A 144,179-nucleotide genomic window follows, 5' to 3' on the forward strand; every position below is an offset into this window, starting at 1 on the left:
TGAAGGCAATGGGTGGTGGATCCTTTAAAAATTGGGACCAGCATTTAGCACAAGCTACCTGGCTAGTTAACACCAGGGGATCCATCAATCGAGCTAGTCCTGCTCAATCAGACCTTTTACATACAGTAGAAGGGGATAAAGTCCCTGTGGTGCATGAAAGGAATATGTTAGGGAAAACTGTTTGGGTTTTTCCTGCCTCAGGCAAAGGCAAACCCATTTGTGGGACTGTTTTTGCTCAAGGACCTGGATATACTTGGTGGGTGATGCTGGAGAATGGAGAAGCTCAATGTGTACCTAAAGGAAATTTGACCCTTGGTGAGAATACTCAGTTCTCAGCTGTTCAAGATGAACATGCTACCTGTGGGCATGTACCACAATTATTTTAATTCATCTTTCCTACGCTGAGATTCTGCTATGAGAGATGAAATCCTACAGTTCTGAACTAAATGGACTTAGTGAACTTTTGTATATAAAGATAAAATTGTAACTGAGTAACCTGCATATATCTATCTCTCTCTATATATATGTGTGTGTATAGATTTGATAGATAAAAGTATTAGTGATCTGAGCATGACACAAATGGTGTGGAATAAGGGATGGAATGTCCTGGTTTCAGGTAAAACAGAACCAACTTCCTCTTCAGTAATTTTACTTCTTAGCTAGGCCTCTTCTAACTCTCTGAAACTAACAGCATATTGTGCAGAAAACTGTACATTCTCAGAGTGATAAGACCAATGTCTACAGTTAGTGCCAAGGAATGGTATGCAGAAAGGCTCTTGCTTCTACTTATTGCTATAACAACCAAGGTCAGCTAATTTTATCTGCCCTGTTGGAGGGTCAGAAACGGAAAAGCATAGAGGGGTCCCACCTGCAGGGAGGAGCGGATAGGACAGGTGACCTAAAACTGACCAACAGGGGCATTCCATCCCATCTGCCCCATGTTCAGTATAAAAGCTGAGGGATCAAAGGGTCAGCCCTCTTTCTTCAATGGCCGACGTCTGAGGAGGACCCTGTCTGTTCATCTGCCTTTGATCCCGATCCATGTGTTCCTGACTCCAGCTCTGGAATCCAGTTCCCACTTGTTGCTGAGTCCAGTCTGGGACTTCCCCAGTGCCTGCCAGTGATGTGATCATCATCCTGGGAGCTTAATATGGTTTTGTATATACTGTATCTATTTCATTATTTCCTTTCTATTTTATTATTAATATTTTCATTAGTTTAATTTCTTCTAAACTCGTAATTCTCTTTATCTTACCTCCTCCTCCTCTCCATGTGCGAGAGGTGTGGGGAGAGCATCTGTTACCGGCCATTGGCCAATTTGGCAAAAACCACGACAGTAGAACCATTATCCAAGTAATCATATTATGCATCTGAATTCCAATCCACACCAAAATAGCACATGTAAACCACTGCATGCAAACACAAAGAGCAAATAAACCATGCAACACATTCAACAGGTTAAGTAGCATTGCATCAATTAACTTCAAACAAAGCTCTCTAAATGCACGATATAACATTTCGCTTAAGAACGACATGATGTGAGCTGTCTTTTTTAATCTCTGAACAAGCTGGAATTCAAACTATTCAGGCAATCTAACAGAGCTCTGTTCATGCCCCACGTTGGGCGCCAATAAATCTGTCGTGGTTTTGGCCAAATTCGCCAATGAGATGAATGACAGATGCTCTCTCCCACCTCTCTCTCCAAGGAAAGGAGGGAGAGAAAGAAAGAGACTTATGACACCATTTCCCACAGCATTCTCCTGGAGAAACTGGCTGCCCATGACTTGGATGGGTGTACTCTTTGATAGGTCAAAAACTGGCTGGATGGCTGGGCCCAGAGAGTGGTGGTGAATGGAGTTAAATCCAGTTGGTGGCTGGTCAGGAGTGGTGTTCCCCAGGTCTCAGTATTGGGGCCAGTTCTCTTTAATATCTTTATCAGTGATCTGGACAAGGGGATTGAGCACACCCTCAGTAAGTTTGCAGACGACACCAAGTTGGGTGGGAGTGTTGATCTCCTTGAGGTTAGGAAGGCTTCTGTAGAGCCAGAGGGATCTGGACAGGCTGGATTGATGGGCTGAGGCCAATGGTGTGAGGTTCAACAAGGCCAAGTGCTGGTTACTGCACTTGGGTCACAACAACCCCATGCAGTGCTACAGGCCAAGGGAAGAGTGGCTGGAGAGCTGCCTGGCAGAAAAGGACCTGGAGGTGATGGTTGATTGCCGGCTGAATATGTGCCAGCAGTGTGCCCAGGTGGCCAAGAAGGCCATCAGCATCCTGGCCTGTATCAGGAATAGTGTGGTGAGCAGGACTAGGGAAGTGATTGTCCCCCTGTACTTGGCACTGGTGAGACCCCCACCTCGAGTACTGTGTCCAGTTTTGGGCCCCTCACTACAAGGAAGACACTGAGGTACTGGAGTGAGTCCAGAGAAGGGCAATGAAGCTGGTGAGGGGACTAGAGAACAAGTTTTATGAGGGGTGGCTGAGGGAGCTGGGCTTGTTTAGCCTGGAGAAAAGGAGTCTGAGGGGAGACCTTATTGCTCTCTACAACTACCTGAAAGGAGGTTGTAGAGAGGTGGGTGTTGTTCTCTTCTCCCAAGTAACAGGCGATAGGACAAGAGGAAACGACCTCAAGTTGCACCAGGGGAGGTTTAGGATGGATATTACGAAAAATTTCTTCAGAGAAAGGGTTATCAAGCATTGGAACAGGCTGCCCAGGGAAGTGGTGGAATCGTCATCCCTGGATGTGTTTAAAAGACAGGTAGATGTGGTGCTTAGGGACATGTTTTAGTAGTGGTTTTGGCAGTGTTAGGTTAATGGTTGGACTCAATGGTCTTAAAGCATCTTATCAATGCTTATAAATACTTAAAGGGTGGGTGTCAGGAGGATGGGGCCAGGTTCTTTTCAGTGGTGCCCAGTGATAGGACAAGAGGTAATGGGCACAAACTTGAACACAGGAAGTTCCACCTAAACGTGAGGAGGAACTTCTTTACTTTGAGGGTGTCAGAGCACTGGAAGAGGCTGCCCAGAGAGGTGGTGGAGTCTCCGTCTCTGGAGACATCGAAAACCCACCTGGACGCATTCCTGTGCAATCTGCTCTAAGACGACCCTGCTCTGGCAGGGGGGGTTGGACTAGATGATCTCCAGAGGTCCCTTCCAACCCTATGATTCTATGATTTTGTACAAAGGCAAGTCAGCCACTGGTTTAGCCTCACCTATTCACAACAAATGGATTTTTATTGCCTATCTTTCAAAGGTAAACAGTCCTAATGCCTCTGATCTTTAGCAGGATTTTCAACGTGCCTGTGCTATTCTTGTTGTCTTTCTATAAACCAAATACTTCACCTTTTTCTTTTATGGAAGGAAAAATCCCTTTTTCAGGAGGGAGAATTTTTTGGGCTTTGGGGAAGATTCTCTCCCTCCTTTTTTTCAAGTATTTCAAGCCATTATTACATTTACATTTATATTACATATACATTTCAAGTATTTCTGTCCATTAACAATTTCCAAGGTGCTCAGGGTGCTGTAGGAGGGGCCTGTGCCTTTGTTCCCTTCTGAACTTGCAGATAGCCCTTGCACCTTGCCTTACCCTTTCCTAAGGGGAAAAGAAAGAATCGGTACTTTGAGTGACATCTTGCTTTAAAGAAACTTGTTCTTTCATTTGAAGGCAACATCTTAAGCATATATCTCATAAGTGTGTTCTGAAGCTATTGAGTGGCTGTAATGACAGAAATGGCATTGACAGGGTAGTTTTAAATGCCTTGGAATATACAGTCTGCTTTCTTCCAGGCTTCTGTCTTTGCAGCACTGCTTAGGTTGTGGTGATGAATACCATGCTCCTCAAAGCATGGTATTCACTGAGGACAGTTGTCAAACAGCAGGAGGTCACTGCTTTTTCATTAACCCTTCAGTCTTTAGATTGCTGATTGATTTGATCTTCTTGTGGTTTTGAAGAAGATAATAAATAGCATGTTTTCCCTGATGAATCAATTGATAAACTTTACACTGCGTATTTGAACTTTTAAGGTCTAATGCAGCTCTGAACCCAAATGCCTTACTGAGAACTGTATTTAGGGAGATGCAGCAGGCAGTTTCATTTGGGACAGATTGTTCTTTTTTATTTGTTTCATTGGAAGAAAAAGAATTTATTTTAGAGAGTTCTTGGGTCAGAGATAGCTGAGGCCATTTGTGAGATGAATTAAACCTGAGTGTGAGTTGGATAGAATTTATCCCTTATCCCTGCTGTTCCAGACAGGCTCTCTCCATTGACTTTTCCTTCCTCTATTTGTTTCATCTCTTTATATAGCATTCTTATCCTCTAATTTACTTAGCTCCCAGTTTTGTACTTCACCAAGAGCCAGAGCACTGGAAACGTTCTTGCTTGTCTTCCTGCAGGGAGAAAGGATATGAGTGTGGGAGAGGGAGGAGCAGGATCTGTGCTCGAAGTATGCTCGTTTTCCTTTGGTTAATCCACTTGTGCTCATGAAGGATTTGCTTACTTTTACAATTTTATCAGTAATTCAGTACTTTACAGGAAGTTGGAATGAAATAGGTAATGAGGATTAAAAAAGAAGAAAGGGTAATGTATATCTCACGGACATCAAAGCATTTGGCCTATATAGCTGATCCTGGTTTTATCAGTTTTAATAATTCCCTGCTGGCTCAACCTAAAATTAAAATCTGTTGGCGGATTAAAAAAATCACAGCTCTTTCTCATAGGCTTTTTATTAGATGCAAGTCTGTCCCAGGCGGAGTGATTAACTTCACTTGTAAGTGGTGAAATATTTATTATCATAAAACAGTGATTTAACAAAGTTAGTAGTGAATGCGACAGTGTTTTATGAGATTCGATGGAAAGGTACACTTGATTATTTACTGCATAGAGGCCAGGGTCAGACAAGCTGTCAGGGAGACCCTCCCGTTGAGTCCCGAGGTTCAGAAAGGACCCCCTTGCTTTCTAAACTCCTTCTGAGAGAGGAGTCTAGGTGCGGCTGGATCCAATCCTAGTCCCAGAGTTGGTCAATGGTTTATGCCTAAAGGATTATATATGCGCAATCAATCCTTATATCACTTAGCTAAGATTTCAAAGTTTAGCATGCTATTAGTCACTTACTGAGGATCTGTTGCTGCAAAGAATCTCTTAAGCGAGCATCCCCACTCAAGGGGAGGTCCTGTCGTGCAGCCCGCTGCCGTGCAGGAGAGCTCAAAGGGCTCTTGGGCTGTCCACTATTTATGGAGTAAGATAATTGACCTATAGTCATATTTGCATGGGGACAAATATGTAGGTCCCCACTCCAGACAGTGTTTTGACTGCATTGCCAGCCATCCCCCAAAGTAACAACTCCCGCTGATGGTTATGGCTTGATGGCTTGAGCAGGAGCCCGGGGGGGGGGGGGGGGGGGGGGAAGAGGGAAAAGGGGAGAGCACACCACCACAAAGTCATGCCTATTTTTCCCACTTCTGAATTATCTTTATTATTTCAGTAAACAAAACGTCCCTGAAAAACAGCCTGTACCAATTTCCTGTACATTAGGTAAGGATTTTTAAATGTTTGAAAAATGCAATCTTCCTTGCTTCTGTAAGGGACAACTCGTAATTTCTCCTAAACAAAGCAGCCTGAAGAGACTTTTAATGTCTCAAACACTCACAGTACCAGGCCTTCTGCTCAACGAACTGATAAGGCTAACACCTGGTTACCTCTTGTGTGACTCATGAGAAAGAAAACTAGCACCCGAATGACCAGTTTTAAAGAAACAGAACAGCCCTGTTTTTTCTCCCGTGAAGGATGAGCTATTTCTCCAGAAAGCTCTCGTCTCCCTACCCAAATCATGCTGCACATCACCCTGGGGAGGGGCGGGGGAGAAACCTGAGACGAAATTGCCCCTGGGAGTGGGCGAACATAAAAGAGGGAAGACTTTCCCTGAAGAGAGAAGATTTTTGCCTGGGAAGATTTTTTTTCCCCTGAAGAGATTTTTCTCTGGGATACACAGAAGAGGGGTCTTACGGCACCAAACCCCGTTGGCTGGACTGGCGACACTGGAACCAGGACCGGTGATCTCTTTATCTCTTTCCCTCTCGATCTCTCCTCTATCCCTTTGCTTCTTTCCTTTCCTTTTTTTCTTTCTTTTCTCTTTCCTTTCAAAGAAGCAACACCAGGCATGCCATACCACTTGCCATAATTTATTGTATATCTGTTATTAAGTACCGCTTGCCATAGTTTGTTGTATACCTGTTGCTAATTAATGCAACGCATACCTTACCGATTGCCATAATTTGTTATATACCTAACTAATTATCGTGGACCTAGTTAAGACCTGGTTACTAACCTAATAAATGTTTGTATACGGACCTTGAGATTTGTCTCACCTTAGTCCGTGCTGCTGGGGATTTGCAAATCTGAGTCACTTATCCCCCCCCCCTTTTCTGAGTGGGATGTGATAGCTTCTGAAGATACCTGTGGTTTTTGTCTTTTTGTAACCAGGTCCTTGTGAGCTGTAGTGAGGGCCATGACGTTTCCTAGCACTTCATTGCTCATGACCTCTGCTAGCGATGTTTCCTGTCGCTTTGTCTAATGAGAATGGCTTGCTTTTTCCATGTTTTCTTTCTGCTTCTGTTCTTATAAGGCAATAATGGGAACATTGGGATTTTATGTGGTAGTGCTTGGAAATCTGCACAGGGATGGGCAAAGACCAAGGAAGAGGCGTGAAGGGCAGCAGTAGCGATGGCAAGATGACGTTGGCTCCACTTGTAGTAGGATCTTTGGAAAAAGTAAGGCATGTAAAAGCCTGGGAGGCTGTCTAATGGATGCTTCAGGAGCTATAGAGAGTTATTGCAAATAAGAAAAAGTGTTATCTGACTGATGCTTAATATTTTTTTAAACTATTGCTGTGAAAGAGACCCCTGACAAAGTCTTTTTTTGTCTTATTCATATGCAGAGCTTTGAAGATACTAAGTGCTGCACAAATCCTGGATTGCATTTTTATTTTCTCAGTTGAGCAGTCTTCATCCTTATGTGGATGAACTTGATACAGAGTTTTGGCTCTGAGCTCAAGCACTATAATTGGTGCGTTTAGAAGCAATCATTTCTATTGCAGTAGAACTTGGTGCCTCAGTTGGGTAGGAGCCCTGTTCTCCTGGCAAGGGGCAAGCATATAATGAGAAACTCAGGGTCAGATTCTTAAAAGCATTTAAAGCTAAAGCACCTCTGAAAATCTGACCTATGGTCCCTTGTGGCAGATCTATGAGCAGAGGCCTGCGTATGGCAGATCTACGAGCAGAGACCTGCATACAGCCAAGGACACAGTGAGCAGAGCACACAGAAACAGGAACACAGATGTCGATACGGATGGAACGAAGAGGAATTGGTCCAATATAAACATGGAACAAGAAAACAGCTTCGCGTGCTTATCTTGGTGGGAACTGAATAAGGCGACTGGGTTAGTGATCTGAAATATGTGTTTACTTGCCTAGCAGGTGCATGGAAAGTTTTAGAGCTTGGGTATAAAAGCCGAGGCCTGAGAAGCAATAAACAATTTCGTGATTATCACAGCCGGAGTCCATGCCTTCATACACCACAGATGGCACCTGAATTGGGTTAAAAGAACAAGGATTAAAAGGAACAGAGATATGAAGAAATAATTATCCGGTGGTGTAACCCGCAGCTGGACGGAGGAATTCATACTGAGAGCTCTCTAACAATTACTTTCATCACCCTTCACTGGACGAAAAAGGTGAGCAGCCGTGGTAGATATTAAAAATGGGACAAACAGCTACTCGAGAACATAAATTGCAACTTGAACTTCTGCAGCACACTTTCACAGAGCAGGGCTTTAAAGTGGCCCCTGTCAAACTAGTGACTTTGCTTGTACGGATACATGATTATTGCTCATGGTTCCCTGAAGGGGGGTCCTATGATTTAACTCACTGGCAAAAAGTGGGGGAGGAATTGCAAACACAGGAGACGCTGCAGTTGTCCTTGCCAGAAGGAATAATAGTTGGCGAACTGTATACACTACCATACGAACACTGCATCCCACAGAGCAAGCCCTGCAAGGGTTTGCTGGAGGGGCAACACAAGCTCCCCCAGAGGAACCTCAGTCATTTGAAATGATACCCCCAGTTGCGGACCCTCAGCCTGAATATGTTAAAATTCCCAATCCTGAAGAACATTACCAAAAGCAGAATTCAGGAGGCGAAGAGCCAGAAGATCCCTTTGATCCCGATCCAATAATTCCAGAGACTGAACATGATTTATATCCACCTTTAACCCCAATTAAAGCTATGGCTGCATCTGCTCCAACTGCGAAGGAGATTTTACAGCAACAGCTACGAAAGTCGTTCTTACTCCTCCTCCATTTGTGCCAGGTATCGCATCTGTTCCTCCTTATTAACCGCTAATACGTGCGCAGCCGGAATCAGGGTATTGCAGTGTATTGTCAGAATGTCAGCAGAGAAGGATGGAGCCGGAGCCACTTCGCTCCCGCTGCCGCCCGCCTCACCCCCTCCCCTCCCCAGTCGTCTCCCTGAGATAGAAGTGCTGTTTTTGTATGTCTGCTGTGTAAGTGTGTGCGGGTGCCAGCTTATACCTGCTGATCAGCATCTGTGCTACTGTTTGTTTTTTGTTGTGTGCGGTGTTGTTAGGTGATTCCTCTTGAGCAGGTGTTCTGCCCGGTGTGGTACTGTTCTCGTATGCAACTAGGGCTGACACTCCGTCAAGTGAAGAAGTTTGTATATACACAATGTTTATAGACGTAAGGCAAGCGCGCCCCAGGTAGATACACCAGGATGGGCTGTAGAACTGATGGAAGTCCTGAAATATTGGGGGAGTTTTCACCAGCCGACACGCTTATGCTCTTGGGAACAGTTCGCCCGTGCAGGGCGTATGGCTGGTTGTTTGTTGTTTGTCTGTAAGATCATGGTTGATTGGGAAAAGGAGTTGAGCCAAAATCTATAGGATGCTCTGTAGGAAAATGAGAAACTTAAGGGTGAGCTCTTGTTGCAAAGGCAGACTTTTATGTCAGTCGTAAGTGATGGGAAAGAAAAAAAGAGGAAAAAAAAAGAAGAAAAAAAGAAAAAAAAAGAAAGAAAAAAAGAAGAAAAAAGGAAAGAAAAAACCAACCAAACAAACAAAACCAAACAGGAACAATTAGAAGGGAAATGTGCCACGTTAGCACAAAAGTATGCCATAAGCATTACGAGAAAGCATCAGAAAAAGAGAAATAGGACACCTGATTCAAAGCAGTACTATGGTATGATATGGTTTTGGTTTGGTTTTTTTTCCTATATGTATATATGTTATTGCACGCCTTTGTAAATTACTCTGTGTTATACCCTGCGAGACTAAAATGAACCCCAGCAGAAGCGGTCTCTTGAGCAGGGGGGGCGGAATAAGCAATGGAAGATCGGTGAGGAGGATTGTAAATACACTCAAGGGACTCGCACCTGGGTGCTGGAAAACACATATATCACACCAATTGTTATTCAGTCTCGGGTGCTGGCAAGAAAAACATTTGGATGACATAAGCCTGTAATGGACTCACAGACACCTTATCTAGCTGCTTGAGAATCTTGGCCTGTGGTGGAAGAAGATCAAAGCACAGTACCAGCGAGAACAGGGAGTCCGCATGCGCTCTTGCTAACGAGGACTCTTTTGCTGCCAAGGTTTCTTGATAACAAGGACTCTCTTGCTGCCAAGGATAAGTTTAACAATGCTACTAGTACAGCTATTTCTGAGTTATTGCTAGATGTAGATAGTATTCGATATGCGACGCTGCAAAACAGAGCTGCTACTGATTTTTTGCTTTCAGCTCACAGACATGGTTGTCAAGATTTTAAAGGACTGTGTTGTATGAATCTAAGTGACCACTCCAAATCCATCCATGCCCAGCTGCAGGAACTGCACCGACCGAACCAGCAACTTGTGGAGACCACTGGGTGAAATCTCTTTGCTGGATGGACTTGGGGGTGGGGTTGGTTGAAGCAAATTATACTCATTGCCTGTGTGGAAGGAATTTGTCTGTTATGTTTAGTATGCTGTTTGCTGTGTTTAATAAGCATTATACGATCAGTTGTAGATGCCGCTTTGCATCGTACTCTTGTACGAGTTGTAGAATATCATCGTGTCCCAACTACGGACCACGGGGTGGCATGTGTAAGGGATAATAGAGGATGGTCCGAGTGAGACATGACAGAAAATTACTAGTTGAACCAAACCCAGTATACATGTTAGGAAAAAGGGACTCAGTACTGTTGCTGCAAAAATTATGTGCATACCCATGAGAACCTGACCTTCAAAGAAGAAAATAACAAGAAGGGATTACAACAATGTAGTCAGGTATCAGACAGCCGCTGTTAGCAAAGATGGATCGTGAGTCTGGTGAGGCTCGCTTCATGCGCTGGCCATGCGTGCAGCGACTCTAGCCTGTACTTCTCCACTCAATCCAGTGCAGGATATAAGGGGGCTATCTCAGGTCGGGGAGAGGGAGAGAGACATGAGCGCACTTAGAAGATACAGGGGATGCCCTGAAGCGCTGTGTCTGGCCCCCACTCCCCCCCATAGATTCCACGTTGATTAACCCCAACAGCTCAGAAGGCATTACAGCACGTTGCAAGATAAGGTATAGTCTACTACTGCTGCAAGACACATTGAACACCTTCCTATCTGACTGTTTGTGATATATCAAGAATTTCAACCTTACGCCCTGATAGGACAGTGGGATGATGCACTCACAAAGAGCCTGACTGCATTAGAGTGGGTATTTTTGCCACATACCTTTTCAAAACCAGTAGCTATGATGATTGAAATGTTACCACGATTGGTTTTCCAGGGTTGTTTGTGCCGTCAGCAGCTTTCTGGAATGGATCCAAGCCACATACATGTCCCCGTCAAAAAGGACGACCTTGACCCTTGGTTATCACAAAGTCTTAACCTACAGATTGCCTTAGTAGATTATATTGGGCAAATAAATTATTCTTTGCCCTGGCACAGACTATTACAGTCACTTTCACAAATTCCTTTACAGCCACGCATCCTGCTAGCGCCAAAGCCTCTTGCTGGCACCCGTACGGTGTTTGTAGATGGTTCAGGGACACAGTAAAGGCTTTTGACTTATTTCAACAGGAACCGTTAAATGTAGTAGCAGATTCTCAATATGTTACTGGCATTGTTCAAAGACTTGAAGGAGCATTTATAAATCAAGTAGAGAACCAATTGTTATTTAAGCTATTACTGCAATTAATGTTGCTTTTATGAAAAAGACAGTTTCCTTATTTTATTGTCCACATACGCTCTCATAGCTGTTTACTTGGTCCTTTAACTGAGGGAAACACAGTTGCAGATTATCACACTCTGTCGGTAACAGCTCCGAACATTATGCAGCAAGCTAAAATGTCGCATGATTTTTTTCATCAAAATGCAAAGGCATTGAGGAAGCAATTTTCTTTAACACAACAACAAGCACATGGTATTGTGTGAACTTGTGCCGATTGTCATCAGCTGGCTCCTCTGCCATCATTTGCGGGGGTTAACCCGCGAGGGCTTACACCTGATGAACTTTGGCAATCTGATGTTACGCGCATTATGGAATTTGGACATGTTTCAGTTGATTTGTTTTCTCATTTTGTTGTAGCTACTGCTCATACAGGAGAGAAGTCACCAGTATTCCTCATTCCCCGGCTGGGCAAGCAATTGTGGAGTGTATGCATCATACTTTAAAAACCATGCTTGCTAAACAAAAAAGGGGGAATCCCGTAGGTATGACACCTCAAGAGTGATTGTATAAAGCAACTTATGTTTCAAATTTTCTAAACATGTCTTCTTTGTCATCCAAAGCAGTAGAGCGACATTTGGTAAGAACTGTTGAATGGCCTGAACAACCAAAGGTGTATTATAAGCACCTTGAATCGGAGCACTGGGAAGGACCAGTCCCCCTGATAACATGGGGTCGAGGGTATGCTTGTGTGTCTTTATCCTCAGGTCCATACTGGATTCCTGCCAAATTCGTTAAGCCGGCTCATCAGCCGAGTCCAGTACAGGAAAAGGAAGGCCTGGAACCAGTCGAGCCGATCAATGAGTAAAAGCAGGCATACCTAAGGATGGGTATTTTTATTAATCTTTCCATTTTTAATGCTTATCTCTTTTCTGTCTCATGTAGATTCTTTTGTATATTGGGTTATATACTGAGGGCTGGCGAATGGGATTTGTATTTGTAAACAGAAGTCTTCATAAGCTAACCATAGATAATACTACAACAAATAGAAGTTGTGAGCAAGAAGATTCTGTAATGATTTGTACTTCTCATGATTTTTGCAATAGTATCTGCAATTGTTATTTTAGCTTCAGCTTCTGTAGCCGTTGTTGTGTTTACTGAATCTCTCCAGATTGCTAAGGTTGTAAGAGAACCTTTATCTAATGTAGCTGAAGAATTAGATATGCAAGAACGTATAGATGAAGAAATATTAGCCAGATTACAAGCTTTAGAAGCAGCAGTAATATGGATAGGGGAGTGGCAAAATGCATTAAAAACACGTCTTTGTATTGTGACTGGGAGTACAACTCTTGAAGACTTTGTGTTACATCTCTCCCCGGAATACGTCGCTACGTGGCTGGGAAATGGTTAAATTCCATCTCCAAGGTGCTTTTGACATGTCGTTGCAACAAAATATTCGTCCTTTACATGATCAGCTAAAAGCTCAAATACTAAAGATTCAAGACTTAATGAACCACAATGCATTTGAAATTTTACAAAAGGATTTCTCGTGGGTAAATCCAAAGAAATTGGCTTTCTGGGCTAAATTTAGGAATCTGGGTATTTATTGTCTTAGCAGGGTTCTTTTTGATTCTGTTTTTAATTGTGTTTAGTATATAACCTGCTAAGAGCGTCACAACAAGTAGAAGCACAAGTCATGGCAACCTTGTTAATAAATGGTCTGGTGTTAAAAAAAAAAAGGGGGAGATGTGGCAGATCTACGAGCAGAGGCCTGCGTACGGCCAAAGACACAGTGAGCAGAGCACACAGAAACAGGAACACAGATGTCGATACGGATGGAACGAAGAGGAATTGGTCCAACATGAAACAAGAAAACAGCTTCGCGTGCTTATCTTGGTGGGAACTGAATAAGGCAACTGGGTTAGTGATCTGAAATATGTGTTTACTTGCCTAGCAGGTGCATGGAAAGTTTTAGAGCTTGAGTATAAAAGCCGAGGCCTGAGAAGCAATAAACAATTTCGTGATTATCACAGCCAGAGTCCGTGCCTTCATACACCACATCTCTTGGCCCTGCAAGGGTGCCTATTTTGCTGCTCCCTGGCTCAGGTGCCTGTTTGCTCCAGATCCTACTCAGGTGCCTCTTGGTTCCGGTGTCTCTCTTGCCCGCACTTGGGCATTTTCTGCTTGGTCATCACTTGGCTCCATCTTTTGTTCAAGCAGCCATTTGCTCCTTGCCTTGCTCTGGCAGCCCTTGGCTCTGCCCCTACTTGAGAGGTCTTTTGCTTCTGCCCCTGCTTGGGCAGGTCTTTTCTCCAGTGTCTCTCTTGGCTCTAGCCTCTGCTCTGGTGACTCTTGGCTCCAGCCCCACTCAGGCACCTACTCTGGCTGCTATTGGATCTGCCCGTGCTTGGGCTGCTATTGGTTCCAGCCCCCCTTGAGTGGCTCTTGGCACCAACCCCACTCAGGTGTGTCCTTGCTCCGGTTTATCTCTTGCCTCTGTTTGGGTGGCTCCATGATCCAGCCCTGCTCAAGTAGCTCTTCACTCTGCCATTGCTCAGGCGGCCACCTTTTGCTCTGGCCCCTGCTTGGGCAGCCCTTTGCTTCAGTGCTGCTTGAGTGGCCCTCTGTTCCAAAGTCTCTCTTGCCTCTCCTTGGGTGTCTCCTCACTCTGGTGTCTCTGTTGCCCCCCCCCCCCCCGGTGGCTCTTGGCTCCAGCTGAGACTCTGGGAGGCTCTTGGCTCCAGTTACTTCTCTGGGTAGCTCTGAGGTACTGCACAAGCTCAAGCAGCTCTGGGAAACAGGCCCAGCTTGGCAGCTCTTGGCAGCAGTCTCTGCTCAGGTGGCTCTTGGCACCAGCTCCAGCTCTGGATGGCTCTGGGCTCTAGCCCCCACGTTTGGTGGCTCTGGGTTTCCACCCCACTCAGGCAGCTGTGGCCTCCAGCCCTGTCTTCATTGGCTCTGGGCTCCATCTCTGGCTTGGGCAGCTCTTTTATCTGCCCCTGCTCGGGCAGCTCTAGGCTCCAGCCCTAGCTTGGGCAGTTCTGGCTTCCAGACTCAGCTGGAGCAGGTCTGGCTTCTAGCCCCGACTTGGGCAGATCTGTGCTCCTGCCATGCTTGGGCAGCTGTGGTCTCCAGCCTGGCTTAGGACACTGGTCTCCAGCCCCCATTTGGGCAACTCTTTCCTCTTCCCTTACTCAGGCAGCTCTGGGCTCAAGCCTCTGCTCAGGCTGTTCTTCCCCTCAGTGTCTCTCTTTTCCCTGCTTGGGCAGCTCCATGCTGCAGCACCATTTGGGGAGCACTTTGCTCTGTCCCTGCTTGGGTGTCTCTTGGCTCTACCCTCACTTAGGCGCCTCTTCTGTCTGGTGTCTCTCTTGCCCCTGCTCAAGCAGCTCTTTTTCCCTATGTTTCTTTTTCCTGTACTTCGGTATTTCTTTGCTCCAGTGTCTCTTGCTCCAGCTCAGGTGGCTGTATGCTCCAGCCCCTGCTTGGGCACTTTTTGGCTCTAGCCCCCACTCAGGCACATCTTGTCTTCAGTGTCTCTCTTACCCACAATCTGGCAGGTGTCACTTTCACACATGACCAGGCGGTTCTTGGCTCTAGCCCCTGCTCAGGTGGCCCTTTCCTCCATTCCCTGCTCGGGTGGCTCTTGGCTCTAGCCCCGCTGACACACATCTTCTCTCTGGTGTCTCTCTTGCCCCTTGCTCAGGAATCTCTTTGCTTCAGCCATTGCTTTGGCAACTCTTGTCTCTCCCCCTGCTTGTCTGGCTCTTGTCTCCATCCTTTGCTCAGGCAGCCCTTTTCTCTACCCCCTGCTCCAGTGGGTCTTTTGTCTGGTGTCTCTCTTGCCCCCTGTCCTTGTTTCAGCTGGGATAGAGTTAATTTTCTTTCTAGTAGCTGCTGTGTTTTGGATTTAGTATGAGAATAATGTTGATAACACATATTGTTTTAGTTGTTGCTAAGTAATGTTTACATTAATCAAGGACTTTTTCAGCTTCCCATAGAAGCTAAAAGGGAGCATAAACAGGACAAGCTGGCCAACGGAATATTCCATACCATAGATGTCATGCTCAGTATATAAATGGGGGTTGGCCGGGGGGCAGGAATCCATGATCACTGTTCAGGATGGACTGGGCAACCAATTTACTGGGTGGTGAGAGCAACTTGTGTTGTATCACTTTATTTTGTATATTCTTTTACCATTATTATTATTATTTATTTAATTTTCCTCTTCTGTTACTGTTCTATTAAACTGTCTTTATCTCAGCCCACAAGGGTTTTTTTTCCCCCTCCTTTTCTCCCTCTTCTCCCTACCCTACTAGGTGTGGGGGGGGGGGGAGTGAGCGAGTGGCTGCGTGGTCCTAGTTGCTGGCTGGGGTTAAACCACGATACCCATGCTTGAGCATCTCCTTGCTAAGGTATTGCTCTTGCCCCTGTGCAGACACCTCTTTGCTCCCCCCTTGCTTGCGTGCCTCTTCTCTCCCGTATCTCCCTTGCATGCACTTGGGCATCGTTTCATTCCAGTGTCTCTTGATCATGCTTGGTCAGCTCTTGGCTCTGACCTTGGCTCAGGTGTCTCTTGTCTCCTTCTCCTGCTCACGCAGCTTTTGGCTCTAGCCCCACTCAGATGGCTCTTGGCTTTGCCCCTGCTCATGCGGCCCTTTCCTCCATCCTCTGCTCAAGCAGCTCTTGGCTCTGGCCCTGCTGACAAGACTCTTCTCTCCAGTGTCTCTTTTGCTTGACACTTGGGCGTCTCTTTGCTCCAGCCCTTGCTTAGGTGGTTCTTGGCTCTGCCCCTGCTCGGGCAGCCCTTTGCTCCTGCCCCTGTTTGGGCAGCTCTTCTCTCTGGTGCTTCTCTTGCCCCCACTTGAGTGGCTCTTCTTGCCCTCACTTGGTTGATTCTTTGCTCTGGTGTTTGTCTATCCCCTTGCTTGGATGGCCCTTTGCTCCATCCCTGCTCTTGGCTCTAATTCCACTCACACACTTCTCTCAGGTGCTTCTCTTGCCCCCACTTGGTGGCCCTGGGCTCCAGTCCCAGCTCGGGTGGCCCTGGGCTCCAGCCCTGGCAAGGGTGGCTCTATGTTTCACCCCCCACTCAGGTGGCTCTGGGCTCCAGCCCCTGCTTGGGCAGATCTGGGTTCCAGACCCAGCTTGGGTGACTCTGACCTCCATCTCTGCTCGGGCAGCTTTCCTCTGCCCTTGTTCAGGCATCTCTGGCCTCCCACCTCAGCTCAGGCAGATCTTGGCTCTAGCCCTGGCTCAGGCAGCTCTGAGCTCATGCCCCAGCTCAGGTCACTGTGGACTCCAGCCCCAGTTTGGAACACTAGTTTGAAGACCGAGCTCATGCAGCTCTGGGCTCCATTCCTGTCACAGGTCACTATGGGCTCTAGGCCCGCTTAGGCTCATGCTCTGGCTTGGGCCACTCTGGGTTCCAGCCCCAGCTTGGGCTGCTCTGGTCACAAGCCACAGCATGGGCAGCTTGGAGCTCCTACACCGCTCAGGGGGGCCTAGGCTCCATCTCCATCTCCAGCAGCTCTGGCCTACAAGCCCAACTCAGAGGGCTCTTTCGTCTGCTCTGACTGGGGCAGACCTTGGCTCTAGCCTCAGCTCATGCAGCTCTGGGCTCCAGCCCTGTCTCAGGCCACTTGGGGTTCCAGTCCCGGCTCGGATGACTTTGGTTACAATTCAAAGCATGGGCTGCTCTGTGCTCCAGACCCGGTTTGGGTGGCTCTGGGCTACAGCCATGGCTTGGCCACCTGTGAGCCCCATCCCTAGCTCTGGCCTCCAACCCTGGCTCCGACAACTCCTGGCTCCCACCAAGACTTGGGCAGCTCTGGCCTCCAGCCCCAACTCAGGCAGATTTGGGTTCCAGCCCTGGCTCAGGTGGATTTGTGATCCAGCCCCTCTCAGGTGCCGCTGGTCTCCAGCCCCAGCTGGGGCATGTCTGAACTCATGCCATGCTCAGGCAATGCTTTCCTCTGCGCTCACTCAGGCAGCTCTTGGATCTAGCCCTTTCTTGGGCAAACCTCAGCTCCTGCTCTAGCTCAGGTGTCTCTGCCCTCCAGCCTCAGCTGGGGTGGCTCTGGGCTCCAGCTCTGGCTCAGGTAGCTGTTTCCTCTGCCCTCCCTCAGACAGCTCTGTCATCCAGCCCCAGCTCAGGAGTCTCTGACCTCCAGCAGGTCAGACCTTGGCTCTAGCCCAGCTTATGTGGCTCTGGTCTCCAGCCCTGGCCAGGGTGTGTCTGGGTTCCAGCCCCCACTCAGCCTGCTCTGGGCACTGGCCCTGAATCTGGCGGCTCTTTCCTCTTTCCAGGCTTGGGCAGCTCTTTTTTCTGCCCTGTCTGGAGCAATTCTGGACTCCAGAACCAGCTTGGGTGGCTATGACCTCCAACCCTGGATCAGGCCTCTCTGGATGCCAGCTCCACTTCGGCAGTTTTTTCTTCTGCCCTTGCTCAGGTATCTCTGGCCTTCATCCCTCGCTCGGGCAGACCTTGTCTCAGGCAGCTCTTGGCTCCAGCCCTAACTTCGGTAGATTTGGGCTCCAACCCTGGCTTGGGCAGATTTGTGATCTAGAACACCTTGTATGGCTCTGGTCTCCAGCCCCAGATGGGTCTGGTCTGGGCTCATGCCATGCTCAGGAAATGCTTTTCTCTGCCCTCACATAGGCAGCTCTTGGCTTCAACACTGGCTCAGGTAGACCACGGCTCCAGCCCCAGCTTGGGTGTCTCTGTGTTCCAGCCCCATCTCAGTTGGATTAGGGCTCCAGCCCTGGTTTGGACAGCTCTGGGCTCCAGCACTCACTTGGGCTGTGCTGGGCTCATTCCATGCTCAGGTGACTCTCCTCTGGTCTTGTAGGGGTGGTTGCGGCTCAGGCCTTGGTTCAGGCAGGTCTGGGCTCCAGCTCTGGCTTGGGCACCTGCAGCTCCCAGCCCCAGTTCTGTCCTCCATCTCTGGCTCAGGCAGCTCTGGCCTCCAGCCCAGGCTCAGGCAGACCTCGACTCCAGCCCTGGCTTGGGCAGCTGTGGGTTCCAGCCTTGGCTCAGGCGATGGTGAGCTCCAGCACCTACTCATGCAGACATGGCCTCCAGACCTGCTCAGGCAGCTCTGGGCTCAGCTCCCACTCAGGCAGCTCTGCACTACAGCCCCAGCTCAGTTAGCTCTGGGCTTCAGGCCTGGCTCAGGCTGCAACGACATCCAGCCACCGCTCAGGTTTCTCTGGGCTTGAGCCACAGTCAGGTGTGGGCTTGAGCCACAGTCAGGTGTGGGCTTGAGCCACAGCACAGCCCTGACTGGGATGGCTCTGGCATCAGCTCCATCTTGGGCAGCTCTGGGCTCCAGCTCCAGCTTGGGTGACTGTTTATCTGTACCTGCTCGGGTCTCTCTGGGCTCCTACCCCAGCTCAGGAGGCCGTTTATCTGCCACTGCTCACATGGATCTGGGCTCAAGTCCCACATCAAGCAGCTCTAGGCTCCTGCCCTAACTCGGACAACTCTGGCATTGGCTCCATCTTGGGCAGCTCTGGATTCTGCCTATCAGCTGTTTATCTGCCCCCACTTGGACATCGCTGGGCTCCTGCCCCAGCTCATGCACCTGTAGACTCCAGCCACAGCACAGGCACCCCTGGTGTAGGTGCCACCTTGAATAGCTCTGTACTGCAGCCCCAGGCTCAAGTGGCTCTGGACTCATCTGGCTGCTCAGGCAGCTCTGGCATCCAGTCCTATTTCAGGTGGCTGTTGCCTCCTGTAACAGATCAGTCAGCTCTGGACTCCTGCTTTGGCTTAGGCAGCTCTAGGCTCCAGTCACTGCTCAGCTGCTTTGGCATCCAGATCTTCTTGGGTGGCTCTGGGTGCAAGCCCCCACTTGGGTGGCTCTGGGCTCCAATCCCCACTCAGGAGGCTGCTTATCTGCCCCTGCTCAGGCAGCTCTGGGCTCCAGTCACTGCTCAGGCAGATCTAAATTCAAGCCACTGCTCGGGTGGCTCTGGGCTCCTGTCCTGGCTCAGACATCTTTGGGCTCCTGTCCTGGCTCAGACATCTCTGGGCTCCTGTCCCAGCTGGAGCGCCTCTGGCCCCAGCTCTGGGCTCCAAGCCCTTGCTCAGGTGGCTCTGGACTTTAGACCCGCTTCAGGACACTCTGGGCTCCAGTCCCTGCTTGGGGACCTCTGGGATGCTGTCCTGGCTAAGGTGCCTCTGGCCTCTTGCCCTGGATTTGGGCTCCTGCCCCGGATTTGGGCTCCTGCCCCATCTTGGGCAGCTCTGTGCTCCAGCCTCGGCTTGGGCAGCTCTGGGCTCCAGCCCTGTCTCAGGTCGCTTTAGATTGTACTACTATTTGGGTGGCTTTGTGCTCCAGCCCCAGCTTGGGTGGCTCTGGACTCCTTCCCTGCTCAAGCAGCTCTGGGCTTCAGCTTCCAATCAGAAATCTTTGCGCTCTAAACCTGGCTCTGGCACCTCTGAACTCCTGCCTCTGCTTGGGAACCTCTTGGCTACAGTCCACACTCGGGAAGCTCTGGCCTTAAGCCCCAATTTCAGATGGTTCTTGGCTCCTGCACTATCTTGGTAAGCCCTGGGCTCCAGCACCCACTCAGGTGGCTGTTTATCTTCCCCCACTCAGGTGGGTATGGGCTCCAGACCTGGCTCAAATAGCTCTGTACTCCAGCCACTGCTTGGGATGCTCTGGCATCCAGCGTCAATTGGGAGCTCTGGGCTCAAGCCTCAGCTTGGGCAGCTCTGGACTTTAGCCCTTGCTTGAGCCACTCTGAGATTCAGCCCTGCTTCAGGTGGCTCTGGGCTCCAGCCCCCACTTGGGGGGTATAGCCGGTTCTTTTTAGAGAGATTCCAATGTACAAACCAGAGCCCACACAAAGAAAAAAAAGTTAACTCTGCTTTATTGTGAAGCCTTGCTAAGCAGTTCCCAAATTTCCCAAAAGTTACTTAAGAGAGTCTTACCACCCCATAGATCATAGTAGCACCACCGAGCAGCAGGATAACGATGAGCCACATCACTACGGCCGAGGGAGGTAGGCACAGTGCCTTCAGGGCATCCCATGTAGCTTCAAATTGCGCTCATGTCTCTCTCTCTGCCCTGAGACAGCCCCCTTATATCCTGCACCGGATTGAGTGGAAAAGTACAGGCTAGAGTTGCTGCACACATGGCCAGTGCATGCAGCGAGCCCCACCAGGCTCATGATCTGGCTTTGCTAACAGCGGCTTTCTGATACGCGACCACATTGTTGCACTCCCTTCTTGTTGTTTTCTTCTTTGAAGGTCAGGTTCTCATGGATACGCACATAGTTTTTGCAGCAACAGTACTGAGTTCCTTTTTCTCGGCACCTATACTGGGTTTGGTTCAACTAGTAATTTTCTGTCATGTCTCACTTGGACCATCCCCTATTATCCCTTACACAGGGGGCTGCTTATTTGCCCCCACTTAGTCATCTCTGAACTTCAGCCCTGGTTCAGGTTGATCTGGACTCGAGACCCTGCTCAAGCATCTCTGGGCTTCTGCCCCTGCTTCAGCATCTCTGGGCTCCAAACCCAGCTTGGGTGTCTCTGGGCTCCAGCTCTGGGCTCCACCCCTGGAACGGGTGCTCTGTCTCCAGCCCCAACTTTGGTAGCTCTGGACTCCTTCCCTGCTCAGGCAGCTCTGGGATACAGCCCTAGCTGAAGTGGCTTTGGGCTCCTGCCCCAGTTCGAGATGCTCACCAGCCCATGCTGGTGCCTTGGCTCAGGCAGGTCTAACCTCCAACCCCAGATCGAGGAGACCTCTTTTCTAGCCCAGGTTTGTGCTTCTCTTGGCTCCATCCCCCACTCAGGCAGATTTGGGCTCCAGAGCCACCTAATCTGGAGCTAGAGCCCAGGGAGGCCTGAGCTAGGGCCGGATCCCCGGACCACCCATGCTGTGGCTGCAAATAGGGCATTTGTTCATAGTGCCAGTGACTGGAGTGAGTGCAGGTGTGTGAGTGAGTGTGTGATCGCTAGCAAATATCAAGACAGACTAGCCAATGAGTAGGTGAAATGGCCTGGGAGCCAGATGTGTAAATCTCTAAGGACAAGACAATGGGGAATTGGCTCCTGGGGGACCAAGGGAGTTCCAGACAGGTCTGTGTGTGTTTGCATGAGTGAGGCGGTCTGTACCAGCAACTGGAGCAGGGCTGCAAGACTCAGGAGCTCCTATGTCCAGATGCCAGCAACTGAGGAGACCAGGGGATCCAAGGACCAGCTACTGAGCACACTGAGTGTCTAAACCCAACTGCTGGAGGGATCCACATTGTACATATATGTATATTTATTCCCACTAGTGGACTTTCATCTTGAACTACTGGAAGGGGAACAGGATGAGGCTATTGGTGCTGTTTGTATTTGTGTGAGTGCTCTGTGCGTCTGTGTTTCCCTATGTGGCTGGCCATGTATACATGGGGCCCTGTCCCCTGAATGGGCCTTGGACCCACATCATGGACATCTGTATTGGGTTTATGTGACAAGGTTTTGGTAGCAGGAGGTCTACAGAGGTGGCCTCTGTGAGAAGAGATCAGGAGCTTCCCCTATGTCTTGAAGAACTGCAGCCTGTGGGAAGGACCCACACTGGAGCAATTTGTGAAGGACTGTATCCCATGGGAAGGACCCTATGCTGGAACAAAAGAAAAGTGAGGAGGAAGGAGTGGCAGAGATGAAGTGTTATGAACTGACCACAACCCCCATTCCCCAGCCCCTTACACCTTTCGGAGGACTGTGAGAGAAAGGACTGTGGTGGGTTGACCTTGGCTGGCTGCCAGGTGCCTACCAAGCCGCTCTCTCACTCCCCCTCCTCAACTGGACAGAAGGAGAAAATAAGATGAAAAAGCTCATGGATCAAGATAATGACAGGGAGATCACTAACGAATTATTGAGTTCTTGTTGATGTCCAACATGGGGCTTGAGACATCAGTTTTGAATTGAGCATGCTATGGCTGTAGTAGTTATTAATTGTCAGGCTTCTGCGTGGGTTACCAAGTTTGCTTGCTTCACTGTATAACAGAGGCTACAGCTTGTTAGTGACTGCTTTCAGGTCTTGCTGCTCGCTACACTGCTTATCTCTATTTTGATGGGCCTTGGGAACATTTTGATACAAACAATGGCTATGCACTTGGCCCTGGCATTGATGCTCTTGCTGTGCTGGGTGAGCTACCTTGAAGAGAGAATCAAGGAATACACCTCCCTCTTCTCCTTCGGGACTGATGTGGATAGTTGTGTTGTGCAGGCTCACGAGGTTCTTGCCCATCCTTATATAAGCTGTTTGATCTTTCTAACACCATTGGCTTATTGTCGGGTTTATGGAATCTGGTGCCATCTTGGCATAAAAGGAGACAACTTGTTGGTGAGGTGATACTGAAACATGCCCTGAAGTGGCTGGTCCCTAGGTGGCAGGGTGTGTGGAAGGATCTGGGCAGGTGCCTAGGGTGGTTATCACCATGCATGGGATTTTACACCTGAACAGGCAAGTAACCCTGGTAAATTGATGCGCCACCTGACGGAAGGGTGCCTTGCCCACCCCAATGAAATCCAGAAGCTCCTAACACTGTATTGGGGCATGGTCCTTTGTCAAAGAAATGAGAAGTAGTGAGAGAAATCACCCAAGAGGCAGAACATAACTGGTCCCTAACCCTGGGTAAACTTCAAGATATGCAGAAAGATTACAGCCACCAGCCACGTGAGCAGATTGCTGCCTGTCTGCTCTGATGCTGTGATAGTAGGGCCAACAGTCTGGACTTAGAAGGTAAAGAAGTCCAGCAGCTAGGATCCCTCACTAGGGACTGGGGAATTGACAGAGGAATTGAAAGAGGCAGCAATCCACAGTCTCTGGAGGCGGCTTTTGTCAAGGGTGAAGGCAAGAAAGCCGTTCAAAGGAAGAGTCCTGTCTACACATCATGCAACCAATGCTAGGTGGAGTAAATGGGTAGTGTTGCTAACACAATGGGCTCCAATAGGAAATCCAGGAATCCTGGAAGAAATCGTGGACTGTCCAGAAGGCAGAGATTTCAGAGCATTGCCCAAGGAGGTGACTTGTGCCCAAGAGGCCCCACAATATGAGTTATCAGAAGGTGAAAGGTACTGTGCTGTTTATCGATGGATCCTGTCGTGTGGTAGGAAACCATCAGGAGTGGAAAGCTGCTGTGTGGAGTCCCATATGACAAGTCATTGAAGTCCTTGAAGGAGAAGGTGAATCGAGTCAGTTTGCAGAAGTGAAATCCATCCAACTGGCCCTAGAGATTGCTGAACGAGAAAAGTGGCCAGGATTCTGTACTGACTCATGGATGGTGGCAAATTCCCTGTAGGGGTGGCTACAGAAATGGATGCACACCAACTGGCAGGGCAGAGGTAAACCCATCTGGGTTGCCGCATTGTGAAAAGATATTGCTGCCCAGTTAGAGAACCTGGTTGTAAAAATATGTCATGTAAATGCTCATGTACCCAAGGACAGTGCCAACAAAGAACATTAAAACAAGGATCAGGTAGACAAGGCTGTCAAAACTGAAGTGTCTCAGGTGGACCTGGACTGGGAGCATAGGGGTGAGCTCTTTGTAGCTTCATGGGCCCATGAAATGTCAGGACATCCAGGGAGATCCACAATATACAGATGGGCACCATCTTGGGCAAGTTCTATGGTGACATGGTATTGTGGTTTCGGCCAGGTTGGTCAATGACAAGATGACAGATAGAATCATAGAATCTTCATGGTTGGAACGGACCTTTGAGATCATCAAGTCCAACCATACACAGACAAAAAAAAAACAAACACCACACCCCACAAACAAAAAACCTACAATCTCTGCCACTAGAGCATGCCCTGAAGTGCCACATCTAGACGTTTCTTAAATACCTCTAGGGATGGTGACTCAACCACCTCCCTGGGCAGGCTGTTCCAGTGCCTGACCACTCTTTCAGTAAAGGAATTCTTCCTAATGTCTGATCTAAACCTCCCCTGCCGCAACTTCAGACCATTTCCTCTGGTCCTGTCATTATTCACTTGGGAGAAGAGGCCAACACCCACCTCTCTCCAACCTCCTTTCAGGTAGCTGTAGAGGGCAATGAGGTCTCCCCTCAGCCTCCTCTTCTCCAAGCTAAACATGCCCAGCTCCCTCAGCCTCTCCTCATATGACCTGGTCTCCAGACCCCTCACCAGCCTGGTAGCTCTCCTCTGGACACGCTCCACCACCTCAATGTCCCTCTTGTACAGAGGGGCCCAGAACTGAACACAGCACTCGAGGAGAGGCCTCACCAGTGCCGAGTACAGAGGCACGATCACTTCCCTACTCCTGCTGGCCACGCTATTCCTGATACAAGCCAGAATGCTGTTGGCCTCCTTGGCCACCTGGGCACACTGCTGGCTCATGTTAAGCTGGCCGTCCACCAGCACCCCCAGGTCCTTTTCTGCTGGGCAGCTTTCCAGCAGCCACTCTTCCCCAAGCCTGTAGCGTTGCTTGGGGTTGTTGGGACCGAAATGCAGGACCCGGCACTTGGCCTTATTAAACCTCATACAGTTGGCCTTGGCCCATCGATCCAGCCTGTCCAGGTCCCTCTGTAGAGCCTCCCTACCCTCAAGCAGATCAACTCTCCCACCTAGCTTGGTGTCGTCTGCACGCTTACTGAGGGCGCGCTCAACCCCCTCATCCAGATCATTGATAAAGATATTAAACAAAACCGGCCCCAAGACTGAGCCCTGACGGACACCACTGGTGACCGGCCACCAAGAGGATTTCACCCCATTAATCACAACTCTCTGGGCACGGCCATCCAGCCAGTTTTTAACCCAGCGAAGAGTACACTTGTCTATGCCATGATTTGCCAGCTTCTCCAGGAGAATGCTGTGGGGGACGGTGTCAAAGGCCTTACCAAAGTCCAGAGAGACAACGTCCACAGCCTTCCCTGCCTCCAGAAGGCGGGTCACATGGTCATAGAAAGAGATCAGGTTGGTTAAGCAGGACCTCCCTTTCCTAAACCCATGCTGTCTGGCCCTGATCCCTTGGCTGCCCTGCACTTGCCCTGAGAGCTCACTCAAGATGATCCTCTCCATGATCTTTCCTGGTACCGAGGTCAGGCTGACAGGCCTGTAGTTCCCCGGATCCTCCTTCCGACCCTTCTTGTAGATGGGCGTCACAGTAGCCACCCTCCAGTCATCTGGTGCCTGCCCTGTTGACCAGGATTGTTGATCAATGATGGAGAGAGGCTTGGTGAGCTCTCCCGCCAGCTCCCTGAGTACTCTTGGGTGAATCCCATCCGGCCCCATAGACTTATGTGCGTCTAGGTGCAGAAGCAGATCGTTGACTACTTCCTCCTGGATTATGGGTGGGTTGTTCTGCTCTCCATCCTTATCTTCCAGCTCAGGAGGCTGAACACCCTGGGGATAGCTGGTGTGACTATTGAAGATGGAGGCAAAGAAGGCATTAAGTATCTCAGCCTTCTCCTCGTCCTTGGTTGCAACTTTCCCCCCTGCATCCAGTAAGGGATGGAGATTCTCCCTGGCTCTCTTTTTGTTGATGTATTTATAAAAACTTTTTTTGTTCTCCTTAAGGTTTGTGGCCAAGTTGAGCTCCGGCTGGGCTTTTGCCTTCCAAATTTTCTCTCTGCATAACCTAACAAGATCTCTGTACTCCTCCTGAGTTGCCTGTCCCTTCTTCCAAAGGTGGTAAACCCTCCTTTTATTCCTAAGTCCCATCAGAAGTTCCTTGTTCATCCAGACTGGCCATTTTCCCCACCCTTTAGACTTGCAACACTTGGGGACAGCCTGCTCCTGGGCCTTTAAGATTTCCTTCTTGAAGAGTGTCCAGCCTTCCTGGACCCCTTTGCCCTTCAGGACTGTCTCCCAAGGGACTCTCTCAACCAGTGTTCTGAACATGCCAAAGTCCGCCCTCCGGAAGTCCAAGGTGGAGGTTTTGCTAACCCCCCTCCTTACATCACTACGAATTGAAAACTTGACCATTTCATGATCACTAAACCCAAGACGGCCTCCGACCACCACATCTCCCACGAGTCCTTCTCTGTTTGTGAGCAGTAGGTCTAGCGAGGCACCTCCCCTGGTAGGCTCACCTACCAGTTGTGTCAGGAAGTTATCTTCCATGCACTCAAGGAACCTCCTAGCCTGCCTGCTCTCTGCTGTGTTATATTTCCAGCAGATACCCGGCTCTCCCCCACCTCTCACTCCAAGGAGAGAAAGAGAGATAAGGAGATTTATGAGTTTAGAAAGAACTAAACTGCTTTAATGAAATATTAATAATAAAATAAAAAGGAAATAATGAAATAGATACAATATATACAAATATATACAAAACCATATCAAGCTCCCAGGGAGATGTCACTGGCAGGCACTGGGGAAGTTCCAGGCTGGACTCAGTGACAAATGGGAACTGGAACACACTGACCAGGATCAAAAGGCAGATGAGCTGACAGGGTCCTCCTCAGACATCCCTATCCATCCCTGGCCTAAGGAAATGCAGACCCAGAGCAAGACAACACTAGTTTTAGGGGTAAACTTATTGTTAAAATAACATGCGTTGTGCGTGTATTAGAGCTGATAATATCCTATGACTTTAATCAATAGTATCTTTTACTCGTGCAGCTATAACAGGTATTTAGCTTATTGTTTTACACTTTTCTGTATAGCCTGGTCATTTTCTAAGCAAGTGACTTTGCCTGCTGCAACTCCACCTGCAACTAGTGGCTGATAAAGTCACAATGCAAACAACATAATCTCTGAGGCAAATAAAAGGTTCCAGAAGAACCTTGCTCAGTGGTAGCTGCTAGCCTTGAGGTCCAGGTATGTATGACTCACTCTATCAGACTCAGAGGATGATGAAGGAACAACTATGTTCCCCATCATAGATCTTGATGGATAGTTATCTTCAGCTGTTAATCTTTGTTTTTCTTGGTTGAACTGTAACAGTAATTTTTCTAGTTGACCAGGTGTCTATGGCTAATTTGTTCTGGTTTATATAATTAGCAGTAACAAGTGTTTATTCTATACAGAATGAGATATTTACAACTCTAACATGATGAGATATGGGCCTGGTATGCTAGCAGTGGCCTTGAGAAGACACAGGATGTGGTGGTAGAGGAGTAGAGAGGCTTGAACCGATAAGAGATGGGGCACAGATTGGAAACTACGTGGCTATACACAACTCAGTCAGACCAGTATGAGAAGTATATGTGTGGCTCAGCCCAATACAAATTATTAAAAAAAAAGAAAAGAAAAACGAATGAACGAAGGATCTCTGAAGAGAGAGCTGTGGGCTTGAGCTGGCTTCAACCCACATATTACTTCCCAGTGGCTGGGAATGCTCAGTGTTGTGATAGTGAGCACATTCTATAGACTGGTAATGACATTCAAATTTATATTGCGATTCAACTGTATATTGCAATTGCTTTACTCTGCTAAGTGTAATCTGTACTTATATTGTAATTTAAGTGCATTCCTGTATCACTGGGCTAAATCAAAATCCCATGTAATTTCAAAAAACTTCAAATAGCTTTGCATTAAACACCAAACCCTCCATGTGTAGAATATCTAAAAAAACTGGTCAAAGAGTATTGGATTGTGACACCCTGTCTCCTAGATGGACCCATATCATAGGTACCTTGTGCCTGGATGTACCTTGGACCACATCATGGGTGTCCTTGTCTGTGACTCTGTCTCCTGAAAGGACCCAGGCCCCACATCACAGGTGACTGTCTACTGGATGTGCCCTGCACCCAAGTCATGAGTAGCCCTGTCTGCACCCTTGATTCCTGTCCTGTCTGTGGTCCTGTCTGCTGGAAGGACCCTGGACCCATGTTAATATTTGGCCCTTTCTGCTGGATGAACTCTGGACCCACATCATAGATGGTCCTGTCTCCTGGATGGGCCCCAGACCCATATCATAGGGGACTCTATCTGCTGGATGCACCACGGAGCTTTGTTGTAGGTGGCCCTTTCTGTGGCCCTGCATCCTGCCCTATCTGCTTGATGGGCTCTGAACCCGTGTTACAGGTGAACTTGTCTCCTGGATAAACCTCAGACTCATTTAATAGACATCCCTGTCTGTGACCCCAGACCCATGTCACAGGGGGCCTTGTCTCCTGAATGGACATGTGATAAGCACACTGTCTTTTACCCTGGAGCTTGGATGGACCCTGGCCCCACCTCATAGGCAGCCCTGTCTGCTGCATGTTCCCCAAACACACTTTTCAGGCATCCCTGTCCCCTAGATTTGTTCTGGAACCATGTCATGGGTGGCCCCTGTTCCCTGAATGAACCTTGGACCCATATCATAGGTGACCCTATGAGAGGCTCTGTTGCCTGGATGTACATTGGACCACATTGTGGATGTCCTTGTCTGTGACTCTATTTGCTGACTAGACCTCAGGCCCATTTGTAGACTGCCCTATATTTTGGATGCACCATGGATCTATGTCATGGGCTACCCTCTCTGCAGTCCTGCTGCTGGCCCTCTCTACATTCCTGTCTGCTGGATGCACCCCTGACCCATATCATAGGCAGCCCTTTCTGCATCCCTTATTCCTGTCCTGTCTGTGGCCCTGTCTGCTGAAGGGACCCTGATCCCATTTTGTAGGCTGCCCTATCTGCTGGATGAACCCCAGGACCTACATCATAAGCAGCCCTAGATGGACCCCAGACCCACGTCCGTAGGCCAGCCTGTCTCCTGGATGCATTATGGATCCATCATAGGTGGACAAGTCTGCATCTTTGCATCCTGCTTTACCTACTTGATGGACCACGGACCCATGTCATAGGTGGCCCTGTCAGTGGCCCTGTCTCCTGAACCAACCCTAGACCATGTCACGGGCATTCTTGTCTGTGGCTCTGTCTCCTGACTGGACCCACACTGTAGACAGCCCTGTGTGCTGGATAGACTCCAGACCCACTTCACAGGGAGTCCTTTCTATGACCCTTCTTCCTGTGCTGTCTGTGACCCTGTTGCGTGAAACGGGGCCAAGCGGTTTTGGCAGAAGATAAACCCCCTTGCGTTCTAACACTCCTCACCAAGGTGGGAGGCCAGGTGCGGCTAGGCTTAAACCTTTCCTCCGATTTAGGGTTTTGAGTGTGAGTTCGGACTTGGTGAACCTTTCGGGGGTGTTCGGAGGATTTCTCACTAGTTAGGCTGGCCCAGCCCATTCGGCGCCCATATTGATCTATTTCCTGTACATATTCATTCCAGGTGGGCATGTAGTGACGACGGCCCCGCCCATGAGCACCCCGAGCCTCTCGTATACGATCTTGAGTACGAACAAGGAACGGTTTCAGGCAATCGGGAAGACCACGGATGAGAGGGGCTAATCGATCGGGGTCGATAGGGGCTGACATTGGGGATTTCCGAAATTCCTCTCTGTCATACATGGCTTGCAGACAAGCTGCTTTCCGTACAGCCGCAAACAGATCAGAGTAGCCTGTAGCTCTAATCTCTAACGGCTCCCCCCTCTCTCGCGGATCCATACCCCCTGCCCAATAGGCTGCTCGAGCAGTTAGGGAATAATTATGATCCCCAGGCATAGTGGTTAAAAACACTCCTGGTCCCCAAGAGTCTCCTGCTTCTTCCTCACTCAGCATAATTCTGTCCCCCCCTTCAGAAGAAACTCGCCACACGTACTCAACAGCTGACTCTTCTGGTCGCCTCGAATATTTCTCCCTTATTTTTGTTAACTCGGTTGGTGTCCATGGAACGGTACGCACAGTGGTGTGAATTTCATCATCGTCATCAACCGCAGTTTCAGTTTTAACCAGAGGACGTAAAGGAAAAACTTGGGATTTCAAAGTAAAAGTCCTTTCCTCCTCATCTTCTTCGTCATCCTCACTATTAGACAAAAAATCTCCGGTCTGGGTTCCGGAATTTGGATAACACATTAACTTACGAATCTGTTGGACCTGGGTCGAGGGCTGCATTTTATCTAAGAGCCCAGTCACCCTTTCCAATAACATTTTAAGTTGGAGATTTTCACTCCCAAGCTTATCGACTTGAGTTCTTAATTTTTCTCCTGTCTCCTTTTGCAAGGCTAATGATGACTTCAGCACCTCATTCTCCGATTTCAGGGTTGCATATTCTACAGCTGAAATCAGATTAGGAGCAGGGGTTTCTCTAGCTTCTTGTTGTGCACAAGATAAACAGGCGCCTAACACAGCACAAATCACACCCTTGCCTTTCCCCGCTCTGAGCTTCTGTGAAGCCCGACACTCTTCAATACGTTCCACCACTTTCTCTTCATCCTTCCAAAATTTTTGGGCCCACTCCTTCCCAGCCTGGGAAGGGGCACAATCATATTTTTGCAGCAGTTTATCCATGGCAATCCTGCCGACTACGCCAAATTCTGTTGCGTGAAACGGGGCCAAGTGGTTTTGGCAGAAGATAAACCCCCTTGCGTTCTAACACTCCTCACCGAGGTGGGAGGCCAGGTGCGGCTGGGTTTAAATTCTGAGTGATGCCCAATTCAGCACTATCAGTCCAATCGCGTTTAATACATATTAAACTACTACGATTTGGATACACTAATAGTGGGCTGCACCTTCAGTCTAGTCGTGCTCCTGAACTAGCACGGCCTCTCTGTAGTCTTGGTCGCGTTCAGTGAGAAAGCGGAATGACTAGCTACTTAAACAGTGCAGTTTATTTAAACAACAGATATACAGGTTCTTTAGGGTTGCCGGTGATAAATACACTGTCTGCAAAGCACGTGCAAATAAAGATATTGCTAAGTATACAAACGCGCGACAAAATTATAAACGATACAGCCTGGCTATAAATGTAGGGTAGAGATTCTCTAGAGAAATTTCTAAGTCCCCGAGAAAGCGCTCGGTGTAATCGAAGTCTTACCCAAAGGCGTCCCTATGGGGGGGAAGAGAGGCTCAGCCCGTCGACTGATCCCGGAAATCAGCGGTGGAATTCTTCGCGATGGTGTCTTCCCTGACATCCCCTCTCTCTTGGGCTATTTTTATATTATTTTTTTATCTTCAAAGTGGAGTTTGAGTGACTTTAGTCATACGTACTTTTATTATGATTAATGTATTCAAGGAGGAGTGTTCACACCTCGGGGGCGGATAGCCTCCGGGATGGAGGTGTGTTTTGGTACATTGTGGTGAGCAAAGTTCGCACAAAAGGACAGCATTTCATCAACATTAGACGAAATGTTGGCTCGGGTAGCGTGTAGGCCGCTTATCAGTTCCGTAGTACCATCTCGTCCCCATATCTGCTATTCGCCACAAGGGAAGGCCACGGAACAAGCGTGTTCCGTTCCATCCCTCGTGTAGTTTCGCAAACAACCTTGTACAGGGAATCACAGATGTTGCATTCTTCATGTGCTAGCTGCGGCTGTATTCTACCTCAGAAGCCTCTTGATTTTATGACTTTCCTTAATGTGTGAACAATGCTGTATTTTTGTATTCTTGGCCAATTTAGTAATTATTCCACATAATCCACCCCGTGACTACAGTCACTCAAGCTCCACGATAATCAATACTGATGGGGAATATCACATGTCCTCTTATGGCGAGGGATATCAAGTGCAAATACTTCTTGTGGGGTGATTAAGCGAGTTAAGCGTTTCATCATAATCCAAAGTCTAACATACAAAACAATTGTCAAAGCAAAGCACAATACAGTGAGTACTAGTAGAACAACAACAGGATGGAGCATCTTGTTAAAAAGTCCTGTAGCTGTTGGTGACCATCCAAAGAGGGTGTCCCACCATTCATGTCCACCGTCTCTCTTGACCCTTTCCAGTACATGGTGTATTTCTTCAACATCATAATGGACAGTAATCAGAGTTCTTTGTCCATTTTCTTGGGCCTCTTTCAACAATCGCTTCAATTCATCGTGTTGTAGCAACTTCCTCACTAGTGAGAGATTCATTCCGATAGGGGTAGGCAGCAAATCTCGAATCAATGTGTAATTAGATTGTAGCAATTGAAAAGACGTAACAGGAGCTGAATAATTGAAGTCACATCCAATGATGTTAGTAAAGTTACAAACACAAAGATTTGAGTTATTACTTATATCTACTGCTATGTCATCTACGAATACAAAAGTACAGGGAGACCTCATGCAAACACACCCTTTCCCAATATATACAAGCACAGTTTCTGGGGTTTCATCAGGTTGTATCTCAAAATGACAAACATTCTGGTTGGTGTCAAGACAAATGTCTTGTGCCTTGAGAGTATTACTCTCACAAATGAATCCTTGTTGGTCTCGTGAAATGCATGCTTCAACATCAACAGTTTGCCATTTATTCTCGTTTTGTTGTGCCCACACTCTATGCTCTACCGGATGGAGTATAGCTCCATGGTGATTCAACCCCAGTGCGATGATTGGGTATATGGTGTATACTGAGGCATTGCGTATCGTTAAGACAAAAGCTGTGGCTTTGCTCTCAGTGGGATCATAGGTGAAATTAACCAGATACCACCAGGATTGAAATTTTCTCTCAAACTCAATTGCATTATCCCATATTACTTTTCGAATTTCGGTGGGCAAGGTGCCTTCTTCACCTTCCCTTATAATTGCGGCTGTCATAGATTGCATCCACAGTTGGGCTTGGATACAACTAAGGGCCAAGGAAACATTGTTTTGGGTTGTAACAAGTGCATTTGTGATCAGCTGATGGTCTTTTTCACCTGTTTCCTCCCACTGAGGCAATATATTCGACATGGACAGGGTCAGTTGGATGTATGGGGCCAAGTTGTTGGAATAACCTTAGCTCTTTTATTAGCAATTCTAGTGCATTAGTATGTTGTTCAGTCCACTCCCAGGATTTACCTTTTTTGAGCAAACAATAAAGGGGGCGAGCAATGATGGAAAAGCCAGGGATGTGTTTACGCCAATAACTTAAAGTTCCCAGAACTTGCTGTAACTCCTTCACGCTGGATGGATTCTGTCCATGTTCTATTTTTTTCAGGGTATCCTGAGGGACAGAAGCAGCTCCCTTAATCCACCAGACCCCCAGGAATTTAACTTCCTGTGCGGGTCCCTGACATTTTGAGTCTGGAATTTCCAATCCCAAATCTGATAATGTTTTTCGGATGTTTTGCATCATGTCTTGTACACTTTCTTGGCTCTCTCCCCCTATTAAGATGTCGTCAATATATTGGTATACCGTACATCCCTGTGAAACAGGAATCTCTGATAGCACTTTAGCTAAAGCATTATGAGCAATGGTGGGGGAATGTTTGTATCCTTGTGGAAGTCGGTTAAAGGTATATTGGACTCCTTTCCACGTGAATGCAAACTGCGCTTTGTCTTGCTCAAGGAGGGGAATCATAAAAAACATGTCTTTTACATCTAAGGCAGCCATCCAAGGATGGGCAGCTCCTTTTATCATTGTCACAATTTCAGCGATACTCGGAACCGCAGCGGTCAGGGGTGCAGTGTTGGCGTTTAACTTTCGGTAATCTACTGTGAAACGCCATTGCCCGGTTGGTTTCTTTACTGGCCACACCGGTGAATTATAAGGCGAGTGAGTCCTCTTAATGATGTTTCTTTTTTCTAAATCTGATACCACCCCGTCTGCTCCTGCAAGTGCAGCTGCAGGCAGTGGGTACTGTCGGGCGTTGGTAATTTTAGAGGGAGGCAAAGGTATAGATGTTCCTAATAGGCCCAGTTTAACTGTGTCTAATCCTTTTTTGCGTCCTGCAAAACTCCACACAGTTCCATCCGGGAATTTCCACATTCACCCACGCAGCACGTCAAATCCTAGGAGGTTAGAATGTGAGGCACCCACTAACACTTCTGCCCTAGTCATTCGCTGCTCTCCCGGCAACCAGAGGTTAATTTTTGCAGTGGGGCATGTTTTTACCACACCATCAATTCCTGTGAAGTTGACTCTGCGTCGGGTGGGATTTATACCTAGAAGTTGTGCTGTTTCGTTAGTGATTGCAGACATTTGGGCTCCAGTATCAATAATAAAATTTACCAATATCTTCCGGGGTCCAACAGGAATGATAATAACGGGTTCGGAGTCTTTATGAGAGAGCCATTGGATTGCTAGTACCCGCCGGACAGGGTGGCTCACTGCCCTCCCCGGGGATAGGAGTTTTTTGACTGGGACTCTGACAAATCAATCAAGTTACGTTCCGGTGCAGAAGGCACAATTTTCTCACGACTTGGGGATTCTCTGGTTAGACTTTTCTCCCCAGCCGCATTATTCTTTCTAGTTAGAGATTGGACTAGTGTACGGAGGTCTCCCGTAGGGACACCGTGCAAGAATTGTCGGGGCACCCCTAATTGTAGGGCTTTACGCCACAACTCATTCCGGTCCTTATCAGGCTTAAACCTTTCCTCCGATTTAGGGTTTTGAGTGTGAGTTCGGACTTGGTGAACCTTTCGGGGGTGTTCGGAGGATTTCTCACTAGTTAGGCTGGCCCAGCCCATTCGGCGCCCATATTGATCTATTTCCTGTACATATTCATTCCAGGTGGGCATGTAGTGACGACGGCCCCGCCCATGAGCACCCCGAGCCTCTCGTATACGATCTTGAGTACGAACAAGGAACGGTTTCAGGCAATCGGGAAGACCACGGATGAGAGGGGCTAATCGATCGGGGTCGATAGGGGCTGACATTGGGGATTTCCGAAATTCCTCTCTGTCATACATGGCTTGCAGACAAGCTGCTTTCCGTACAGCCGCAAACAGATCAGAGTAGCCTGTAGCTCTAATCTCTAACGGCTCCCCCCTCTCTCGCGGATCCATACCCCCTGCCCAATAGGCTGCTCGAGCAGTTAGGGAATAATTATGATCCCCAGGCATAGTGGTTAAAAACACTCCTGGTCCCCAAGAGTCTCCTGCTTCTTCCTCACTCAGCATAATTCTGTCCCCCCCTTCAGAAGAAACTCGCCACACGTACTCAACAGCTGACTCTTCTGGTCGCCTCGAATATTTCTCCCTTATTTTTGTTAACTCGGTTGGTGTCCATGGAACGGTACGCACAGTGGTGTGAATTTCATCATCGTCATCAACCGCAGTTTCAGTTTTAACCAGAGGACGTAAAGGAAAAACTTGGGATTTCAAAGTAAAAGTCCTTTCCTCCTCATCTTCTTCGTCATCCTCACTATTAGACAAAAAATCTCCGGTCTGGGTTCCGGAATTTGGATAACACATTAACTTACGAATCTGTTGGACCTGGGTCGAGGGCTGCATTTTATCTAAGAGCCCAGTCACCCTTTCCAATAACATTTTAAGTTGGAGATTTTCACTCCCAAGCTTATCGACTTGAGTTCTTAATTTTTCTCCTGTCTCCTTTTGCAAGGCTAATGATGACTTCAGCACCTCATTCTCCGATTTCAGGGTTGCATATTCTACAGCTGAAATCAGATTAGGAGCAGGGGTTTCTCTAGCTTCTTGTTGTGCACAAGATAAACAGGCGCCTAACACAGCACAAATCACACCCTTGCCTTTCCCCGCTCTGAGCTTCTGTGAAGCCCGACACTCTTCAATACGTTCCACCACTTTCTCTTCATCCTTCCAAAATTTTTGGGCCCACTCCTTCCCAGCCTGGGAAGGGGCACAATCATATTTTTGCAGCAGTTTATCCATGGCAATCCTGCCGACTACGCCAAATTCTGTTGCGTGAAACGGGGCCAAGTGGTTTTGGCAGAAGATAAACCCCCTTGCGTTCTAACACTCCTCACCGAGGTGGGAGGCCAGGTGCGGCTAGGTTTAAATTCTGAGTGATGCCCAATTCAGCACTATCAGTCCAATCGCGTTTAATACATATTAAACTACTACGATTTGGATACACTAATAGTGGGCTGCACCTTCAGTCTAGTCGTGCTCCTGAACTAGCACGGCCTCTCTGTAGTCTTGGTCGCGTTCAGTGAGAAAGCGGAATGACTAGCTACTTAAACAGTGCAGTTTATTTAAACAACAGATATACAGGTTCTTTAGGGTTGCCGGTGATAAATACACTGTCTGCAAAGCACGTGCAAATAAAGATATTGCTAAGTATACAAACGCGCGACAAAATTATAAACGATACAGCCTGGCTATAAATGTAGGGTAGAGATTCTCTAGAGAAATTTCTAAGTCCCCGAGAAAGCGCTCGGTGTAATCGAAGTCTTACCCAAAGGCGTCCCTATGGGGGGGAAGAGAGGCTCAGCCCGTCGACTGATCCCGGAAATCAGCGGTGGAATTCTTCGCGATGGTGTCTTCCCTGACATCCCCTCTCTCTTGGGCTATTTTTATATTATTTTTTTATCTTCAAAGTGGAGTTTGAGTGACTTTAGTCATACATACTTTTATTATGATTAATGTATTCAAGGAGGAGTGTTCACACCTCGGGGGCGGATAGCCTCCGGGATGGAGGTGTGTTTTGGTACATTGTGGTGAGCAAAGTTCGCACAAAAGGACAGCATTTCATCAACATTAGACGAAATGTTGGCTCGGGTAGCGTGTAGGCCGCTTATCAGTTCCGTAGTACCATCTCGTCCCCATATCTGCTATTCGCCACAAGGGAAGGCCACGGAACAAGCGTGTTCCGTTCCATCCCTCGTGTAGTTTCGCAAACAACCTTGTACAGGGAATCACAGATGTTGCATTCTTCATGTGCTAGCTGCGGCTGTATTCTACCTCAGAAGCCTCTTGATTTTATGACTTTCCTTAATGTGTGAACAATGCTGTATTTTTGTATTCTTGGCCAATTTAGTAATTATTCCACATAATCCACCCCGTGACTACAGTCACTCAAGCTCCACGATAATCAATACTGATGGGGAATATCACATGTCCTCTTATGGCGAGGGATATCAAGTGCAAATACTTCTTGTGGGGTGATTAAGCGAGTTAAGCGTTTCATCATAATCCAAAGTCTAACATACAAAACAATTGTCAAAGCAAAGCACAATACAGTGAGTACTAGTAGAACAACAACAGGATGGAGCATCTTGTTAAAAAGTCCTGTAGCTGTTGGTGACCATCCAAAGAGGGTGTCCCACCATTCATGTCCACCGTCTCTCTTGACCCTTTCCAGTACATGGTGTATTTCTTCAACATCATAATGGACAGTAATCAGAGTTCTTTGTCCATTTTCTTGGGCCTCTTTCAACAATCGCTTCAATTCATCGTGTTGTAGCAACTTCCTCACTAGTGAGAGATTCATTCCGATAGGGGTAGGCAGCAAATCTCGAATCAATGTGTAATTAGATTGTAGCAATTGAAAAGACGTAACAGGAGCTGAATAATTGAAGTCACATCCAATGATGTTAGTAAAGTTACAAACACAAAGATTTGAGTTATTACTTATATCTACTGCTATGTCATCTACGAATACAAAAGTACAGGGAGACCTCATGCAAACACACCCTTTCCCAATATATACAAGCACAGTTTCTGGGGTTTCATCAGGTTGTATCTCAAAATGACAAACATTCTGGTTGGTGTCAAGACAAATGTCTTGTGCCTTGAGAGTATTACTCTCACAAATGAATCCTTGTTGGTCTCGTGAAATGCATGCTTCAACATCAACAGTTTGCCATTTATTCTCGTTTTGTTGTGCCCACACTCTATGCTCTACCGGATGGAGTATAGCTCCATGGTGATTCAACCCCAGTGCGATGATTGGGTATATGGTGTATACTGAGGCATTGTGTATCGTTAAGACAAAAGCTGTGGCTTTGCTCTCAGTGGGATCATAGGTGAAATTAACCAGATACCACCAGGATTGAAATTTTCTCTCAAACTCAATTGCATTATCCCATATTACTTTTCGAATTTCGGTGGGCAAGGTGCCTTCTTCACCTTCCCTTATAATTGCGGCTGTCATAGATTGCATCCACAGTTGGGCTTGGATACAACTAAGGGCCAAGGAAACATTGTTTTGGGTTGTAACAAGTGCATTTGTGATCAGCTGATGGTCTTTTTCACCTGTTTCCTCCCACTGAGGCAATATATTCGACATGGACAGGGTCAGTTGGATGTATGGGGCCAAGTTGTTGGAATAACCTTAGCTCTTTTATTAGCAATTCTAGTGCATTAGTATGTTGTTCAGTCCACTCCCAGGATTTACCTTTTTTGAGCAAACAATAAAGGGGGCGAGCAATGATGGAAAAGCCAGGGATGTGTTTACGCCAATAACTTAAAGTTCCCAGAACTTGCTGTAACTCCTTCACGCTGGATGGATTCTGTCCATGTTCTATTTTTTTCAGGGTATCCTGAGGGACAGAAGCAGCTCCCTTAATCCACCAGACCCCCAGGAATTTAACTTCCTGTGCGGGTCCCTGACATTTTGAGTCTGGAATTTCCAATCCCAAATCTGATAATGTTTTTCGGATGTTTTGCATCATGTCTTGTACACTTTCTTGGCTCTCTCCCCCTATTAAGATGTCGTCAATATATTGGTATACCGTACATCCCTGTGAAACAGGAATCTCTGATAGCACTTTAGCTAAAGCATTATGAGCAATGGTGGGGGAATGTTTGTATCCTTGTGGAAGTCGGTTAAAGGTATATTGGACTCCTTTCCACGTGAATGCAAACTGCGCTTTGTCTTGCTCAAGGAGGGGAATCATAAAAAACATGTCTTTTACATCTAAGGCAGCCATCCAAGGATGGGCAGCTCCTTTTATCATTGTCACAATTTCAGCGATACTCGGAACCGCAGCGGTCAGGGGTGCAGTGTTGGCGTTTAACTTTCGGTAATCTACTGTGAAACGCCATTGCCCGGTTGGTTTCTTTACTGGCCACACCGGTGAATTATAAGGCGAGTGAGTCCTCTTAATGATGCTTCTTTTTTCTAAATCTGATACCACCCCGTCTGCTCCTGCAAGTGCAGCTGCAGGCAGTGGGTACTGTCGGGCGTTGGTAATTTTAGAGGGAGGCAAAGGTATAGATGTTCCTAATAGGCCCAGTTTAACTGTGTCTAATCCTTTTTTGCGTCCTGCAAAACTCCACACAGTTCCATCCGGGAATTTCCACATTCACCCACGCAGCACGTCAAATCCTAGGAGGTTAGAATGTGAGGCACCCACTAACACTTCTGCCCTAGTCATTCGCTGCTCTCCCGGCAACCAGAGGTTAATTTTTGCAGTGGGGCATGTTTTTACCACACCATCAATTCCTGTGAAGTTGACTCTGCGTCGGGTGGGATTTATACCTAGAAGTTGTGCTGTTTCGTTAGTGATTGCAGACATTTGGGCTCCAGTATCAATAATAAAATTTACCGATATCTTCCGGGGTCCAACAGGAATGATAATAACGGGTTCGGAGTCTTTATGAGAGAGCCATTGGATTGCTAGTACCCGCCGGACAGGGTGGCTCACTGCCCTCCCCGGGGATAGGAGTTTTTTGACTGGGACTCTGACAAATCAATCAAGTTACGTTCCGGTGCAGAAGGCACAATTTTCTCACGACTTGGGGATTCTCTGGTTAGACTTTTCTCCCCAGCCGCATTATTCTTTCTAGTTAGAGATTGGACTAGTGTACGGAGGTCTCCCGTAGGGACACCGTGCAAGAATTGTCGGGGCACCCCTAATTGTAGGGCTTTACGCCACAACTCATTCCGGTCCTTATCAGGCTTAAACCTTTCCTCCGATTTAGGGTTTTGAGTGTGAGTTCGGACTTGGTGAACCTTTCGGGGGTGTTCGGAGGATTTCTCACTAGTTAGGCTGGCCCAGCCCATTCGGCGCCCATATTGATCTATTTCCTGTACATATTCATTCCAGGTGGGCATGTAGTGACGACGGCCCCGCCCATGAGCACCCCGAGCCTCTCGTATACGATCTTGAGTACGAACAAGGAACGGTTTCAGGCAATCGGGAAGACCACGGATGAGAGGGGCTAATCGATCGGGGTCGATAGGGGCTGACATTGGGGATTTCCGAAATTCCTCTCTGTCATACATGGCTTGCAGACAAGCTGCTTTCCGTACAGCCGCAAACAGATCAGAGTAGCCTGTAGCTCTAATCTCTAACGGCTCCCCCCTCTCTCGCGGATCCATACCCCCTGCCCAATAGGCTGCTCGAGCAGTTAGGGAATAATTATGATCCCCAGGCATAGTGGTTAAAAACACTCCTGGTCCCCAAGAGTCTCCTGCTTCTTCCTCACTCAGCATAATTCTGTCCCCCCCTTCAGAAGAAACTCGCCACACGTACTCAACAGCTGACTCTTCTGGTCGCCTCGAATATTTCTCCCTTATTTTTGTTAACTCGGTTGGTGTCCATGGAACGGTACGCACAGTGGTGTGAATTTCATCATCGTCATCAACCGCAGTTTCAGTTTTAACCAGAGGACGTAAAGGAAAAACTTGGGATTTCAAAGTAAAAGTCCTTTCCTCCTCATCTTCTTCGTCATCCTCACTATTAGACAAAAAATCTCCGGTCTGGGTTCCGGAATTTGGATAACACATTAACTTACGAATCTGTTGGACCTGGGTCGAGGGCTGCATTTTATCTAAGAGCCCAGTCACCCTTTCCAATAACATTTTAAGTTGGAGATTTTCACTCCCAAGCTTATCGACTTGAGTTCTTAATTTTTCTCCTGTCTCCTTTTGCAAGGCTAATGATGACTTCAGCACCTCATTCTCCGATTTCAGGGTTGCATATTCTACAGCTGAAATCAGATTAGGAGCAGGGGTTTCTCTAGCTTCTTGTTGTGCACAAGATAAACAGGCGCCTAACACAGCACAAATCACACCCTTGCCTTTCCCCGCTCTGAGCTTCTGTGAAGCCCGACACTCTTCAATACGTTCCACCACTTTCTCTTCATCCTTCCAAAATTTTTGGGCCCACTCCTTCCCAGCCTGGGAAGGGGCACAATCATATTTTTGCAGCAGTTTATCCATGGCAATCCTGCCGACTACGCCAAATTCTGTTGCGTGAAACGGGGCCAAGTGGTTTTGGCAGAAGATAAACCCCCTTGCGTTCTAACACTCCTCACCGAGGTGGGAGGCCAGGTGCGGCTAGGTTTAAATTCTGAGTGATGCCCAATTCAGCACTATCAGTCCAATCGCGTTTAATACATATTAAACTACTACGATTTGGATACACTAATAGTGGGCTGCACCTTCAGTCTAGTCGTGCTCCTGAACTAGCACGGCCTCTCTGTAGTCTTGGTCGCGTTCAGTGAGAAAGCGGAATGACTAGCTACTTAAACAGTGCAGTTTATTTAAACAACAGATATACAGGTTCTTTAGGGTTGCCGGTGATAAATACACTGTCTGCAAAGCACGTGCAAATAAAGATATTGCTAAGTATACAAACGCGCGACAAAATTATAAACGATACAGCCTGGCTATAAATGTAGGGTAGAGATTCTCTAGAGAAATTTCTAAGTCCCCGAGAAAGCGCTCGGTGTAATCGAAGTCTTACCCAAAGGCGTCCCTATGGGGGGGAAGAGAGGCTCAGCCCGTCGACTGATCCCGGAAATCAGCGGTGGAATTCTTCGCGATGGTGTCTTCCCTGACATCCCCTCTCTCTTGGGCTATTTTTATATTATTTTTTTATCTTCAAAGTGGAGTTTGAGTGACTTTAGTCATACATACTTTTATTATGATTAATGTATTCAAGGAGGAGTGTTCACACCTCGGGGGCGGATAGCCTCCGGGATGGAGGTGTGTTTTGGTACATTGTGGTGAGCAAAGTTCGCACAAAAGGACAGCATTTCATCAACATTAGACGAAATGTTGGCTCGGGTAGCGTGTAGGCCGCTTATCAGTTCCGTAGTACCATCTCGTCCCCATATCTGCTATTCGCCACAAGGGAAGGCCACGGAACAAGCGTGTTCCGTTCCATCCCTCGTGTAGTTTCGCAAACAACCTTGTACAGGGAATCACAGATGTTGCATTCTTCATGTGCTAGCTGCGGCTGTATTCTACCTCAGAAGCCTCTTGATTTTATGACTTTCCTTAATGTGTGAACAATGCTGTATTTTTGTATTCTTGGCCAATTTAGTAATTATTCCACAGACCCCGACTCCTGAATGGACCCCAGCCCCACGTCATAGGCAACCCTGTCTTCTGGATGGACCATGAACCTACATTGCATGCAGCTCTGTCTGCAGACCTGCTTCTTGTCCTGTCTCCCTGATATATCCTGGACTCATATTGTGAGATGTTCTTCCTGCAGACCTGCCTCCTGCAATGTCTGTGGCCCTGTCTCCTAGATGAACCCTGGACCCTTGTCATAGATGGTCTTGTCTCCTTGATGCAGCATTTACCCATGTCATAGGCAATTCTGTGGTATTGTATCCTTCCATATCTGTTGGATGAACCATATACCCACATCATAGGTGGCCCTGACTGTGGCCCTGTCTGCAGCCCTGTCTGCTGGAGTGAACCCCAGACACATATTACAATGCTACATGCACCACACATCTATGTTATAAGCGGCCCTGCCTGCAGCCCTACATCCTGCCATATCCACATCATAGGTAGCCCTGTTTGCAGCCCTGTCTCCTGGATGGACTCCTGGATCCATGTCATAGGTAAGTCTTTCTTCTGGATGAACCCCAGAACCACATCATAGGTGTCCATGTCTGAGACCCTGTCTCTGGCCCTGTTTGCAACCCTATCTTCTGGATGAACCCCAGACCCATGTACTAGATGGACTTCAAGATGGCAGAAGGGCACCAAAAGGTGGGGGAGGGGTGCATGGACAAGTTGAAACATGACTGAGGGCTACGGATCCCTCCCAGGAGGCTCACTGGTGCAAATTCTGTCACATGCAAGGAAAAGACCAATCCTGTGAACAAGACTGAGAGGCCCCTGCATCCATTCCGGGCCCAACAGGATGACCATGCAGTGTTACCGGGTCAGACTTTTAGGCTTTGCACAGTGCTACAAGACACAGGGAATGCTGTCTGTGAAAATGGAAAACCAGAACAAAATGCCAACTTCAGAAAAACAAGTGTGAGGGGAAAATAAAAAAAAGACTCTAAGGGGATCCCAAAAAAGACTACACAAACCAGAAGAACTGGCCAATGGGCCTGTAAACCACAAACTGGATTTCAAGGTCAGTGTCACACAGAGAGGGCGGGTGGTGGTGGGGGAGCTCCCTTTGCCCCTGGTTGTGGGGGCAAAGAAAGCTACCTGTAAGACCATTATGGGGTGCAGGCTGGCGCTATATGTGCTTCCTTAGGTCAGTGACCTTATAGAACGTTTCAAAAAGCTCCAACTGACTGACTGAAGAGGGAGAAGTCATGAGTGTGCTGTGACTTGTCTGTGTTCCTGTATGGGCCTGTGGCAGCCAAAGAAATGAGAACAGGCATAGAAGTCACAGCAGCATTCAAGGAAAAAGCCTGGAGAAGTCTGACTGGCAACCAACTCTCCTCATAACCTGTTAATAAAGTTTATCTTTAAGTTAAATTAGTTGTCCGGTGTTTCATTTCATCCATGTGTGAAGTAGCAGCATGTCTACACTGCCACTTCTGCTAAAAGATATTTACTATGCTCCTGGGGAGGTGGGAAGTTTTCAGGGTATAAATCCCCTTTTTGAAGCTGCTAAAAAGCGAATTGCTGATTTGAACAGAAGCCACGTGGCAAACTGGCTTGCAATCCGAGATGCTTACAGCTCACACAAGGACGCAAGAAAGGACTTTAAAAGAAAGAAGGGGCTTGTGGCAGAGGCAGATGCAAAATGGCAGGCAGGCAGGCTTGGTGGATTTGCAATAGTTTTCCAAACACAACGATGGTGTTAAGTACATCCGAACAATGATAGATATATCATCCAAGCATGCCTGGGACATTGGTCTAAAAGGTAAAATAGGTTCTGAAATAGATGGGGCTTTTAAAACCTCAGAAATTACAGACCAACTGGGGAAAAGAATTTTTAAACCAGCCTTTAAACAAGCTGTTAAAGCAGTGCAATGTTCACCATCTTGTTACTAATAATGAATCACCAAGATGTGGAGATATTTCACAGCACACAACACTTTTCACTACATTGATGTGCTGTCATAGTTTATAAAGAGCTATAATCATAGCTTCCACAGGACTATCAGAGCCAGGCCCCTGGATGTGAGCACTTTAAACTTTGCGAGGGTTTCGAAAACCATATATGAGGGTGTGTTTAAAATGAAAGAATCTGAGCATCTGCTCAAAAAGGGAGACCACATCAGGGTGTCTAGAACAAAAAAGAGATTTGAGAAAGGTTATGAGCAGACATTCACAGATTAAATTTTCATAGCAGCTGAAACTGTGAGAAGGGGATAGATACCTGTGTACTGCTTAAGAGATTATGATTATGTAACAGTTGAGGGGACATCTTACCCTGAAGATCTTAAAAAAGTGAATCCTGATGAGGACAGAATCACAAGACTGAGAATATCATTGCTGCTAAAGGTAAAGGAAGAAAGCAAGCTGTTGGTGAAGCGGCATGGCTGGTACCAGAAATTTAACAGTTGGATAGAAACCTCCTAAATTCAGGAAATCTAGTGACTCGCAGTGGAGCACAGAGGGAAAAGAAGGATGGCAGACAGGGATTTCTACATCATGCTATCCAGCAACGACAATGCCGGAATCTTCCTACAAAATACCAGCTCGAACTTTACCATACAGCTGGTGAGGCCCTTGGAGCTCACCAAGAAGTAGGAGGTGGGATGGAGGAAATTCAGTACCCACATGGCTGAAATAACATCAACAAAGATGCCATCTTTGAGCTAGTGCTGCAGGGTAAGTGTGGTGTGTTGATGATAGCTGGCTTCAAGACACCCCCCGCCCCCCAGTCACTCTCTCACTTCCCCTCCTCAACCAGACAGGGGGAGAAAATAAGGTGGACAAGCTCATGGATTGAGATAAAGGCAGTGTAATACGAAAACCAAAATCCATGCACAGAAGCAAAGCAAAAAGAGGAAATGCATTCACTAGTTCCCATTGGTAGGCAGATGTCCAGCCACCTCCTGGGAAGCAGGGCCTCAGTATATGTAGCAGTTATTTCAGAAGACAAATGCCTTAATAATAAATGTCAGTTGCTTCCTCCTTTCTCTCAGCTTTTATTGCTGTGCATGACATCATATGGTATGGAATATCCCTTGGGTCAGTTTGAGTCAGCTGTCCTGACTATGTCCCCTCCCAGCCTCTTTCCCACCCCCAGCCTACTGGCCTTTGAGTGGGGAGCGGGGGGATTGGAGAAACAGCCTTGATGCTGTGTGAGCACTGCTCATAAATATCCAATACACTGGTGCGTTATCACAGAATCACAGAATGGTAGGGGTTGGAAGGGACTGCTGGAGATCATCTAGTCCAATCCCCCTGCTAAAGCAGGTTCACCTAGAACAGGTTGCACAGGATCACGTCCAGGCGGGTATCAACACTGAGTCACAAATGCGAAGCACAGCACTACATGGGCTGCTATGAGGAAAGTTAACTCCATCCCAGACAGACCCAATACAGTAAGACATGGCAGTATACTTTTGGAAAGACTATTATCCATCACTCACCATGTTGATGAAACCTATGACCCATCTTTTTAACCACCACATCAAAGCTTCAGCTGTTGACTCTCCAACAGTGGGCCTGGTCTATGACCCTGTCATAAGGAAAACAAAGCTCAAAACAGAAGAAAAGCTATACACTTTTACTACAAATGGGGATCTAGCACATATTTTGGAGGCTTCTCTGGGGATTGCAGCTAAGAAATTTCCTTTTGTGGGTGACATCATTGGAGGGTTTAACTCTACCTCTACAGATCTTGTATAGCACCAGCTTGTTGGGGACTTCGCAGTTCCATTATTGTGCTGTGTTTCAACTTGTAATAACAATGAGATTGTGACAGTGACATATGATAGGTGATACTATGAGCCGGTAAACTGCCAGCACACTGACACAATCAGCACTGAAATAAAGACTGACAAGAACAAGTGTGTCTCATTTCACTTTGGGAATGTGTGCTAGTTTTGGCTGGGCTAGAGTTAATTTTCTTCACAGTAACTACTATAAGACTATGTTTTGGATTTGTGCTGGAAACAGTGTTGATAATACATAGAATTATAGAATAGTTTGGGCTGGAAGGGACCTTTAAAGGTCACCTAGTCCAACCTTCCCTGCAATGAGCAGGGGCATCTCCAGCTAGATCGAGTTGCTCAGAGCCACATCCAACCTGACCTTCAATGTTCAGTAATGTTTACAGGGATGGCGCATCTACCACCTCTCTGGGCAATCTGTTTGAGTGTTTCACCACCCTTATTGTAAAAAAATTCTTCCTTATATCTAGCCTGAATCTACTCTCTTTTAGTTTAAAGCCATTACCTCTTGTCCTATCACAACAGGCCCTGCTAAAAAGTCTGTCCCTGTTTTACTGTAGGCCCCCTTTAAGTACTGAAAGGCCACTATAAGGTCTCCCCAGAGCCTTCTCTTCTCCAGGCTGAACAACTCCAGCTCTCTCAGCCTGTCTTCATAGGAGAGGTGTTTCTTACAGAAGTCCAGGTAGACAACATCTGTAGCTCTTTCCTTGTCCACTGATGCAGTCACTCCATTGTAGAAAGCCACCAGGTTGGTCAGGCAGGACTTGCCCCTGGTGAAGCCATGCTGGCTGTCTCGAATCACCTCCCTGTCCTCCATGTGCCTTAGCATAGCTTCCAGGAGGATCTGTTCCATGATCTTCCCAGGCACAGAGGTGAGGCTGACAGGGTGGTAGTTCCCAGGGTCCTCCTTTCTACCCTTTTTAAAAATGGGTGCAATGTTTCCCTTTTTCCAGTCACCAGGGACTTCACCTGACTGCCACGACTTTTCAAATATCATGGAGAGTGGCTTGGCAACCACATCAGCCAATTCCCTCATGACTCTGGGATGCATATTGTGAGGTCTCATAGATTTCTGTACGTTCAGGTTCCTCAGGTGGTCTCAAACCTGATCTTCACTTACAGTGGGAGGGACTTTGCTCCCACAGACCCTGCCTTGTGGTCCAGCCACTCAAAAAGCATGAGGAGAGAGGTTGCCAGTGAAGACTGAGGCAAAAATTGTTGAGTACCTCAGCCTTCTCCTCGTCTGTTCTTACCAGTTTGCCAGTGTTGCTCATCAAGGGGAGTATGCTTTCTTTGACATTCCTTTTCTGGCTGACATACCTGTAGAAGTCCTTCTTATTCTTTGCATCCCATGCCAAGTTCAGCTCCAGCTGCGCCTTGGCCTCCCTGGCCCCATCCCTACAAAACCAGGCAGTGCCCCTATACTCTTCCCAGGACACCTGTCCCTGCTTCCACTGCCTGTGCATCTCTTTCTTGCCCTTTAGGTTGACGTGCAGGTCTTGACTCAGCCATGCTGGTCTCTTGCCTTCCTTTCCTGATTTCTTACACCTGGGGATCAAGAGCTCTTGCACTGTGCGGAAAACGTCCTTAAAGATCTGCCAGCTCTGTTCTGCTCCCTTGTCCCTGAGGACCGTTTCCCAGGGGGTCCTATTGACTAACTCCTTGAACAACTGGAATTTTGCTTTCCTAAAATTCAGGGTCCTGACTTTATTCTTTGCCTGACCCATATCCCTCAGGACTCTGAACTCCACCAGTGCATGATCACTGCAGCCCAGGCTGCCTCCAATCTTGACATCACTGATTAGCTCACTTGTGTTGGTGACCATCAGGTCCAGTATCACATCTCCTCTGGTAGGGCTGTCTATTACCTGGCTTAAGAATTTATCCTCTATGCACTCCAGGAGTCTCCTGGATTGACTACAGCTCACTGTGATACTTTTCCAGCAGATGTCGGGGTGGTTGAAGTCCCCCAGCAGGATGAGAGCCTGTGAGCATGATGCCTCCTGTAGCTGGAGTAAGAAGGCTTCGTCAATAGGCTCCCCTTGATAGGGTGGCCTGTAGTAGACACCAACCACAGGGTTCCCCTTGTTGCCTCAGTGTCTAATTCTTACCTATAAGCTTTCAACCTGCTCATGGCTATTCTTCAGAGACAGCTCTTCACACTCTATCCATTTCTTGATGTAGAGGGCAACCCCTCCACCCCTCCTTCCTTGCCTGTCCCTTATGAACAGCCTATAGCCATTGATAGCTGCACTGCAGTCATGGGATTTGTCCCACCAGGTTTCAGTAAAGGCAATCAGGTCATAGCTTTCTAGCAGCATGGTGGCTTCCAGCCCCTCCTGTTTGTTGCCCATGCTGCGTGCATTGGTGTAGAGGCACTTCAGCTGGGGGAACACCCCTTAATTCCTTTGAGGTATTTCACTGGTGTTTCCCTCTTGGCTCCTATTACCTCAGGAGTGTCTGGCTTATCTCTGTAAGACTTCAAGTGTGCTGAAGTGTAGCCAGCATGTCTCAGAGAAACAGGCTGCAGGTCCTCACTAGCACTCCATCCCTCTAACCATTGCCTGTCATCCCACAGCTTGTCACGGGCAAGCCTAATATTGCTCCCCTTTCCCCCTCAAGCTTAGTTTAAAGCTCTGTCAATAAGCCCCACTAGCTCATGAGCATATACCCTCTTCCCCCTTTCAGAAAGGTTAACCCCATCCGACGCCAACAAGCCTGGCAGCCTATAGGCTATCCCATTATCGAAAAAGCCAAAATTCTGGTGGTGTCACCAGCCACGGAGCCATGTATTAATAGACTGGGCCCGTCTGTTTCTTCCAATGTCACTGCCCGCAACTGGGAGGAGAGAGGAGAAAATAACCTGTGCTCCAGATTCCCTTACCAACCATCCCAAGGCTCTGAAGTCTCTTTTGATTGCCCTTGGACTACGCGTTGCAGCTTCATTGCCACCCATGTGGAAGAGCAGTAATGGATAATTGTCCGAGGGCCCTACCAAGCTAGGAAGTTTCCTAGTTTTGTCCTTAACCCAGGCCACAGGGAAGCAGCAAACTTCCCTAAGAGGAGGATCTGTCCAGCATACTGGACCCTCTGTTCCCTTCAGAAAGGTGTCACCTACAACTATAACCTGTCTTTTCTTGCTCATGGAGGTGGTCGTGATACAGGAGGTTGGCCTTTCTGACCTTGGCAGCACCTCTGGTGAAGATGGACTGTCATCCACATCATTACCTAGTGACTGGCTTCCACATCCAGAGCCTGATACTTGCTGTATAGAGGCACCTGGGAAAGCAGGGTGGGCAGGGAGGGTGTTCACCTGCTGCCCCAAGCATGGACTTGCCTCCACTCACTCCCCTCCTTTAAGCTACTGCCTTTAGCCTGGTGGGGGGAGGATCCAGGATCCCCTTGATCTTGGGTTTTTATCTGGTGGCTGTTCCCATTTCTGTCTCAGGGAGGGTAGAGTATGGTTCCACCAGTCTATCTCTTTCTCGGACTCCCTAATGCTCCTTAACCTTTCTACTTCCTCTTAAGCTCTGCCACCAGGCTGAGCAGATCATCCACCTGGTCACACCTCACACAGCTGTTCTCTCTACTGCCATCTGTTACCAATGAAAGGCTCTAGCACTCCCTGCGGCATGAGACCTAGATGGCTGCATGTTTTTGTGGCAGCTCTGCCTGGGTTGCCACATCCATTCTGCTGAGTGAAGAGGACATAGTTTTCCACTGGATGGATACCATAGTTAAGCTCTTTCTGAGAGGGTGACGACCACCAATTGAACTTACCTCTTGATGTGGTAGGGCTACTATGCTCTTCCTCTGTGCCCTTCCATGCAAACTGCTGCACCACACCCTGTTTGCCCTCTCTGGTCACTGCACCCCTGGTTGATGGTGCTTCTCCCACGAGAGCTGCTGGCCCCTTTCGGGTCTGTCTGCTGCCCTGGTGTTTCCTTACCTCTGGAAAAACCCCTGTGCACCAAGATCAGCCACTCCGCTGCGGGTTGTACTGGCTCTGGAGAAACTCCCCTCGGCGACTGCAATTATATGAATTCATTATTAGTTGCATCATAAAGCAGAAAATTTGGATTTGCAAACAGCAAATATGTTGTCATATTTTGCTCAAAGATGATTGATAGATTTGTAGCATTTTTGAAAACTTTAACTTTATATGTCTTAATTGAAGCAACGGCAATACAGCTGTTGTAGTATGTAGCTCAGTTCAGACTAAATGCCTGAGAATGGAAGAGCTTGCAGATGAACTCCTACACTTGCCCATTGTTTTGATTTAACCCCACCCAGCAGTTAAGCACCGCACAGCTGCTCGCTCACTCCCTGCCAGTAGGATGGGGAAGAGAATCATAACGGTAAAAGTGCAAAAACTAGTGGGTTGAAATAAAAACAGTTTAACAGATAAAACAAAAGCTGCACGCCAGCAAAGCAAGATAAGTGTCGTGGTTTAGGCTGGACTGGCCACTGAGACAAACAACAGATGCTCTCCCTCTACCTCCCTCTCCAAGGAGAGGAGGGAGAGAGTTAAAGAGATTTATGAGTTTAGAAGGAACTAAACTACTTTACTGAAATATTAAGAATAAAATAAAAGGAAAATAATGAAATATATACAAAAAATACATACATAGTGATCTGAGCATGACGCAAATGGTATGGAATAAGGGGTAGAATGTCCTGGTCTGAGGTAAAACAGAACCAATTTTCTGTTCAGTAATTTTACTTTGCAGCTAAGCCTCTCCTAACTAACTGAACTCTTTGAAACTCTCTGAAATTAACATCATATTGTGCAGAAACCGTTCGCTCTCAGAGTGATAACACCTGTGTTTATAGTGAATACCAAGGAATGGTATGCAGAGATGCTCTTGCTTATACTTATTGCTATAACAACCAAGGTCATGCTTATATTACATCAAGGACTTTTTCAGCTTCCCATAAAAACTGAGAGGGCGCATAGACAAGACGTCATGCTCAGTGTATAAATGGGAGTTGGCCAGGAGGCAGGGATCCGTGATTGCTGCTTGGGACGGGTGATCATTGGGTGGTGAGAGCAATTATATTGCATCACTTTATTTTGTATGTTCCTTTACCATTATTAGTTTTTCTCTTCCGTTACTGTTCTATGAAACTGTCTTTCTCTCAATCCATGAGGTTTTTTCCTCTTTTTTCTCCCTCTTCTCCCTGTCCTACTGGAGTGGGGAGAGTGAGTGAACCGCTTCATGGTCCTAGTTGCCAGCTGGGTTAAATCACTACAGCATGTTTGTCAAGAGATGGCTGAATATGAGCCAGCAGTGTGCCCAGGTGGCCAAGAAGGCCAATAGCACCCTGACTTGTATCAGAAAAAGTGTGGCCAGCAGGATTAGGGAAGTGATCATCCCCCTGTACTCGGCACTGGTGAGGCCTCACCTTGAGTACTGTGTTCACTTTTGGGCCCCTCACCACAAAAAAGACGTTGAGGTGCTAGAGCAGGTCCAGAGAAGGGCAACAAAGCCGGTGAGGGGTCTAGAGAACAAGTCTTATGAGGAGCAGCTGAGGGAACTGGGGAGGTTGTAACAAGGTGGGTGTCAGTCTCTTCCCCCAAGAAACAAGTGATAGGACAAGAGGAAATGGCCTCAAGTTGTGCCAGGGGAGGTTTAGATTGGATATTAGGAAAAATTTCTTCACCAAAAGTGTTATCAAGAATTGGAACAGGCTGCCCAGGGAAGTGGTTGAGTCACCGTCCCTGGAAGTATTTAGAAGACTTGTAGATGTGGTGCTCAGGGACATGGTTTAGTGGTGGACTTTTCAGTGTTAACAGTTAGACTAGATGATCTTAAGGGTCTTTTCCAACCTAAAGGATTCTGTGTCTCAATTGCATCAGAAAAATGTATAAGAACATCCCAGTTGCTATGCCAATGATTCTATTCAACAGTAACAGCCAAAGTCCAGACTGAAATCCTTGCACACAGTGCAGAACATATAAGCTTATTAGAAGTTCTACTAAAATCAAGGTGGTGGCTAAGGTTGTTTCAAACCAAAGGAAAAAGGCATCACTTGAGGGAAGAACCGTAGCTCCTAGGGTTCAAGTGCTTCCTTGGTTCTTGTTTTATGGACAAGATATACTATCACTACTTACCGAATGTCCTGGTCTGAGATAAAACAGAACCAATTTTCTGTTTTGTAATTTTACTTTTTAGCTGGGCCTCTTCTAACTGACTAAACTCTGAAATTAACAGCATATTGTTCAGACACTGTTCACTCTCAGAGTGATAAGACCTGATTATACCAAGGAATGGGATGCACAGGGGCTCTTGCTTAGACTTATTGCTATAACAACCAAGGTCAGCTAACTTCACTGCTTGCCCCGTTAGAGGGTCGGAAGCAGAAATGCATAGAGGGGTCCCACCTGCAGGGAGGAGCAGACAGAACAGGTGACCCAAAACTGACCAACAGGGTATTCCATCCCATTTGCATCATGCTCAGTATAAAAGCTGAGGGATCAAAAGGTCAACTCTCTTTCTTCAATGGCCGACGTCTGAGGAGGACCCTGTCTGTTCGTCTGCTTTTGATCCTGATCTGAGCATTCCTGACTCCAGATCCGGAATCCAGCTCCTGTCCGTTGCTGACTCCAGTCTGGGACTTTCCCTGTGCCTGCTGGTGACATGATCGTCATCCTGGGAGCTGGATAGGGTTTTGTATATACTGTATACTTTTTATTTATGTATTTATTTTATTATTATTTACTGTTTCCTTATTTATTAATATTTTCATTAAAGTAGTTTAGTTCTTTTTCTAAACTTGTAAATCTCCTTATCTCTTCCTCTCCTCTCTTTGGGGGTGTGTGTGAAAGGCCATCTGTCATTCTGATTGGCCAATCCAGCCAAAAGCACGACACTGTAAGACTAGTAGTAATAATAACAAATAGGAACATTCACATTCCTTTTTTCAAGAATTGGTATTCTGGACGATGAGAGAGGGAATGAATCCCTTTTCCTCCATCCCTTCTCACCAGCTACAGGCCTAGATATTAAAAGCTGATTTTCGAAGTTGCAGAGAAACAGCCTCTTACAGCACACAGTAGGTTTTATTAATCCTTCTGTTGTGATTTAGACTGGGCTGGCCACTAAATGAACCACCTCAAACCAGGACACCTTCACAACTAAACAATACAATTTCAAGGGCCACCTACAGCCAAACTCTCAGGCAACAATATACAGAATTAGAGTAGCCTTTCAATAACACACATGCAATGTGGTGATGTTGCCCATCAAATTAAGGGATGTATTAAGGTCCCTTTATTTTATTTTTTTGCCACAATATCACAGAATCATAGAATGGTTTAGGTTGGAAGGGACCTTAAAGTTCATCTAGTTCCAACGCCCCTGCCATGGGCAGGGACACCTCCCACTAGACGAGGCTGCTCAAAGCCCCATCCAGCCTGGCCTTGAACACTTCCAGGGATGGGGCATCCACAGCCTCCCTGGGCAACCTGTTCCAGTGCCTCACCACCCTCACAGTAAAGATTTTCTTCCTAATATCCAATCTAAATCTACCCTCTTTCAGTTTAAAACTGTTACCCATCATACTACCATTACACTCCCTGATAAAGAGTCCCTCACCATCCTTCCTGTAGGCCCCCTTTAGGTACTGGAAGGCTGCTATAAGGTCTCCCTGGAGCCTTCTCTTCTCCAGGCTGAACAGCCCCAACTCTCTCAGCCTGTCCTCATAGCATAGGTCCTCCAGCCCTCTGGTCACCTTCGTGGCCCTCTACTGGACCTGTTCCAACAGGTCCATGTCCTTCTTGTGCTGAGGGGTTACAGAGCTGCATGCAGTACTCCAAGTGGGGTCTCACAAGAGAAGAGTAGAGGGGCAGAATCACCTCCCTCGACCTGCTGGCCATACTTCTTTTGATGTAGCCCAGGACGTGGTTGGCTTTCTGGGCTGCAAGCACGCATTGCCTGCTCATGTTGAGCTTCTCGTCCACCAACACCCCCAAGTTCTTCTCCTCAGGGCTGCTCTCAAGCCATTCTCTGCCCAACCTGTATTTGTGCTTGGGATTGCTGTGACTCAGGCGCAGGACCTTGCACTTGGCCTGGTTGAACTTCATGAGGTTCACACAGGCCCACCTCTCAAGCCTGTCCAGGTCCCTCTGGATGGCATTCTTTCCCTCCAGCGTGTCGACCGTGCCACACAGCTTGGTGTCATTGGCAAACTTGCTGAGGGTGCACTCAGTCCCACTGTCCATGTCACTGATAAAGATGTTAAACAGCACTGGTCCCAGTACTGACCCCTGAGGAACGCCACTCGTCACAGATTTCCATGAGGACATTGAGCCATCCAGAGTAGTTTTGAGAATAGCTCAATGGATTCAGCTTTATAGGAATGTAGGGGGCAACTGGATATTTTCTTTTTAAAATGAGAGGGAGAAGAAAGGATTATTTTTCTACTAGGATAACAATAAAGCTATACAGTCCAGAAACAGTATTTTCGTGGTTTAACCCCTGCCAGCAACTAGGATGACACAGCTGTTCGTTCACTTCTCCCCCACCCAGTGGGGTGGGGAGAAGAAATCAAAAAATAAGGAAAACTCATGGGTTGAGATGAAGACAATTTAACAGGTAAAGCAAAAGCCGCTCACGCAAGCAAAGCAAAACAAGGAATTAATTCACTACTTCCCGTCAGCAGGCAGGTGTTCAGCCATCTCCAGGAAAGCATGTCTCCATCACATGTAATGGTTACTTGAGAAGACAAAACGCCATAACTCCGAACATCCCCCCCTTCCTTCTTCTTCCCCCAGCTTTATATGCAGAGCATGATGTCATATGGTATAGAATAACCCTTTGGTTAGTTGGGGTCAGCTGTCCCAGCTGTGTCCCATCCCAGCTTCTTGGGTGCCCCCCACCTTCTTGTTGGCAGGTCAGTATGAGAAGCTGAAAAGTCCTTAACTGCTTATCAACAAATACAATATTAGTGTGTTATCAACATTATTCTCATCCTAAATCCAAAACACAGCACTATGCTAGATTCTAGTAAGAAAATTAACTCTATCCCAGCCGAAACCAGGACAAGTATATATGTCTATATTCCCAATAGCCAAACAGCAGGATTTCATAACCTGCAACATCAGTACTTCATCTCAAGCTACCTGGTGTATAATGCCTCACAGCCCTTATCCCATTGCTATCCCAGGAGTGATTCAGAGTGACACAGAGCAGAGTAGCAGTCACTGCACAGCTTGACATTTGCAGATGAGAGCACAGTTAGATAATTTCAACTCTGATGTTAGCACTATGGTAAATACAGCTTTAGCTACAAGGAGTTAGTGATGTTTCTTGTCTCGTATTTTACAGTACAAGCCAGAAGGTGTGTTTATAGCATTTAATACTAAAAGGTAGACCATCAGAAGGTAAAGCTAGGGCTGAAAAGAAAGAAGCAGCTTTTTAGATTATTTCAATACAGCCTTTATCAGGGGGTAGCATAAAGCAACAGACAGCATAGAGTCAAGCAGTATTTAATGGAAACCTGAGAGGGATTACAGATTTCCTCCATACCATGACATATTTCAATTTAAGGCATGGAATAAATCAGAGTAGACAGTATGGAGTTGGAACACAGAAAAGTCAGTAATAAACTTGGAGGATAGTAAGAGATAGTTGAAAACATGGGGCTAGACCCTGCCTTTCAATTGATTTAGATTCAAGTGGGCACTGCACAGCACTAAGGAGAACTAGCAAAACCACAAGTGTTGGTAGTTTGCAGGCCATGTTGTCATTTAGGTTATGGTCTTCATTCTTTCCCCTCCATCTCCCTTCTTGAAGTATCATAGGATGTAGGATAAAGGTGCCAGTAAGGGCAACAAGCATATAAAGGAATCAGTCTTTGCATCTGATCCCTGCTTTGGAATTTGTGGCACCCTTGTAATCTAACCCTAACACCATCTGGCTATTTCTGCATAATAGCCAGCACTGAAAATCATTGACCTTTTATAATGAGCTTGTAACTTAATAGTATCAACTTACAAATGCAGGCAGAGTTTCGCACTATTGTTGTACAAGAACTAGTATAATAACTTTGTGGATGGAAAAAAAAACAAAAATGGAGAACTTACTATCTAAAGAAAATATACCTACTATCTCCCTCTTCTGACAGGTCTTCATCTGAACTCAGACTTTTAGCACAGAATTATTTGCTTTTGACACAAATAGTCTTGGTGACCCCAGAATAGGGTGGACAGAACTGGATTCTTCTGTGGAACCATATCTGGTCTCCATGCTATTTCTGTTCAAGCTGGAGATTTGGAATTTATTTTTCTGATAACATTTGAAGACCAAGAGTTGAGGAAATATTTTTAGTTCCTTCACAGGGTTTATAGCTCCAGCTATTTATCTGCTTTGCATGAAGAAAAAAAAAAAAGATTGACAGTTACAGCAGCTATTTGGATGCATGTTTTTTTCTCTGATTAGAACTAGAACATTATATGACTAATACTTTCCATTTCTGAGGAATTTTGTCAGTGACATTTGTTGCAGAACAATGTATCTATCTTTAACTTCAATAAACTCTTCAGGAAGACTTATTCAGACATGCCCATCCTACTCCAGAAGTCTAACTGTGGCCCAGGAAAGGCATGCTCTATTGTTTATTGGGAAATCAGGCCTGGTCCACAAGAAGAAAGTGTAGCACATCTCAGAGTACTCTACAGCTTTGTATTCTACCTTGTTCTGTACTGTATTTCTGTGCTTCAGAAGACTCACAAATTCAGGTGAGGTAGCTCATGCTGTCATGAACCAAAGCGGCAAAATTTGGGATGTGTTAAAAACTTGACTAATTGATGTAACTCTTATTTTCTGTGCCATTTGTGATTTTGCACTACTGCTTTTCCCAGTTTTTTAATACATCAAAATTGGTATTGTATCTTAGTTATAAAAATTAGGATTTTGGACAGGGTAGAGCATGGAACAATTGGGGACACTAGATTATCCTGTTATTCTATTAAGGATCACCCATCAATTCAAATATCCCTCCAGAAATGTGTTAGGAGACATGACTAGCTTCTTTCATCCTTTTTTGAAGAAAACAAACAGATGTACCTCTCAATACCTCAGGCAGCATTTTCAGTGTTCTTTTTCTTTTAAAACTGTTAGCTCTATGACAAGAAGGCCATCTCAAAGAAATGCACCTTGCTATTAGAGTAGAAGGGCTGAGACTAGAATATCACTAGTCTTTAACTGATCTCAGGGTGTTAGCAGATCAGAAATGATTTCACAGAATCACAGAATGGTAGGGGTTGGAAAAGACCTGCAGAGATTATCTAGTCCAACTCCTCTGCCAGAGCAGGGTCACCTCCAGCAGGTTGCACAGGAATGCATCCAGGCGGGTTTCGACTATCTCCAGAGAAGGAGACTCCACCACCTCTCTGGGCAGCCTCTTCCAGTGCTCTGACACCCTCAAAGTAAAGAAGTTCCTCCTCAAGTTTAGGTGGAACTTCCTGTGTTCAAGTTTGTGCCCATTACCTCTTGTCCTGTCACTGGGCACCACTGAAAAGAGCCTGGTCCCACCCTCCTGACACCCACCCTTTAAGTATTTATAAGCAGTGATAAGATCCCCACTCAGTATAGGAATGTATCTGAGAGAAAATGGCCATGTGAGCCAGCCTCCCTACTATGAGAGATTAGATTAAGGGCAAAACAGGTGGTAGAAGATGGAATTAGTACATGGGAAAAATGGGAACTGAGAAGGTAGAAAACATGTTGTGCTAATGACTAAGCAATTTACTATGCGAATTCTTGTAACCAATCTGATCTGTGAATGAACTGCATGGACAGCGCGTGGACAGTGTAACTAGCTAATCAGAAATAGGTGAGTCGCGTCTATGGCTACAACACAGGGTATAGAAGATGATGATCTGTGCTTAATAAATGGCTTCTGTTGATTCACATTGGATCGTCTGGAGTCCAGTTATTTCTCCTCACCTCAGTCCTCTTTTTTCCAGACTGAAGAGACCCAAGTCCCTCAGCCTTTCTTCATAAGAGAGGTGTTCCAGTCCCCTAATCATCTTGGTAGCCCTTTGCTGTACCCTCTCCAGCAGTTCCCTGTCCCTCTTGAACCGGGGAGCCCAGAACTGGACACAGTACTCTAGATGCAGCCTCACCAGGGCAGAGTAGAGGGGGAGGATGACCTCCCTCGACCTGCTGGCCACACTCTTCTTAATGCACCTCAGGATGCCATTGGCCTTCTTGGCCACAAGGGCACATTGCTGGCTCATGGTCATCCTGTTGTCCACCAGGACTCCCAGGTCTCTTTCCACAGAGCTGCTCTCCAGCAGGTCAGCCCCCAACCTGTACTGGTGCATGGGGTTATTCCTCCCCAGGTGCAGCACCCTACACTTGCCCTTGTTGAATTTCATAAGGCTTCTCTCCACCCAACTCTCCAGCCTGTCCAGGGCTCTCTGTATGGCGGCACAGCCTTCTGGTGTGTCAGCCACCCCTCCCAGCTTTGTGTCATCAGCAAACTTGCTGAGGGTGCGCTCTATCTCCTCGTCCAGGTCATTGATGAATACATTGAACAGGGCTGGACCCAGTACTGACCCCTGGGGAACACCACTTGTTACTGACCTCCAACTAGACTCTGTGCCCCTAAAGATGTAACATTGCTTCCAACAAATATAAGAAGGGAGGAAAATATAGTACACTAAGATAGTGAATGTTGCCATGATATTTGCGGAGAGCAAGTACTTGCAGCTCAGAAGGTGTGATGGATGCACCCACTTTGAGTGAGTTAACAGTAGTTTGGTTCAGGCATCACTGACAGGTAGGCCTGACTGAAATCAGCCTTGCTGTGCAAACCATGAGAACTATGCTAGGCATCTTCTCATGAACTAAGGAATCTAGGCCATGTCTTATCAGGAGCTAACAGTACCAGCTCGAGCTGGTAATTAGCGATAGAACAAGAGGGAATGGCTTCAAGCTGCAACAGGGTAGGTTTAGGCTGGACGTTAGGAAAAAATTCTTCACGGAAAGAGTGGTCAGACACTGGAATAGGCTGCCCAGGGAGGTGGTGGAGTCACCATCCCTGAGTGTGTTTAAGAGTCATTTAGATGTGGTGTTAGGGGATATGGTGTAGGGGAGAACTTTGTAGAGTGGGGTTGATGTTTGGACTCGATGATCCCAAGGGTCTTTTCCAACCTAAATGATTCTGTGATTCTATGGTAAAGAGAAGGGAATAATATGAAAAATATTGGGAACGTGCTTGGGAGCTGCATATCAGTATAAGAAATGTAAACAGGAAATGAGGGTGTTACAAGATGAGGTTGAACAAAGAAAGCGACAAGAAACGCTGTTATCTCTGCAAATAGAGCAACTGCAGGAACAACCGGGTGAGGAAAAAGAAAAATGCAGGAATTTAGAGGATAAACTAGAACTTGTGAGAATTCGGGCCCCCAACCCCCTAGATCCTCTGAAAATTCATAAGGTAATCATTTCCCAGGAAGATTGGGACAGAGATATTTGGGAAGACTCTGATCAAGAACTTAGTGATGAGAGTGAATTAGATGAATCAGAATTTAAGGTAGCCCCTATTATTAAACCTGAGATATCTGCTGGACCTCAAGGGAGCAACCAGAGAGATACCATAAAGACCATTCCATGGGACTCTCTTCAACTGGCCAATCTGCATGAAAAACATGGGCGGAAGCCTGGCAAAAGTGAGACTGAATGTCTGTGGTGTGTCTCCTTAACTGGAGGTGATCTACTGCTGTTACAAAAGCAGCCTGCTTTCAGGCTGCGAACAACAGGGTTGCATATGGTTATTACCCTATCTCTGCCCTTGTAAACCCCCCTGTGAAAGACTGGAACTTTAAAATAATTGTCTTAAAGCTTGCTTAAGCTTCTGAAAATCGACAGCAGGCTTGCAGACCAATAAGAAGCTTGCTTGTATCTATTTAGCACCTTCTGCAGACCATCCTCTTGCTTGCCAGTCACCACACAAGATTGGCATCAGCTGAAGAGGGTGTGTTGCTTCCCCCAGCTGGAAAGGGTGTAGGCCTCTGGCTATCAGAGTGGCCAGACCCTGCCTAGCCTGGGGCCCACCCAAGCCTTTGTTGTTAACTCCAAAATTGCTGAAGCCAAGCACTATCCAAACAGCAAGGGGGCAGGAAAAGCTTATACAGCAACCGTGTAAAATGACAATTGGCTCGGCAAAGGCCACCACCACGCTGATTGGTCAAGCTACGGACTGACCTGAGCTACCTGGACTATAACTGGCATGGTGACCCACCACAATTTGGGAATTGGGATTGAGACCCCCACCACCATCAACCACAGATCAACGGAACGCCGCTGAACTTCCGGAGGACCGCCGAGATGTCGTTGGGCCTGTGGTGGTGACTATACTCTTGCTACGCTCCGTAATACTGCTTCTCTTTTCTGCCTTTCCTCTACTTCTGCCTTTACTCTATCACTTGTCTCAGTGACTTTTGCTGGGGAATAGCAATAAACCTGCAAACCTGCAGTGAGTGGTATCTGACCTTGTTTGTGTCTTAATTTCACACTCGGAATCATTACGAACCTCTCCCAGGCCCGATGTAGTCGGACTGGGACGTAACACCCCCAAGCCATGAGACCATTGATAAGGGGAGCCCCCTGCTGTTTTAAAATCCTACCTCATTGCAACAAGGGATGAAATAAGACAAAACATAGAACATAATGTTCAGGAGGGTCAGGACAGCCAACCCTGCCTCAGACCCATCCCAACCTGGGCAGATTTGATGCATGGCATTGTAAATCATAGTTGAGAAATGGGGTAAGATGAACCAACACCAGCAGGGCAATCCCAAGGTGATGCAGACAGCAGATGGATATGGCAAGTAAAACAGACTCCCTGGAACCCCCGACACTTTCCCCAATCTCATAAACCCCATGATGGAAGCTTATCAATGAGATAACACAGGCGGCCCTCATATCAATGTTCCAATCGGCCCCCAAAGACAACTAGTGACATTTTTAATTGACGCAGGAGCTCAAATTCAATACTTTCACATTTGGATGCTCAAAGAATTAACATTAAGCCCAGCTGACAAAGGGTTAAAATAATTGGATTTACTGGCAAAAGTAAACTTGTTTACTGTACTACTTTACTGTAGCTAAACTTGTTATCGCAAGGGGAGAAAAGAATATCAATACACCAATTAGCAGTAGTTCCATGGAAGGAAAATGTTTTAGGCTTTGATGTATTACAAGGATGAGTTTGGAAACTGCTGGATTGTAGTGTTTGGTCTTTTGGCTACCTAGAGTGTACTTGGTTAGCTGAGAAAAAATTAGCAGTTACCCATGGGCATCAGTGAACTGTCACAGTTGACTTGCCGCGAGCTGCATACATACTGCCTGACTCAAAAATAACTAATGTCCCTCAGTATCCTATCTCTGAAGCTGACCAGATGTGTATTGTGGAGGTCATAGCCGACCTAGAAAAAGACACATTATCTTCTGAACACAGTCCCCATATAATTCCCCAGTGTGGCCAGTTAAAAAAATAGACAGGAAATGGTGCTTAACCATAGACTATAGAAAGTTAAATGCAAACACGGCTCCTCTTACAGCTGCTGTCCCGAACACTACTACACTGACTGCCACCCTCCAAGCTGCCACTCAACCCTGGATGGCGATACTGGATGTCAAAGAAATGTTCTTTATGGTGCCACTGCACGAGGAGGGTAGAACAAAATTTGCTTTTACCTGGGATGGGATACAATTTACTTTTAACAGACTTCCTCAGGGCTATAAGCATTCATAGAATCATTTAGGTTGGAAAAGACCTTAAAGATCATCGAGTTCAACTGTCAACCTAACACTGACAAGTCCACCACTAAACCACGTCCCTAAGCGCCATGTCTACACAAATATCTCCAGGGATGGTGACTGGGCAGCCTGTTCCAATGCTTGATAACCCTTTCAGTGTAAATTTTTTTCCTAATATCTGGTCTAAACCTCCCCTGGTGCAACCTGAGGCCATTTCTTCCTGTCCTATCACCTGTTACTTGGGAAAAGACACTGACCCCCACCTCTCTACAACCTTTCAGGTAGTTGTAGAGAGCGATAAGGTCTCCCCTCAGCCTCCTTTTCTCTAGGCTAAACAATCCCAGCTCCCTCAGCCGCTCCTCATAAGACTTGTTCTCCAGACCCCTCACCAGCTTCGTTGTCCTTCTCCAGCACCTCAATATCTTTCTTGTAGTGAGGTGCCCCAAACTGAACACAGTACTCGAGGTGGGGCCTCACCAGTGCCGAGTACAGGGGGACGATCACTTCCCTAATCTTGCTCACCACACTGTTCCTGATACAGGCCAGGATGCTGTTGGCCTTCTTGGCCACCTGGGCACACTGCTGGCTCATATTCAGCTGGCAGTCGACCAACGCCCCCAGGTCCTTTTCTGCCAGGCAGCTTTCCAGCCACTCTTCCCCAAGCCTGTAGCGCTGCATGGGGTTGTTGTGACCCAAGTGCAGGACCCGGCACTTGGCCTTGTTGAACCTCATACCATTGGCCTCGGCCCATCGATCCAGCCTGTCCAGATCCCTCTTTCAGATCCTTTCTACCCTCCAGCAGGTCGACACACCCACCTAACTTGGTGTCGTCTGCAAACTTACTGAGGGTGCACTCTGTCCCCTCGTCCCGATCACTGATAAAGATATTAAAGAGAACTGGCCCCAATACTGAGACCTGGGGAACATCACTTGTGACTGGCTGCCAACTGGATTTAACTCCATTCACCACCATTCTCTGGGCCCGACCCTTCAGACAGTTTTTTTACCTAGTGAAGAATACACCCATCCAAGCCATGGGCCACCAGTTTCTCCAGGAGGATGCTGTGGGAAACAGTGTCAAAGGCTTTACTAAAGTTCAGGTAAACAACATCCACAGCCTTTCCCTCATTCACCAAGCGGGTCATCTTGTCATAGGATCAGGTCAGTGAAGCAGGACTTGCCTTTCATGAACCCATGCTGACTGGACCTGATCGCCTGGTTGTCCTTCATGTGCTGCATAATGGCACTCAGGATGATCCGTTCCATAACCTTCCCAGGCACTGAGGTCAGACTGACAGGCCTGTAGTTCCCCAGATCCTCATTCTGGCCCTTCTTGTGGATGGGCGTCACGTTTGCTAACCTCCAGTCAACTGGGACCTCCCTGGTAACTAACGTAACTTTATCCTTATGTCCTGAAGCTATTAACATGATCTCTCCTTAACTTTACTGTAATAAAATGGCATCCACAATTATATAGAAGAGCAATTTTCTCCTATTTTGCAGAAAATCTGAGGTAAATTGTAAATAACAATAGCAACATCAGTCCAACTTGCAACTCAGTGATGCAGATCAATAAATTATTCCCCTATAGCAGCTAAGCCATTGTTGCTTTTTTACAACAATATGACAAAACAGATTAAAGTATTCACAGACTCTGAATCACTTACCTGCTGATGAGAGAATTTCACTTTGGGATTGTTGTCAATTTCCCATAATCCTTCATTAAAGCCCTTTCTTTTATTTGGTTTGCCATATTTTTCTTTATTTTCATAATAAGGGAATATATCCTTTGGTCCCAGGAATGCCCTTCAAGAGATTAAAACATTAGTTACCAGAAACATCACATTTTTAAATTGCTACTCTTCAAATTAACTTTAGTACCAGATATTATAAAAAATAATAATATTCATTAATGAGGCATCTGAAGTGATAGTCTGTAATCAGCGAAGTGCTGCTACTGAAGCGTCTTTAGCCTTCTAAACTTTTGCTTTCAACAAATCCAGTTTTCCATTAGTACTGCCACACCCACTGCTCTCTCCTAGGTGTTCGGTGTTCAGTGTTCCAGCAAGAAACAGCCAATGCTGTGTCTTGAATGTTAAGTCTTGTTAAGATCACAGTTGACAGAGCCACCCACCACTGTCAAACAATGATTAAAAATGGAGCAACTGACTGATGTACAGAAAGAGCCATTGCTTCCTTAGCAAACCAAGCTAAAATGTGAAGAAATAAAGATTCCTTAAATCCTGGAAACATAATGAAAGATGAGTACAAGTATAAGAAGATATGGCTCCAAGCCAAAGAAAAATCTTTCAAAATTATTAAATTAAAACCAGTATGACTGGGATGACAAAACAAAGTTGGAATAGAATGATTTGCCTAGATCTTTGTAAGAATGATATATAGTTTATCCTGAAAGACATGGAAATCTAACAAAAAATATACAATTTTATTAAATGCTTTACATTAAATGCTCAACATTTCTGTCTTGCTTCCTCTCCCCACAAAACCACAAAAAATAATTGAACCTATATAGAACTATATGGAGTGATGTGAACAGTCAATGAAATGCATGGTTATAGGAGTCAAACATGCACAAAGCTCACTGACAGAGAAGTCACTTCTTAAAGAGAGTCAAATAGAAAGTAGTGTCAGTGAGGGCTGATAGTGCTTTATTTTTAATTCATAAGAATGCTGTGTTTTCTCTACCACATCTATTTTTAAAGATAGGTAGGAAGTACCACCTTAGAGAGATTTTTATAGATTTCTTAATGGTCTTAAGGAGGACAAAAAAAGCTTTCTGCAAGCTGTACAAGAAATGAAACAATTATGCAGGCAACAACTAGCTCTGTGACCTGCTTTACAATACTATTTGCAGCTTATTAAAAAAAGGGAATAAAACCAGCATTTCCCCCAAAAGTCAAACAGGAAATTAACACTGAATTAAAGATCTCTGTAATCTACAGTAGAACAACATTATGAAGTAGCATGACAAATTTCACTATAATAGTCAGAGAATAGCATAAAAACATATTTAGAAGTGGGAAAAATCAGGTTCTTTCAAAGGAAATGTCATGTTCCATTGCAAAATGTTAGTGTTACCAAAACGTTAGTGTTCTGTCTTTCTTGGATACTTAACATAATAGCAGGCATGAAACTAACTGGGATGAGACCCTGGGCTTCAAATGCACCTCTTGACTTATTCTCAAACCTTCCCCTTCTCCCCCTCAAAGGACTCAAATGCTACTTATTCCATATTTTTGATTTTTCAGCTTTATTTCATCTACCCTTAGAACACAGTTTTGAGGATACACGGGACTATAGTTAAAATCCCTTACAAAAGATAGATATATCAATCATACCACTTTGGGTAGGCTCCTGCTTTTTTACTGAGCAGGAAAAAGTGCATGTTGCAGGGGATAGTAGACTATAACCACACCATTTCATAGCAAATGTGGAAAGAAAGCTGCCTATCTTACCACTAGAGATTAATTTAAGAAAATATAGTCTGCTACTGAATCACATAATTTTCAAACACACGATGCAAACTGTTAAGCTACTGTTAAGACATCCTGCAATGAAAACAATATGCCCTTTAGTCTAAAGGACTTACGTCTCATGAGTGCCAAAAAAGAATATAGGCATTTTATTCACAGGAGGTTTTACTGCTCCATCTGGAATTTCATCCACCTAAGAGAAAGAGAAACTAGAATTAAAGTTTAGTAACAATTAAAAACACTCTAGGGGAAAACACTTAAGTGTTAAGTATTAACCTGAAGAAACAAAATACTATTGAAAAAGTGAGAGAGATGTAAACAAAACAAGTCTCAAGGATTATATACAAAAAAAAAGAGTGATATTTGTAAGCATATGTAGAAAGAGAGTGTCTGTTCCTTTAAGGGTATCTGGTCAAGGACCTTTTCAATGCAAAAAAGGTGTAATAAGTAAAGGAGGAAACCATAAACAAGAATATACAGGGACACAAACCTGACTAACAAATAATAAGGAAGGCAGTGATGAGAACCAAACCTGGTAAGTCATACTAATTGATGAGGACATGTGGAGTGTGAGAATGTTTATTCCAGCAAGGTTATCTAATCAGGGACCTTGTCAGTTGGGAAACTAAGGAAAAGGGGGAAGCCAGAAACAAAATATGCAAAGAGGCAGACTTGACAAAACAAACACGGAAAGAGTGAGAAGAAACAAACCTTGCCACTCACACTAATTGATAGGCTAACAAGAAACTACGGGCGCCGCTTCCAGGAGGACTAAGATTATAAACCAGGGTAGATCCTGGACACCAGACTGGGAGGGGTAAGGGAATCAATAGTACTATGCAAACCCATAAAGGGACATGTTGGGAAAATGGAAAGCAGGGAGAAACAAAGAAGAGGATAGAAAGAAAGGGTTAAATACAGGGCTGGTCAGTATGCTTGTCTAGCTGAGCCCTGTGCCTGACCACTGCAGTCTGTCCTATCTTCTTATTAAATCTTTTCTCAACTGTCTCTCTGCGTAATCCCACTCTCTATCCCATGTGTATGTTTCTTGCAAGGACTAAGTGTCAGCTACTAGAGTCAGAACGAGGGTGTAGGCACATGTATTAGATTTACATATTGTCCTGGTTTGGGATGGAGCAGAGCCAACTTTCTGTTCAGTGAGAGAGGCTCTTGCTTATACTTGTTGCTGTGGCAACAAAAAGAATTTTTTCAGGAGGGTGGCTGATACAGTCCATGGTAAGCAGTTCTCTGGTCCAGACAGGAACTCATCTGCTAATGGTAGATGTTGTCCTCAAAGTTAGGGGGGCCCTGCCTCCAGCCAGGAGGAGGAGAGGGATAACCGAGTTTATTGGACTGTGTGGATTTGATGGCCTGGCACATTAGAGCCACAAAAGTATAAAGCCCTGGTGGACACTGGTGCACAGTGCACCCTATTGCCATCGAATCATAAAGGGACAGAATCCATCACTATTTCTGGTGTGACAGGCGGGTCTCAAGAACTGACTGTATTGGAGGCTGAAGTGAGCCTAACTGGGAACAAATGGGAGAAGCACCCCATTGTGACTGGCCCAGATGCTCCATGCATCCTTGGCATAGACTGCCTCAAGAGAGGGTATTTCAAAGACCCAAAAGGTGGGCTTTTGGTATAGCAGCTGTAGAGACTGAGGATATCACACAGCTGTCTACCTTACCCAGCCTTTCAGATGACCCTTCTGTGGTGGGACTGCTGAAGGTTAAAGAACAGCAGGTGCCAATTGCTACTGCCACGGTGCATCAATGACAGTATTGCACTAACCGAGACTCCCTGATTCCCATCCAGAACCTGATTCATCAGCTGGAGACCCAAGGAGTGATCAGCAAGACTCACTCACCCTTTAACAGCCCTATATGGCCAGTGCAAAAGTCTGATGGAGACTGGAGATTAACAGTAGACTCTGGTGGCCTGAATGAAGTCACACCACCACTGAGTGCTGCTGTGCCAGACATGCTAGAACTCCAATATGAACTGGAGTCAAAGGCAGCCAAATGGTATGCTACAATTGACATTGCTAATGCATTTTTCTCCATTCCTTTAGCAGCAGAGTGCAGGCCACAGTTTGCCTTCACTTGGAGGGGCGTCCAACACACCTGAAACTGACTGCCCCAGGGGTGGAAACGCAGCCCTACTATTTACCATGGGCTGATCCAGACAGCACTGGAGAAGGGTGGAGCTCCAGAACACCTGCAATGGAATCATAGAATCATAGAATAGTTCGGGTTGGAAGGGACCTTAAAGATTATCTAGTTCCAACCCCCCTGCCATGGGCAGGGACACCTCCCACTACACGAGGCTGCTCAAAGCCTCATTCATCCTGGCCTTGAACACTTCCAGGGAAGGGGCATCCACAACCTCCCTGGGCAACCTGTTCCACCGCCTCACCACCCACACAGTAAAGATTTTCTTCCTAATACCCAATCTAAATCTCCCCTCTTTCAGTTTAAAACCATTACCGCTTGTCCTATCATTACACTCCCTGATAAAGAGTCCCTCACCATCCTTCCTGTAGGCCCCCTTTAGGTACTGGAAGGCTGCTATAAGGTCTCCCCGGAGCCTTCTCTTCTCCAGGCTGAACAAGCCCAACTCTCTCAGCCTGTCCTCATAGCATAGGTCCTCCAGCCCTCTGATCATCTTCGTGGCCCTCTGCTGGACCCACTCTAACAGGTCCATGTCCTTCTTGGGCTGAGGATTCCAGAGCTGCATGCAGTACTCCAGGTGGGGTCTCACCAGAGCGGAGTAGAGGAGCAGAATCACCTCCCTCGACCTGCTGGCCACGCTTCTTTTGATGCAGCCCAGGATGCGGTTGGCTTTCTGGGCTGCAAGCACGCATTGCCGGCTCATGTTGAGCTTCTCGTCTCCCAGCACCCCCAAGTTCTTCTACTCAGGGCTGCTCTCAAGCCATTCTCTGCCCAACCTGTATTTGTGCTTGGGATTGCCGTGACCCAGGTGCAGGACCTTGCACTTGGCCTGGCTGAACTTCATGAGGTTCACACAGGCCCACCTCTCAAGCCTGTCCAGGTCCCTCTGGACGGCATCCCTTCCCTCCAGCGTGTCGACCATGCCACACAGCTTGGTGTCATCGGCAAACTTGCTGAGGGTGCACTTAATCCCACTGTCCATGTCACTGATAAAGATGTTAAACAGCACCGGTCCCAGTACTGACCCCTGAGGAACGCCACTCGTCACTGGTTTCCACTTGGACATCGAGCCATTGACTGCAACCCTTTGAGTGCGGCCATCTAGACAACTCCTTATCCATCAAGTGGTCCATCCATCAAATCCATGCCTTTCCAATTTAGAGACCGGGATGTCGTGCGGGACAGTGTCAAACACTTTGCATAAGTCCAGGTAGATGACGTCAGTTGCTCAATACATTGATGACATCATTGTGTGGGGTAATACAGCAGAAGAAGTTTTCTAGAAAGGTAAGAAAATAATCAAGATTCTTCTGAAAGCAGGTTTTGCTGTAAAAAGAGGTAAGGTCAAGGGACCTGCACAAGACATCCAGTTCTTGGGAATTAAGTGGGAAGATGGGCGTCGCCGGATCCCAATGGATGTGATTAACAAAATAACAGCTATGTCCCCGTCTACTAACAAAAAGGAACCACAAGCCTTTTTAGGCGTTGTGGGTTTCTGGAGAATGCACGTTCCAGGTTAGAGTCAGATTGTGACACCTCTCTATGAAGTGACTCAAAAGAAAAATGATTTTACATAATTTTATGTGGGGTCCTGAGCAACGACAGGCCTTTGAGCAAATTAAACAAGAGACCGTGCTTGCAGTAGCACTTGGACCTGTCTGAACAGGACAGGACATTAAAAACGTGCTCTACACCGCAGCCGGGGACAACGGCCCTACCTGGAGCCTCTGGCAGAAAGCATCAAGGGAGACTCGAGGTCGACCCCTAGGATTCTGGAGTCAAGGATATAAAGGCTCCGAGGGCAACTATACCCCAACAGAGAAAGAGATCTTGACAGCATGTGAAGGAGCTAGAGCTGCATCAGAAGTAATTGGTACTGAAGCACAGCTCCTCCTGGTGCCCTGATTACCAGTGCTGGGCTGGATGTTCGAGGGTAAAGTTCCTTCTACTCATCTTGCCACCGATGCTACCTGGAGTAAATGGGTTGCCTTAATCACACAGCGAGCTCGAATAGGAAACCCCAATCAGCCAGGAATCGTAGAAGTGATCACTAACCGGCCTGAAGGCAAAAACTTCACAATGCCACTAGAGGTGGTGACTCCTGCTGAGAAAACCCCACCATATAACGAACTCTCAGATAATGAGAAACAGCATGCCTTGTTCACTGATGGGTCTTGTTGTATTGTAGGAAAGCATCGAAGGTAGAAAGCTGCTGTGTGGGGTCCTACATGACAAGTCGCAGAAGCTGCTGACGGACAAGGTGAATCAAGTCAATTTGCAGAGGTAAAAGCCATTCCTGACATTGCTGAATGATAAAAGTGGCCAATATGTCTATACTGACTCATGGATTGTAGCCAATGCTCTGTGGGGATGTTTAAAGCAGTGGAAGCAGAGCAACTGGCAGCACAGAGGTAAACTCATCTGGGCTGCTGAATTATGGCAAGATATTGATGACTGGCTAGGGAAACTAGTCGTGAAGGCATGCCATGCAGATGCCCGCGTACCCATGAGTCGGGGCACTGAGGAACATTGAAACAATCAGCAAGTGGACCAGGCTGCTAAGATTTTCCAGACAGATTTGGACTGGGAACATAAAGGTGAACTGTTTTTAGCTTGGTAGGCCCATGACACTTCAGGTCATCAAGGAAGGGATGCAACATATAAATGGGTCTGTGACCGAGGGGTGGATTTAACCATGGATGCTATTGCGCATGTTAGCCACAACTGAGAAACATGCGCCGAAATCAAGCAAGCTAAAACATTAAAACCTTTGTGGTATGGGGGACAATGGTTAAAATATAAGTATGGGGAGGCTTGGCAAATTGACTATATCACACTCCCTCAAACCCACCAGGGTAAGCACTATGTGCTTACCATGGTGGAAGAAAGCACCAGATGGTTGGAAACCTATGCCGTGCCCCATGCTACTGCCAGGAATACCATCCTGGGCCTTGAAAAGCAAGTCTTGTGGCGACATGGTACTCCAGAAAGACGACGGGACTCATTTCAAAAACAGTCTTATAAGTAATTGGGCAAAAGAACGTGGCATTGAGTGGGTATATCATATCCCCTATCATGTACCAGCTTCTGGGAAAATCGAGCGATATAATGGATTGTTAAACACTACCCTGAAAGCAATGGGTGGTGGATCCTTTAAAAACTGGGACAAGCATTTAGCACAAGCTACCTGGTTAGTTACTGACCATTAGGGTATTCCATCCCATCTGCCGTGCTCAGTATAAAAGCTGAGGGATCAAAGGGTCAGTCTCTTCTTCGATGGTTTGGCTTCTTCAATGGCTCTCTTTCTTCAATGACTGATGCCCAAGGAGGACCTTGTCTGTTTGTTTGCCTTTGATCCCGGTCCGTGGGTTCCTGAATCAAGATCTGGAATCCAATTCCCATCTGTCACTGCGTACGATCTGGATCTTCCCCAGTGCTTGCTAGTGACATCTCCCTGGGAGCTTGATAGGGTTTTGTATATATTTGTATATATACTATCTATTTCATTATTTCCTTTTTATTTTATTATTAATATTTCATTAAAGTAGTTCAGTTTTTTCTAAACTCATGAATCTCTTTATCTCTCTCCTTCCTCTCCTTGGAGCGAGAGGTGGGGGAGAGCATCTGTTGTCTTGTCATTGGCCAACCTGGCCCAAACCGTGACACATATCAAAGTTTTGGTAGCGGGGGCTGCAGGGGTGACCTCTCTGAGAAAACGAGCCACCCCTGTGCCAGACAGAGCCAGTTCCAGAGCCAGTAGGAGCAGGTTGTCTGGCAGGAACTGTGTCCCATTGGGGATCCACACTGGAGCAGTCTGTTCCTGAAGGACTGTACCCTGTGGAAAGGACCCATGTTGGTGCAGTTCTTGAAAGATTGTTTCCTGTGGTAGGGACCCCATGCTGGAGCAGAGGTAAAAGTGTGAGGAGGAAGGAGCAGCAGAGAGGAACTGTTATGAATTGACTGCAACCCTCATTCCCCATCCCTCCTGAGCTTCTCATAGGTGGAGGAGGTAGAAAAGTTAGGAGTGAAGGTGAGTCTGGGAAGAAAGGGTGGGGTGGGGGGAAGGTGGTTTCAGTTTTGTTTTGTTTCTTGTTATCCTACTTTATTTTCAATTGGTAGCAACAAATTAAATTAATTTCCACAAGTCAAGTCTATTTTGACTGTGACAGGTGAGAGATCTCCCTGTCCTTATCTTGACCAATGAGCTTTTTCATCTTATTTTCTCCCTCTGTCCCGCTGGAGAGGGTGAGCGAAAGAGCGTCTTGGTGGGTGTCCTGGTTTGAGGTAAAACAGAACCAATTTTCTGATTTGTAATTTTACTTTTTAGCTGGGCCTCTTCTAACTGACTAAAGTCTGAAATTAACAGCATATTGTTCAGACACTGTTCACCCTCAGAGTGATAAGGCCTGATTATGCCAAGGAATGGGATGCACAAAGGCTCTTGCTTAGACTTATTGCTATAACAACCAAGGTCAGCTAACTTCGCTGTTTTGCCCCGTTAGAGGGTCGGAAGCGGAGAAGCGTAGAGGGGTCCCACCCACAGGGAGGAGCAGACGGGACAGGTGACCCAAAACTGACCAACAGGGTATTCCATCCCATTTGCATCATGCTCAGTATAAAAGCTGAGGGATCAAAGGGGCAAGGGGGCTCTGGCTCATGTTTTTTTTCTTCAGTGGCCGACATCCGAGGAGGACACTGTCTGTTCGTCTGCCTTTGATCCCGATCCGAGCACTCCTGACTCTAGTTCCGGAATTCAGCTCCTGTCCGTCGCTGACTCCAGTCTGTGACTTTCCCTGTATCTGCTGGTGACGCAATCGTCATCCTGGGAGCTGGAGACGGTTTTGTATATATTGTATGCTTTTTTCTTTAATTTTTATTATTCTATTATTACTTACTTTGAGTGCGGCCATCTAGCCAGTTCCTTATCCATCCTTATCTATCTAGCCAGTTCCAGTGGTCCATCCATCAAATCCATGCTTTTCCAATTTAGAGACCAGGATGTCATGCGGGACAGTGTCAAACACTTTGCATAAGTCCAGGTAGATGACGTCGGTTGCTCTCCCCTTATCCACCAGTGCTGTGGCAACATCTTAGAAGGCCACCAAATTTGTCGGGCACGATTTGCCTTTGGTCAAGCCATGTTGGCTGTCACCAATCACCTCTGCCTTAGCAGAGTTTCCAGGAGGATCTGCTCCATGATCTTGCTGGGCACAGAGGTGAGACTGACCGATTTGCAGTTCCCCGGGTCTTCCTTTTTTCCCTTTTTGAAGATGGGGGTTATTTTTCCCCTTTTCCAGTCAGTGGGAATTTCACCAGACTGCCACGACTTTTCAAATATAATGGAAAGCAGCTTAGCGACTTCGTCTGCCAGCTCCCTCAGGACCCGTGGATGGATTTCGTCCGGCCCCATGGACTTATGCACTTTCAGGTTCCTCAGACGGTCTCGAACCTGATCTTCTAACTACAGTGGGTGGTTCTTCATTCTCATAGATCCTGCCTTTGCATCCTGCAACTTGGGTGGTGTGGTTGGAGCCCTTGCTGGTGAAGACCAAGGCGAAAAAGTCATTCAGTACCTGAGCTTTCTCCATATCCCGGGTGACCGGGTCTCCTATTTCCTTCATGACCATGTCTCTCTTATACTACTGGGGAGCCCAGAACAGGACACTGTACTCCAGGTGTGGCCTCACCAGTGCTGAGTAGAGGAAAAGGATCACCTCCCTCGACCTGCCGGCAATACTTTGCCTGATGCCGCCCAGGATACCATTTGTCTTCTTTGCAGCAAGGGCACATTGCTGGTTCATATTCAACCTGGTGTCCACCAGGACCCCCAGGTCCTCTTCTGCAAAGCTGCTTTCCAGATGGGTGGCCACCAGCATATATTGGTGCATGGGGTTGTTCCTCCCCAGGTGCAGGACTTGGCACTTCCCCTCGTTGAACTTCATCAGGTTCCTGTCAGCCCATTTCTCCAGCCTGTCAAGGTCCCTCTGGATGGCAGCACGACCCTGTGATGTATCAGCCACTCCTTCCAGTTTCGTGTCATCTGCAAACTTGCTGAGGGTACACTCTGTCACATCATCCAGGTTATTAATGATGGTGTTTTGTAACAGAATCATAGAATCTTCATGGTTGGAAAGGACCTTTGAGATCATCGAGTCCAACCATACGCACACACACAAAAAAACAACAAACAAAAAACCCAACCTACAATCTCTGCCACTAGAGCACGCCCTGAAGTGCCCAATCTAGACGTTTCTTAAATACCTCTAGGGATGGTGACTCAACCACCTCCCTGGGCAGGCTGTTCCAGTGCCTGACCACTCTTTCAGTAAAGGAATTCTTCCTAATGTCTAATCTAAACCTCCCCTGCCGCAACTTCAGACCATTTCCTCTGGTCCTGTCATTATTCACTTGGGAGAAGAGGCCAACACCCACCTCTCTCCAACCTCCTTTCAGGTAGCTGTAGAGGGCAATGAGGTCTCCCCTCAGCCTCCTCTTCTCCAAGCTAAACATGCCCAGCTCCCTCAGCCTCTCCTCATATGACCTGGTCTCCAGACCCCTCACCAGCCTGGTAGCTCTCCTCTGGACACGCTCCACCACCTCAATGTCCCTCTTGTACAGAGGGGCCCAGAACTGAACACAGCACTCGAGGAGAGGCCTCACCAGTGCCGAGTACAGAGGCACGATCACTTCCCTACTCCTGCTGGCCACGCTATTCCTGATACAAGCCAGAATGCTGTTGGCCTTCTTGGCCACCTGGGCACACTGCTGGCTCATGTTAAGCTGGCCGTCCACCAGCACCCCCAGGTCCTTTTCTGCTGGGCAGCTTTCCAGGAGCCTGTAGCGTTGCTTGGGGTTGTTGGGACCGAAATGCAGGACCCGGCACTTGGCCTTATTAAACCTCATACAGTTGGCCTTGGCCCATCGATCCAGCCTGTCCAGGTCCCTCTGTAGAGCCTCCCTACCCTCAAGCAGATCAACTCTCCCACCTAGCTTGGTGTCGTCTGCACGCTTACCGAGGGCACACTCAACCCCCTCATCCAGATCATTGATAAAGATATTAAACAAAACCGGCCCCAAGACTGAGCCCTGACGGACACCACTGGTGACCGGCCACCAAGAGGACTTCACCCCATTGATCACAACTCTCTGGGCACGGCCATCCAGCCAGTTTTTAACCCAGCAAAGAGTACACTTGTCTATGCCATGATTTGCCAGCTTCTCCAGGAGAATGCTGTGGGGGACGGTGTCAAAGGCCTTACCAAAGTCCAGAGAGACAACGTCCACAGCCTTCCCCGCCTCCAGAAGGCGGGTCACATGGTCATAGAAAGAGATCAGGTTGGTTAAGCAGGACCTCCCTTTCCTAAACCCATGCTGGCTGGCCCTGATCCCTTGGCTGCCCTGCACTTGCCCTGAGAGCTCACTCAAGATGATCCTCTCCGTGATCTTTCCTGGTACCGAGGTCAGGCTGACAGGCCTGTAGTTCCCCGGATCCTCCTTCCGACCCTTCTTGTAGATGGGCGTCACAGTAGCCACCCTCCAGTCATCTGGTGCCTGCCCTGTTGACCAGGATTGTTGATCAATGATGGAGAGAGGCTTGGTGAGCTCTCCCGCCAGCTCCCTGAGTACTCTTGGGTGAATCCCATCCGGCCCCATAGACTTATGTGCGTCTAGGTGCAGAAGCAGATCGTTGACTACTTCCTCCTGGATTATGGGTGGGTTGTTCTGCTCTCCATCCTTATCTTCCAGCTCAGGAGGCTGAACACCCTGGGGATAGCTGGTGTGACTATTGAAGATGGAGGCAAAGAAGGCATTAAGTATCTCAGCCTTCTCCTCGTCCTTGGTTGCAACTTTCCCCCCCGCACCCAGTAAGGGATGGAGATTCTCCCTGGCTCTCTTTTTGTTGATGTATTTATAAAAACTTTTTTTGTTCTCCTTAAGGTTTGTGGCCAAGTTGAGCTCCGGCTGGGCTTTTGCCTTCCTGATTTTCTCTCTGTATAACCTAACAAGATCCCTGTACTCCTCCTGAGTTGCCTGTCCCTTCTTCCAAAGGTGGTAAACCCTCCTTTTATTCCTAAGTCCCATCAAAAGTTCCTTTTGATGCAGCCCACGATGCTCATGTTGAGCTTCTCGTCCACCAGCACCCCCAAGTCCTTCTCCTCAGGGCTGCTCTCAAGCCATTCTCCACCCAACCTGTATTTGTGCCTGGGATTGCTGTGACCCAGGTGTAGGACCTTGCACTTGGCCTCGTTGAACTTCATGAGGTTTGCACAGGCCCACCTCTCAAGCCTGTCCAGGTCCCTCTGGATGGAATCCCTTCTCTCCAGCGTGTCAACCACACCACACAGCTTGGTGTCATCGGCAAACTTGCTGAGGGTGCACTCAATCCCACTGTCCATGTCACCAACAAAGATGTTAAATCGTACCAGTCCCAGTACCGACTCCTGAGGAACACCACTTGTCACTGGTCTCCACTTGGCCATCAAGCCGTTAACTCTTAGAGCGCGACCATTCTGCCAGATCCTTATCCACCGAGTGGTCCATCCATCAAATCCATGTCTCTCCAATTTAGAGACCAGAATGTCATGCGGGACAGTGTCATATGCTTTGCATAAGTCCAGGTAGATGATGTCAGTTGCTCTTCATTTATCCACCAACGCTTTAACCCCGTCATAGAATGTCACCAAATTTGTCAGGCATGACTTGCCCTTGGTGAAGTCATGTTGGCTGTTACCAATCACCTCTTCATTTTCCATGTGACTTTTAGCATATTTTCCAGGAGGATGTGCTCCATGATCTTGCCAGGCACAGAGGTGTGACTGACTGGCCTGTAGTTCCCCAGGTCTTCCTTTTTTCCCTTTTTGAAAATGGGGGTTACGTTTCCCCTTTTCCAGTCAGTGGGAACTTCAGCAGACCACCATGACTAGAATAGAATAGTTCAGTTGGAAGGGACCTACAATAATCATCTGGTCCAACCGCCTGACCAATTCAGGGCTGACCGAAAGATAAAGCATGTTATTGAGGGCATTGTCCAAAAGCTTCTTAAAGACTGACAGGCATGGGGCATTGACCACCTCTCTAGGAAGCCTGTTCCAGTGTTTGACCACCCTCTCGGTAAGGAAAGCTTTCCTAATGTCAAGTCTGAACCTCCCCTGACGCAGCTTTGAGCCATTCATTAAACGTGGTGAAACCAAAAGTAACATTCAGTCTGCGCGGAACACAGCAGCGGACATGGTAAGTTCTGCAGCTGGGCACTAGATCGAGGTGGACAGGGGGTTCCCAGAGCCAGGGAAACCCAAGGAAGAGCAGAGAGCCCTGCCAGGAGCCAGCAGCTAATGCGAGCAAGGCTGAAGTGGCAGAGGGGACGTTGTTGGAAGCAACCACGGGACATTTAAATGGCCCTAGGAAGCACTAGCGACCAGGAGTGCTGCAAACAGGGCGGCAAAACAGGGCGTGGCGCAGCAATTTGCGTGGCAGTTCACGCAGAAGGGCCCTGCACTCTGCTTGTTGGTCCACATCCCAGGGAAGTGCTCAAGGTCTCTGACAAAATGGTCGGCACTCACCTCAGAGCTAAAACGGGTGCTCCTACAGAGAAGGCCCCTCGGATGTGTGATGCATCCACCCAGATGGAACTGGTAAGGAGGGAAACTTCAGTACAGGTGGTAGGCTGCAGTGAGTGCCCAGACCCTTCTCCTTCTCCTGGCGGTAAGGTAAGTACTTGCACATGGCATGCACAGGTTGATGATCTGTTACGTCAGGTGGATGAGTTGCAAGAAATGATTAAAAGGTTGTGTAGTATCAGAGGAGCTGAGACAGAGATAGATAGGTGGTTTCATAACCATGCTCCTGCAGTGGATACTACCGAGAATGAGGCACCTTGGACCCTGGTGACCCACAAAAGCAGGACTACGCTTCAGCCCCCACCCTCTGGCATCAAACCAAACTAACGATATGAAGCTTTAACAGCTATAGACAACCAGGAGCAAGGTCTGCCAGGAGGACCTGCACCAGCACACACAATAGATATGGTAAAAAACAACGACGAGTGCTAGTAGTGGGTGACTCCCCATTAAAGGGCACTGAGACGCCCATCTGCTGTCCTGACAGGGAGTCACGTGAGGTATGCTGCCTCCTGGGAGCTAAGATTCAAGGTGTTGCAGAGAGGGTGCCACAACTCGTCAAGAACACAAACTACTACCCATTGTTACTCTTTCATGTGGGCAGGAATGACACTGCAAACCAGAACCTGGGCAGAATTAAGGAAGACTATAAAGCCCTGTGGGTGCAAGTGAAAAAAATTAGTGTCCAAGTCATCTTTTCCTACATTTCAACAGTCAGAGGAAAGGAAGCAGCCAGAAACGGGCAGATGATGCATATCAACTCCCAGCTACGTGGCTGGTGCTGTCATGGGGGTTTTGGCTTTTATGACAATGGAACATTCTTTGATGAATATGGCCTGTTAGAGAGGGATGAGATCCACCTGTCTAGAAGGGGCAAAGGAATCTTTGGCAGCAGGCTGGCCAACTTGGTGAGGTGGGCTTTAAAATGAAGGACTTGGGAGGTGGGGTCCAAAGTGTCAACGCTCACGCTACTGCAACCAACTGGGGAATAAACCAGGCCAAGCAGAGCAGTGACAAATGTTCCTTAGCTGCCTCCCAAGATGAGAACCAGAAGATCAACCACCTCAAGTGTATGTATACCAATGCACGGAGCCTGGGGAACAAACAGGAGGAACAGTCAGAAAGTTATGATATCATAGGAATAAGTGAAACATGGTGGGACAACTCACATGACTGGAGGATCGCAACGGATGGCTATAGGCTGTTTCGTAAAGACAGGCAGGGAAGAAGAGGAGGAGGAGTCGCGCTCTATGGTAAGGAGAACCTTGAATGTATAGAAGTCAACTACAGTGATTGTGGAAGCCCTATCGAATGCCTCTGGGTCAAGATCAGAGGGGTCATCTCCAAGGGGGATCTTACAGTAGGCATTTGCTACTGACCTCCAAACCAAGATGCAAAGGCCAATGAAGCATTATGCAAGTCACTTAAGCAAGCTTCAGGTCAACAGAACCTGGTTCTTACAGGTGACTTCAACTACCCAGGCATTTGTTGGAAGAACAATACAGCAGCTCACACGTCATCCATCAAGTTCCTGGAATGCGCAGAGGACTGCTTCCTCATACAAATGTTAGATGTGCCGACCAGGAACGAGGCACTGCTGGACTTGCTACTCACAAACCAAGAAAACCTGCTTTGTAATATCTCAGTTAGTGATAGCCTTGGCTGCAGTGATCACAATATTGTGGAGTTTGGGATCCTGCTGAGCGCACTGAAGGTCAGTACGAAGACAGAGGTGTTAGATTTTAGAAGAGCAAACTTCAGCTCACTCAGAGCTCAATTGGGAGGGATTCCATGGGAAGCTTCTATGGAGGATAAAGGAGCTAGCGAGTGCTGAGAGTTTTTCAAGAACACTCTCCTGGAAGCGCAAAACCAGTTCATCCCCTTTAAAGGTAAGGGAAATAGGCGGAGCAAGAGACCCTCTTGGCTTAACTGTAAGCTTCCGAGTCTGCTCAAAACCAAGAGAGAAGCGTACCAGAGATGGAAAAGCGGACGAACACCTGTTGAGAACTACAAGGGCATTGCCAGGGCGTGCAGAGATGCAGTTACAAAAGAAAAAGCTGAGCTTGAATTGAAATTGGCCAGAGATGTCAAAAACTACAAGAAAGGGTTCTTCAGGTACATAAAAAACAAGCAGAAACAGAAGGAAAATATTGGTCCACTGTTAAACAGGAGATGTGAATTAGTCACCAACAACGCTGAAAAAGCAGAGGTTCTCAACACTTTCTTCACCTCGGTCTTTACCAGCACTGTTGGGCCGCAGGCCCTGGGAACAAAAATCCAGGTTGATGCAAACACAGACCCACCACCAGTGATGGAAGAGTTGGTATGTGAACTTGTGGGAATAGAGAGCAGCATAGGTCTGTTCGACCTTGATGAGATAAAGCTGCGTCCTTGAGAGAGGGCTTGAGAGAACAGAAAAACAAGTAAGAATCAGCAAGAAACAGGACGCGAGAATGAAGTTGCTGCTCCTCGTGAACAGACAGCAGAAACCAATCGGAAGAAGCAGAGAAGCGCGTGGCAGTCAGCCTTCAACCTGTCAGCAGGACACAACTTGCGCGTGGAGAGTGTGTATAGCTATAAAGCCTGTCGGATTGTTGCAGTAAAGGTCTTTGGTCTGTACCCTGCCAGAGTCCGTGAATCCATGCTCCACAAATGGCGCCCGAACAGGGACTTAAATCGTAGGAACGTACGACCGGTGGAGCAGCCTGGCTGAACGAGAAAAAAGGCAGCGGGAAGGAGAGCTGCAGTCCGGACGAATAATCACCAGGAAAAGGTGAGCAGCCGGGGACGTGTGAGGATGGGATCGAAAATTTCCTCAGAGGAAAAAGCAATTGTATGTATATTAGAAAAGTTTTTAAGTAGAAGGGGTATTCAATACGATGAAGGAACTTTTCAACTTTTACTGGCGTGGCTAAAAAGCAAGGGTCTTCCCACTGATTCTACGACGGCTTTCCAATTATCAAGTTGGGAGCAAGCGGGCAAAACTTTATTTGAGGCTGCAACAAAAGGGGATGTGACTGCCACAAAGGTTTTGACAACCTGGAGGTTGATTAAAGATACTTTACAGCAGGTAAAATCCGAACGAAATGCCACAGCAGCCGCCGTTGCAGCTATGGCACCGGACAGCCCGATTACCACTCAGACAGAGGGGGGGAAACCTGATCCCCTGAGCTGTCCGGCTGCGCCGTTAGCACCCCCGCTAGATGTGACGTTGATACCGCCACGGTCTCCTGTGTTACTGGGTTGGGGCGATTCCTTGCCAAGTCCGGCACCAAGTCCGGCGGTCACTGCAATTTATAATCCTGCTCAACACTGGCAGAACTTACGTAAACAGGCATTACAGGACGGCGATATGGAAGCCGCTGCTGACATCGCCTGTCCAGTACTGTTTAATCAAAACGGACCGAACACCTGGGAACCGATAAGGTGGGAGCTGGTTAGAGAAATGCGGAAAACAATTAGGCAGCATGGACTAACCTCCCCTTATGCACAAGGACTATTAAATAACATTATGAAAGGACACATACTAACTCCATTCGATATCAAGCAGCTAGCCGAAGTTATTTCTACCCCAACACAGCGAGTTCTTTTTATGGGTAGGCGTATATTACAAGCCTTAAAGAATCCAGGCTTAATAGATATGATAGAAGCTTGCAACCGAGTGGGATCTATCTCTTATCAAACCGATTGGTGGCAAATTCTAGAGATGATAAGGAAACAGGAGGATATCAGACAAGCTGCGAGCAATAACGATGCTGCTCCATCTGGGGCAACCGGTGCTGCATCTGTTCCTCCTTATCAACCGCTTATACGTGCACAGCTGGAATCGGGGTATTGCGGTGTATTGTCAGAATGTCAGCAGAGAAGGATGGAGCCGGAGATGTTTTGCTCCTGCCACCGCCCGCCTCAGCCCCTCCCCTCCCCAGTTGTCTCCCTGAGATAGAAGTGCTGTTTTTGTATGTCTGCTGTGTAAGTGTGTGCGGGCGCCAGCTTATACCTGCTGATCAGCATCTGTGCTACTGTTTGTTTTTTGTTGTGTGCAGTGTCGTTAGGTGACTCCCCTTGAGCAGGTGTTCTGCCCGGTGTGGTGCTGTTCTCGTACGCGACTAGGGCTGACACTCCGTCAAGTGAAGAAGTTTGTATATACACAATGTTTATAGACGTAAGGCAAGCGCGCCCCAGGTAGATACACCAGGATGGGCCGTAGAACCGACGGAAGTCCTGAAATATTGGGGGAGTTTTCACCAGCCGACACGCTTACGCTCTCGGGAACGGCTCGCCCATGCAGGGCGTACGGCTAGTTGTTTGTTGTTTGTCGTTTGTCTATAAGATCATGGTTGATTGGGAAAAGGAGTTGAGCCAAAATCTATAGGATGCTCTGTAGGAAAATGAGAAACTTAAGGAAAAATGAGAAACTGAGCTCTTGCTGCAAAGGCAGATTTTTATGTCAGTCGTAAGTGATGGGGGGAAAAAAAAAAAGAAAAAAGGAAAAAAAAGAAAAAAAAAAAGGGAAAAAAACCCCAGGAACAATTAGATGGGAAATGTGCCACGTTAGCACAAAAGTATGCCATACGCGCTATGAGAAAGCATCAGAAAAAGAGAAATAGGACACCTGATTCAAAGCAGTACCATAGAGATATGTTTTTGGTTTTTTTCCTATATGTGTCTATGTTATTGCATGCCTTAGTAGATTGCTCTGTGTTATACCCTGCAAGACTAAAATGAACCCCAGCAGAAGCGGTCTCTTGAGCAAGGCAGTGGAATATGGGAAAGCAACGGAAGATCGGCAAGGAGGACTGTAAATACACTCAAGGGACTTGCACCTGGGTGCTGGAAAACACATATATCACACCAATTGTTATTCAGTCTCGGGTGCTGGCAAGAAAAACATTTGGATGACATAAGCCTGTAATGGACTCACAGACACCTTATCCAGCTGCTTGAGAACCTTGGCCTGTTGTGGAAGAAGATCAAAGCACAGTACCAGCAAGAACAGGGAGTCCGCATGCGCTCTTGCTAACGAGGACTCTTTTGCTGTCAAGGTTTCTTGATAACAAGGACTCTCTTGCTGCCAAGGATAAGTTTAACAATGCTACTAGTACAGCTATTTCTGAGTTATTGCTAGATGTAGATAGTATTCGACATGCAAAACAGAACTGCTACTGATTTTTTGCTTTCAGCTCACAGACATGGTTGTCAAGATTTTAAAGGACTGTATTGTATGACCACTCCATATCCATCCATGCCCAGTTGCAGGAACTGCACCGACCGAACCAGCAACTTGTGGAGACCACTGGGTGAAATCTCTTTGCTGGATGGACTTGGGGGTGGGGTTGGTTGAAGCAAATTATACTCATTGCCTGTGTGGAAGGAATTTGTCTGTTATGTTTAGTATGCTGTTTGCTGTGTTTAATAAGCATTATACGATCAGCTGTAGAAGCGGCTTTGCATCGTACCCTTGTACGAGTTGTAGAATATGTTGCTCTAAAAACTATGTGTGTATCCATGAGAACCTGACCTTCACGGAAGAAGATAACAAGAAGGGAGTACAGCAGTGTAGTCAGGTATCAGACAGCCGCTGTTAGCAAAGCTGGATCATGAGTTTGGTGAGACTCACTGCATACGCTGGCCACGCGTGCAGCGACTCTAGCCTGTACTTCTCCACTCAATCCAGTGGAGAAGTATTTATAAAACAAGTAGAGAACCAATTGTTATTTAGTCTCTTACTGCAATTAATGTTGCTTTTATGAAAAAGACAGTTTCCTTATTTTATTGTCCACATACGCTCTCATAGCTGTTTACTTGGTCCTTTAACTGAGGGAAACACAGTTGCAGATTATCACACTCTGTCGGTAACAGCTCCGAACATTATGCAGCAAGCTAAAATGTCGCATGATTTTTTTCATCAAAATGCAAAGGCATTGAGGAAGCAATTTTCTTTAACACAACAACAAGCACATGGTATTGTGTGAACTTGTGCCGATTGTCAGCAGCTGGCTCCTCTGCCATCATTTGCGGGGGTTAACCTGCGAGGGCTTACACCTGATGAACTTTGGCAATCCGATGTTACGCGCATTATGGAATTTGGACATGTTTCAGTTGATTTGTTTTCTCATTTTGTTGTGGCTACTGCTCATACAGGAGAGAAGGCTTGTGATGTTATTCAACATTGGTTGCAATGCATTGCAGTCATGGGAGTACCAAAAACTATAAAAACTGATAATGAACCAGCTTATGTGTCCGCTAAAGTACAGGCCTTTTTTTTTACAGACATGGGGTATTAAACATGTCACCAGTATTCCTCATTCCCCGGCTGGGCAAGCAATTGTGGAGCGTATGCATCATACTTTAAAAACCATGCTTGCTAAACAAAAAAGGGGGAATCCCGTAGGTATGACACCTCAGGAGTGATTGTATAAAGCAACTCATGCTTTAAATTTTCTAAACATGTCTTCTTTGTCATCCACAGCAGTAGAGCGACATTTTGGAAGAACTGTTGAATGGCCTGAACAACCGAAGGTGTATTATAAGCACCTTAAACTGGGGTGCATGCTAACCACAGATAACACTGCAACAAATAGAAGTTGTGAGCAAGAAAATTCTGTAATGATTTGTACTTCTCATCCGTATGTTTGCTTTGGCTCAAAATGCAAGTATACAAGAATGTAATCAATCTTATTGTGTAAATTTAACGCGAGTAAGGTATAAAACAGCAGTAACATGGATAGGGAATCGGAAAGGGACCTGTGGAAAGGGACCTGGGGGTCCTGATGGACAACAAGCTCAATATGAGTGAACTGTGCTGCTGCTGTGGCAAAGAAAGCCAACAGGATACTGTGTTGCATCAACAAGGGCATCAGCAGCAGAGACAAAGAAGTCATTATCCCACTCTACTCAGCGCTTGTCAGGCCACACCTGGAATACTGTGTTCAGTTTTGGTCCCCACTATGCAAAAAAGATGTGGACAGGCTGGAGACAGTCCAGAGAAGGGCCACAAAGAGGACCAAAGGACTGGGAAGCCTGCCACATGAGGAAAGGCTGAGAGAATTTGGTTTGTTCAGCCTTGAGAAAAGAAGGCCTTATCAATCACCGTGTTCCAGTATTTAAAGGGTGGCTACAGAGAAGATGTAGACTCCCTTTTTACAAGGAGTCACATGGAATAGACACATGGTAATGGGTACAAGATGCTCCTGGGGAGATTCCGATTGGACACAAATTTTTTCACAATGAGAACAATCAACCATTGGAATAATCTCCCCGGGGAAGTGGTGGATTCCCCATCATTGTACACTTTTAAGACTCAGCTGGACAGGGTGCTGGGCCGCCTTGTCTAGAATGTGCTTTTGCCAAGAAAGGTTGGACCAGACGATCCTTGATGTCCCTTCCAATCTGGTATTCTATGATAAGAAGCATGGAAGCATAGAGTGGTTAGAGTTGGAAGGGGGGGGCATCCACAAATTTGGTGGCCTTGTACGACAGTGTTACAGTGTTGGTGGATAAGGGCAAAGAAACAGACATCATCTACCCGGACTTGTGCAAAGCACTTGACACTGTCCCGCACGACATCCTGGTCTCTAAATTGGAGAGACATGGATTTGACCGATGGACCACTCGGTGGATAAGGAACTGGCTGGATGGTTGCACTCAAAGAGTTGCAGTCAATGGCTTGATGTCCAAGTGGCAACCAGTGACAAGTGGTGTTCCTCAGGGATCAGTACTGGGACCGATACTATTTAACATCTTTGTTAGCAACATGGATGTTGGGATGGAGTGCACCCTCAGCAAGTTTACTGACGACACCAAGCTGTGTGGCACAGTCGACTCACTGGAGGGAAGGGATGCCATCCAGAGGGACCTGGACAGGCTTGAGAGGTGGGCCTGTGCAAACCTCATGAAGCTCAACCAGGCCAAGTGCAAGGTCCTGCACCTGGGTCATGGCAATCCCAGGCACAAATACAGGATGGACAGAGAATGGCTTTAGAGCAGCCCTGAGGAGAAGGACTTGGGGGTGTTGGTGGATGAGAAGCTCAACATGAGCCGGCAATGCGTGCTTGTGGCCCAGAAAGCCAACTGCATTCTGGGCTGCATCAAAAGAAGCGTGGCCAGCAGGCTGAGGGAAAAGAAGAGCCTGTCTCCTATGAAGACAGGCTGAGAGAGTTGGGGTTGTTCAGCCTGGAGAAGAGAAGGCTCCGGGGAGACCTTATAGCAGCTTTCCAGTATCTGAAGGGGGCCTACAAGAAAGCTGGAGAGGGACTATTTTACAAAGAAATGTATTGATAGGACATGGGGTAATGGCTTCAAACTGGAAGAAGGTAGATTTAGATTAGATATTAGGAAGAAAATTTTCACTATGAGTGTGGTGAGGCACTGGAACAGGTTGCCTAGGGAATTTGTTGAGGTCCATCCCTGGAAGTGTTCAAGGCCAGATTGGATGTGGCTTTGATGAGCCTGGTCTAGTGGGAGGTGTCCCTGCCCACGGCAGAGAGGTTGGAACTAGATGATCTTTAAGGTCCCTTACAACCTAAACCATTCTATGATTCTATCAAAAGGACCCAGTGTCTCTGCAATTAGAATAAACTCTTGAGGCAAATAACATTATAGCAAGGGGAAATTGGTGTCTGAAAGAAAAGAATGGGCATACGTGCAGTGTGATCATTTCAGTTCCAAGATTACTGTGTATACCTTTAAAGCTAGCAACATGAAGCCATTGGGCCGCATGTCATCACTGCTGTCTTGACAGAGGATGTAATTAATTTTAAAAGTATGAAGGCATTGATTTCATGTGCAAAACAATAATGGGGATGATTTTTTACTGAGTGTTACGCCTAACCTTCTGTACTGCAGAAAAGTTAGATAATTGAAATCATTTGTGTCTAGGTTTTACTGTTGAGATGACAATAAAAAACGAAAGCTAGAAAAACCTTAACAGAAACCTTTCATCAACAGTTCTGATGATCACGTTTGGAAACACTTCAAATAATAAAAGGTGCATCTTCCATGGGAACTGGAACAAATCAGCTGGGATCAAAAGGCAGATGAGCTGACAGGGTCCTCCTCAGACACGCACCACTGAAGAGAGCACGCACCACTGAAGAGAGCACGCACCACTGAAGAGAGCACGCACCACTGAAGAGAGCACGCACCACTGAAGAGAGCACGCACCACTGAAGAGAGCACGCACCACTGAAGAGAGCACGCACCACTGAAGAAGAGTCCTCAGAGAGGAGACAACCTCATCCTTTTGATCCCTCAGCTTTTATACTGAGCATGGCAGATGGGATGGAATACCCTATTGGTCAGTTTTGGGTCACCTGACCTGTCCACAGGTGTAACCCTTCCACAGGGTAAACAACCAAGTCAGCTGACCCTGGTTGCCACAGCAACAAGTGTAAGCAAGAGCCTCTCTCACTGAACAGAAAGTTGGCTCTGCTTCACCCCAAACCAGGGCAGTCACCCATGACAATACTATGAAGAAAACACACGATTGCAATACCTTTTTATCTGGAAATAAGCCATTTTGTGCTAACAAGGAAAGAATTGTCCCATATTTTCCCATTGCCTGCAATAATGTGTCATACATAGCAGAGACATTTCTGTTATCAAATGTTATAATGCATGCCTTGGCTCCAGGTAAATTTTATAAGTGTATGTTCATACTGCATGCAAATATAGCAAACATACTACGAGATATTTTGATTGCTAATAAACTTCACACTTCTAGGCAAGATTAATTCAGAATATGCTTAATTTCTGAAAAGGAATCATTAAAGAAATCATCTAAAGCAAAACCTGTGATATTAAGGTGGTAAGTATGTGGGGCTCTATTAATCTGTTTTGCACTATGCATATATTATCCTTTAAAAATACATTGATATTGTGGGTTAACCCCAGCAGGCAGCTAAGCACCACACAGCCACTTGGTAACTCCCCCCACAGTGGGATGGGGAAGAGAATCAGAAGGGTAAAAGAATTCCTTGTTTTGTTTTGCTTGCGTGTGTGGCTTTTGCTTTACTTATTAAACTGTCTTTATCTCAACATATGGGTTTTCTCACTTCTATCCTTCCGATTCTCTCCCCCATTCCACTGGGTGGGGAAGAAGTGAGCAAGCAGCTGTGTGGTGCTTAGTTGCCAACTGGGGTTAAACCACAACACCTTTTAAAATTGTGGGGCCCAGAACTGCACACAGTACTAAAGGTGAGGCTGCATCAATACTAAATACAGAGGGATAAGCACCTCTTTTGACTGTCTGCTTATACTGTGTTTAATGCACCCCAGGATGCAGTTTGCTCTCTTGGCTGCTGGGGCACACTGCTGTATTGGGTTTGCACGGCAAGGTTTCGGTACCGGGGGGCTACAGGGGTGGCTTCTGTGAGAAGATGCCAGAAGCAGCCCCTGCGTCTGATAGAGTCTGCTCAAGTTGGCTCCAAGACAGATCCACCACTGGCCAAAGCTGAGCTAATCAGTGACAGTGGTAGCGCCTCTGCGATAACATTTAAGAAAGGGTAAAAACTGCTGCACAACAGCAGCTGGGAGAGAGGAGTGAGAATAGGTGTAGCTGCATCGAGAGCTGTTTTTCCTTGTGCTTCCCATGAGGGTCAATGGCAAGCTATTTTTTCCCTTGTGCTGCACTTGTGCTGAAACCTGCCAGGCCCTTGGCACCCACAGTGGTGAAGAGTGAGCCTTTGTGGTCACCTGATGTTCCCTGGAACTGAAAAAGTTTCAGGAGAAGGGCTACAGGGTTTGGGAAGTCTATGAAGTTTAGCATTTTGAACAGAGGAATAACAGCCTTTTCTCATGTTATATAAAACTCCACCTCTGCCAGAAGCAGGAAGCTGCAGGCTACCCAGCCTGGTACACAGATGATGTCAAAAAAGCTAAATATGTTGAAGATTACAGGAAGAAAGAAGATGCCGTTTTGTGGCCTGAACATATTAAGAAAACCCCTGCCATACAGCAAATTGCAAAACTGTTTTAAAATTCTCTGTGGAGAAAATTTGGACAGAGATCCAAGCACCATTTTAAGACAGACAGGCAAATTGTAGTTACCTCTTTTTTCCCACTTATGATGTGTCCTCTTGTGATTTTATTGATAAGGATGCATCCATTGCATCGTGGAAGCACTCCAAAGGACATGTGACTCCGGAGTGTAACACTAACATTTTTATAATGTGCTTCACTACTGCATATGTGCACCTACAGCTTTATGATCTCTTAGATGCCCTACAAGACCATTGCCTTTATCATGACAGAGACTGAAAGTTAGGTGTGGTCTGTTGGATCTGGAGTAACTGTATTGGCTTTGCGTGGCAAGGTTTTGGTAGTAGGGGGTTATAGGAGTGAGTTCTGTGAGAAGCTGCTAGAAGCTTCCCCTATGTCTGATAGAGCCAAAGCCAGCTGGCTCCAAGATGGATCCGTCGCTGGCCAAAGCTGAGCCAATCAGCAATGGTGGTAGCGCCTCTGTGATAACACATTTAAGAAGGGGAAAAAGTTTCTGCACGACAGTAGCCAGAAGAGAAGAGTGAGAATATGTGAGAGAAACAACTCTGCAGACACCAGGGTCAGCGAAGAAGGAGGGGGAGGAGGTGCTCCAGGTGCCGGAGCAGAGATTCCCCTGCAGGCCGTGGTGAAGACCATGGTGAGGCAGGTTGTCCCCCTGCAGCCCATGGAGGTTAACAGTGGAGCAGATATCCACTCTGCAGCCCATGGAAGACATCATGCCAGAAAAGGTGGATGCGCCCAAAGGAGGCTGTGACCCCATGGAGAGCCCACGCTGGAGAAGGCTCCTGGCAGGACCTGTGACCCCATGGAGAGAGTAGCCATGCTGGAGCAGGTTTGCTGGCAGGACTTGGGACCCCGTGGAAAGGACCCACGCTGGAGCAGTTTGTGAAGAACTGCAGCCTGTGGGAAGGTCCATATTGGAGAAGTTTTTGAAGGACTGTCTCCCATGGGGGGGACCCCATGCTGGAGCAGGGGAAGAGCGTGAGGAGGAAGGCACAGCAGAGACAATGTGTGATGAACTGACTGCAACCCCCATTCCCCATCCCCTGTGTCACTCAGGGGGAGGAGGTAGAGAAATTGGGAGTGAAGTTGAGCCTGGGAAGAAGGGAGAGGTGGGGGGAGGGTGTTTTAAGATTTGGCTTTATTTCTCATTACTCTACTCTGATTTGGTTGGTAATAAACTAAATTAATTTCCCCCAAGTCAAGTCTGTTTTGCCCGTGACAGTAACTGGTGAGTGATCTCTCCCTGTCCTTATTTCAACCCATGAGCCTTTCATTATATTTTCTCTCCCCTGTCCAGCTGAGGAGGGGGAGTGATAGAGCGGCTTGGTGGGCACCTGGCATCCAGAGAAGGTCAACCCAACCATAAAATTAAATCTACCAGAGGTGGTTTGGTTTTATACTGTTTCTGCATCTCTGTATGGTGTTCTAGAGATGTTACTTGGTTCTGCTTACAGGCACAGCTAATGTATGGAGCTCATATGCTTCATATCCTATGAAGGGCTGAGTCTGGTTTTGCTTTGATAGGAGTTAGCAGAAAAGGATCTCCAGTATGGGTCTCCCTAAGCAGCTTTATAGTAGAGGGCAGGTAAAAGCTGGTGTTATTTTACTTGCCTTTGTCATGAAAATTTTGCAAGTGGCCTGTGTTGATGGAGGAGAGAGGCTAGGATGCAAAGTATAGAATTACAAAAGTAATTCTTTTATTCATAGAATCATAGAATATCTCAAGTTGAAAGGGACCCATAAAGATCATTGAGTCCAATTCATTCATGCGCATGCCTTTTGACCCCAGTCAGTGTGTCCCAGTTCCCATTTGTCACTGAGTCCAGTCTGGAACTTTCTCAGTGCCTGCCAGTGACATCTCCCTGGGAGCTTGATATGGTTTTGTGTATATTTGTATATATTGTATCTATTTAATTATTTCCTTTTTTTATTTTATTATTAATATTTCATTAAAGCAGTTTAGTTTTTTCTAAATTCACAAATCTCTTTATCTCTCTTCTTCCTCTCCTTGGAGCGAGAGGTGGGGGAGAGCATCTGTTGTCTTGTCATTGGCCAACCTGGCCCAAACCATGACACATCACTGTAAGTGAAAACACTTAGGCTGGTCTGAATTAAAAGGAGAACCCCTTCTTTGCAACTTTTTGTATAAGCTGCTGCACTGAACATGGCTTTTACAGAGGCCTCTGCCTGGCACTTGCTAAGCAGGTGCTTGACCCTCCCTACTCAGGGTGTAGCTGCAACAAAGGCTCCAGGCACCCTGGGTCAAGGGCAGCTACCAAGCTTGTTAGAAGCTGCTAGAGCTTCCTCTGGTCCACACCCTTTTTGCTCCCCTTACCCCATCCTTACCTGACAGCAGCAGGAAACCTCAAGTTTCTTAGAGGTTTCATAGGAGTTCCCTTGATGATCCTGTAACCCTGTCCCCAGAAGATCTAGAAGCTCACAAAGAACAATGCAGAGATTGCTGCACAAACTGCTACATCTGTTTCCTGCTTCTGTTAGCTGTGTCTCCCCTTCCTACTTCTTTTCCCTTGACTGCTGAGAGTGATATCATATGGTATGGAATATCCCTTTGGTCAGTTTGGGGTCAGCTTTCCCCTCCCAACTTCTTGTGCACCCTCAGCTTACTTGCTGGTGGGGCAGTGTGAGAAATAGAATCATAGAATCATTTAGGTTGGAAAAGACCCTTGGGATCATCGAGTCCAACCATCAACTCCACTCTACAAAGTTCTCCCTTACACCATATCCCTTAACACCACATCTAAATGACTCTTAAACACACTCAGGGATGGTGACTCCACCACCTCCCTGGGCAGCCTATTCCAGTGTCTGACCACTCTTTCTGTGAAGAATTTTTTCCTAATGTCCAGCCTAAACCTACCCTGCTGCAGCTTGAACCCATTCCCTCTTGTTCTATCGCTAATTACCTGTGAGAAGAGACCAGCGCCAACCTCTCTACAACATCCTTTCAAGTAGTTGTAGAGAGCGATGAGGTCTCCCCTCAGCCTCCCCTTCCTCAAACTAAACAGTCCCAGCTCCTTCAATCGCTCCTCATAAGATTTATTCTCCAGGCCCTTCACCAGCTTCGTTGCCCTCCTCTGCACTCGCTCCAGCACCTCGAGATCTCTCTCGTATTGAGGTGCCCAGAACTGGACACAATACTCAAGGTGTGGCCTCACCAGTGCTGAGTACAGGGGGACAATCACCTCCCTCCTTCTGCTGGTCACACTATTTCTAATACAAGCCAGGAGGCCATTGGCCCTCTTGGCCACCTGGGCACACTGCTGGCTCATGTTCAGCCGCTTGTCAATTAGAACCCCCAGGTCCTTTTCTGCCAGGCAGCTCTCCAGCCACATTTCCCCAAGCCTGTAGCGATGCATGGGGTGGTTGTGGCCCAAGTGCAGGACCCGGCACTTGGCCTTGTTGAAGCTCATACCGTTAGCATTGGCCCATCGGTCCAATCTATCCAAGTCTCTCTGTAGAGCCTCCCTATCCTCATGTAGATCAACACTCCCGCTTAGCTTCGTGTCATCTGCAAACTTGCTGATGATACACTCTATGTCCTTATCAAGGTCATCAATAAAGATGTTAAACAGAAATGGTCCCAACACTGAGCCCTGAGGGACACCACTTGTGACTGGCCGCCAGCTGGATTTAACTCCATTGGACTACCACTCTTTGGGACTGCCCATCCAGCCAGTGCTTGATCCAGCAGATCGTATGCTCATCCAGGCCATGAGCCGCCAGTTTTTCCATGAGAATTCTACGGGGAACAGTGTCAAATGCTTTTCGAAAGTCTAGGTAGACAATGTCCGCAGCCAGAAATAGAAAAGGCCTTGACACTGTGCAAGCAATGTTCAGTAACAGCTAAAACATCGGTGTGTTATCAACGCTGTTTCCATCACAAATCCAAAACATAGCACCATTCAAGCTACTATGAAGAAAATTATCTCTATCCCAGCCAAAACAAGAACAACCTTAGCCCCTTATTCCATACCATTTGTGCCATGCTCAAGACCCACACTATCCAATACATCCTCATTAACCATCCCTCCATTCTCGCTCACAGACGTCATTCCCTTAGTTTGTGGGCCACCCATATAAAATGTCCATTGAGTTCATTTAGTCCAATGATTTGGTGGTTGCTCAGGAGAGGTGGTGTGTTGTGTGGAGTTATTGGCCCACCTCAGTTTGGATTAGTTCGTGAAGGACTGTATCCTGTGGGAGGGACCCCACGGTGGAGCAGGGGAACAGTATGAGGAAGGAGCAGCAGAGATGAACTGTTATGAACTGACTGCAACTCCCATTTCCCATTCCACTGCGCTACTCATGGGGCAGGAAGGAGGTTAGAAGAGTTGGGAATGAAGGAGCAAAGTTGACCCTGGGAAGAAGGGATGGAGTGGGGGGAAGGTGGTTTTAGTTCTATTTTTAATCGGCAATAAATTAAATTAATCTTCCCCAAGTTGAGTGTATTTTGCCCGCGACGGTAATTGGTGAGCAAACTCCCTGTCCTTATCTTGACCCACAAGCTTCATCATCTTATTTTCTCCCCCTGTCCTGCTGAGGAGGGGGAGTGAGAGAGAGAGCGCGGCTTGGTGGGCACCTGGGGAAAACTAATTTAATTTATTGCCAATTGAAATTATAGAGCAGGATGGTGAGAAACAAAGACAAAACCTAAAACATCTTCCCCCCACCCCTTGCTCCCAGCCTCAACTGCACTCTTCCATTCCCAAGTCCTCTACCTCCCTCCTGCCCCGAGTGGTGCAGTGGAGATGGGGAATGGGGGGTTGTGGTCAGTACATAACAGTTCCTCTCTGCCACTCCTACCTCATCACACTTTTCTCCTGCTCCAGCATGGGGCCTCTCTACGGGCTACAGTTCCTGCCAGGAGAACCTGCTCCTGCATGGGCTCTCCACAGGCCACAGTTCCTTCGGGAAATATCCACTTGCTCCAGAAATGTGCAGCTCAAACTTGTGAGCACTGTACTCGGGATCCCCAACATATCTGGATGAGCAGACAACTGGTTGAATGGTCGGGCCCAGAGGGTGATCAGCGGTGCAAAGTCTAGTTGGAGGACAGTGACTAGCGGCGTACACCAGGGGTCAATGCTGGGTCCAGTCATGATCAAGACCTGCATTAATGAGCTGGATGATGGGGAAGAGCATACGCTCAGCAACTTTGAAGACAGCACCAAAACTCAGAAGAGTGGCTGATATGCCAGAGGGTCATGCTGCCATCCAGAGGGACCTTGACAGGCTGGAGAAATGGGCTGACAGGAACCTGATGAAGTTCAACGAGGGGAAGTGCCAAGTCCTGCACCTGGGGAGGAACAACCCCATGCACCAATATATGCTGGTGGCCACCCATCTGGAAAGCAGCTTTGCAGAAGAGGACCTGGGGGTCCTGGTGGACACCAGGTTGAATATGAACCAGCAATGTGCCCTTGCCGCAAAGAAGACAAATGGTATCCTGGGCGGCATCAGGCAAAGTATTGCCGGCAGGTCGAGGGAGGTGATCCTTTTCCTCTACTCAGCACTGGTGAGGCCACACCTGGAGTACAGTGTCCTGTTCTGGGCTCCCCAGTACAAGAGATATAGAGCTACTGGAGAGAGTCCAACAAAGGGCCACGAAAATGGTTAAGGGACTGGAGCATCTCTCCTATGAGGAAAGGCTGAGGGAGCTGGGTCTGTTTAGCCTGGAGAAGAGAAGGCTCGGGGGGATAAATGTATATAAATACATGAAGGGAGGGTGTCATGGTTTAACCCCAGCCAGCAACTAGGACCACACGACTGCTCGCTTGCTCGCTCCCCCTGCCCCCCCAGAAGGGTTGGGAGAGAAGGAGGGGAAAGGGAAAAAAAATAAACCCTCGTGGGTTGAGATAAAGACAGTTTAATAGAACAATAATGGAAAAGGAAAATAACAATAATAATGGTAAAAGAATATACAAGGCACAAGTTGCTCTCACCACCTGGTGAATTGGTTGCCCAGCCCGTCCCAAGCAGTGACTGCCGATTCCCGCCCCCCGGCCAACTCTCATTTTTATACTGAGCATGACGTCTATGGTATGGAATATTCCATTGGCCATTCTATTTTTCTTTCTATGCTCCTTCTCAGCTTCTATGGGAAGCTGAAAAAAGTCCTTGACTAGTATAGACATCACCTAGTAACAACTAAAACAATATGCATTATTGACATTCCTTTCACACCAAATCTGAAAACACAGCAACCACTAGAAAGAAAATGAACTCTATCCCAGCTAAAACCAGGACAGAGGGTGCAAAGAAGACAGAGCCAGGCTCTTTTCAGTGGTGCCCAGTGACAGGACCAGAGGCAATGATCACAATCTGAAACACAGGAGGTTCCATCTGAACATCAGGAAACACTTTTTCACTGTGAGGGCGACTGAGCACTGGAACAGGTTGCCCAGGAAGGCTGTGGAGTCTCCCTCCTTGGAGATATTCAAAAGCCAACCTCAACCGTTCTATGATTCTAAAATAGGAAATTTATTGAATTTTAAGCTTTGTTCAATTTTAAGCTAGAACAATGATTACATTAAGACAGATTGCACAGAATAATCTATCCAAGTAGTTCCAAATACAGAGGCTTCTAACTAATGACAGGCAGCTTGGAGAATGGGAACCAGGCCTCCATGACTAATGCACAGAATCACGTGCTAGGCAACACACTTCTCAGAGTGTGGAAAGATCCATTCTGTGATTCTTTGATCTTACCAAGGAGCCTGCCAGACAAGTAAGAATGAGACATTTCAAATGAACAAACCAAACCAGAAAACTGAGCAGTGAGATGAACCCAAATATATTTATGTTTGGGGTTTTTTCTTTTCCGTGTGTAAAATGAGAGTGCTAATATCGCCATGTGAACACTGGACATTATCTATAGTCATTACAGCATGATGCCGTGAAATACACACACCGAGCCTGAAATCTTGACCTTACTCCTATTGATGGTCAGTTTATTTTTATTTTTTTTTAACACAAAGAAGCCTCTATAACTCAGAGCCTGTGGAAGCTTCTCAGGTGTGTTATTTACACAGCTGCTTCTTTTTGTTATATCAAGGGGTTATTTCTCTGCCTGTGGTGGTTGCATAATTTATTTGTTGTTGTGAAACTGTTAGCTATTAATACTTCCTTTCCATGGAAGAATTTAGCATTTATTTAGAACAGTTGGTCCAGAGAAGTCTAGATACAGACTAATTTCACTCAATAAGTGCTCTGTTAAGAGAAAATATTATCCCCTGGAAGGCTGACACATAGGGCATAATTTTTAATTTTTTCTTTAATTTTTAATCAGGAATGCTGTTACACAAGCAAAATTATCCCAGAGCTGTATACCAGTTACAGATATAATTGCTGTAATTATACTGAGTTTCCCTAATATTATATGGAATTTACACAGCACGAGGCATTAGCTTTGAATATTTCTCTTGAAACATTTCAAGAGTTTCTTAATGAACCATCACCAAGGTGTTATGTCAGAATATTCTTTCTTGTTTTAAAAAAAGAGACAAATTATGTTTGGCTATTTTCTTTTTCATTTGTTTGTTGGCAGCTGCACACAAATGGTGCAAATACAGTATGTAAAATGACTCTGGCACCTTCCATAAATTAGTTGGAATTTTCCAAAGAGACAGCTCTAGCGTATCAGTTGGCTTGCTTACAGAAATTAGCATTTCTCTACCTATTAGTGCTATTACTTTTTGCATAGATGGTAATGATATAAAGCTTCTCTACTTGATGAGCATATACATGTCTAATTCTCTGAGATGGGTTATATGTTAATTTGCAAATATTTCTGCACTATCTATCTTTGTTGAGAAGCTGTCATTGATTAATAATATTGTATTTCAATACAAGCTACAGAGAGGCGTGTTTATATTTAATAGGCAATAGCATTAATTTAAAGTTAGGGAAGGACAATTAATCAAATTGAATAACAGAGATTCTACATGCAAGGTGCCATTCTACCTCTACATCCTTTACGTACATTCAGTTTAGTTTATATTGGTAGCATTTCCAACCCCTTGAATAACATCCTGGGTTGGTAGGGCAAAAATCATGGCTTAAAGCCACCATACCCCATGCAAGTTTGGTGACTCAACACTAACTCCTATTTTGCGTTGTCCATAAGAAGGTATACAGTAGTACATTTTCTTAAAAGAACAGTATTCTATATCCATGTTTATATCCATGTGTCAAATCTTGTTCCCCTTGAAATTTGCAATGGTATTGCCACTGGCTTCAGTGATGCCATGATTTGCCTATTTGATATGTAAACTAGGCCGATCACCACTATCCCGGATCAGGAAAGCATTTAAATGGGTTGAACTTACTCCAAGTTTGCATAAAGATGCTTCCATGAATCTGGAGGTAAGGCCTTTCATTTTCCAAACTCATACACATGCACAGGTATGGAGCTTCAGTGGAATAATCATGACCTTCAGATAAGCAAGTGTTAAGCGACTGCAGGATCAGGACACAAAGCACTGACCTTTTGATCAGAATGAAAGCACCTTCAGAGTATCTTACAAAACCAGTTTGATTGAATATCTACTCTGTCCTCTGTTATATGTTTAATTATTTTATATAGACATTGTAAGTAAATAAATGTAAGTTTTCCCTGCAAACTACACTATGAACCTAGTGAAATGCATGTGCTCTAATATTGCAGTAGCGCTATTGCATTCACTTTCAGGGGAAAATATATGATGAACCTTTCTGAATGGCATGGTGGTGTTTCTGCATGATATGACACAGGCACAATGACTAGTGAGAACTTAGCACAGCCTTCTAGGTGGCACATTTCCCCAAAGGTGGGTCAATTGGTTTCCTGGGAGCAGTGAAGCAGGATTTGTTCCTGTATAAATTGCCTTAGACTAGAACCACCATACTTGAAACTGTTTACTCTGGTATGAATTCAGCTAAGGCCCTTTTCTTTGCGCCCTTCTGCGTAAGCTGCTGTGCTTGTTGACTGACTTTGTTAGCTGTGCTTTGGTGAGTCTTGAAGGGAGCAGGGAGAACAGGAAAGAGAACTGGAAGACTTATTACATACTCGCTCCTTCAACCTACTCTATAGAAATAGGAATAGCTAACTTTAATAGTCAAGAGTACTCCCACCAAAACTTAAGATTTTGGGAAGGATTTTTTATCACAAAGGATCGGCTATTTGGCAGTAGCATTTCTGTACCATTTCATTCTTGTACAATCTCAGAATTTGTTGTGCTAATGGTATAGCAGTCTTCATTTCTAAAAATTAACTTACATTATGAGAAAACTCAAGTACTTTTGTTGATTTATCACAAAAACATAGTATCAGATTTTCTATTTGAAAATATCTACACGTCACAAAAAGACATTGTACTGGATCTGGATGGGGAATTTCTTCATAGCAGCCCGTATGGTGCTGTGTTTTAGATCTGTGGCTAAAACAGTGTTGATAACACACCAATATTTTGACTATAGCTGAACAGCGTTTGCACAACGTGGAGGCTTTTTCTCTTTTTCCCCACTCTGTCTCCCCCCCCAGGGAATAGGCTAGACGTGGGCAAGCATTTGGGAGGACACACAGTTAGGACAGTTCACACAAATTGACCAAAGGGATATTCCATGCCATATAAAGTCATGCTCAGCAATAAAAAAAATAAAAAATGAGGGTTTGGTCTTTCCAAAGTAGCCGTTGCTTGGAGACTGCCTGAGTGTCAGTCTGCTGGTGGGAGGTGGTGAGCGATTGCTTCTCCATCACTTCCAGGTTTTTTTCCTCCCTTTCCTTCACTTAATAAACCGTCTTTTTCTTAACCCACATGTTTTTCCTCACTTTTTCTCTTCTAATTTGTCCCACATCCTGCTGTAAGGGGAGTGAGCAAGCAGCTGGTGGGTGTTTAGTTGCTGGCCAGGGTCAACCCACTGCAGACATATAGAAAGCTTTAAAGAAATAAATACGAAGTTCAGTAGGGCTTTTTCCTCCTAAAAATGCTATTAATTCATTTCCAGATTTTAAGACTCTCAAAAATTACTGCTTGACTTTAACACAAGCCAAATACATATCTTCACATATAGAATTCAAGCTGCCCTTCCACAACTTAAAAAACCTAATGACTACTAGACAGTGCTACATGTCAAAAAAAGAGAGACTTATAAAGTACCATAAGCCAAGAACAAACCACAGTGTGGGATCTGCAGTGTGATTTAGAAGTCACTTTCAGCAACAGCAGTGCTACCACACACAGACACACACCCACACACACATTGGCAAGATAGAGGCATGACACAATTTATCTGTTTTCTTCTCTATAGGTGTCTGAAAACACTCTTCTCGACACAAAACTGGAAGAGCAGAAAAGGTGATGAGGAGGAAAAAAAGGACAGGTAAAGAGGTAGCAGCAGCCTGCATATAGAGGAGAGAGTGTCTTACCCTGGCTGGCCAATGGGGATAACCTTTCATCTTAGCAAAGATCAAGTCTCCGGGTTTGAAATCTCCACTCATGTTTTCACAGCGATGTGACGCCTGTTGCTACGAGACGAATAAGGTGGAGGGAGGGATCTGCACCTCTTTTTCCCGCCACCGAGGTGCTTCCAGCCGCTCAAGATCACACTGCTAGAGGTTAAAAACAGCAGGGGATAGGAAGAGGATGCCAACAGAGCGCTCCACCAAGGGCAGCCCCCACCCCATGTCATTATCCTCCCCTTCCACCTTCTGGCTAGAAGAGGGATACTGAAACCAAGCTGTCAAATACACCTACACCTACACCTACACTCACGCGCACAGACCCCCTCCAAGCGCAGACACCACCCAACCTCATCTCTGACCCCCAGAGATCCCTCTCCGCCCATGCACAGCACTCCCCAACCTCATCCCAACCTGCTTACGTTCACACACGTGACTTCCCCCTCTGCTCGTGCTCTCACTCCCCTTCCCCATGCAATCAACACCATACGCATATAAACGTGCTTTATATAATATACATATATAAATACAACATATATATATACACACCCCTCCACTAAAGCTTCCCCGAAGCCAACAGTACTCCCACCGTATCATCTACCCCCACCCCACACATATGCGCACGCGCCAGAATGGGAAGAGGGGCGGAGAAACAAAATTTTGCTTGCCCTTCCCCCATAGCTTCAACCGTTGCAGTCTAGTTTCTACCACATTCATGTCCGGTTCCACAGTTTACTTCAGTCTGCGGTAGAAAATACCACTATGCTCCCTCTCTCCCTCTAGAAAGCTTGTTGATACTAACCGGAGCGAAAAGAAAAACAAACAAACAAACAATCAATCAATCAAAAAAAAACAGGAAAAAAGAGAAATAAAAATAAGCAAGCCCTGCTGAAAGGAGCTTAATCCCTTCTCGTGTGGGCGTGTAGAAGGCTAAAGGGGAAAAGAAAGAAGTGATATTGTCTTCCTGCGTTAGAGAAGGGAAAGATACCCTAATTTGTGTTCTCCCCCTATAGAGCAGATGAAATCGTTCATTCCTTTTTTCACGGCTGCTTGGGGAGGAGGGGAGGAGGGGAGGAGGGGATGTGGTATTTCTCACAGTTGGGAATAGGGGAAAGAGAAGCACTTCCGTAGAGGAGGCAGTGGCGGCTGCGTTCAGGCAAGGCGGAGGGAAGAGACGATCAGCATGTACTAAGTACTGCAATGTTCGTCTAGTAACTTCTCTATTCCAGGCAGTGGTTGTGACGTACTGGCCTTAGCAAGTTTGACCTGCTTGCGCAGGCAGTTACCTGGGAGGGAACTGCCTCGGACAGAAGCCCGCAGGCAGCTCCTGGCGACAACTGTGCAGAAACAGAGAGAAAAGTCTGCTGAGAAGTACTGATCCTGGACTGCTGGGGGCGGGGGAAAGGTTTGTTCTGTCTGAGGCGGCTTCATCTTGGCTTCAGGAATCTGTGTCGTTTCTTCCCTTAGGTACGCAAAGCTGTGTTCTCTGCCACCTCCGAAGGGCGATGGTTATTGCTAGTGATAGTTCAGGTTGGCAATTCACTGCTGCTTTGCAAGTACACTTTTGGGGCACTGAGGAAAAAAAAGGAAGAGATGGTTCTGGGGCCGTTTGTAAGAGACGTCCTCCTCAAAGCAGGGTATAATCAGAACACCAACATGAAACTGCATCGCAAGCTTTCCACAGAATGAAAAGCAAGAGAGTCAAGGACCAACTGTAGTTAAGCAATTACTTTTCATCCAAACATTTTATTTTGGTGATGGCTCACATGCAATACGGAATACCATTTTTTTCAGAACTGCGTGTGACTAATTCTGCTAGTATTACATTATTACAATTAGCTGCAGTCTGGTAATTACAGAGTTTCATGACTAAGTCTTCAACCCTTTTCATCAACTTTTTACTTGTGCGTGCTTCAGGATGTACTTATGATATTTTTGTACCTTAGATCTCCAAGTGTGTGGCTAGAAAGTTACTCAAAAGATTGCACATAGTTTGTCCAGAAATGTGGAATGCCTATGTTTGTTCCACTGTCTCTCAAAAGTAAGATGTACTGGCTCAGGAATCACAGAACATGACATGGTTACAGATCATTTGAAATAGTGTTCTTTATAATCAGTGAGAGAGAAAACTGAAATATGTGTAATTTAAATATGTGAAGATAGACTTGAGATGCGATATTCAATCCTGACTCTGGAATTTCTCAAATCTTGTTGGTGCTTAGCTCCTGTGATGTAAAAGAATATACAAGGCACAAGTTGCTCTCACCACCTGGTGAATCGTCTGCCCCTAAGGAGGCTGTCTGAGGGGGGGATGTGGGGGTGGTAGGCTTTTGTGTTTCAGATGCATAAAGATCAGGGTTTGCTTTTAATCAGTTGTCCTGGGAGCTTTACCCAGTCACAGAAGGGTGTGCATGCTTGCTCGTGAAGTACACATACATGGAAGTATGTACCACCCTCAGTCAGTGTGGGTGTGATACAAGCACCTTGCTGAGATAGAACATACTGTCTACCTAGTGTTCTCTGCATGGCAGCACATAGGAGCACTTTTGTGCATACATGAGTATCATTGTTATAGCACATAACCATATTTGCGTTAGGTGCCTGCTATACATATGGGTGAGAACCTGTCCACCCTATCAGACACACATAGCATATGCATTGCAGTATGTGCACACATTCACACACCTATATGTCACTCATCTATGGCATTCCTGCCTCTCATGTATTTATAACAGATATACAGACAAATATAGGATGGACTCCCCTGACCTGCAGATACAAATTATATTATACAGCTGAAGTTTTTATTTCAGCCACACACAGAACCCCCGGTCCCATCCTGCTGAGTCTGAGCTGGCAGGAGCAGAGAGGGAGGGCAGGCCTGTGTGTCTTTTGGAGGGGGGAGGGCAGGGGCACAGCTGCTAGTGTGTGTAACAGAAGGGCTGTGTATGTGTGTTATTGCACACTTCCTGTGGTATATTTATGACCAGGGCCTCAATTTCCGGTAGCTGATAGGAGCTCTGTGTGTGTGTCTCTCTCCCCCAGAGCATTTAATATCACCACACAGAGGAGAGGAACATGCACAGATACAGTGGCAGCTGGTGGAAGAGGAAGAGGACAGAAGGAGCCAATGACTGGGTGATCAGAGACAATTCCCCCCCCCACCCCCCTTCCCCTGCAACACACCAAACAATATCATAGTAATCCCATCATCCAATACAGGGGATAAATCACAGTTTTCCTTCCACCCCATATTCCTATGGACAGACATGCAGGTAGGTGAATTACTAGTGTGCATGTGGTGTGTACAGATTTGCTTATGGGGGTTTATATTCAATGTATCTGTGTAGGGGAGGAAAGGCTGTTTATGAAACCTGTGTGAATAGATGCACAGTATTCTTGCCTTTGTGCAAGGGCAGTTATGAATATCGGGGTACGCATATACACACACGCAGTGTATCTCTCTGCCAAGGTGATTGGGGGATAAAAGGTTATTGAACAGTGTGCTTATGGGGAGGAGGAAGTAGAGAGGAGTTATACATTCAATATCTCTTTTTGTGTGGTTGTGTGCACCACTAATTGAGGTGCAGTTGGACAGAAGTAGTGATGGATGTGTTGCTTTTTATTAGATGGTAGTTATATTTGTTTTAAATTATTAGTCTATGAATGCAGGAGCTGAACTCACCTTTCTATCATGTCCTCCGGCCTGTGTTTGGAGCGGTGGTATGTGTGTTCACGGGGTGGGATGGAAAGTGTGTGTATTGCTAACAATGAGGGGAGGCATTAACTGTGCAGAGGTGTGTGTCTGCCTTGAGGGAGAGCAATAGTTGTGTGAGGAGCAAGTAAAACATGTTACATGGAAAGGCTGTGTGCTTAAAGGGAGAAATGGTTACATGGTGAGAGGGATCTCTGTGTGTGTTTTGTTGGGGGAAGGTGTGGTTCAATAGGGGGTTGCACATGCAAGTAATTAAAGGGTCAGAGGCAGTTTCTCTGTGTGTATGAGATGGATTCGCAAACTGCTGGAAATGGATTTATTTTCGTGGTCATGTGATACTGTAAAAGCAGCAAATAAAACTCTCTAAGACTTGATTTGAAAATCTTAGAAAGCAGGCATTCTTTATTGGCAAGGCTGCAGCGTTGGAGACACATGGGGATCACTCCTCCAAAGTGTGTCTGTCTGGCAACACAGAGCAGACATATTTATGGTCATAATATCTACATATTCACTACATTTCTCAAAAAAAATCGTACATATGCTAATTAGTTCCCAGAAGTCATTTACATATCCTCCTCCCAGTCTCGCATGCTTAATGAATTGAGTCGATGGTCTCTGGTGGTCCCTGGTGGTCGTTTTGGCACCTCCAACCTTGTCTGCTGTTTAACCCCAAACCAGCTCTTCAGGTTGTTTTTCCTTAAAAGGAGTCGTTTGCTGATGTGCTGTTGCGTGAAAAGGGGCAAAGAGGTTTTGGCAGAAAATAAACCCCCTTGCGTTCTAACACTCCTCACCGAGGTGGGAGGCTGGGTGCGGCTAGGTTTAAATTCTGAGTGATGCCCAATTCAGCACTATCAGTCCAATCGCGTTTAATAGGTATTAAACTGTTACGATTTGGATACACTAATAGTGGACTGCACCTTCAGTCTAGTCGTGCTCATGAACTAGCACGGCCACTCTCGAGTCTTTGGTCGCGTTCAGTGAGAAACCAAAACGACTAGCTACTTAAAAAAGTGCAGTTTATTTAAACAACAGATAGATAGGTTCTTAGGATTGCCGGTGATAAATACACTGTCTGCAAAGCACGTGCAAATGAAAGTATTGTTACATATACAAAATGTGCGACAAAGTTATAAACGATACAGCCTGGGTCTAAATGTAGAAAAAAGAGAGTCTCTAGAGAAATTTCTAAGTTTCCCGAGGAAGCACTCGGTATAATCTAAGTCTTACCCAAAGGCGTCCCTATGGGGGGGAAGAGAGGCTCAGCCCATCGACTGATCCCAGAAGTCAGTGATGTAATTCTTTATGATGGTGTCTTCCCTGGGTATCCCCCCTCTCTCGGGCTATTTTTATACTATTTGTTATCTTCCAGGTGGAGTTTGAGTGACTTTAGTCATACATACTTTTGTCATGATTGGTGTAAATTTCTCTCGCTTCACAATTAAAGGTATAGTTTACGAGAAATTCAGGGCGCAGACTCAAGAAGGAGTGGTCGCACCTTGGAGGCGGGTAGCCTTCGGGATGGAGGTGTGTTTTGGTATTATAATGACATTAGAATGAGCAAAGTTCGCACAAAGGACAGCATTTCATCAAAATTTGACAAAATGTTGGCTCTGAGCATCTAGCGGGCAGCTAATTGGCAGCTTATCTGTTTCATGGTATCATCCCATTCCCGTATCCGCTATACATCATAAGGTAAAGCCACGGAATAATTCCATCCCGTCCCGTACCTCATGTAGCTTATCAGGGAACCACAGATGTTGTGTCCTTCATGCCAGCTGCGGCTATTTTCTACCTCAGAAGCCTCTTGATTTTATACTTTTCCTTAAGGTGTGGACAATGCTGTACTTTTGTATTTTTTAGCCAATTTAGTATTTATTCCACATGTGCAAATTTCAGTTCAGCAGGGTTCCATTCCTCATCTTAACTTTCTTCTTATCTTCAAGGTCGGTTTGTCTCATGTTTATCTTGCTCAGCCACATGTTGCAAGACTTTTGTCTCTCCTTTGTCTCTCAGACTTCCTTTGCTCATGTCTACTGATACTTATACAAGCAGAACATACAGTACAAAGTTCACCACATCTTAACTTCTATACTTACATACTTTATTCTAAAGCCCTTAAAACCTACTATGTTATACAAACTGTAGTATGTTGGTATCAATCCCTCCTTTTCTTTTGAGGATTTAGTTACTCTGACTAAACCTCATCTATTTATATCAATTTAGTATAACTTAGACTAAAACATATTCGAGAACAGCAATTACAACATTGTAGGCAACAGCAGGCAAGAATACATACAACTACGACAAAAACAAATAACCTTTTTAACCAAAAAAGGTCCAGTAACCATGAGGTTAGTTTGTGACAGATTTCTTCAAATCCCCAAGAAGTGTCGTCCTTATTGACCTCATGCAGAACCTTAGTTTGTTCCCAGATTTCCTCCAGATCTGTGAAGATTCTACCACTCTGATCCACATACATGCAACAACTAGTATTGATTACTGTACAGACTCCTCCTTGCGATGCTAGTAGCAAATCTAGAGCTAGCCTATTTTGTGCTACCACTTCTGATAGGCCGGACACTTCCATTTGTAGGGCTTTTATAGCATCTATGGTCCTGTTTTCAATGTTCTCAATGGTTGCAGATATATTTACAATTGTTTTTTCTAATTCGCTTACTCCTAACCAAGGGTGAAACCACCTAGCAAAGCTATGAAATCCAGAGGGTCTATCTGCAATGTCATTGTGAACCCTTCTAGTTCACTTTAGAAAAGTTCTAATCCATCCACTTGGTTGTTCCCCTTTGATTATAGTGATGTTAAGCAATAACACGCCAAGTGTGCAACTACCTATCCATCCTAAGGGAAGGACCTTTCTAGCCTTATTTCCACAAATCCAATACCATCCTTTTCCTTGGGGGACTGGCCAACCTGTGACTATAGATTTCTTCCTAGTTTGGCTTTGCATAAACATTCCAGCCCCTCTGTATCCTATATACCACTCACAAGAGGGATAAATTCCTACCAGAAACCTTGGTCCACACCGAGGGTTGGTACTGTTTCTTCCAGTGTTACTATTTGTGCTGTTGATGTGACACCTCTGGTAACAAGAGGCGTTCCAAAATTGAATTCCCTCTGGCAGTGATACCTCCCATTTGAGGTTTCTCCAATCCTGATTACAACTTGATGCATTCAAATTGTTTAGTTCTCATATCGTTTCATTAAAGGGGACTGGCACTCCTATCAAGGGATACCCTGCACCTGAATGTCTAGGCAAGTGAGAACATATCCAACAGTCATTTCTCTGTAATATCTGAGTAATGTTTTGTGTGAACATTATGTGTATGTTCTGATCCCATCCCAGTGTCTGACAAACCATGGCTATCACTACCATTACGGTAAGACTTAATAAGGTCATCCCTGTAAATTATCAATCCGAGTATAATTAATATTCAAGCTCTGTATAGGATTCTTAATTGTTCCAGGCATGATTCACTCAGTTTTTCCTGCTAATCTTAACTTTTAGTGGGGACAACTGCTCTGATGTCCACGGAGCAGGGACTCTTGAATAGTGGATCCACGGCCCTTTACCCCTGTGTAGGTGGTTAAAAGAACCTGAAATGGTCCCTTCCATTTCTCAGTCAGTGGTTCTGAGTCCCAGGATTTGATGTAGACCCACTCTCCGGGCTGGAACGGATATACCGGGGTGTCAAGCTCCAGAGGTCTATCAGTTGCCACGTATTTCCGTAGTTCCTGCAAAGTTTTTCCTAAAGACACTAAATAGTTATTCAAATCCATTCCTCCCCTGACATGAGTGGTACCTGGTATATGTGGAGCCTGATAAGGCTGTCCATATATCAGCTCTTCCTGCGAGGTTGTATCCTGATTCTCAACAGTGCTAAGGGCAAAGCTTGTACCCAGGTATTGAGGTTTCCTGACAAATTTTCCCAAGTTGCAGTTTAAGCATGTAATTCATTTGTTCTACTTTCCCACTCGACTGTGGATTGTAAACTGCATGGAGATCCCATGTTATACCTAGAACCTCATTCAGGTCTTTTATGACCAGGGTAATGAAATGGGGGCCGTTGTCTGATGACATTCCCAGAGGGACACCAAACCTTGGTATGATTTCTTTTAACATTACTTTAGCCACTTCTTTTGATTTGTTGGTACGACAAGGAAAAGCTTCAGGCCATCCTGAAAAGGTATCAACCTATACCAGAATGTATCTATATCCCTCTTTTCTGGGTAATTCAGTAAAGTTGATCTGCCAATAATCTCCTGGGGAATTTCCTCCTTTAGTAACCCTAAACGCTACTTTGTTGCCAGTTTTGGGATTATTTCTACAACAAATCTCACACCTTTTGGTAACTGACCGAATAATTTCTGTCATTGCCCTGCTTATTATTGTTTTCTGAAGGTGTTTTAGCAAATTTTCTGTTCCCCAATGTACTTTCTCATGCTCTCTTTTAGCAATTTCCCTTATCAAGGTGGCTGGAAGAATTACATGTCCAGTGGGTGTGATAGCCCACCCGTTTACCTGTTCTTTAGCTTGTAAAGCTTTAATCAGTTTGTTGTCCTTATGATCATATTTTGGTGGCACTTTGGGCAAAGATATCTCTTTTTCTGGTACTAGAGCTAGTATACCTTTTTCTGCAGCCTCTTTAGCAGTCTTATCTGCCAATTGGTTACCCAGTTCTGGAACAGTTTTACCTGTTTGGTGTGCTTTACAGTGCATGATCGCTACCTCATCTGGTTTCTTAATGCTTTCCAAGAGTTCTTGAATCTGGAGTGCGTGCTTAATCGTCGTTCCTTGGGCAGACAACAGTCCTCTCTCCTTCCAGGTGGCTCCCTGAGCATGCACCACCCCGAAAGCATATTTAGAGTCTGTCCAAATATTGTCCCGCTTTCCTTCACTTAAGTCCAGGGCTCGAGTGAGGGCTATCAATTCGGCCTTTTGAGCAGACGCTCTGGAAGATAAAGCTCATGATTCTATTACCTTGTCGACAGTTGTCACTGCATACCCAGACAGACATTTTCCATCTCGCACAAAACTGCTGCCGTCCGTATATAGCTCCCAGTCCAGGTTCTCCAACAGCACATCCTTAAGGTCTGGACAGCTGGAATAAACCTGCTCAATTGTTTGTAGACAGTCACGTTCAGGTACATTTTCCAAATGTTTACTTGAGAGAAACACAGCAGGGTTAACAACTGAGGTAGTTTTAAGATGGTTGTCATCCTGTTCCAACAGCACCACCTGGTATTTTAACATATGGCTAGGAGATAACCAATGGCCTCTTTTTTGTTCCAGCACAGTAAGTACCATGTGAGGCATATACACAGTGATCTTCCGTCCCAAGGTAAATTTGCAGGCCTCCTGTATTAGTAACACAGTTGCTGCCACTGCTTTAAGGCAACCTGGCCATCCTTGGCTCATGTTGTCCAGTTCTTTGGAAAAATAGGCCACGGCCCTTCGTCGAGGCCCAAGATACTGTGCTAAAACTCCCAAGGCCATGCCCTTTCTTTCGTATGTAAAGAGTTCAAAACGCTTTGTGAGGTCCGGTAACCCCAGAGCTGTAGCCTTCATTAGGGCCTGTTTTAATTCTTTGAATGCTATTTCACTGGCTTCCGACCAGTCCAAATATCCATTATGATGATCTTTTAGCAATGAGTACAGAGGTTCGACACCATCCGACCATTCCTAGAAACGCTTATAATTCTCTGACTGTCCTAGGCTGGGGAAGATGACAAATGGCCTCTTTTCGTTCAGACCCCAATTGTCTCTGTCCCTTTAAAACCTCGAATCCCAAATATGTAACCGACTCCCGGGCAATTTGGGCCTTATCCTTTGATACCCGATATCCGCTCATACCCAAGAAATTCAAAAGGCTTATGGTAAGGTCGAGACATTGCTTTCTTGTTTCTGCTGCAATTAAGATGTCATCCACGTATTGCAACAGTTCCTTGATCATTTTCTTTTCTCCGAATTTCTAGCTCCTTCGCCAATTGGTTTACAAAAATAGTCAGGCTGTTCTTAAATCCTTGGGGTAAAACTGTCCAGGTATATTGTGTTTTTCTCCCCGTCTCTGGGTTTTCTCATTCAAAGGCGAAAAGCTCTTGGCTTTTAGCATCAAGCGGTATGCAGAAAAAGTCATGTTTAAGGTCCACTGCTGTAAACCATCCCTGTTCTCCTGTTAAGGTTGTTAACAGGGTATATGGATTTGCCACCACCGGGTGTATATCCTGTACTATTTCATTTATTGCTCTCAAATCCTGGACTAACCGGTAATCCCTACCATTTGCATTTTTCACCGGCAAAATAGGAGTGTTATATTTGGTTTCACATTCCACTAACAACTTGTATTTTAAAAATTTCTGAATGATTGATACCAGCCCTTGCCAAGCTTCTAGTTTTAGGGGATATTGTTTAAGTCTTACTGGAGACAATCCAGGTTTGAGATCAATTTTCACCGGTTCAGATCTTTTGTATTTTCCAGGTACCTCTCCAGCCCACACAATAGGAATTACAGCATCCTCGACTTCTGTTGGTATTGTTGCTTTTCCCGGGGAAATATCCTGTAATAATAAGGCTGCTGCCTCCGCATATTTAGTTTCCAGAATTACAATTTTCACCTCTCCATCCTTAAACTTAATTTCTGCTTCTAATTTTTTGAATAAATCTTTCCCCAATAATGGTTTTGGAGAATTTGGCATATGCAGAAATTGATGTGTAACCTATTGTTTTCCCAATGTCATTTTTAGTGGTTGAAAAAAATGGCCATATTTCACGTATTCCTGTCACACCATCAACACTTATACTTTTAGTACTTAATTCCCCTTCTAACGTGTTTAAAACAGAGTAAGTCACTCCAGTGTCTACTAAAAACTCAATTTTTCATTTTCTTTTTCACAGCTCTGCTTTGACCAGAGGTTCTGCTGGGAAAGACTCCTCTGGTCCTCCTCACTCTTCCTCAATCGTGAGTACAGGAGCAGTGGGGGATCTCTGGAGGGGGCAATCCCGTTTCCAGTGTCCCTCCTTTCCACATTGGGCACACTGATTTCTTCCAAGGTGGGACCCAGCTGGTCCTCCTCTTCCTCGCCCCCTTCCTCGAAACTGTCTTCCTCCTCCTCCTCTGGTGTTTTCCTCCAGTACAGCTATCAGTCATCTATTCGTCCTTTCCTTTTGTGTAGCTCTATTTCTATATGCTGTCCACGCTGCGTCTAATAATTTTCCCCAATCCTGAGCATCATTCTCCTGTAATTTTTGCAACTTCTTCCTAATATCATCAGAGGATTGTCCAATAAACAGGGACGTTAACTGGTTTTTACCTTCCTCTGAGTTGGGATCAAGGGTTGTGTATTTAAAAGCTGCTGCTTTTAATTTATTTAAGAAGTCAGTGGGTGACTCTTTAATATCTTGTCTAATTTCATATAACTTAGACCAATTAATTGCCCTAGGCATAGCATTCTGAATTCCAAATAATATTCACTTCTGGTACTGTGTCAAAAGCTGCCTAGGTCCATCTACATTCAGATCCCAATCTGGATTTACAGAGAGAAAATTAAGCTCCACCATTCCTTGCAAAGTCCCTACTGCAATCAGAGCCTCTACTTGAGCCCTTGCTTTTCTGCAAATCATTTCTCTCTCCATACTATCAAATAGTACTTGCATTATCACCTCAATATCCTTCCAATCTGTGTCCTGGGTCTTAATCATCATTTCAAAAGCACTCGCAGTTTTCTCCAGATCGTCCCTATAGTTTCCGGACGCAATCTTCCAATTATTGAGGTCAGTGATTGAGAATGGTATTTTTACTGTTACCAGCCCATCATTCCCTACAGCTTGGTGCAGAGGGGCTTGTATCACTTCTCACTGCCTTCCTCTCATCCATCCTGCTATTGGGCTAAAGTCCTCTGCTCCTAATTCAGATCCACTTTCATGATTGTTAGACATGTCCTCCTACAAAAAACCCCAAACAATAGTTGACTCTCTGAACTAAAAGAAAAGAAGGGGTGGGAGTATGTGTGAGGAGGAAGAGATTCTATCCCAGTTTTTTTCTTTCCCAAGCGGGAGCAACTGTGGGGGAGCTAGAGATGGTGAGGTTGGAAATTGGCTTTTTCTTACTTATTTTTGTGTGCGTTCTGTTACCCTTACTTACTTACACATAAGCATTCGCTCACTTATTTATTATTTCTAAGGGAGGAAGGAGGAAGGGAGGAAGGAGGAAGAGAGGAAGGAGGAGCTGTCTGTTTCTCTGTGAGTCTGGACACTGGAGCCGGTGTTTGGTATCAAACCTGTCCCAGGCTGGGCTTGCTGGCAGAAGTCTCTAGGCTAAGATTCCAGAACATCGAGGGGAGTTTGCTTTGCTTTTGGATGGGCTGGACTTCCTCGGGTTTTGTTTGCTTTTGATGGGCTTGTTTTGGAAACAAGTTTTGCATTTGTCTCTTTTTTTGAGAATGACCTTCCAACTCACTGCTCCCACTCACCTCTCATGTTTGATAACTTGTTTATTTAAGTGAAAGCTAGCAAACCGATAATTCTATATGTTTAGAAGTAGACACAGGTATCTGTGTATCAGGGAAAAGCCTACATATGTTTTCATTAGGACAAAAGATAACCTCTCTGGAGATTAATACTCACTGGAGATATAATACTAATTGTGGTACCTTAAACATATGTTGAAAAGCTATTAGTGCTTAAATTGGATTTAGCTGATTATTTTCAGAGTATAATCAGTCATGCATTTACTTCAGTGTAAGGTTGCAGCTGCAGGTGGTTATATAGATGCATTATTTAAATGGATTTATTTTTTTTCCCCAATTGTTGATTAATTCAGAAGCAGAATTCTATAATCAAATTATATATTTTTAGTAAAGTCCATATAATATACATTGGAAACACTTAAATAATGCATTTCCTTCAATAAGGTCATTGCAGAATATTGCTTTGGCAATGAGTGTAAGCATTAAAAATATAACCCATCTCAAACTTGCCTTTTCAAAGAGACAAATCAGGAGTGATGAAAGAAGCCAGAAAAATGTAAAACAAGTGGAGAAAGATGGTTAAGTGTAACAGAAAACAATCATAGATTCACAGAACCATTCAGGTTGATGTCGAAACCTCTATGATTATAACTCTGTAAATAATTTGGGTAAACAGTTTTTAACAAGACAATGGGATAGAAGGAACAAACAGACCTAAAAAACAGGAACCAGAAACTTTATTGGACTGATTGCCAAAGAAACTTGTCTATACTATATGAATCAGATAAAGATGTGAACTTGACTAATCATAATATGAAAAACACTCCTCTAGAAGTTAGGATACCCGCCTCTGCTTGAAGACCCTCACCCACTGAGCTTGCGCAGTAAAATTAAGAGACACTGTACCTTTAAATGAAGACGAGGACATTTGACACCAGTTATCTTCCAGATAAGGAATTATGAGCACCAGTAAAAATTTGATAAACAATGAATATGTTAATTATGTTAATTTGCAATGTATAAATTAATGACTATTTCAATGCTGGGTGTGCTGGCTTTGCAGAAATACCCCCTAGCACCCTTTTCTGTGCAGAACTGCTAATAAATAGCTAATACCTCATCTCTGTGTGTTATTGGCTTGCACACCAGGTAAACAATCCCACGAGTTTGGGACAACAAGGTTGAAAGGGACCTCTAGTCCCTTGGTTTAGTACAACTTCCAGTTCGAAACAGGGTCAACTATGAGGTCAGATCAGGTTGCTCAGGGATTTTTCCAGTTTGGTTTTGAAACCCTCAAGGATGGAGACTGTATATCCTCTCTGGGCCCCTGTTCCACTTCTTGACTGTCCTCATGGTGAAAAAACTTTTCCTTATATCCAGTCTGAACCCCTCTTGTTTCAATTCATGCCTGTTGCCTCTTGTTTTCCCACTGTGCACTGCTGTGAAGAACCTGGCTCCAACTTCTTGGTAACTTCCTCATAGGTACTGGGGGCATATTAGGTTCCCCCTGAAGCCTTCTCTTCTCCAGGCTGAACAAGCCCAGTTCCCTCAACCTTGCCTCATAGGGAATGTGCTCCAACCCCCTGGCCAGTTGGTGGCCCTCCACTAAACTTGCTCCAATTTATCTATATCTTTCTTGTATTGCATGGCCCAAAACTGGACACAGTATCTAGATGTTGTTCTGCACCAGCGGGGGTGGGGGGTGGGGTGGTATGTGAGAGAGAGAGAGAGGGTGCAGGGTTCTTTCTGGATTTCAATAAGAATGGTCTGACAACAAATGGCGTGTAAAATAGCTGGTTTAATAAGACAGAATAAAAAGAAAAATATAGATAGTGGGTAAATCTTATGTCCCTTCAGATGCTGGGTACCCCACGTTCATGCAGCATCAAAAGGACCCTGGATGGATTTTCCCACAGCATGCTGTGCAAATCCCATCTGTGGAGAGGTTCGTCTTCCCTCCCATGCCACGGTGCCTTTTATTTTGTATAACAAACAGAATCCTGACAGGTTGAAATGTTATCTCTATAACATCCACCAGCAAGCAGCACAGGCCGGCATGGGGCATTTCAGCAGATTCCCTTACAGCTGCTACTCATGCTAACATATGGGCTTCTCAAGACTTAAGTACAAGGCACAACAGAGCAGACGTGGCCTGTTCAAGATCACTAACTCATCAAGTACAATGTCTTCTGCAAGGCTCCCAATACGCTCCACCCCTGTCGGAGGATGTCGGAGTGGGAGACGGACCCGGAGTAACGATGGAATCTCAATATGAGTATGATCGTTCTCCCTTTATTCAAGTTTTCACAGAGTATATATAGACAGGCAATAAGAGCACGCGCTAGCGGCAGCTATATGATTGGCTTACAGTCTCTGTTCACGCACTGTCCATGCAGTTCATTCACAGATCAGATTGGTTACAAGAATTCACATAGTAAATTGCTTAGTCATTAGCACAACATGTTTTCTACCTTCTCAGTCCCTGTTTTTCCCATGTACTAATTCCATCTTCTACCACCTGTTTTGCCCTTAATCTAATCTCTCATAGTAGGGAGGCTGGCTCACGTGACCATTTTCTCTCAGACACATTCCTACAATCCCCCCTTTTTCTTCTTGAGCCAGCCAGACCTTATGCATGGCATTTTCTATCATGTCAGTCACTTTGCGGAGAACACTCGAGGCTACCATAATCAATAATAATATAACCAACAGTAGCATGAGGCCTTGCTTTAGTAAGTCTGATAACCATCCCGTTATACCCCATGAGTTTGACCAATCATCGAAACCATTTTTGACCGCTTTTAATTTGGACATGTTATCCTTGTTGTGACGCTCTTAGCAGGTCATATACTAAACACAATTAAAAACAGAATCAAAAAGAACCCTGCTAAGGCAATAAATACCCAGATTCCTAAATTTAGCCCAGAAAGCCAATTTCTTTGGATTTACCCACGAGAAATCCTTTTGTAATATTTCAAATACATTGCGGTTGCTGACAGCACAAGCGACCCTGGAAAAACAATCGTGGTAACATTTCGATCATCATAGTTACTGGTTTTGAAAAGGTATGTGGCAAAAATACCCACTCTAATGCAGTCAGGCTCTTTGCGAGTGCATCATCCCACTGTCCTATCAGGGCATAAAGTTGAAATTCTTGTAGGAAGGTGTTCAATGTGTCTTGCAGCAGTAGTAGACTATATCTTATCTTGCAACATACTGTAATGCCTTCAGAGCTGTTGGGGTTAATGAACATAGAACTTATGGGGGGGGGGGGGGGCGGGGGCAGACACAGTGCTTCAGGGCATCCCCTGTACCTTCAAAGTGCGCTCATGTCTCTCTCTCCCTGTCTGACCCGAGACAGCCTCCTTATATCCTGCACTGGATTGACTGGAGAAGTACAGGCTAGAGTCGCTGCATGCATGGCCAGTGCACGCAGCGAGTCCCACCAGACTCTCCTGCGCTGGATCGAGTAGAAAAGTACAGGCCAGAGTCGCTGCACACGTGGCCAGCGTAGGCAGCGAGTCTCACCAAACTCATGATCCAGCTTTGCTAACAGCAGCTGTCTGATACGTGACTACATTGTTGTAATCCCTTCTTGTTATCTTCTTCTGTGAAGGTCGGGTTCTCCTGGATACACACATAGTTTTTAGAGCAACATATTCCACAACTTGTACAAGGGTACGATGCAAAGCGGCATTTACAGCTGATCGTATAATGCTTATTAAACACAGCAAACAGCATACTAAACATAACAGACAAATTCCTTCCACACAGGCGATGAGTACAATTTGCTTCAACCAACCCCACCCCCAAGTCCATCCAGCAAAGAGATTTTCAAAAGTGGTCTCCACAAGTTGCTGGTTCGGTCGGTGCAGTTCCTGCAGCTGGGCATGGATGGATTTGGAGTGGTCACTTAGATTCATACAATACAGTCCTTTACAATCTTGACAACCATGTCTGTGAGCTGAAAGCAAAAAATCAGTAGCAGCTCTGTTTTGCAGCGTCGCATATCGAATACTATCTACATCTAGCAATAACTCAGAAATAGCGGTACTAGTAGCATTGTTAAACTTATCCTTGGCAGCAATAGAGTCCTTGTTATCACAAATCCTTGGCAGCAAAAGAGTCCTTGTTAGCAAGAGCGCATGCGGACTCCCTGTTCTCGCTGGTACTGTGCTTTGATCTTCTTCCACAACAGGCCAAGGTTCTCAAGCAGCTGGATAAGGTGTCTGTGAGTCCTTTACAGGCTTATGTCATCCAAATGTTTTTCTTGCAAGCACCCGAGACTGAATAACAATTGGTGTGATATCTGTGTTTTCCAGCACCCAGGTGCGAGTCCCTTGCATGTATTTACAGTCCTCCTCGCCGATTTTCCGCTGCTTTCCCATATTCCACCCCCTTGCTCAAGAGACCGCTTCTGCTGGGGTTCATTTTAGTCTCGCAGGGTATAACACAGAGCAATCTACTAAGGCATGCAATAACATATACACATATAGGAAAAAACCAAAACCATATCTCTATGGTACTGCTTTGAATCAGGTGTCCTATTTCTCTTTTTCTGATGCTTTCTCATAATGCTTATGGCATACTTTTGTGCTAACATGGCACATTTCCCATCTAATTGTTCCTGTTTGGTTTCTTTTTTTTTTTTTTTTTTTTTCTCTTTTTCTTTTTTTTTTCTTTTTTTTTCTTTCTCTTTTTTTTCTTCTTTTTTTTTTTTTTTTTTTTCATCACTTACGACTGACATAAAAGTCTGCCTTTGCAACAAGAGCTCAGTTTCTCATTTTTCCTTAAGTTTCTCATTTTCCTACAGAGCATCCTATAGATTTTGGCTCAACTCCTTTTCCCAATCAACCATGACCTTATAGACAAACAACAAACAACCAGCGATACGCCCTGCACGGGCGAGCTGTTCCCGAGAGTGTAAACGTGTCGGCTCGTGAAAACTCCCCCAATATTTCAGGACTTCCATCGGTTCTACAGCCCATCCTGGTGTATCTACCTGGGGCGCGCTCGCCGTACGTCTAAACATTGTGTATATACAAACTTCTTCACTTGACGGAGTGTCAGCCCTAGATGCATACGAGAACAGTACCACACCGGGCAGAACACCTGCTCAAGTGGAGTCACCTAACAACACTGCACACAACAAAAAGCAAACAGTAGCACACATGCTGATCAGCAGGTATAAGCCGGCGCCCACACACACTTACACAGCAGACATACAAAACCAGCACTTTTATCTCAGGGAGACGACTGGGGAGGGGAGGGGGCGAGGTGGGCAATGTCAGGAGCAAACAGCTCCGGCTCTGTCCTTCTCTGCTGACATTCTGCCTCCTCCATCGGCCTCAGGTGGAGCAGAGGGTCTCAGCAGGGGATCGTCCCAGACCTTCGGACCTGGCCTGTTCGATCCCCCTCCCGTGGGCTGTAATGCTGCAAAAGCCTCGGCTGCTGTGGCTCGCTCCGCGTTCATATCTTGTAAGGTCGATAACACCAACCACCATGTCGTCGCTAACGGTGATGCCTCTTTGTCTCCTTTACTTATCACTTCCCACAGTTTATTCCCAACAGCCTCCCATATTTCTGGTTTAAAAGCTGTCTGGGGCTCTGGTGCAAATCCGTTCTCTCTGCACCAGGTTAACAACCTTTGGAGCATACGCTCATCGTATTTCACCCCTCTCTTAGAGAGGATATGCAGGAGAAGTCTTAATATAGCCCCTTCTTCTTTTGTTACTTGTTGTCCCATCTCCTGCCCCGGCTTAATCAGTTTGAACAACAGTTTCGCTGGTGTTTCAATCCCTCTCTTAGAGAGGATCCCAGCGAGTAGCGTGGCCGCAGCTTCTGTTTCCATAGCTGCGCCTGGGAGGTGAGGAGCGACCTCACGCCGTTGTCTGCTCCCGCTGATGCGCCCAAGCAGCACGTCTCCCAGCCGAAGTTTCCCACTCCCCTCCTCTAGCTGCTTACCGCAGTCTCGGAGAACTCAGTCGCGCTGAACCATCCTCTGCTACCAGATGTCGGAGGATGTCGGAGTGGGAGACGGACCCGGAGTAACGATGGAATCTCAATATGAGTATGATCGTTCTCCCTTTATTCAAGTTTTCACAGAGTATATATAGACAGGCAATAAGAGCACGCGCTAGCGGCAGCTATATGATTGGCTTACAGTCTCTGTTCACGCACTGTCCATGCAGTTCATTCACAGATCAGATTGGTTACAAGAATTCACATAGTAAATTGCTTAGTCATTAGCACAACATGTTTTCTACCTTCTCAGTCCCTGTTTTTCCCATGTACTAATTCCATCTTCTACCACCTGTTTTGCCCTTAATCTAATCTCTCATAGTAGGGAGGCTGGCTCACGTGACCATTTTCTCTCAGACACATTCCTACACACCCCTTGATCTTAATCATGGCCATGCTTGTTGTATTGAAGAGCCATTTTATCATGCATATTAACAAGTTGCCTAGCAATATAAATAATACATCTGTATTATTTGATATACAGGGTAATCACAACAATAATAAGCAACACAGTAGTTGAAAGCAATAGAACGATAGGATGAGTGATCAAATGTATAACAGCATTAGCATTGGGACTTATCCATTAAAAATATCCCACCACCTAACCCTTGCAACATTATCTAAATGTTTGGTCATTTGTATAATTTATTTTGATGGAGCACAGATATTTTGATTTTATCATGTTCATAACTCCCTTGCAACAGCAATTTTAAATTTAATTATAAATTGTGCCCCACGACTGAGGAAAGAGAATATCCGACAACATTACAGTCAGGACAGCCTGTGATCATCAGTTTACCAGCCATAGGCACTGTGCCTATGACCTTAACTAAACCTCATGGCCCACGTGCCTGGGAAGCTACCGATAGCAGTGGTGCAAAACACAGAATTAGTGCACGATGGATTTTTCCTTCTTTTTTAACAGAGCAACCTGTTCAGGCTCTCCCCACCAAAACAAGTCTCTGTTTTCTCTTACAGCACCCTGCAGAATGGCAAATGGAAATGCTGTGTTCGTGTTAATATTCCAAACTGTAACAATGCTGCTTCTAACCCGTGATCAACCCTAGAGTGGCCATGATCTCAAGCTCGTGTTAAGTATACCAGGAGTATGGGAATACACTCTAGGAATGCTCGGCTTACAGGGCTTCCAGTGGGCCCATATCGATTATTTAATTGATGGAGTACTTTGGAAAGTCTCCTATCCCATTGAGCCTCATGTGGGCTCAATGATTCCTTTTCAATAAGCCATTAGTTTTTTCTACCATCCCATTTGATTGAGGGTAGTACGGGGTGTGGAATACCCATTTAATTCCCCTTTGTTTTGCCCGATTTTGTCCTTCTTTACATGAAAAATATGAGCCATTATCACTTTGGATAACATCGGGTAGTTAGATTTGAGAACCAAAACAATAGTCCTCGCACTGTATTTTGCCCATCAGCTCTCCGACACTTAGTGGCCATAAGCAAGCCGGAGACTACGCCCACTCATGTGAGGATGTATTGATATCATGCAGAGGATTTGAATGGTCTGATATAATCAATTTGCCATGTAGACCATAAAGTTTTCCCTTCATTGATATGTAGAGGTGGTGCCTTAGCAGGATGATCTGCTTGTAATCTCAGTCTACACCGGGGACATTCTGTAAGAATAGTTTCAGAAGTTTTCCTGTTTATAGGCCAGCCTTTACTCCGTGCAACAAAGTGCTTCTTTACCTGTGTGGCCTAAGTTTTGATGTAACCATTCTCCCAGTTGATACCACTCAGAATCTAAGGTGATTTTCCTAATTTTAGTTAACTCATCTTGTTGTAGTAAAATTTATATTAACTAGAAAAATTAAATGTAACATGTAACCGAAGCAACCAAGAGAACCTGCCGCTGCTGCTAAGTCATCTATACAGCCCCAACCATATTTCATTAATTATAGAGAAATAGTAATTAGACATGATTAATCTAAGATTGAATTAAGCAACTAACTACTAGACAGTGTAGCTTTGTTAATAAGCAGGATATTCCTGTCAAGAGAATGATGAACTGTAGGCCTGGTCAGCAAACCGAGAAAAACACCTGGAACTGGCAAGATTAGAGGAGAAATAGGTAAAAGGTAATTCCAGCAGGGGGAGATCGCAACCACCGAGTCATTGACCACCTACCCAAATGATACCACCTACTTAAAAGAGAACAATGGATGAAGAGGACAGAGTCTGCGCGCTAATTTACATAAGAAGCAAAGAAACCTTGACCAATCATTAAAGAGAATAACAATGAATATGTATTAATTGTTAGAATATATAATAATCAGTGTATAAAAAGGGAAAATTTTGAAACTAAGGTTTGCTCCCTTGGAATGGGCACCCAATTTCTGTGCATTAATGGGATAAACTTGGAAATACCTCTGCTCTGTGTGTTATTGGCTTGCACACTGGGTAAAGAACCCAGATTTGGGACAACAATCTACCTTTTGATTCCACTTTGTGGCTGGTTGATTATCCTTAGCATGAGCTTTAACCCATCCCCATCTTAAAAGGTGTTTTCCTGGCTATATCCAGCAATAGTTGCCAGTCTGTCTTTCTCCAAACTGGGGATCTATTTACTTCCCAGTTTAAGATTTCCCATTGACAGAGCCACTGTGTGGCAACGGCCCATACAGCGTAAGAGTCTACATATATAATTTTTGCTCCATTCTGTGCCGCCAAAACAACTGCTCTTATTTCTCCTACTTGTGCACTGCCTTCACCTTCCCCTATTACTTGTTTGCCAGAGGTAATATCTAATGCAACAGCCTTATATTGCCATTTACCATTTACTCTTTTTGCTGAAGCATCTGTAAACCAAATGTTTTCTGTTGGAGTACTCTCAGTGACGGGCGGGCAGTGCATCCAGAATGGGTGAAGGTTTAAAAGGTTGTTGTAATGCTAAAGGGTCTGTGTTTATGGGCATCTGCAATTTGGAAGCCTTAGTGTGTCCTTCAGTTAATTGCCTATTTTCTGCTACTCCTGTTAGGTAGATGTAAGAAAGACAGGTATTGCTTTTGCAGAGGAGAAAAGCTGTTTCCATCAGAGGTGGCATGATAAGGGAATGACTAAGACAAAGAGGCTCCAGCAAAGGCTTGTAGAACATCTCTTATCCACACAGACAAAAGGACAAACTGATTCCTACTGGATTAGTGTCTAGAAGGGTAGTCAAACATTTAACCAGGGCTAATGACATTGAGCAACCTTTTACCAAAAAGGAAAGAAATAAACTAGTCAGATAATCCCTTTAGGTGTAGCATAAAGAGAAGTAAACAGAGGCAGGACATGCGGGAAGCATTTTAGGCGCTCCGGACAGACTGTGAACCCTGGAGTACCTAACCAATGGGAAACAGGGGAGGGAAAAATTTGGCCGGGATTAGGGAATAAAAAGATGTGTTTCAAGAACTGGAAGTGTGCCTACTTGCTAGGTCACCCGCTCTTGCAAGAACGTGAATAAAAACGTGCTTCACAGAGGATTCTGCCTGAGCCTATTTCATTTGGACCGGAACTTATTTCTCACAATTTGGGGGCTCGTCTGGGATCAGAAGTCATCTTCTTGGGAGTCCCTGTCGCCGAACGACGGAAAGACGCGTCCCGTTGATTTCAATGGTCTCGTGGATCATCGGCAGGGATTCCGGGAGGAATTGACTAAGATCTCGAGACCCAGTTGGACGGCAGACTCTGTGAACCACAGGGGGAAAAGGGATAGGTGCAGTAGGCACAGAGAGTACGACCAGGCAACTCCGTGCATGGACCAAGGTAAGAAAAATCGGACTGTTAAAGTATTGCCTTGGTGGTCGGGACATTCTAAGAGACTTGTGTGTGAGTGACTGAGACATACTGCGGTACGAAGCGAGTGTGGAGTCCGGATCCGCGGTTCTGTAGTCCTGCGAGGGGCGCAGCCGGAGAAGGACGAAGCGAAAGGAAGGGGTGTAAGAAAAGTCTCTGTTCAGAATGGAAAATAAGGATTCTAGGCCTAGGGATGGAAAAGGGGATACTAGGAAGGACCCCGGGGAACATTCCCCCAGACAGTCCTTTAGGGGAGAATGTTGAGGCTTTGGAATTATTCTTCTTGTACAAGGGATAAAGATAAAAAGAAAATGATTTGTTTTGTTTGGACCGCATCCCGGCGGGGCCGGGGGCGGCCGGGGGGGCCGTGGACATCCTGGGAAGGGTCTCAGGGGTGTCCTAGGGGTCCTGTGTCTGTCTTAGAGGATCCCAGAGGTGTCCCAGGGGGGACATGTTTGCATTTGAATTTGTTTGGACCAAAGAACCCATAAGACCTCCTAGTGTATTTTGGCCCAAATTTGGATCTGATGAAGACTGGGTCTGTCAAACTTTAAACATGTATGTGAATAATAAGGAATGATAAGGAAGTAGAAGAAGGTGAATATGCTTTTTGCTGGGTCAAGAATAGATAGATTCAGGATTCGGGGATGCCCAAATCCATTTTATATGTTCCCAGCCCAGACTGTCGGTGATGTTTCAATCGACAAAGAAATTGAATCCCCAAAGTGGGACCCCTTAGACTGTTACTTGGGGGCGAGAAAGAGGGGTGAATAACAGGGGACGAGGATTGCCCCAGCCACTCCTACCAGCAGCTCGAGGTTCACCGGTAGGGTGTTATCATTGTGGGATTTACAGAATCCCCTAATTTGTTTGGCAAGTGTTAGAACAAGTGCTTGAACAATTCAGCCCTCCATCGGGAGTAGCCCTGCTTCAGTGTGTGGATGATTATTGGTATCTGGGGAGGAAGAAGGCAGGGTAAAAGAAGCCACAAATGAGTTACTGAACTTTTTGGGACAGTAAGGTTTGAGGGTCTCAAAAAAAAAAATAAAATATTGCAATATGTGGAAACAGAAGTGAAGTACTTCGGACATCTAGTCAGTGAAGGGAGTTGAAAAAAATAAATCCTATAAATCCTGAGAGGATCAAAGGAATAGTAGACTTAACTCTGCTAAAGACCAAGAGGGAACTGAGAAAATTTTGGGGGCTGACTGGGTACTGTAGACTGTGGATAGAGGAGTATGCTCAAAAGACTGAAGGACTATATTCCAAACTGTTAGCTGAAGAATCGAATGTATTGGTTTGGACAGAATCATAGAATCATAGAATCATAGAATTGTTGAGGTTGGAAGGGACCTTTAAGATCATCGAGTCCAACCTTTAGCCTACCCTGACAAGAGCCACTTCTAAACCATGTCCCTCAGTGCCCCATCTACCCTTTTTTTAAACACCTCCAGAGATGGTGAATCCACCACCTCCCTGGGCAGCCTATTCCAATGTTTAATAACCCTTTCAGTGAAAAAATGTCTCCTAATATCTAATCTAAACCTCCCCTGACGTAACTTGAACCCGTTTCCCCTCGTCCTATCACTTGTCACCAGGGAGAAGAGGTCAGCCCCCATCTCTCTACAACCTCCTTTCAGGTAGTTGTAGAGGGTGATAAGGTCTCCCCTCAGCCTCCTCTTCTCCAGGCTAAACAACCCCAGCTCCCTCAGTCGTTCCTCATAAGGTTTGTCCTCCAGGCCCCTCACCAGCTTTGTAGCCCTTCTCTGGACACGCTCCAACACCTCAATGTCCCTCTTGTAGCGAGGGGCCCAAAACTGAACGCAGTACTCGAGGTGGGGCCTCACCAGTGCCGAGTACAGGGGGATGATCACTTCCCTAGTCCGTCTCACCACACTGTTCCTGATACAGGCCAGGATGTTGTTGGCCTTCTTGGCCACCTGGGCACACTGCTGGCTCATATTCAGCCGGCTGTCAACCAACACTCCCAAGTCCTTTTCTGTCGAGCTGCTTTCAAGCCATTCTGCCCCAATCCTGTAGCGCTGCATGGGGTTGTTGTGACCCAAGTGCAGGACCCGGCACTTGGCCTTGTTGAACCTCATACCATTGGTCACAGCCCATCGGTCCAGCCTGTCCAGATCCCTCTGCAGAGCCAACCTACCCTCAAGCAGATCAACACACCCACCCAGCTTAGTGTCATCTGCGAACTTACTGAGGGTGCATTCAATCCCTTCATCCAGATCATTGATAAAGATATTAAAGAGAACCGGCCCCAGCACCGAGCCCTGGGGGACACCACTTGTGACTGGACACCAACTGGATTTAACTCCATTTACCACCACTCTCTGGGCACGGCCATCCAGCCAGTTTTTTACCCAGCGAAGAGTACACCTGTCCAGGCCATGAGCAGCCAGTTTCTCCAGGAGAATGCTGTGGGAAACGGTGTCAAAAGCTTTGCAAAAATCCAAGTAGATAACATCCACAGCTTTTCCCTCATCCACTAAGTGGGTCACCTTATCATAGAAGGATATTAGGTTTGATAGGCATGACCTGCCCTTCACAAACCCATGCTGACTGGGCCTGATCACCCTGTTCTCCTGCATGTGCCGTGTAATGGCACTGAGGAGGATCTGTTCCATGACCTTCCCAGGCACCGAGGTCAGACTGACTGGCCTGTAGTTCCCCGGATCCTCCTTCCGGCCCTTCTTGTGGATGGGTGTCACATTTGCTAACCTCCAGTCAGCTGGGACCTCCCCGGTTGTCCAGGACTGCTCATAAATGATACCAAGTGGCCTGGCGAGCACCTCCGCCAGCTCTTTCAATACCCTTGGGTGGATCCCATCCGGCCCCATAGATTTGTGCACCTCCAGGTGCTGAAGCAGGTCCCTCACCATTTCCCTTTGGATTATGGGGGCTTCATTCTGCTCCCCATCCCTGTCTTCTAGTTCAGGGGTCAGGGTGCTCAGGGAACAACTGGTCCTACTGCTGAAGACTGAGGCAAAGACTTCATTAAGTACCTCAGCCTTTTCCTCATCCTTGGTCACTATGTTGCCGGCCCCATCTACTAGAGGACAGAGATAATCCTTAGTCCTCTTCCTATTGCTAATATATTTATAGAAGCTTTTTTTGTTGTCCTTGACAACAGACGCCAGGTTTAGCTCCATCTGGGCTTTAGCCCTCCTGATTTTTTCCCTACATAGCCTCACTACCTCTTTGTAGTCGTCTTGAGTGGCCTGCCCTTCCTTCCAGAGGCCATAGATCCTCTTTTTTTCCCTAAGTTGTAACACTAGCTCCCTGTTTAGCCAGGCCGGCCTTTTTCCCCGACGGCTTGTCTTCTGGCACATGGGGACAGCCTGCTCCTGCGCCTTTAAGACTTCCTTCTTGAAAATCATCCAGGCTTCCTGGGCTCCTTTGCCCTGGAGGACTGCCTCCCAGGGGACTTTGTCAACCAGGCTCCTGAAAAGCCCAAAGTCCGCCCTCCGGAAGTCCAAGGTAGCAGTTCTGCTGACCCCTCTCCTTGCTTCTCGCAGAATTGAAAACTCTATCATTTCATGGTCACTGTTCCCAAGACAGCCTCCAACCTTCACATCCCCCACAAGACCTTCCCTATTTACAAACAACAGATCCAGCAGGGCACCTTCCCTAGTTGGCTCTCTCACTAGCTGTGTCAGGAAGTTATCCCCAGTACATTCCAGGAACCTTCTAGACTGTTCCCTCCCTGCTGTATTGTATTCCCAGCAGATGTCTGGCAAATTGAAGTCCCCCACGAGGACAAGAGCTCGCGATCTTGAGACTTCTCCCAGCCGTTTATAGAATATTTCATCTGCCTCCTCATCCTGATTGGGCGGTCTATAACAGACTCCTACTATGATATCCGCCTTGTTAGCCCTGCCCCTGATTCTTACCCATAAACACTCAACCCCATTATCACCATCATTAAGTTCAAAGCATTCGTAACACTCCTTAACATACAGGGCCACACCCCCGCCTCTCCTTGCTTGCCTATCCTTCCTGAAGAGCCTATAGGCATCCATGGCAGCACTATAGCTATGTGAGTCATCCCACCACGTTTCTGTGATGGCGACTACATCATAGTTTCCCTGCTGCACGATGGCCTCCAGCTCCTCCTGCTTATTCCCCATGCTGCGTGCATTAGTGTAGATGCACTTCAGTTGGGTTAATTGTCCTGCCACTTTCTTGGGGGGACAGGCCCTAATTTGCACCTGGTCATTCTCGGACACTACTGTAGTTACCAAATTATCACTACTCCTTGTGTCTATGCTGCCACACAATTCACTATCCCCCACCATCGCTGAGGCAGGCTGCAAGACCCTGCTATCACTTATACCCATGAGCACTGCTATGTTGCTCCCAGGCACCACTTTTGTAATCCTGGTTTCGTCCCCATCCCCCATCAAACCTAGTTTAAAGCCTTATGGATAAGCCCTGCTAATTCTTGTCCCAGTCTCTTTCTTCCCCTTTGGGTTAGGCTTCCCCCGCCTGATGCCAGCATGCCTGGTTTCCTGTAGATCAGCCCATGTTCAAAAAAGCCAAAAGAAGAGGAAGAGGATTTAGTGTAAGATTTAAAACAGAGCCTAATCAGAGCTCCAGTTTTAGCCTTATCTTCTTTGGAGAAACCTTTTCAACTATTTGTAACTGTAGACAAAGGGGCTGCATTAGGAACTCAAGAGTGGAGGGGGATAAGCGGCAGCCAGTGGCCTATTTATCTAAACTCTTAGATCCGGTCTCCCGAGGGTGGCCAGGGGAATGATATGAGTTAGCACCCCTCACCAAGTAAAAACCATTTTAGCCCAAACCATGGGAAAACGGCTAATCAATTCAAGAATACTGAAGTATGAAGGAATTTTAATTGAAAAGGATGATTTGATTTTAACTACCAGCCCTTGCCTTAACCCAGTGAGCTTTTTGTGAAAAAAAAATAGAGGCAAAGGATGAAGAACTTACACACGAATGCATAGATGTAATTGAGTACCAGACTAGGATACGCTCTGACTTAAGGGAAGAACCCCTATCTGGGGGTCTTCATTTGTTCGTAGACTGTTCTTCAAGAGTGATAGAAGGAAAGAGGTGTAATGGATATGCGGTGGTAAATGGAGTGAGTCAACTGTGGAATTTGGATAATGAGGTGAAGTCTCTGTGCTCAAAGAGAAATTAAGACTGGCTTTGCTGTCTCTTGTGCAACCCAGGGGAGTGAAGGCCTGTCTGGCTATCACAGGATACATAAATAACAGGGTAGTCTTGGGGAGCCAGGACAGCCCTGCTTTTCATCAGCAGAGACAGTAAAATCAAGATAACAGAGACCTTGTGTAGCTCTTTGTTTCCTTGAGAGGCTATAATTGACCTTTGCCTCGTTACCTGTGAAATGCATATTCAAGTTGACACCCCTGTATATGCTAATGAAGATTTTAGAGATCATGCTAAACATATATGACTGTAGCACTCGTCTCTCCACCCAAATCATACTACACGTCACCTAGGGGAGGGAAACCTTGTAACTTTGGGGATAAAAGGATGGAGAAAATGACTGTTAAATTGGGAGAGAAGAAACTTGATACCTGATGGACCAGTCCATGGGCTGTGTTCTCTTCCTCCACCCCAGGCAGGGATGCCTTTCTGGGTAAGCGCTGCGCCTTTCACCCTCTGGCGAATGTCACCCCGGGTTGTTGTACTATCATTATTTTTGCTAGCAATATTAACCTTAAGTAATTAGTGCTATTGTAGTTAGTGACTTTATCAACGTCAATCTCGAATCTGTTCTGTCGCTTTCAATAAACTAACTATTTTGATTATTTGTGAATCTGATTCAGTGAAAGTCCTTTGGTGGGACTCTGATAGTAAATCAGTGAAAGTCCTGGGACTCTGACAGACAAATATCGAAACTACAGTCCTTTTAACGCGACACCAACAAGTAAAAGCATCTGAAAAATTACCTAGTGCATGGTCCGCTCAAACATGTGAGATGTATACCTTAAACCAGGCACTTAAATTAATTGGAGAAAGGGGAAGGAACAATATATACAGACTCTTGTTATGCCCTTGGGGTAGTGCATACCTTTGGTAAAATTTGGGAAGAACGAGGACTAATAAATAGCAAAGGGAAAGAACTTTTACACTAAGAACGTACAAAGCAGGTGTTAGCTAATATATTAATACCAAGTGAAATAGCAGCTTTACATGTTAAAGGTCACCAGAGCGGCAATTCAGTTACCACAAGGGGAAACAGATTGGTGGACAAAGTGGCAAAAGAGGCAGCCTTGGGGCAGGAGAAGCAATGACAGAAGCAGGGGCAGTGGAGAAATGTGGTAAATGGATTCTGCCTGATGGAAGGGAAATGGCCAACAAACAATGAGAGAAATAGTGACAGTGTTACAACAGGGAAGCCATTGGGGAACGCATGCAATGTGTGAATAGTTTTGTGGAAGTACAGGTGCTTTGGCGTATACACAATAGCCAAACAAATTTGTGAAGGATGTATTCTTTGTAAGAAAGTAAACAAGAAAGCCTTGAGAAAGCAGTCTTCAGGAGGAGGAGAGCCCAGCTTGAGACCATTCCAAAGTATACAGGTATACTTCACTAATAAAAGATCTTTTAGTCCGAGTGGACTGCCTTACTGGATGGGTGGAAGCCTACCCCTTGGGTGTCAGCTACTGCAGCAGGGGTAATTAAGATAATACTAGAACAAATTATTCCCAGATACAGGTTAGTGGAGAATATAAACTCAGATCAGGGCAGTCATTTTACTTCTAAAATCCTTCAAGGAATTGTGGAAAGTTTAGGGATAGTGTGGGAATTTCATATCCCCTAGCATCCCCCATCATCAGGAAAAGTTGAGGATGAACCAGACCATTAAGAGACCATTGTTGAAACTGATTTTAGAAACCAAATTACCATGGACTAAATGTTTACCAATAGCATTGCTGAGGATCCAGACTTCTAGAAAAGATACAGGTCTCTCGCCCTATGAGATGCTTTTTGAACTACCTTATATGGGTAACAGAGAAGACTTGCCCACTTTTGAAACTAAAGATGTGTTTCTTAAGAACTATATACTGGGGTTGTCATCTTCTTTCTCTCTCCTCAGAAATAAAGGACTTCTTGCCCAAACTCCACCCACTGGAATTTGCAGTCCATGCCTTCCGACCAGGAGATTGGGTCTTGATCAAATCCTGGAAGGAAACCAAGCTCCAACCAGAATGGGAAGGCCCGTTCCAAGTGTTACTGACCACTGAGACTGCAGTGAGGACGGCCGACAGGGGTTGGACTCACTACACTCAGCTAAAAGGACCAGCTGAACCCCCGCCAACAGATCCGGTAGAACGGTGGACTGTACCTTCTACTGACAGCCCGCTGCGAGTAACCCTAAAGAGACAATAAGCCGTAGGTTGGGGCAGGATGATCCAGTCGGGAGATATAAATCTGTGTACGGCATGAATTTTAAGAAGCATTTTGTGATGATACTAGTCATAGGGGCGGTGTTGTACGCCTAGATCACATACGAAGTGCACACCCAGATTACCCGGTTAGGCTTATCATAAATATCACTAAAGGAAATACCCCACAGACTGTACGCTTTGATGCCTGTCAAGTACTGAAGTGTGGGAATCTAGAGGCCCAAAGATGGTTGAGTGGTGAAAACAAGTACCTGTGCCCAGAAACTTGGAGGGTCGCAGAGGGATATCACGAGGCTGCACCTTGTGACCGATGGAGTGAAGTGTGGTGGACCACCCAAATTGGAGGGTGGGCCATTGATAAGTGGATCAAGCCTTCTTATTATTACCCTCTCAAAAAGAAAATACATTTTTATAAAGGATCACCTTCCCCACAGTGTGGCCTTTTTGAATGTAATCCTCTGTTGATAACTATAACCCAGGCGGATGATACGGCTAACCTAATATATGGAATAGGAGCAGATGTGTCTGGAAGAGATCCAAGGGGAAGATTTAGAATAGACGTACTGGAAAATAGCAGTTAAGCAGAAGGGACAACTATGACTACTAAAACTCCCAGTAATACAACAGTGGGAACCACCGAATGATCCAGCTTTGGTAACGGTTACTGAGATTAAAGATCTTAGACAAACATTTGGGATTGAGACAGGGTACGGTGAGACAAATGCTTGGGTAGAATGGGTAAAATATAGTGTTAGTAGTTTGAACCAAAGCAATTGCTGTGCTTGTGCCTCAGGAAGGCCCACAGCGCAGATCGTCCCTTTTCCCTTAGGGTGGACGAAAGATTCTGTAGGGTTGTGAGGAGAAATAACTGGACTACAGATGATCCAATGTGAATCAACAGAAGCCGTTTATTAAGCACAGATCATCATCTTTTACACCCTGTGTTGTAGCCGTACACACAACTCGCTTATTTCTGATTAGCTAGTTACACTGTCCACGCGCTGTCCATGCAGTTCGTTCACACATCAGATTGGTTACAAGAATTCACATAGTAAATTGCTTAGTCATTAGCACAACATGTTTTCTACCTTCTCAGTTCCTGTTTTTCCCATGTACTAATTCCATCTTCTACCACCTGTTTTGCCCTTAATCTAATCTCTCATAGTAGGGAGGCTGGCTCACATGGCCATTTTCTCTCAGACACATTCCTACAATACCCCCTTTTTCTTCTTGAGCCAGCCAGACCTTATGCATGGCATTTTCTATCATGTCAGTCGCTTTGCGGAGAACACACGAGGCTACCATAATCAATAATAATATAACCAAGAATAGCATGAGCCCTTGTTTTAGGAAGTCTGATAAACATCCCGTTATACCCCATGAGCTTAACCAATCATCGAAACCGTTTTTGACCACTTTTAATTTGGACATGTTATCCTTCAGATCCCGTAACTGCTTATGAATGGATGATGAGTGGTCAGAAAGGTTCATACAACACATACCTTCAAAATCTTCACATCCATGACCCTGAGCTAACAGCAAAAAGTCAATAGCCGCTCAATTTTGCAACATAGCATGCCGAATGCTATCAGCATCAGTAAGCAAGCTAGATAGGATTTCAGTTGTAAGGTTTATCTGTTTACTTGCCCAACACCCTATCTTATTCAACATATTTAATGCCGTCGCTGTTCCTAGCGAAGGGAGAATACTTAGCCCTATTCTTTGTCCGAGATTCGGGAATGTTATATGGTCATCACAGGATGGAGTGAAGGTATGAACTGTTCTCTTGGCTCTGTGGTTACTGTGTGCTCTGCTCACTGTGTCTTTGGCCGTATGCAGGCCTCTGCTCGTAGATCTGCCACATCTCCCCCTTTTTTGTTTAACACCAGACCATTTATTAACAAGGTCGCCATGACTTGTGCTTCTGCTCGTTGTGACGCTCTTAGCAGGTTATATACTAAACACAATTAAAAACAGAATCAAAAAGAACCCTGCTAAGGCAATAAATACCCAGATTCCTAAATTTAGCCCAGAAAGCCAATTTCTTTGGATTTACCCACGAGAAATCCTTTTGTAATATTTCAAATGCATTGCGGTTCATTAAGTCTTGAATCTTTAGTATTTGAGCTTTTAGCTGATCATGGAAAGGACGAATATTTTGTTGCAACGACATGTCAAAAGCACCTTGGAGATGGTATTTAACCATTTCTCAGCCATGTAGCAACGTATTCCAGGGGAGAGATGTAACACAAAGTCTTCGAGAGTTGTACTCCCAATCCCAATACAGAGAAAGACGTGTTTTTAATGCATTTTGCCGATTCCCTATCCATGTTACTGCTGTTTTATACCTTACTCGCGTTAAATTTACACAATAAGATTGATTACATTCTTGTATACTTGCATTTTGAGCCAAAGCAAACATACGGATGAGAAGTACAAATCATTACAGAATTTTCTTGCTCACAACTTCTATTTGTTGCAGTGTTATCTGTGGTTAGCATGCACCCCGGTTTAAGGTGCTTATAATACACCTTCGGTTGTTCAGGCCATTCAACAGTTCTTCCAAAATGTCGCTCTACTGCTGTGGATGACAAAGAAGACATGTTTAGAAAATTTAAAGCATGAGTTGCTTTATACAATCACTCCTGAGGTGTCATACCTACGGGATTCCCCCTTTTTTGTTTAGCAAGCATGGTTTTTAAAGTATGATGCATACGCTCCACAATTGCTTGCCCAGCCGGGGAATGAGGAATTCTGGTGACATGTTTAAAATACTCCATATCTGTAAAAAAAGGCCTGTACTTTAGCGGACACATAAGCTGGTTCATTATCAGTTTTTATAGTTTTTGGTACTCCCATGACTGCAATGCATTGCAACCAATGTCGAATAACATCACAAGCCTTCTCTCCTGTATGAGCAGTAGCCACAACAAAATGAGAAAACAAATCAACTGAAACATGTCCAAATTCCATAATGCGCGTAACATCGGATTGCCAAAGTTCATCAGGTGTAAGCCCTCGTGGGTTAACCCCTGCAAATGATGGCAGAGGAGCCAGCTGCTGACAATCAGCACAAGTTCACACAATACCATGTGCTTGTTGTTGTGTTAAAGAAAATTGCTTCCTCAATGCCTTTGCATTTTGATGAAAAAAATCATGCGACATTTTAGCTTGCTGCATAATGTTCGGAGCTGTTACCGACAGAGTGTGATAATCTGCAACTGTGTTTCCCTCAGTTAAAGGACCAAGTAAACAGCTATGAGAGCGTATGTGGACAATAAAATAAGGAAACTGTCTTTTTCATAAAAGCAACATTAATTGCAGTAAGAGACTAAATAACAATTGGTTCTCTACTTGTTTTATAAATGCTCCTTCAAGTCTTTGAACAATGCCAGTAACATATTGAGAGTCTGCCTACATTTAACAGTTCCTGTTGAAATAAGTCAAAAGCCTTTACTGTGTCCCTGAACCATCTACAAACACCGTACGGGTGCCAGCAAGAGGCTTTGGCCCTAGCAGGATGCGTGGCTGTAAAGGAATTTGTGAAAGTGACTGTAATAGTCTGTGCCAGGGGAAAGAATAATTTATTTGCCCAATATAATGTACTAAGGAGGTTAAGACTTTGTGATAACCAAGGGTCAAGGTCGTCCTTTTGGATGGGGACATGTATGAGGCTTGGATCCATTCCAGAAAGCTGGTGACAGCACAAACGACCCTGGGAAAACAATCGCGGTAACATTTCAATCATATCCTGCACTGGATTGAGTGGAGAAGTACAGGCTAGAGTCGCTGCATGCATGGCCAGTGCATGCAGCAAGTCCCACCAGACTCTCCTGCACTGGATCGAGTAGAAAAGTACAGGCCAGAGTCGCTGCACGCGTGGCCAGCGTATGCAGCGAGTCTCACCAAACTCATGATCCAGCTTTGCTAACAGTGGCTGTCTGATACCTGACTACATTGTTGTAATCCCTTCTTGTTATCTTCTTCTGTGAAGGTCAGGTTCTCATGGATACACACATAGTTTTTAGAGCAACATATTCTACAACTCGTACAAGGGTACGATGCAAAGCGGCATTTACAGCTGATCGTATAATGCTTATTAAACACGGCAAACAGCATACTAAACATAACAGACAAATTCCTTCCACACAGGCAATGAGTATAATTTGCTTCAACCAACCCCACCCCCAAGTCCATCCAGCAAAGAGATTTCACCCAGTGGTCTCCACAAGTTGCTGGTTCGGTCGGTGCAGTTCCTGCAGCTGGGCATGGATGGATTTGGAGTGGTCACTTAGATTCATACAATACAGTCCTTTAAAATCTTGACAACCATGTCTGTGAGCTGAAAGCAAAAAATCAGTAGCAGCTCTGTTTTGCAGCGTCGCATATCGAATACTATCTACATCTAGCAATAACTCAGAAATAGCTGTACTAGTAGCATTGTTAAACTTATCCTTGGCAGCAAGAGAGTCCTTGTTAGCAAGAGCGCATGCGGACTCCCTGTTCTCGCTGGTACTGTGCTTTGATCTTCTTCCACAACAGGCCAAGATTCTCAAGCAGCTGGATAAGGTGTCTGTGAGTCCATTACAGGCTTATGTCATCCAAATGTTTTTCTTGCCAGCACCCGAGACTGAATAACAACTGGTGTGATATATGTGTTTTCCAGCACCCAGGTGCAAGTCCCTTGAGTGTATTTACAGTCCTCCTTGCCGATCTTCCGTTGCTTTCCCATATTCCATTGCCTTGCTCAAGAGACCGCTTCTGCTGGGGTTCATTTTAGTCTCGCAGGGTATAACACAGAGCAATCTACTAAGGCATGCAATAACATAGACACATATAGGAAAAAAACCAAAAACATATCTCTATGGTACTGCTTTGAATCAGGTGTCCTATTTCTCTTTTTCTGATGCTTTCTCGTAATGCATATGGCATACTTTTGTGCTAACGTGGCACATTTCCCATCTAATTGTTCCTGTTTGATTTCTTTTTTTTTTCTTTTTTTTTCTTTTTTTTTCCCCCCATCACTTACGACTGACATAAAAGTCTGCCTTTGCAGCAAGAGCTCAGTTTCTCATTTTTCCTTAAGTTTCTCATTTTCCTACAGAGCATCCTATAGACTTTGTCTCAACTCCTTTTCCCAATCAACCATGATCTTATTGACAAACAACAAACAACCAGCGATACGCCCTGCACAGGCAAGCCGTTCCCGAGAGTGTAAACGTGTCGGCTGGTGAAAACTCCCCCAATATTTCAGGACTTCCATCGGTTCTACAGCCCATCCTGGTGTATCTACCTGGGGCGTGCTCGCCTTACATCTAAACATTGTGTATACACAAACTTCTTCACTTGACGGAGTGTCAGCCCTGGTTGCATACGAGAACAGTACCACACCGGGCAGAACACCTGCTCAAGTGGAGTCACCTAACAACACTGCACACAACAAAAAGCAAACAGTAGCACACATGCTGATCAGCAGGTATAAGCTGGCGCCCACACACACTTACACAGCAGACATACAAAACCAGCACTTCTATCTCAGGGAGACGACTGGGGAGGGGAGGGGAGGGGGCAAGGCGGGCAATGGCAGGAGCAAACAGCTCCGGCTCTGTCCTTCTCTCCTGACATTCTGCCTCCTCCCTCGGCCTCAGGTGGAGCAGAGGGGATCAGCAGGGGATCGTCCCAGACCTTCGGACCTGGCCTGTTCGATCCCCCTCCCGTGGGTTGTAATGCTGCAAAAGCCCCGGCTGCCGTGGCTCGCTCCGCCTTCATATCTTGTAAGGTCGATAACACCAACCACCATGTCGTCGCTAACGGTGATGCCTCTTTGTCTCCTTTACTTATCACTTCCCACAGTTTTTTCCCAACAGCCTCCCATATTTCTGGTTTAAAAGCTGTCTGGGGCTCTGGTGCGAATCCGTTCCCTCTGCACCAGGTTAACAACCTTCGGAGCATACGCTCATCGTATTTCACCCCTCTCTTAGAGAGGATATGCAGGAGAAGTCTTAATATAGCCCCTTCTTCTTTTGTTACTTGTTGCCCCATCTCCTGCCCTGGCTGCTCACCTCTCTCTGGGTGTCCGTGGCCACGTCGTCTGTTTCCTCTATTCCGGATTGCCACCCAATCCGCCCGGTCTCAGTCCAGCTGAGCCATCCTCCAGCCGGTGCATCTCCTTCTGGGTCTTCCGCCCCTCGCATTCCGTTGCTCAAGCCAAGCGCCGATCGGTATCACGTCGGGGTCACCATCTGAGGAGAAATAACTGGACTCCAGACGATCCAATGTGAATCAACAGAAGCCGTTTATTAAGCACAGATCATCATCTTTTACACCCTGTGTTGTAGCCGTACATGCGACTCACTTATTTCTGATTAGCTAGCTAGTTACACTGTCCATGCGCTGTCCATGCAGTTCATTCACAGATCAGATTGGTTACAAGAATTCGCATAGTAAATTGCTTAGTCATTAGCACAACATGTTTTCTACCTTCTCAGTTCCCGTTTTTCCCATGTACTAATTCCATCTTCTGCCACCTGTTTTGCCCTTAATCTAATCTCTCATAGTAGGGAGGCTGGCTCACATGGCCATTTTCCCTCAGATACATTCTGACAGGGTTGTGGTGTATGATAGCATTATACCAAGAAAAGACCGCCTGGGGAAATGAGACCTGTCATTCACTTTCCTTACTGTTTCCTGCCTTGAAATCTAGAGATGTTAAAGTGCCACCAGCATTTTCCACAGCAATTGGTAACCATCCAGCGTGCCTCTCACAGCAGGGTGTGAAGGCTACCAAACCTGTGAGGGGATTTACCCCATGCACTGAAACTCTGAATGTGACCAAGGATGTAAAAGGAAACTACTCAGCGATACGAGGGCCTTGGGTGGATCTCTGGTGGTATTGTGGAGGGAAGACCTTGCGATCTGTGTTGCTGGCTAACTGGAAAGGTACGTGTGGAATGGTACAATTGGCAATACCATTCACCCTAGCATTTGAAAAAGGAACAGGATCCCTGAGCTCAAGCAATAGAGTAAAAAGAAGTTTGGGTGTATCCTTTTGTATCCTTTGATGAACGGATATATATAGATTCCATTGGAGTCCCTAGAGGAGTCCCAGATGAACACAAAGCAAGGAATCAGATAGGAGCAGGATTCAAATCTGTCCTTTTCTGGTAGGTAACTGTAAACAAAAATGTAGATTGGATAAGTTATATTTACTATAACCAACAGAGGTTTATTAATTATACCAGAGATGCATTGAAAGGAATAGCTGAACAATTGGATGCAACCAGCCGAATGGCATGGGAGAATAGGATCGCCCTGGACATGATCTTAGCAGAGATGGGAGGTGTGTGTGTAATGTTAGGGAATTGGTGCTGTACCTTCATCCCAAACAATACAGCTCCAGATGGTACTATAACTAAAGCCCTTCAAGGGCTCACCACTCTAGCTGATGAGTTAGCTGAGAACTCTGGAATAGACACCTCACTGACAGGCTGACTGGATTCCTGGTTTGGGAAATGGAAAGGTAGGGTGGTATCAATATTGACTTCTCTTATAATGGTAGCGGGAATGTTAGTGGCTGTAGGATGCTGTATCATTCCCTGTGTGTGAGGATTAGTTCAACGATTAATTGAAACTGCCCTAACGAAACGAATGGAAGCAGACCCTCCCCCATACCCTGGGAAAATGCTTCATCTAGAAGACAATAAAAACTCTCGAGAAGAAGAAGAAGAATGTAACATCATGCTGTCAGCTCCAGAGGCCTCATATGGAACCATGCCCTAGAAATGCAAAAGACAATAAGATTATGAAAAAGGAAAGGGGGAAGTTGTAAGAAAGGCAGGTATTGCTTTTGCAGAGGAGAAAAGCCATTTCCATCAGAGGTGGCATGATAAGGGAATGACTAAGACAAAGAGGCTCCAGCAAAGGCTTGTAGAACATCTCTTATCCACACAGACAAAAGGACAAACTGATTCCTACTGGATTAGTGTCTAGAAGGGTAGTCAAACATTTAACCAGGGCTAATGACATTGAGCAGTCTTTTACCAAAAAGGAAAGAAATAAACTAGTCAGATAATCCCTTTAGGTGTAGCATAAAGAGAAGTAAACAGAGGCAGGACATGCGGGAAGCATTTTAGGCGCTCCGGACAGACTGTGAACCCTGGAGTACCTAACCAATGGGAAACAGGGGAGGGAAAAATTTGGCCGGGATTAGGGAATAAAAAGGTGTGTTTCAAGAACTGGAAGTGTGCCTACTTGCTAGGTCACCCGCTCTTGCAAGAATGTGAATAAAAACGTGCTTCACAGAGGATTCTGCCTGAGCCTATTTCATTTGGACCGGAACTTATTTCGCACAGTAGGCATACCATTTTCTGATAGTGGGTTTCTGTGTGACTCGTTCTGGGGGAGCAGTCCCCTTGAGGATTGCTTCTAGTAAATAAAATCGTCCTCTAGTTTGCACAGGTGTAACATACATCCCTGATGTATTTTCTCAACTTCTTTAACTGCTCGGACTAAAGACAAAAGTCCCTTTTCCCATTCAGAGTACCGTTGTTCTGTTTCTTTAAATGCAGTTGGACTAAACAATAGAGGCCTTTTTGGCCCATGGGTCCAGTTTGGAACAGATTACAGTAAGCAGCTTGTTCTGCAAAACCCCATTTGGCTATGATAGGGTCACGGGGGTGTACTGGTCCCAGTGACTGGTATTTTTTTAATCCTTCAATTAGAGTTTTTACTGCCTTGTTATGTTCTGATTTCCACTCCCAGGATTTGCCTTTCCATAAGAGTGAGTATAATGAAATGATAGAGGAATGAAATGATAGAAAATCCAGGCACATGCTTCCTCCAATATCCTAAAGTTCCCATAAATTGTTGTAACTCCTTCCTTGATTGGGGCATTTGCAGCTATTCCCTGTTTCACGGGTCTTACTTTGTGATCTCCTCCCCGGGATTTCTGGTTTTGTTTTTCAACTGCTGCACCATCCCAGCCCATTTCACAACTGTTGTTAACAATGCTGTGCATTAATTCTGCCCAGGTAGGGGGTTGCCTGGGAAGATTATTGCCCTGCTTATTATATTCAGTATGTCTTTTAATCTCATCCCATTTTGCAACTAGATGGGGTTTAAGAATTGCTGGGACTCCTCTAATTAGGGGTTTTAACACTGCAAAATCTACTGTAGCAGATAGTGGGACATCGTGGCATCCTCATTCGTGCATGGCTTGTATGCAAGCGGCGTTTGTGATGGCTGTGGATAACTCACTTAGAGATTTGATGGGGATTATGGAGGGTTCACCCCACTCCATGGTGTCGATTCCTCCAGCCCAATAAGCTACTCGGCTAGTGATAGAATGGGGGGTATCTGTCAGGTCAGGTCCTAAATTTAAGAAAACTCCCGGACCCCAGTAACCACTGGCTTCATCCTGACTTGACATTATTTGGTTGCTGCCACTTCAGCATACTCTCCACAACTATTCAGTTTCAGTTTCCTGGGGTTTCTGCTATATCTCTCTCGCAAGTTCATCAATTGCAATGGATCCCAGGGGCTGGTTCGTGTAGTATGCCGCAGATTACCACCCCGAGGTCCCGCAGTGTCGTGGGTTTGGCCAAATTGGCCAATGGCCAGCGACAGATGCTCCCCCCCAACCTCTTGTACACGGAGAGGAGGAGGAGAGATAGATTTACGAGTTTAGAAGAAACTAAACTACTTTAATGAAAATATTAATAATAAAATAAAAAGGAAAATAATGAAATAGATACAGTATATACAAAACCATATCAAGCTCCCAGGATGACGTCACTAGCAGGCACTGGGGAAGTCCCAGACTGGATTCAGTGATGGGTGGGAACTGGATTCCAGAGCTGGAGTCAGGAACACATGGATTGGGATCAAAGGCAGATGAACAGACAGGGTCCTCCTCAGACGTCGGCCATTGAAGAAAGAGAGTTGACCCTTTGATCCCTCAGCTTTTATACTGAGCATGGGGCAGATGGGATGGAATACTCCTCTTGGTCAATTTTGGGTCACTTGTCCTGTCCGATCCTCCCTGCAGGTGGGACCCCTCTATGCTTTTCTGTTTCCGGTCCTCCAACAGGGCAAATAACGAAATTAATGGCTGGGAAGATTATTGCCCTGCTTATTATATTCAGTATCTCTTTTAATCTCATCCCGTTTTGCAAATAGATGGGGTTTAAGAATTGCTGGGGCTCCTCTAATTAGTGGTTTTAAGACAGCAAAATCTACTGTAGCAGATAGTGGGACATCGTGGCATCCTTTTTGGTTTGATAGTGAATGTGATAGTATTTTATGAGATTCGATGGCAAGGTACACTTGGTTATTTACTGCATAGAGGACAAGGTCAGACAAAACTGTCAGGGAGACCCTCCCATTGAGTCATGGTTTCAGAAAGGACCCCCTTGCTTTCTAAACTCCTTCTCAGAGAGGAGTCTAGGTGCATCTGGATCCAATCCTAGTCCCAGACTTGGTCAACGGTTTATGTCTAAAGGATTATATATGTGCAATCAATCCTTTATATCACCTAGCTAAGGTTTCACAGTTTAGCGTGCTATTAATCACTTACCAAGAATCTGTTGCAGCAAGGAATCTCTAAACCTCGAGGAGTAATCTTGAGTGGGCGTCCCTGCTCAAGGGGAGATCCTATCGTGCAGTCCATTGCCATGCAAGAGAGCTCAAAGGGCTCTTGGGCTGTCCACTATTTATGGAGTAAGATAATTGACCTATAGTCATATTCTCATGGGAACAAGATACCTAGGTTCCCACTCCAGACAGTGTTTTGGTTATGTTGACAGCCATCCCCCGTAGTTCAAGTGCAACTCATAACAACTCCCGCTGATGGCCATGGCTTGAGCAGGAGCTGGGGGGGTGGGGGGGGAAGGGGAAAAGGGGAGAGCACACCGCCACAAGGGCTGGCTCCTGTGAGAAGAGATCAGGTGCTGCCTCTATGTCAGACTGAGCCAGTTATAGCCGGTTCCAAGACGGACCCACTGCTAGCCAAAGCTCAGTGAATCAGCAAAACTAGTGGCGTCTCTGTGATAACATATTTAAGAAAGGGTAAATAATGCTGTATAGCAGCTGTGAGAGAGAGGAGTGAGGAAAATGTGAGAGAAACAACTATGCAGACACCAGGGTCAGCGAAGAAGGAGGGTGAGGAGGTGACTCAGGCACTGGAGCAGAGATTCCCCTGCAGCCCATGGAGAAGGCCATGGTGAAGCAGATTGTCCCCGCTTCATCCCTGAATGAGCAGACAGTGAGGTGGATTGAAAACTGGCTGAATGGCTGGGCCCAGAGGGTGATCAGCAGCACAAGGTCTAGTTGGAGGACAGTGACTAGCAGCGTACCCCAGGGGTCAATACTGGGTCCAGTCATGACCAAGGCCCTCAGTAATGAGCTGGATGATGGGGAAGAGCATACCCTCAGCAACTTTGCAGATGGCACCAAAACTGGGAGGAGCGGCTGATATGCCAGAAGGTCTGTCACCCAATGCTAAAGGGACAGACAGGTTCTTTTAGGGATCCTTGGTAGAATGATGATGGCACTAAATCATAGTTACAATTAAAGCTTTATTTTCTTAACAGGATTTTATGATTAGTATAGCACAGAATTTATGATTAGAATGGCACAGTATTTCTACAAGCAGAATCAATGTAGCACAACTTATAAGCAGCGTAATACAGAATTTATAATACAACTTAACTTATGATTTCTAAAAAGCTGGACAGTCTGCAGATTGGGTCAGATCTTATTATGTGTTTTGCTGTACCAATATAACAATCATAATCTAGACTCAAAAATCATATAAAAGAATACAAGTCACTCAGTCCTCAGAGGAAGCAGATGACAGTGAAGGCATCCCTGGCCACTGGGGATTCATGGGTCTTACTGCCCAGCAGCAGTTCCAGTTCAAGTTCCATACTTAGGACTTGTAACTGCTTGATTTTATAGACAGTGCTCTGTATGCTGTTATGCTTCCCTGTTCTGTGATGGGGTCATCAACAACACCTGGTTGGCTGGGTGTCTGGGACCTTCAAGGCCGATAAGGAGGGAAGAAGTCGGCCTGGCACCCAGGAATCTTGAGGCCAGTACAGAGGGGACGAAGAAATCTGTTTGGTTTGTCAACTTGGTTCACAGGACCTTCAGGGCCTGATAATGAGGGAAAGGGAACGAAAACATGACCTGCTCTGTCAGAGAGACTGGCTGCTTGCCTTATAAAATGGTGTTAGTTATGCTGACTGCATTACCAGGGGTCAGGAGCAGGGGGTACCGGTTACACCCCACCCCCTGACACTGTCACAAACAGGGAAGGATGTCAGTGGTGGCGGTACTGTCACCTCTTGCCCATGGCCTACATTACAGTAATGGGGTCATAGGAGGACTCCACGGCAATAATAAGCTGCTTGTTGTCTGACTGTTATTCATCCGAGGAAGAAGGAGAGTATAAAACGTTGATTTTAGTAACTGATATGCATAAAGATTTAAAGCAAGATATAACACAAAATAATGTAATTCCAACAGCCTAAACAAGAGCTAACATTAACAAAACGCGATGGGCCCATGCTCTGAAGTCAGGTAACCAAGACCACAGCCAAAACCAAACAGTTGATAGACCTTCTGACAAGGGTTGTTCTTGTGTTATTTGCTGAAAGGTACAAACTTGTCTTTGAATAATGTTTATATCGTGTTCGATTTGTTTCATAGAATCATAGAATAGTTTGGGTCAGAAGGGACCTTTAAAGGTCATCTAGTCCAACCCCCCTGCAATGAGCAGGGACAAAAGCAGTTTGGCTTTGTTAGCATAAAAACAAGTGCTGTTTAACAGCGTACATACACGTCCTTCTGAAGCCAGAATCTAGGGCCCAGTGGTTTCGAATAGCTAATTGCAAAAGTGAACTAATTTCCAATTGCAAATTCTTTAAACCACCTACAGTAGCATTTTGGACAATTTCAAGCATAGCAGAAATGTTTACAATAGCTTTTTCCAACTCAATAACACCTAAAGTTGGAAACAACGCATGCATAAATTGATGGAATCTTGTTGATCTTTTTACCAGGGGATTGATCACAAAGCTCTTATGGCGTACAGGATAATGTTTGTGTAAAAAGGTAGTAATTGTAATGCATAGGGAGCAAGACGTGCTATGGTACAAGTACCTGCCCATTGTGGTGGTAGACTTTCATAGGCATTTGTGCCACAGAGCCAGAACCATCCGGATGCTAGAATGGTAGGCCACCAATTTGATTCCACAAGATTTCTAGGAAAATATTCCTTGCACCATTGATGAGCCTCTTTTTCATTGTCAGGATGATCAAATTTGAGTAGGCAAGTGTGTCTCATTCAAATGGTGTGAAAAGGAATTGGCATATATACAGCCAGTACAATTGTTATTAGTATTTAACCAACCGTTACTCCGTAGAATTAGGACCAGTGAGATTATAGTATCTTTGGCAAAATGCACTATTAATATTCCATGTGAGATTCCAGAGTGGTGAAACATTTAAAACAGCAGTGTTTGTAATCACTGATTTGTTTTTACAGATCCATGTGGTTCTTAAATTGGATTAATTACAAACTCTGGTTCGATTATGGCATATAAGCTGAAACCAGGTTTGTGTCCAATTGTAAAGCAGAGTATAGTCACAATGGCTTGTTTCCCCCACCATGTTTAATTTGTATATTCGGGCATTGTAATGCACCATGGCATTTTAACATAAGAATGTGCCTTAAAAGGTTGAGCTTGATAAACTGGAGGGTTGGGAAGTGAGTATGCCAATTTAGATTGGTACCAAGACGTTTCAGGAACAGGTACAGCTAACCATCCAGAATGAGTAGCTGTGGAGCTTGAATAATGAGGTGAAGTCTCCGTGCTCAAAGAGCAATTAAGACTGGCCTTGCTATCTCTTGTGCGACCCAGGAGAGTGGAGACTCAGCTGTGATATGCAGATAAGGAGGGAGTCCTGTGTAGGCAGGACAGCCCTGCTTTTTGTCAGCAAAGACATTCTCTTCCTCCACCCCAGGCAGGGATGCCTTTCCGGGTAAGCACTGTACCTTTCACCCTCTGGTGAATGTTACTCCCGGGTTGTTGTATTATTGTTATTTTTGCTAGCAATATTAACCTTAATTAGTAGTGCTATTGTAATTACTGAATTTATCAACAGCAATCTCAAATCTGTTATTACTCTCAATAACTAACTAATTTCAATTTTTGTGAATCTGACAGTGAAAGTCCTTAGCTGGGACTCTGACAGACAAATCAGTGGAAGTCCTAGGACTCTGACAGACAAATATTGAAACTACATTCCTTTTAACGTGACAGTATCTGAAGACTGAGGGTGGTGTAAACAATACCAGCAGTTTGATTCATTACCTATTTGTGAGATTATGATCATGAACTGAATTACATGATTACTGTTCCAGTCGTGAAATAAGGAAAAACAGGGTACAAATAAGGATAAGTACAATACAATGGGTGCTGTGATCATCATTTTCCTGCAGTTGGAATTTCCACAAAGGTAAAGTGATGATTCCTCAGGTGCCTTCTGGATTTATTCAGGCCAAAGAATTCATCCAAGTATGGTTCATTACCTGAAAGAATAAGAAAATTATCCAGTCTTGGAAATTATCCAAGCCTCGGCGATAGTTAGAGGGAGTCTCCACTTAGAAACAGTTTTCCATATGCCCTTTTCTTGGGGAGTTAGTAAAGTGACAGGTATTTTACCCATTGAAGAGCGGTCAATAAGAACAGTGTCACCCTGAGAAAAATGACAGGTTTACAATGAGGGTTTCAAAGGTTTTGTGGGTTGGAGAGCAGGAAAATGAACTCGTTCCATCAGACATCCGGTGAGTGTCTGCTGGTTATTTAAGTGTCAAACAGCTTCAGGTAGGGCTTTACCCCATTTTCCTGTATATAAATTTTGCCCTCGAGCTCATTTTAGAAAACTGTTCCATCTCTCAACCATGCCATTGCTTTGGGGTCTGTAGGACAGATGGAAAACCCACATGACTCCATTGCATTCACGCCATTCTTGTACGATTTTATTTTTGAAATGAGAGCCATCGTCAGACTGCACAGCACAAGGCATGGGAGTATTAGCAAACCATTGATTAATTCCTGCCACAGTGGAAAGACCATCAGCTTTCCTGCAAGGAAAAACTTTCCCTAACCTGATATTATTTCAGCTTCAGTAAGGATATAACACCACCCTTCGGATGTTTGAGGGAGAGGTCCAATGTAATCAATTTGCATGGGAACTTTACCGTCTCCAGGATTAGCAAAGCTCTGTTCTTCCTTGCAGTGTTTTCGGATTTCTGCACACATCTCACAGCTAGAAATCAAATCACACGCTTGTCGAGTTGTTAGTGGTCACCCCCTCATATAGAATCATAGAATGTGATGGGTCGGAAGAGACCTTTAAAGGTCGTCTAGTCCAACCCCCCTGCAGTAAGCAGGGACATCTTTAACTAGATCAGATTGCTCAGAGCCTCATCAAGCCTGGCCCTGAATGTCTCCAGGGATGGGGCCTCCACCACCTCTCTGGGCAACCTGTTCTTCGAGGAGAAGAACCTTAAGCGAGCGTCCCCACTCAAGGGGAGATCCTGTCGTGCAGCCCGCTGCCGTGCAGGAGAGCTCAAATGGCTCTTGGGCTGTCCACTATTTATGGAGTAAGATAATTGACCTATAGTCATATTCTCATGGGAACAAGATACCTAGGTTTCCACTCCAGACAGTGTTTTGGTTATGTTGCCAGCCATCTCCCACAGTTCAAGTGCAACTCATAACAACTCCCGCTGATGGCCATGGCTTGAGCAGGAGCCGGGGGGAGGGGAAAAGGGAAAAGGGGAGAGCACACCACCACACTCCACCCCGTGACTATAGACAATTCATCTTACCTTCACAGAGTGGAGGTGCGGTCACCTCTTGCCTCTGTGCCATAAATAGTATGCTAATAGTTTGTGCGCTTAGAGATTCACGGTAAGTAGATAGTGAAGCTATTTGTTATTTGTTAATTTGTATGTTTTGGGTGGTTGAAGTTGGGTTATTTGTTTGGTCAAGTACCAAACTTTTATATACAACATAACTATAAGCAACAAACATATTAAAATTAGAACTAGCAAGATCACAACTGGGTGAAGCATACAATTAAACAGTCCCGTTGCTGTTGGTGACCATCCAAGAAGAATTTCCCACCAATGGTGTTCTCCATCCTTTTTCACTCTTTCAAAGACACGGTGTATCTCTTCTGTATCATGCTGAACAGTGATTAAAGTTTTGCGTCCATTATTTCGAATTCATTCCAGCAGCTGACGCAGGTCATCATGCTGTAGTAGTTTCTTCACCAATGTA

The 144,179-nt window shown here is 45.8% G+C and overlaps 2 protein-coding genes across 18 annotated transcripts in view; both read right to left on the bottom strand.

The window, feature by feature from the left end:
• Positions 1 to 33,397: 33,397 nt before the first annotated feature.
• On the bottom strand, positions 33,398 to 99,552 carry LOC141735523 (PC4 and SFRS1-interacting protein-like). Of its 17 annotated transcripts, none has more exons than XM_074568449.1 (7): positions 98,820 to 98,893; positions 98,365 to 98,547; positions 65,262 to 65,338; positions 63,319 to 63,457; positions 49,828 to 49,906; positions 45,576 to 45,664; positions 33,398 to 37,379 (listed from the first exon to the last, which is right to left on the bottom strand). In XM_074568449.1, exon 7 carries the CDS (start codon positions 35,742 to 35,744, stop codon positions 34,221 to 34,223), a length of 1,524 nt encoding a protein of 507 aa, XP_074424550.1. In that variant the 5' UTR covers positions 35,745 to 37,379; positions 45,576 to 45,664; positions 49,828 to 49,906; positions 63,319 to 63,457; positions 65,262 to 65,338; positions 98,365 to 98,547; positions 98,820 to 98,893; the 3' UTR covers positions 33,398 to 34,220. The 17 variants fall into 15 exon arrangements, 15 of the variants coding, with proteins under 15 accessions (XP_074424546.1, XP_074424550.1, XP_074424545.1 ...); XR_012584766.1 differs by lacking the exon at positions 98,820 to 98,893 and adding an exon at positions 98,947 to 99,549; XM_074568445.1 differs by lacking the exon at positions 98,820 to 98,893 and adding an exon at positions 98,947 to 99,547.
• Positions 99,553 to 139,186: 39,634 nt separating this feature from the next.
• Positions 139,187 to 144,179, bottom strand: part of LOC141735673 (uncharacterized) — a 6,494-nt gene continuing 1,501 nt past the window's right edge. Inside the window, 3 exon segments of the mRNA XM_074568719.1 lie at positions 139,187 to 139,323; positions 139,721 to 139,790; positions 143,915 to 144,179. The exon segment at positions 143,915 to 144,179 is cut by the window's right edge and continues 430 nt beyond it. Of these exon segments, the coding sequence (XP_074424820.1) occupies positions 139,187 to 139,323; positions 139,721 to 139,790; positions 143,915 to 144,179 (472 nt within the window).

The sequence above is a fragment of the Larus michahellis genome, chromosome W (assembly GCF_964199755.1).
Source record: "Larus michahellis chromosome W, bLarMic1.1, whole genome shotgun sequence".
Classification (NCBI taxonomy): domain Eukaryota; kingdom Metazoa; phylum Chordata; class Aves; order Charadriiformes; family Laridae; genus Larus; species Larus michahellis.

Bases quoted from the DNA above. Each gene is read 5' to 3' on its own strand.
- LOC141735523 (XM_074568444.1), bottom strand. From the start codon at position 40,983: ATGGATAAACTGCTGCAAAAATATGATTGTGCCCCTTCCCAGGCTGGG.